Source organism: Excalfactoria chinensis, chromosome 3 (genome assembly GCF_039878825.1).
Source record: "Excalfactoria chinensis isolate bCotChi1 chromosome 3, bCotChi1.hap2, whole genome shotgun sequence".
Classification (NCBI taxonomy): Eukaryota; Metazoa; Chordata; class Aves; order Galliformes; family Phasianidae; genus Excalfactoria; species Excalfactoria chinensis.
The window spans coordinates 56,338,489-56,460,384 of NC_092827.1; the positions used below are offsets into that span (position 1 = coordinate 56,338,489).

The 121,896-nt window shown below is 39.0% G+C and overlaps 1 protein-coding gene across 8 annotated transcripts; it reads right to left on the reverse strand.

Annotated features, from left to right (window-relative positions):
• Window positions 1-7,920: 7,920 nt before the first annotated feature.
• ZDHHC14 (zDHHC palmitoyltransferase 14) lies at window positions 7,921-121,141 on the reverse strand. 8 transcript variants are annotated; one of them, XM_072331474.1, is made up of 10 exons: window positions 120,751-121,140; window positions 119,433-119,937; window positions 56,486-56,646; window positions 43,455-43,613; window positions 30,627-30,764; window positions 26,763-26,811; window positions 21,879-21,981; window positions 20,044-20,153; window positions 17,777-17,879; window positions 7,921-9,183 (listed from the first exon to the last, which is right to left on the reverse strand). In XM_072331474.1, the coding sequence occupies exons 2-10, from the start codon at window positions 119,681-119,683 to the stop codon at window positions 8,782-8,784; spliced, it is 1,476 nt and encodes a 491-aa protein (XP_072187575.1). In that variant the 5' UTR covers window positions 119,684-119,937; window positions 120,751-121,140; the 3' UTR covers window positions 7,921-8,781. The 8 variants fall into 8 exon arrangements, with proteins under 8 accessions (XP_072187575.1, XP_072187573.1, XP_072187579.1 ...); XM_072331472.1 differs by having other exon boundaries at window positions 56,474-56,646; XM_072331478.1 differs by lacking the exon at window positions 120,751-121,140 and adding an exon at window positions 66,438-66,492 and having other exon boundaries at window positions 56,474-56,646; window positions 119,433-119,507.
• Window positions 121,142-121,896: the final 755 nt, after the last annotated feature.

A 121,896-nucleotide genomic window follows, 5' to 3' on the forward strand; every position in this document is an offset into this window, starting at 1 on the left:
GCTGAGGCAGACTGGAGAGATGCAGAAGTGCAAGAGCAGCTCCTTTCCATGGAAAATTTTCTTAAGAGTAGAAAAGAAAGTTAGATATCAGCATTAGCTGCATATGGCTGAAATACCACACAATTGCATGGACAGGAAAGCAAAACATAAAGAAAACTGGTTGGTCAGATGGTTCTTCTATGGAAAAATCAACTTACACAATCATGCTGAACTTGCATGTGTGAGAGTGCATCCTTACAGTAATAACCTTGTGGACCCTTGAAGCCCAAAGTGTAGAGCGTGGTATCCAGAACACAACAACCCCCTGCCATAATGTGGGAGGCTGCCATGCTGCTGTTGGAGGAAAATCATTAAAAACATCCATTTCTCTGATGAGAAATAGATAGCGCAGGCCTTGAAGTGAGGGCAATATATTCTCCCATCACCTAGCTCAGACTCAAGGTGGGTATCTCCAGTTTAGGAAGTGATTACAAACACTGACTGGAGCAGCGGTGGCAAATGACAAAGGTGAGCCTGAGCAAAGAGAAAAGGACTATTTAAAAAACAAAACAGAAACTTGTAGCGGCTCTTTTCCCACATGAATCGAATCCCTGTTCTTTGAAAATCCTACAATGGTGGGAAAACTTTCTTTGGTTCATGCATTACAAGAAAGTTAAAATTTACCAGCTGATGTTGTCATAAATCTAACTGCATCTTTGCTGTACCTGTGAACTCCTCTGTTTGTTAAGGAAATTATAATAAAGACCTACAAATGCTGGGAAAAAAAAACCCCATACAACACAAGCATATAAATTCCTGTGAAATAGGAAATGTGACATCTGAGGCCCAGCTGAAGGCTACAGACGTCATACTCTTTGACTCTAAAACCACATTTAGAACTGATTCCTCTGAAGATGCAACTAGAAAGAGGAACTTGTCTAAATGTTGCTTAGAAGAAAATTCTTAGTAGAGCATCTGCTCACACTGACATCCAGAAGCAAAGCTGGACAGACAAACACCGGTCACTACCACCTAGAAGAAAATGCATGACAACTCACAGAGGTAACTGTGCAGCTCAGGCAATGCAGAAGAAACCTGGGAACATTTCCTGCTCCTCTCTCAGGGCAGAACTGACCGATCACACTGTCCATTAGAAAAAGATATATCATTGAAGTTAATGAAGCAAAACACTGCCTGGCTCCACAGCACCTCAGACCTAGAATGCAGCAATGCCTTGAGTTTCCTTTATATTTTCATTTTGTAAGGTAATCCAGGAAAAGCCAGCTTCAGAATAAAAGCGAGAGAAGTTCCCTTATGTTCTGAGACTGGTTACTTATTTCAGTACATCATTCTGATGTACAATGCAGATGTGCATGCACTGATAACTAATAATGTGAAGAACATGCTGGGTCAACAGCTAACCAGGAGCAAAAGATAAAGTGCTAACAGGACAGAATTTGTGTGGGCTATCTGCCTGCTTAGTTTGCAGTCTTTGTGTATCACGTAACGGGCTCCATGCAGCAACCTCTCTCTTTTCCTTGTAATGTATATGCAATGTGTCTGTCATGCACTGGTGCTACTAACTACTTGCTGTGTTTCTCGATAAAATGATACTAAAGGCTTGCATGCTATTCCCTTAAGCTTACATTGCTTTGCATTCCCTCTAACAGTAGTAACCACGAACAAGTATCAGATACATGAATATGACAGGGCTTGTGTGAGATCAAATAAAATCTAAGATATGGAATGATACTGTTTTTGTAATCTAATGTTATTTCCCAACAGTCAGGGAGAGAAATGCCTATCCTTAAGACATTTTCTGCATGTATTCTGATCGGCACCTTGTGCCTTTATTATGTCAAAACATACGCTTGTGAAATTCTGCAGGATGCTACCATCAACTGCAGCCGGTGGAAGCATGTAGGAAGCAAATGCAATTAGACTCAGTGTCTGGATCCAGTCCACAGACATCAGGTTACCAATTTTTATGTCAAGAACTCAAGATCAGAGCAACTGACTATTAAGTACATTGGACTGGATAAGAGAGGAATAAACTTGCCATAGGTTAGGAATAACATATAAATTGTTATAATAATATATGCCTTAATCTCTTCAAAGGGATTTACCATCACCACTTAAAAATACAATATGTTTTTTTTTAAGCCTTTCAAATATTAAAACCTGGAATCTGGATCAGGTCCTCTCCTATCATCTGCACTCATTTTATTGCTGTTGTGCTGTAATGGCTTGTGATGCAAGTACGTGTTTTGTTTTTTTTTCCCCTCACCAATTTAATATTATAAACAGGCTTTAGGACAATTAAATAATGAAGAAAACATGGTATGATATGTTACAATATCATACCATTTAATATCATTATATTTAGGAATGGGAGAGGATTCTAATCTTTGGTATGAGAAAAATTATTCAAGTCAGAGAATATTAGCAACAGCTGCTTGTCATGTAGCTACAGAACAACAGCATTTAACCTTGTTTCCTTCTTAAAGGGTAACTATAATAAAAATGGACACTATCAAAATGACAATGACCATAGTAACATAGCAATCTGAGATACAGCATAAATAGCATGTAAAAATAAAATCACTATTCACTTTGGTAGAGAGTTTATAAACATGAGGTAAATAAACTTTCTACATGGGTAGTTACTGATAAGAGAAGGGGGAATGGTTTTAGACTAAAGGAAAGGAGATTTAGATTAGATATCAGGGGGAAGTATTTTACTGAGAGAGTGGTGAGCTGCTGGCACAGGCTGCCCAGAGATGTTGTGGATGCCCCATCCATGGATGTGTTCAAGGCCAGGTTGGGGCCATGGGCAGCCTGGTCTAGTATTAGATATGGAGGTTTGTGGCTCTGCTTGTAGCGGGGTGGCTGGAGCTTGATGATACTTGAGGTCCCTTCCAAACCAACCATTCTATGCTATGATCCTATGACCTTATATTCCTGTTGCCAAACAACACGTTTAGCATGTTGAATTCACATCCTTTTCTCAATTGTGTACGGTCTGGGAGAGTATTTGGTACTTCTGAAATGAGCCAAAGAAAGGCTCTGACACTTCTCACATCATAGATCATCTGGCCAAGCTGTTTTGAAACAGTCCCTTTGTGTCCTTTTGTATTTCTAACATGTAACTCCTACACAAGTAACTCTCAGCAGCAGTTACCAGCTCCAGGTTTGGGAAGATTTAAACTACAGTGAGGTTAAACTTAGTTTTCCCTAGTTTTCAGAAGCAATTCCAGTTTAAACAAGTTAAACATAACCTAAACAAACTGCAACGTGCTCCATTCATACCTACAGAATATTTGGAGCACATCTCGGAATATATGCTGGCTCATTTCACTTTGGCTGGGAAAAAACATCGCTAGGGAGGCAACTGAACTTTAAAACAGTGTCAGGCTGGTCCGAGCCTGAACACACCATGTGCTCATGTTCTCCTGAGAACCACTGATAACAAGGGGTTGGGGAACAACAAATATATACAGATATTTCATGCAAAAAAATTGACACCAGGAAAGAATCAAAGTAAGGATCAGATCCCTCCATACGTTGCTGAATTCTTCAAGCTGCACTTATCTTGGGAACTAAAAGACAAACAGAAGCTCAGTTTTGTAACTTCTGCAGATACGCTTCTTCATTTCGTACTTTGAACATCAGACAATGAATTACTTACCAAGAAATACTACACCCACTATATACGAGGGCTGCTTCAAAAGTAATGCATCCTATTTTATTACATCAGCCTTCAGAGACTGATAAGACGTCAGAGGCAGATGTTGGTGGTATAGCAGCAGAGGTCGAACCTTTCCACCAAGGTCCCATTATATGCTGCTGTTGTGTAACAGATTGCAGCAGAGGGACAGCTTGACAGATGGTGTCTGACATTGAAGTGCATGTGAAGCAAAGATGTGTCACTGAATTCCTCCGTGTGATTAAAAAAAAAATGGCATTGACACTTCCTGAACCTTAATGGAGACCAAACAGTAGATGTAAGCAGGGCGAGGTGGTGAGTGGTGTGGTACATTCCAGCAACGGTGATAGTGGGACACATCCACTGCTGCAGATTGCATGCCACGCTCATAACAGTCTCTCGGTCAGCTCTGGCAAACACGCATAACTCATGGAGATGTTCAAGAATAGCTGAAAATTTGCTCTATCAAAAATTGTTACTGAACTCTTTGTATCTGTTGTAGTTTCCATAGAAATAAAGAGGAGGCATTAGTTTCACGCAACCACAGAATCATTTGAGTTGAAAGGGACCTTTAAAGGTCATCTAGTCCAACTCCCCTGCAAGAAACAGGGAAAACCGCAGCTAGATCAGGTTGCTCAAATCCTCTTTCTCTTGACCTTGTACATCTCCAGGCAGAGCATCTGTGGCAACCTGTTCCAGTGCCTCATGACCCTAAGCGTAAAAAACTTCTCCCCTGCGTCCAAACAAATCTCCCTCTTTTTAGTTTGAAAGCATTTTCCCTTTCCCATCACAACAGACCCTGGTAAAGAGTCTCTCCCCTTCCTTCTTATAGTCTTCCTTTAGATACTGAAAGGCCGCTCTCCGGTCTTCCCAGAATCTTCTCCAAGCTGAACAACTCCAGCTCTCTTAGCCTGTCCTTGCAGGGAAGGTGTTCCATTCTGTGGATTATTTCTGTGCCCTTCCTCTGGATGCACGCCCACAGGTCCATGTCTCTTCTGTACTGAAGACTATACATCTGTATGGAGTACTCCAGGTCAGGTCTCACCATCACAGAGGCGCAGGATCACCACTCTGGTCCTGCTGGCCACGCTTCTTTTCATGGCTTAGGATACAGTCGGCTTTCTGGGCTGCAAGTGCACACTGCTGGCTCATATCCAGCCTGCCATCCACCAGTACCCCCCAGGGTCCTTTTTGGTAGGGCTTGGGGGTAGGGCTGTACTCAGGTTTCCAAGTGACCTATGTATATTTGAACAAATAAGTCTCCGCAGCACAACAAGTTGGCATTCTCCCTTGTAGCATGTGCTCCACACAGGTCTTCTGTTTATGAGATCTGTGTTCTTCTTCTAGGGTCATTCACTAAATTAACTGCAAAGCAGCTGATCTTCCATCTAGAAAACTAATGTCAATGAATGTACTAACCACTTTATGTAGACACACACCTGCGCCAATAACTTCATATGGGAATATATCTGCCTGCACCATCTATTAACAAGAGAGATGAAAATCTGATAAATGGATGCACTGACATACAAAAATGCAATATAAATTTGACATTTATTACATTACTGGCAAACTGATACGAATATATAAAACTCCTTCTTAAAACAGAAACGTCTTTGAGAAATCACAAGAATAAAGAGCCTTTAAGAACACTTTATGAAGCACAGCTTCATTCTCCATATGCTCAATAACATCTAGAAGGAAAAAAAATGTTAAAGAAAAACAAATCAGAATAAATAGTTTTTATCAGATAAACTAACCAGCTTCTACGCATACAAAGATTTTCGATTAATAAAAAGAAATGAAAACTTTTTGAAAATATTGACTTTTGCTTTGAGGTCACATTTATAATTCATGTGAACATTGGAACTATTTAATATTAGCACAGCAATTGTCAAAGAAATTAAAAAAAAACCACAAACATGAAAAACAAATGAAGAAACCTCCCCCTGTGATATTGACTCGATTTATCACTTTGAATATCTGGTGTGAACGTTCTGTAATCATAGTTCATTAAAAATAAAACGACAAAATAAAATCTGTACAATAGATGATGAGTAGTTACTCTGCTGACTCATTCCTGGCGCATACTCAAGTTCCAAGTATGGGAGCTCCCACAGCTGACACCGTCTGAGATGGAGATGAGGAGAATGGCCCCAAAATCCTTTTAGAGGCACCTCTTCGATCAACCTGCTGCTAAATCACTGCCTGCCGTCAATCAAAGACTGCAAGTACCACATCTTTTGGGTTAGCAGACTTAATTCCAAAATATTCCAGCAGATGTCCTCACAAGGCAATTGTGTCAGGGAGGTTAGAGATGCGGCCATTCAAAAAGACCAAGATGAGAAGGTCGACAAAAGTTATAACAGGGTGATACACGTATCTAGACAGACAAACTAGTATTTAATTTATTCTGAAGTACCAAACAAAAGAAAACAAACAAAGAAACAAAAGCGGCATGCTGAAAACCACGAGGCTGTCATCTTAAAAAATAAACAGTCATGAGCAAATATATCGCCAGAACATCTGTTCCAATGTTGTTAGTTTGTTCTCATACCTCAGTTGTACACAAAGAAATAGTGCTTTAAAAAAAAAAAGGTGAAAAGTTTCACATGAAAAGCAGCACAAATATGCTAATACTACTGCTCTTTTTCCAGTTGTTTCATGTTAAAACCAACACAGACTGTTGCTGTGCACTCAGAGCTGATGTGCAGCTTTCTGCACTATTCCCTGGTGGCAGTGACACACAAGTGTTGTCACAAAGCTGGTATTCTTGGAAACGAAAATCCCTCAGGGCTTTTAAAACTTATTTGAAAAGAAGCATTTGCTAGAAACAGTGATCCCCATCATTAGTGCTGAGTGGAAAGTAAATATAACACACAATAAATATCTGACTTGTCCTTCTGTATCATGGGCAATGCATCCATAGCTGACTAACAACAGATGCTACGAGATGATGATTCAGACAAGTACTGTTCTACAAACTCAAAGCAGGGATTCTTTAGCCGGGCCCACAAGACAAGCATCGCCAACACTTGATCAATTACCTGCTTTAATCCAGACACTGATGTGGCTTCTCATGTGTGAAGCCACATCAGCAAAAGGTGAAATCAAGACAATGAGGATCATGACTCATTTTCAAGAGCATACACAGAAATAAATGTAGATACCTGAGACTTACTGGGAGACCAGCCAACAGGAACAAGTCAGACACTGTAGTTCGGTTTGTAGGAAGAACTTGAGACTGTGCCTGCTTTAAAAATGTGCTGGGAAGTTGGCTAAAATGGCTGGGACAGACTTCTCTGCTAGAGGTCCACTGGTGCACCTCCTACTGCAGTTACAGTCAAAAAGTGTTGATATGTTCCACTTGCTGAACCACTTGAAGCTAGCACAATTAATTACAGAAACAGATTGCTTGTGAAATCTTAGAGGAATAGAGTTTTTGTCAATAACATTGTTCGATGCTTCAGCAGCATGGGTGGCTGGTTTTCTGCAGGCTCATTATCCTCACAGTCAAGAATGAAAATAAAAAATGTTTTTTAGCTTAGTGTCAGAGAACGACCATGAGTGAACAATATAAAACTGCTACATTTCTGAACTAGTGAACATTTTAATGCCATAATCGCCTAAGATAAACTACATTCTGAAATCAGTTTGTCCTGGGAAAAGAAGAATGCAGGTCCCATATCCTGAAAAGCATAGCAAATACAGTACTAAAGCCAATCAGCTATCATCTTATTTAAAGTTGTGTTCAGCTATCATCAAAACAAATAATCTTCTTAACCTTTTAATTGCTCTTTACTTAAACAAACAAAACATAAAACAAAGAAAAGAATGGTCCAAAATCAACACTTCCATTTAAAATACTAGAAAACAAACAACTGAAGCATTATGGCCAGGCAGTAGCTACAGTGTATGATAACTTCACTGTCTCTCTGTCTTTAATCATAAGCCCCCTCACCCTTTAGCCACATAAGGAACATAGAATTGTAGTCCAAGCAGACACAAACTCTCCTGTTTCTGAATACAGACTTGTGATAGGAACAAATACACATCTTAAGCAAAACCATGAAAGATGCTGAAGCAAAACTTAACATAAGCAGCTCTTAGTCCATATCTCTGGTTTCATTAACATATTCCAGTTATATCCTTCACAAACTATGTCAGTAAATCATAATCTTCCCATCTTTCCCCAGAAAAACTGTACAAGGATAACTGTACACATGCCCAAGAAATAGAGGATGTCATTTTATTGGAGGTCCACAGGTAATTGTATCACATTAGGGAGTGGAAGAATCTTGTAGTATGGCACAACACAATATCTCATTCTAAACACTTAAAACAGAAGGTTAAATGATATGCAACATGGTCAAATCAGTAACTCTCCATCTTCTAGGCACCACTGAAAAAATTAAAATAAACTTTAATAAATTGAAAAAAAAACAAAACCAATACAGTCCATTAATTTGTTTGTTGCACTGTCTTTAAATGAAACAGCACTTTGAAAGTCACAAATAAAAAAGCAGCACTTCCTCTTAATACCAACACCACTGTAACACATACTGTAGCGTGGCATGCAAATCCGTATCTGTAGTCTTTTTTTTTTTTTGCATTAACGAACGGAATGGTAATTTTTCTATCTCAAATATTAGTAGCATAACATGTAAGTGCAGACCATTCTGGCCACAAGTGTGGTAAGCCTTAACAAGTGTGTATTACAAGAGCATAGAACACAGAGCATGACACTTACATCCAAGAATCTCTCTTTCGTACTGAACATGGTCTTTGTTACAGGCTGAATTCCAACTCGCTGTACCCAAACTGCAGGAAACAAGAATGTTGACCATTTCTGTTTTTTCATAAAAAAGAGATGTGGTCACCATCAAAGCATATCCATTATCAACCTGGTCAAAAAAAAATGCCATAGCTCCACTGAAAAAAATACGTTGTTTTTTTTTTTGTAGTAGATTTCATAATGCAATAAAGTTTCCGTTATAGCCATGTTACAAAGTCTTACAGTGGTACTGCGGTGTCGTTCCTGCTAAGTAAAGACTTGTATAGACACCAAGAAAAGATGCAGTGTTCAAAGAAGCTGTTCAAACTGAGCTAAGCTTCACAAGACCACGTACTGAGTCTTCATGCAAAGAATCCTGGCTGGCTAGACTCAGGACGTGCATTGTATGGCTGTGTGTAATAGGACTTCCACTCGGCAGCATCCCAGGGGGTGAAGGAGCTTCTTCAGGAGTAAGAAACTGATGACCTTCATGCTCCTCTTTCAAGGGCATCATGTCTGTTAAACCTGTGTCTGATGTGAGATTTGGCATGGAAGATGGTGGTGTTGGTTGCCCTAGAGTTAGAGTTGCACAAGGCCCACTGATAGAAGTCTTTCCTGGTAAAGGTAGCTCTTCGCTATTTATGCTGGGCTCACTCTGTAGTAGCGGTGTGGCAGCAGCCTGCAAAACGAATTTAGTGCTCTGAATGCACTGATCTTGGTCACACTGCAGAATGGAAAGGTGTAAAATTATAAGGCAAACAAAACAGACAAAAAAAAGAGAATATGGACAAACGGTATGGGAAAGGATGGGATGTAAAGAGAAAAGAAGAGAGACATTAGTATCTTTCCATGGTTAGCCATCCAAAAACCCCACTGCATGCATAACTAAGTCAGGGCTTTGGATTATTATCAAAGTAAATTATGATAAGTATTTCCACTTAACACATAAGGGTTTTTCGTTATCTCCAAAATAGTGTTTTGTAAGTACTGTAATACAAATATTTTCTTAGACCTGTTTAAGGCCACTTGGAAAACCAAGCTGAACATTCCTTGTGTAGCTCACTGCACAAGACACTTCAAACCTGCCTGGTTGGAAGCGACAGAAGCAGACAGGTACATCACTTCCACTCTACTCATTTCACCCTTGAGTAGCTGGCCGTCCATGGCAGTTCAGAGGAGTCCAAAGGCTAAATTCAAACTCTATTCTATGTTCATAAACAGTAGACAAGTGTCTTTTATTTTACTGGTCTTTATGAGTAAGAACTAAAGTGCAACACATTTTTTTGATGCTGACGATGATTTTATGTAAATATAGGCATCAGCATAGCCTCTGTGATCACACTTTATTTTCCAATTTAATAAGTATATTCTTACTCAAGAAGATGTGTGCAAATAAGGCAGCACTGTCAATATATTACTTGACAGAAAAAAACAACTTCCACAATTTTTAGGCTGCTTCTTAATCACTTTAATTTTCATAATATAATGAATCAAGCTAGCAAACAAGTTTTCTGGCAAGCACTTCTACAGTAGCGAGACAAATTCAGCATTATATAAATCCAATTAAGTTCACTGAATATTACTAGGAACACTTTTGGCACTGCATCGTTCCCAACCACCGTCGATACAACATTGTCATTCATTCCTTGAGATGACAATACAGGCGGGTGTTTCAGCTCACTAAGGGGCCAGCAGACCTACTGCCAAATTAGATTTATTTAACATTAACTGGAATGATTTTGAGAGCTTCTAAAGACAATACGTTTTAATTCATCAATTATAACATCTGTGGATTTTCAAAACCCTGCTTAATTCATTTGCCCCACTGCTATTCTGTTGTGCAAGAGAAATGCTACAGGCAATTCATACCACTAGAAAGTCATTGCAGTAAAGAGAATTTGGAAGCAAGATATTTTATTATTTCTATTTTTTTCTATTTTTTCCTTTTTCTTTTTTTTTTAACTTTATATACATATATAAAATATCTTGCTTATATGAATACGTACCAATATCAATATATATATTCCCTGAGGTAAGACATGCCTGTTTATTCTTAATTAAAGGATTCTGTTAGAGAAAGATGTTCTACTTTATGACTAACTCCTTCAATCTACGTCGAATTACTGAAAGACATTACAGATCCAACATCAGTTCAGGATATTACCAGTCCCAATCATTGTTACTGATGTTGCAGCAATTCACAAAAAATTCCCATTCATGTTTTGTAAGCCACTGCGATGCAAACTCATAAAAAGACTTTTGCTTCCTCTAGTATATGACAAAAACCAGTACTATGAGTGGTTCCTCTGATATTTTCAGGTCCTCCGATGCTACAAGATGATGGATGCACATGCCATCATATTAAAAAAGCTTGCAAGCTGACTACTCAGTCTCAGTAGATAGGCACATATTTTAAACACAGCTAAGTAGTTCAGGACCCTGACACCAAACGCTTTTTGACAGGCAGAAGTCTGATCCTTACACTATCCCATACTTGATCTCTCAGAAAGACAAATGAACTGGCTGTTATGTAAACTGAGTTTGTACAAATTGCAGGCAATTTTTTCCCCCTACATAATGATGAACAGCTCCAGCTGAACAATTTAAGCAGTCCCAAATAATTTCAGGGAAATTACTCATAGGCTTAAAGCCAAAACTTGTCTAAGTACCTTTCTGAGGAGAAAATTGTTCAGCACTTTTTAAGTCATGCTTTCAATTACTAATTCACTGTGAATAACTCATTCTTGATCAATATGCTGTTATGCAATTCTGCTCATTTAAATGAAACTACAGCCCTTGAACCAACCTTCCTATGTAGACCTTAAAAATCTGTTAGCCAACTCTTTAAACTTCAGAAAGGACAAACAAATTCTCTGGAAAATTCTATCTGAAAAACAGTAACTAAAAAGCACGTTAAATAAAGGAACAACTATAGCTACTGGGTACATTGAAAACAAACAATTTTAGCAGCTGACTTATTGCTTTAGTGAAGCTTTAGCACATCTTCAAAAGCACATCGTTATTTAATATGTTGAGGCAATACAAATTCACAGTCTTAAAATAGCTGGAGGTAATTTACTTGAACTCTTTGTATAGTCTGAATTAATTTTCTTTTTTACTGAACTCTACCTCATCTCAACTGAATCAACACCAAAAAGACAAAGCATCATCATAAAGCTCCATTAAACAGAATGCTGGAGAACTTTCTCAGGTGCTGTCTTGTCCATCTCTTCATTTTCCATGCACTCTGATCTTACTCAGACACATTATTTCAGGCTTTATTTTTTTCCCCACTATGTTGTTTGTTTGTTTGTTTTAAATGAGCAGCAATTATCATGAAACATCTTATGTACAACAAAAAGGCTGTGACCAGCTTTCAAAAGCTACTAGGTAGATGGATTAAGCGAAGCTCTCAAAAACATATGATAGAAGCAGCGCATACTACACAGCAGACTGAAAGTAAACTAAACAAAGAAATCAGATTTGTTTATAGGGCTGGCATATTTTTTCCCCATGGATTCAGTATTGGACTCTTAACTAAATGAAATCTACGGGCAAAGATCTACCAGCTGTTAAGTCACAAGAAAGAAAGAAGCCAAGCTCCGAAATCTAAATAGTTAAAAATCTACCATAGAAATTATTCCACCAGTACCTTCTTACTTCAGATCTACTGATTTTATTTTCTACTTGCGATTTCCACTGTTTCAGAGGAACAGCACATTCCAAACGTAGGACAAGTTTAATAAATTCTACAAGTACAGAATTTCAATATATATACGCATAGAAAATTTCAGCCATCACTATTTACTTTTACATTAAAAGGCACTAACCAAAGCAAATTGGACACAATCTAAAACTCTGAGTTTATTTCACAAATAAATACAAACAACTTTGCCTGAAACAATAGACTTAATTTTCTCTAGAAAATCAGCATTTTTCCTAAGCTACATAAAACATACATGTTAACAAATCTCTTGTACATGGCAGCATTGTTTTCACAGTTCTAATGCCAATGCAGAGATAAATTACTTTGAATTTAAAATGAACTAGGTTAAAATTGTTCTAACGCTGGTAACAATAAAGAATTTTTACAGTCCTCAAAGATAAAGGAAAAATAGGTTGAATTATCTGAGCATCTATGAAGTACAAAAAAAAAGTGCAGACATCTGACAACTCTGAGTGACAGTGCCAGGCAGAACAGAAAAGATGCTGAAATATTGTACTATGTAGATATGATAGATGAGCAAAGAGCTGAGGGATGGAGCTGTGTGACTGTTCACAAGGGCTGTAGGATTCCACAGCCAGCACCATGGCACTGTGCAGCAGCCGAGCCACAAGCACAGCAGAAAATAGACAGCTCCACTACCAAGAAGTGCAGTGCAACAGAGTGGTCAACGGAGCGAAACTGCTCTGACGTAAAGGGAGGGCTACTCCTTTCTCCAGGGATTTCACTTCAAGACTAGTTAACAGCTTCTTCTCATGGACTGAATGCCCAGGAATGGTTAGAACATACTGGGGGAAGTCTAAGAGCAAAACCTCTGCAAGAAGTCAGGTCTATGAGCTCTGATATTGCTCAGCTTGGTTGCAGTTCTGAAGACTAGGTGGCCCCTAAGTTTTGTCTGAAGCCATGAAAAATCACAGTACTACAGTAAATATACAAGGGAACACACCTGTAAAACTCTGAACGAAGTGGGGCCCCAGTCATTGCTGATTTTTGTATTATCATGGTAGCAATAATATTTACCCACTAATAATGAGAATATGAAAAACGAATGGGAAAGAACAATGGGACAAGTCAGAGTAAACATTCCCTGGATCAGCTGAAATCCTTTTTGCAAATCAGTACTAGAAATACAGCTAGGAACATTCAGGAGAGGACTTGCTGCACATTTCACAGGTAATCATAAACAGCACATACACTGTAATAGAATAAAAGAGAAAACAAACCCTTTACCTACTGAACTTGCATTGAGGAAATGGAGAATTGGATATAAGGGAGTCTGGATAACAAGCAGCTACCTGAGCACTGACAGAGAGATACCTAGAACGCTAGAGAATAAGCTTTCTAAGCATCTTTATAAAAAATGAACCTGTCCTGATACAAAGGCAGACAGAAGTAAAATGTAGCACTTCAATAAGGCATTACAGAATTCCTAAAGACATAACAGTAAAAGTAAACACAGCAAGTTCCTCTTTAGGAAAAAAAAAAAAAGTGCATGGAGCGAGATGGATTCTGTGCTTCTTTACAATGGACAACTAAAGAGGAAAAAAACCTGAATTAAAACCCAAGCATCAAAACAGCTTTTAAGAAAAAGCTAAATACTGCAGAAGAACAGATTATGATGAAATAGTAGCTGATGGGTTTAAGAATTAAGAACTTTTCTATAGTACCAAGAAAATAATCCCTACAAAGAAATGTTTTCATAATGGTTGAGATGCTGCATTGCATGCAACCCCTCCACTACCTTGGAATGAGAAGACAAATACTTGGGCAATGAAACTAATGAAGAGCTTGTTAAGAAAATTAACAATAAAATTCTAATAGAGAAATACTATGGAAATATCAGATCTACACATCATTAGCTCCTAGCAATCATGCCTGTCATGTGGATAAGTTTATTAAGAAGTTAGCTAATGAATTTACCAGAATCATTTAAAATTATATTGAAAAAGAGATCAAAAGCACTAGGAATATTTCAGAAAACAAAATCATATGTGGTACTGGCCTTCAGAAAAGAAAAGAGTATAGCTTCGTATCTTACTAACATAAGGCAGGCAAGTAAGGACAGAATAGGATAAAATGCACTTTCTATATAAAGACCTAAAAAATAAAAGAAATCATAGAATGGTCCTTTGAAGCACTGATAATAACAGAACTCCTGACTTTCTGAGATTGTGCCAAATACAGTCAGTAGCAAAAACAGAGCAGATCTTATATGAAGTACTCCATGTCTCAAAAGGCAAAATCACCACAAAAACTTTTAAATACAAAAACAGCACCCCACAGATGGTATCCTGACTAAGAGATTATGTATTGCACTGAAAACATGCGTCTGTCAAGTTTAAACATAGATTGATATGTGTTTCTTAACTTAAATGCAGAAACAATGATCTCTCCTAGGAATGCATTAGAATAAACGAAAGCAAATATTAAGCACCCTAGAGAGATTTAAAAATTGACCAGAAGCTAGTTGGATTAGGTAAAATATAAAGGTACAAGTCAGTGGGTAAGATATTTGAGGAAGAGGATGGAATGAGGGAAAAAAAAGAAGAGTAAAAGCATAAGAGAAAATGGTCATTAATTCTTTTCTTCAGTATCAATTGGCAAGAGACATTTTAGCACATTCTGTGGATTTAGTATAACATCTAGAATGTAAGACTCCATATAGACATAAGATGTAATGCATTCTTGAAAAAAATAAAAGAATAAGAGGATTCTTGCTATAAAACTGTACTAGAACACACTTCAGACTTCTGATAACTGATTTCCTACAGTCAACTTGCTAGAATAGCATAATTATCCCTGGTGATATAAAAATGGCTAAAACTCTGCCTACTTAAACAGTATTTATGGACCACAAATATGATCTGGATATGGTTTTAAGTCAAGGAATATCGTTTTATTTCTCCTTTCCTGAAAGTATACTAATACAAGCTGCAGTTTCACATACACACCCTTCAAAACAGACACTTTTTTGAGGCCTACCCGCCTCAGCTCCAAGAATGCATTTTTCACTGTAGGTCTCTGCCTTTATTCCCAAGAGATACGCAATGTTCCAGAAGGGAAGGCAGAATAATATTTTGTGTATTGCCTGAGATTTGTCAGCGGATGGATTAAAAATAATAAAATCTTTTCTTTCCACAAAGAACTTCCTTCTCCTGTTCCACATCCACTGCAGTCTCGGGCTTAAGTCAGTCAATCAGTGAAAACCTACAGTCACCAAAGCAAATTCTGATGTTCACTTCTGAACTCTGAATAAAAGGAATTGTAGAGAATTTTGTAGTGATTCCTTCTCTAAAATAAATTGAATGTCAAGTGCCTTGTTTGTCCTCTACCATAAACTGTACTACACTGCCTTTCATTCAGAAAATTACAACAGGCTTTTAGGAGACCAAGCAAATGGTTGGCATTCCCAGCACTGCTGCCCCCAAACTTCTGAAGAAACTAAGACTGCATACTGGGATGAGAGAGACTGGTGGTTATGTAACCCTGGGAAAAACAATACAAGTCACTTCATGGGAAAAGTTTTAAACAGAACAATGATGTTTTACTTTGTTAATCTTGTTATATTTAAATTGTAATGGGAAATCTTGAAGCCAAGTAAAATGGCTGAAGGCAACTAAGCTAGTAGTAAGGTGAATTAGAATTTATTTTAGAGAGTCTGATATGTGGATGAGATCCTTGAATTAGGAAAACTGGTTTTGTTGTTTGATGCTTTGTGTGACATTAAATAAGAGAAAGAAGAACAAAGGTTCAAGGTCCACAACTTCAGAACGCAGTAAAAGCAAAACACGAAGCAAGAACAGTTAAGAACTTATATCTCACTGCACTGCTGCAAGAAGGAAATGAATTTATAATTTTCTGTGCCCAAAACAATTGAGGAAAGAAGGAAAGATTATGAATAGGGAAGAGAAAAAACAGTGCTAGAGACAAGGAAACTAATCAGATCTTTAAAAGCTTGCAGCAAAATGCTAGAGAAATTTTAATGCTTATGGCCAGCTGACAGTAGCATCCAACTGGTCTTGGATACAGACCAGGAATAATACACTGAGATAAAATGGCATCAGTGTCTCAAAGAGATTCCTCCATACAAAGTATGACCCTGTTACATATTTAAAGCTTCTTCTGTGAGATTGTTTTCAGGAATGAAAGCAGTACATTTCAAAGTGACCTTGATAATTGTCCTGGCTCAGATAATGAGATGTTCTAGGATGTAAGGAGTTCAAATCCTTGAAGAAATGCATTTGTGTATTTACAGATATTATACATTAGAATCGTAACAGCTAACTGTTTGACTTAAAGCAATACTATAACAGGTATCACCATTTCTGCAGACAAATTCAGCCAATCTTCTATCAGACTGATACAAGATTTCCTCATTAACATCTCATTCAATGGATTCTAACAACGTGACTTTAATTCCTATGATGTTAACACAGTTTAATGCAAAGAACCTATTCAGGGCTTATGATCATAAGTAAGAAACATCCTCACAAAGTCAGAATGTTTAGACAATCCCTGAAAGAACTTGGGCTATCTTTGAGTATTGCTTTCCTTTCCCTCCTTCAGTAACTCCTCCTTTTCAGGGTTAAATTTTTTTGAGTAAAATTTCCATGGAGCATTACCTTGTTCTGCACGACAGAATCTCACAGAAAATTTAGACTTAATATGATTCTAATACATTTCTTCATAAAGGAGAACAACTAATCCTCCACTTACTAAGAAGAAAAAGCATAGGAACTAGAGCAATAATTTTATACCAGCTTCCGGCAATGCTGGAACTAATCTGTTTGGGCAGAGTTACAGTGGAAGGCTTTGTGGCCTCCTCTTTGTTGGCAGAGAGTACATAACTCACAGCTTCTTCGACAAAATCTTAGAATTCAAGATATGTGGAAAACAACTCAAAAACAGGCACATATGTAAAGACATTTGCCTCTGGAAAAAGATCTCTGAGTTATTCACTTCTTCACACTGGATATCCTATCTTCCATTATGACAATCATTGCTACCAGCAAAAAAAAATAATACTAAGAACTATTGGCACAGTTTCAAAATATGTTTTAAAGTTTTGTTGTAACAATCCAGTTGCCATATTTTGTCCATTGGAAGCTCACTGTCCTCCTGCTCTCCCTCCATTATACTTGTCCCTTAGAAACTCCTCTTTGTTCATCTTTGCTTTTAAAAACGTATTAGTCTATGCGAAACTGCAGTGTACAAGCAAAGAAGGAAACATATACACAGGAAGTGCTACACCAAATAACAATCAGCTGGAAACCAATGAACCAGAACAAGTCCACAATACTTGAATATTCCAGTTCAAAACATAGAACATGTCAACAGTACAAGTCAAACACCAGTATATTCAACAAACCAAGAGCAAAGAAAAGCCTCTCTTTTTCAAAATCCACAAGCATTAACTATCACACCATGTGAAACATATATTACAATGTTCTTCTTTCTTTACTGTTAATAAAGAAGTCATTCCACCCAGTGTCAGCTGTATCCTGTTAGTTATTACTTGATTAGTTCACACGAAAGTGGAGAAGGAAAACATTCACAGGAATCTTGATGAACAACACTATGGGATGATTCCTACCATGTTGCTCTGAGATTGTGTGGCCCCATACATAGTAATGCCATTTGACGGTCCTGCTAATTGCGGCGTATCTGGTTGTATAAATCCTCTTCTGTCAATTAAGCTATAGAACAATCAAAATAAAGAAAAAGAGTTAAAAATACTTTCATTCACTAATTACCTCCTCTAAACAAAAGGAAAGAGAGATTTAGAGCTAAAGTCAGCATGGAACTAGATTTATTTGCTGATTTGTGGAACCTGTTAATCCCCCATAAGTCAAGACAGCCTCACTTTTAAAAGATAAGCAGATGCATAGAAAAAGCTAAGGCATTTCCCCTCTCAAAAGTCAATGATGCATCCACCACTCATAAAACAGTTTAAGATCTCATGAAACTCTGCAGAGCAAATTTTTAAAGTACACTCACAACACTTAGAAAATCCATCTGAAATTAAATCTGTCTTGTGGAAAGCACTCCTTCAAAAATTGGCTTAGAAAAAGCATATGATTTATTGTATCGGAACTCTAGTTTAGACCTATGTTGACAGCTGTAAGTAAGATTTGAAAGTTACTGCTGAGGACATGTAAAATGTATTCTGAATTTTCCAGCATGAGTTTAAAATGAGAAACACTTTCTTTAATGGCAGTGAACAATGGTTCAATTATTATCTTACTCTACATTCCATTTTGAACTTTAAGCTGCAGTTGTTATTAAGGCATCTTACTGGAATTTAAGGAAGATTAAATCTGAATGTCTAGTGACTTGGGCTGTAGCTGAGATTAAATATTTCAGAGCAGTTTTATTCTGAAACAGTGTTAGATTTTTTGTTTGATTTCAGACCAGGAAGAGAGTACAAAAAAATGCAATGCTGTAAGTTAGATTGTGAAGTGAGTGAATTTCTGATCAGTCACAAACTACCTTCCTGCAGAAACTCTACATGTACTTCAGCACCTAAATACATTACATTACCACATGGAATTTGGGAAAGAAACATACAAACTCTGAGAAAACACAACAGTCAGTGCCAGTTTGGTTTATTACATGTGCCAAATTGTATCCATCCAAGAAGCTATTTCAAATATTAAGAAACATTATATGGTTTTAATACTTGATCCTACGTAGAAATAAACAAAAGATTTGGAAGCAAGGCATCAAGTTTTTATATGGCAAACAGAACAGCAGGATTGAAGGGATGGCCTTAGGTACCATCACCAGAGTCAAGAAGCAAATTTAAGATTACTCTTTCCCATGCAGTGTTAATCTAGTACAAAGAAATCATAACTCAGTTATCTCATTCATAGGAAAAGATGCCAGCCTCTCCTGCTGACCTCCTGCTGCTCTGTGGAGGAGTTTCTGGTGTTGATAAGAACGAAGACAGCAATGCCACATTCAGAGAACCACCTTAGCCGCTGAACTATAAACTCATTTACTCTTTTCTCAATAGTTCAGATTCAGATCTTACCTCATTTCAGAGGAAGCAAACAAGTTTCAACAGAAAAGTATCACCACAAAATTAATCTACAAGATGAAAGTTATCTTATCCAGGGGAACTGGGCCTCCACTGTACACATATTATACCAGCTATCTAACCACAGGGCACTGAAGTTAGATGAAAATGGTGCCCTTTTTGGTGCCTGTTATTCTTCCTCTAGTCTTAGCTCTTTCTCATTTTAAATCAAGATGAAGAACTGTATCTAACCCTGAAAATAAGAATATTGTGGAGTTGTAAAATGAAATATGCAAGTGTCAGAAATGAAGCCAGTAAGCTTTTTCTAGAACTACTTTGGTGTAAAGGAACCAAAATTGTCTTTATCTTGTGTATGCTAAAAGTAGCACAAGAAAAGAAAAATTCTTGTCCATTTAAAGAGCTCAGAGACAAACAATTATCAAACTACTTACAGAATTAAAGATCCAGATACATTTATCTCACAGACTCAGGTCATATGTGTTAGATAAGTAAGAGTTTGATTATCTTCCAATAGCTCATCATGCAACATTTAATTACAAATATTTTTTTACTGGCAGCAGTTTTTTTAACTGCAGTGATAAAGCTTCAGTGAATAATAATTCTATTTTAATTTCAGAAATCAACCTTAAATCCACATATTCTAGAGGATCCAATCACTAAATTAGTTTGACGACAGTTTACTAACTTGCTACTCAATTCATGCTTTTAGAAGACAACAAAACATTATTTGTTGAGTAAACTCAAGAAATCTGAAAGAATATTTTTCCAATCGATCAGCATCGTGCCTTCACTTACATTAACAATACTTCTGATACTCTTACCTTGGAGAGAGGGGCCCGCAGAGTGCAGCACAGCAATTAGTAAAGATGTTGCCATAACTGTATGGATTATAGTTTTCTTTACCTCTTTTATTTGACCACGATCCTTTAATCTGAAGAGATAGGAACAAGCTGCATCAGATGTAATTCAATACAGAAAATGATTGAGGCAAATTAAGGGTTCCCAAAACAGCAGCATGCTGCTCACAGAAGTAGACCAGAGAAATCCCAAGACTGCACTTCCCTAACAGCTTTGGGCCATTATGAAAGCTGGAAACTACAAACTTACAAGTAAGCACAAGATCTACCTCCATAGATTTAGATAGTCAAAAATCTCAAAGGGCAAATAGAACCACAGTAGGAATATCAGCTCTAAACATTCTCTTGCATGATGGTCAAAGCTAAATTTTACAGGTATTACAGCCTGTTCCACAGAAGAAGTTCAATTGCAACATACCATTATAGCCAGCAATAAAGCACTTGTTTCCCATACTCTTGGGCAACTTCCAAGCTGTCCACATAGCATTATTTTCCCTTAAAGCCCACAAATGGCTCTAAAATTGCAATTTATGGAGCAATTGCAGTCATTAAAGCAATTGCAGTCATAACTGCCTTTTAGCCCATACTATGGGTCTTTTTTTTTTTAGGCAACCTTATTTTGCTGTTTGTAAGGTGCTTGAGAGCCTGACTAAATAAATGCCTTACTGTATTCAGCTGAAAATGTGTGCCTTAATTTGTGTTATACTGCTGCAGTTCCCTGCTATTTGACTTTTAACAATCCAAAAGAGATGTGAGGGCTTCTTGTTTGAACACTTACAGAAGCACATTCCAAGCCTCATCAGTAAGTTTTTCCTGTTTTGTAAGTGGTTTTCCCAGTTTATAATTGCAACTGTTGCCTTAAATAATGACAAAGCACATATTTGACAATCTCTAAGATACTACTTTTATATTAAAAAATACCTATTAAAAAGTTACAACAGAAAATGATCATTTTAATCTTGCAGTAATTTGTTAGAATATCTGCTAAATTCCAACGTTTTCTAGCGTTAGCTAACTAGCTTTATTTTCCCCTTTCATTCATTTCCTATCTCCCACTTGTTTGTTACTGAAAGACATACAAAAGCCTTTACATGGCTAAATACAGTTTTACACCAAAACAACAGAAAACCATGCACAAAGCAAAACAAGTAGAAATGAGAAAGTTGATGTGGCTCTGGGCAGCCTGTTCTAGTGGTTGCCAGCCCTGCATATTGTTGCGGGGGAGGAGGGGGTTGGAACTACATGATCATTATGGTCCTTTTCAACCCAGGCCACTCTATAATTCTATGACCTTTGAGTTTTGAGTTAATGACATACTCCTCACCAGAGGCTTTAGACCTCAGAGTGGCAAAGAAACTAGAAAAAAATATGATAAAAGATGAAAATTTTGTTTTGAGAATTCATCATACTCTGAAATTTTTTACAGCAATAAATTTTCTAGTCAAATGGTATTTAGGACTCCAGATAAATTTTCTATTGACTTAAAATGTACGAAATAATTCTTGTTTCTTTGTCTTCTCTCTTCTGTATTTTCCCTTTTCAATATACAGGTCCTGTGGATGTAGATCATAGCGGACACACCGTATAAGCAGAACATCTTTAAGCCACAGCTACAGTCCAAAATAGCTTTTTTGATATTTCAAATCAAATGTGTCCAATTTTATTCCTTCTTTCCTACTTTGGCATTTACAAAACTATGCACCCGTGACTGCTCTAAGAAATACAGAAGTAAACCACACAATGAATTTTAATCATCTTACTACTACATAAAAACATGTATGTAGAAACTATGAACTTACATCTTCATTTGTTGTTTGATTGGAGCTGATCAAATACGTGTGAAAACCTGAGAGGCCCACAATGGACCATACGGAGAAAAAGCACACCACAGCTTCCAGCACAGTAATTGAATGTCAAGGAAACACATGCAAATGAGAAAAGCAGGTAACATATCCAATAACAAATAGTTAAAATTAGTTAAAATTAGTGAGTTCCGGGTAGTCAACTTATAGGCCCCAACCCTATTGAGATCTTCAGGTTACTTCAAAGGTCCCAACAAACACCAAACTTACTGTCAATTTGCTTTGCTGTACAGTTCATCACAACATCATCACAACAAGAAAATATTTAAGGGCTTATGCACTGAAGGTGGCCAAAAATTACTGAGTGGCTCTGATCTCAACTGTGGAAATTAGAATTTCACTGTGAAAATACTGTCACACTTCTATTAAGACAGGTACACTGACAACAGTGAATAATACTAGTAAGGGTTTCAAGAAACACAAGACTGCTTATCCAATGATAGCTGAGTAACAAAGACTGAACAGATATCTGTAAAAATATTTAGTGTACAACACACATCTCGAGTGAGGGATCTAGATCCGTGCTCACATAACTAACTAGAAAACTGCCTCTCAGTTGTGTGTATTAACTGTTGGATCATCCTGTCTCTCTTCTGTTACTGAGGCTAAGATGCAGAAAGGGATCCCAAAGCTGGCACCAAGGTGCATTAATCCAAACTGAAATACCAACCCAGTTGCTTTCTTGAATCTACCTCTCTGGATATATAATAACTGGGTATATTCTACTTCATTACCATGAGGGTGCCTAAATGGTCCAGCCTTGGGAAATGGCCTGGATAAGCAACTTATTTTATGCCTGAGCAAAAAGAGAATCACAGGAAGACCTCATTATAGCCTTCCAGTGTTTGAAAGGAGCGTATAAACAGGAGGGAGAATAACTGCTTACGAGGGGGGATAGTGATAGGACAGGAGAGAATGATTTAAAACTAAGACAGGGGAGGTTTAGGTTAGATATGAGGAGGAAGTTTTTCACGCAGACGGTGGTGACACACTGGAACAGGTTGCCCAAGGAGGTTGTGGATGCCCCATCCCTGGAGGCATTCAAGGCCAGGCTGGATGTGGCTCTGGGCAGCCTGGTCTGGTAGTTGGCGACTCTGCACAAAGAAGGAGAGTTTAAACTAGATGATTCATTAAGGTCTTTTTCAACCCAGGCTATTCTAAGATAAATCTACCTTAAAACTTAAAATCATTACCTCATACCACGTTACTTTAGGTATCTCATGTTAATATAGGTGTCTCTTCTCCTCTCTTCATCTTTGTTACAAATTCCCTTCAGCTACTGAAAGACCACGATAAGAACCTCTCTTCTGCAGCATAAAGAACTCCAAATCTCCCATCCTTAGGCTAAGCTTGGATATGGGTATGCTTAAGTTCACAGACCTGTATAGTATTAGCACCAAGCTATTCATGTTAAGGAAGAAGTCTTATTAACCCACAAACGATTGTGCTGCTATTATACAGAAGCTGAGGAAATACTAAGTGACTGTTCGGAGGAAACACCAGTCTAAATAAATGAGAATTGCAAAATATGGCAGAAAAGCTCTTGAAGAAGAAAGAGCAGCAAAGCTTGGTTTGATGCAGGCAAAAGTCACTCTGTCAGCAACTGCCAAGAACAGGCAGAGCATCCAGACAGCAGGTTGGCAGAATGGGTTGTAGCACACACAGACTCGCACCCAAGGCACACACATATGTGAATCTGCGGGCACTTTCTCACATGTGTATTGTAGGGAGCAGCATAAGTACGCATTCACAAGAGTACCCAAGCCTTCAGAGGGGTAAGTGCAAGTAGGGAACCCCTCAGCCTTAGGACTAGAAAGTACTGCTGAAACTTCAATGTGTTTCATTACAGAAAGGTATTTAAATGCTTATATGTGTTTATTAACATTTCTTAAATGTTAGATGTTGGTGTTTACGCTTTCTATTACTGGTACTGATCCTGAATACAGTTCATTGATTGCTGGCTAATTAAAGTCATTAATGAATCGATAAACTGCTCCAACCTTGATTTAGTTAAAACTGCATGCACTAAGTGTTTTTTCAGTGCAAGAGTAACCTTTATGTTTTCAATTTCTCCCAGCAGGAGAAGTGTAGACAAGAAGCATAGAATTACTTTGCTAAGTTTAGTATAAACCTTAAAATACAGGCTACACTATTAGACTAACTTCTAATCATATGTATCTTACTTCTTTTCTTTATTTGATTTCAAGCTACTGGAGGTTGGTCTCCAGGAAAGTAAACCAGCACCCAGTGTCACACAGTTACCAAAGTTTATATAATTCCTCTAACTCTAAAAGAGTCACCATCTCAGCAATAAGATAGCAATGTTGCTTCTAAAATTTATACACTCAAGAAAAAAAATGTAACGTTCTGTAGGCAGCTTCCTGCCTATAGTTTTTTAATTTATATTTGGTTTCATTTACATACAATAGCCTCGAACACTAGAATGCTATTTTCTGCAACATCTCAACAGTAATTTTTTTTTAGGGAGCATAAATCAGAAGAAGAAAAGGCTTTGGATCTTAGAAAAGTAGAATAAACCAGGAAGACGACAACAATTGGAAAGGAACAGGATAAAAATAATCTGTATACTAACTTTATGCTAACCTTTAGAGAAGTCAGTTTCCAAGACAACAGTAACTCAAAATATTCCAGAACAAGGACACAGGCTTAAAAGATACAAACAACACCCTTATCATTGAACCTATCAATAGAAGAGAAAAATGACAGCTCTCCATTGCACAGAGTCACCGGCTTGAAAAAGCATGGATAGACATAAGGAATTGCAGTGAAATATTCTAACATCAGTTAACAGTAAGAATTTTGTATTGCAGGTCTGCCCTGACAAAATCAACCTAGAAAAACAGAAATTGTCAATATAACTTTAAAGTGCCTAAAAAAACAGCAAAGAACTTCATGACTCAATCTGCTTCCACAGTAGTCAAATTCCAAAGTGTATTGCTGAGCAGCATGTTCTAACAGCTGTTATCTCTTCAAACAATGCGGAGAGTCACACCAACACAAGGTAGATTATTAGTCTTGGTTGTGCAACAGCCATAGCCAAAGCAAGAAGAATATTTAAGAACGGATATAAAAGTAGACTGTTGTTAGCAGAGGGTTCAGAAGGTGTAAAACAAGCTGAAAACATTAGGCACAATCCATGTGAACATAACTTGGCTTTGAGAGGCCTGAAATATTAAGGATTGTACACAGATGATGAGCACTGCTGAGTGAATTCTACGGACCAACAGGAAGAACCACCAGGTCAGGAAAGGCCCGAAACAGAGGGAAGCTCTCTGCAACCTCATCAGATAACTGAGCACATATATTAGCACAATCAGGTATCTCATTTAGATTTTTTGGCAGGATAGACATAGCAGTGTTGTCTGTGCCTGAATGGACTGGCCTACACAAAGCAACACCCAACCACTCAGACAATTCTTTATTGTTATGAATTGCAATCAAGCTATCAAATTATCCAAATGTCACTATCAAACCAGGGTACTTCTGCGAGATACGTGACAGAACCCTTCAAATTGGCACTATTCTTACTACAATTTATGAATGAGAAGCCCACTGTTCCTGTACAGGCATTCTCAAATGTGTAGTCAATTACATTCCAATTTAAGGACAATTGAAAGCTGTTCTCAGTTTGAAAAAAATAAATAAATTGAAATAATCTTTTGTACGGAGTAATTGTAATAGTTTTGTTTGGAAACTACTGTTGTGCTGTTCAGAATAGTTCGTTTGTGGTTTTCTATCAAAATAAAATCTGAAGTGGCTTTGCTTAAAAAAAGAGTTTGCAGCACATTGGCTCTATGTGATTAACATACTCTACAGGCAACTGTATTTGCAGATTATGGATAATTTGACACTTGGAAAAACTACCAGGAAAAAGTAGTCTGCCTTTATGTACAGTTATGAATGACTGAGCACACAGGAAGGGAGTTTTTGCTTAGTAATCTATTGTCAAAAAAGAGTAAACTATATGATGCACAAGGGCCTGAAGAGGTTTCCTTGACACAAGTACAGGGAATAATTATGCACTTGTTTCCGGCAGTTATCATTCAAAATATATACGTAACAAGTGAGAAACTTAAGAGTCTATACGGAAATGCAAGAAAGAAATTAGGGAAGATTTGTCAGCTTCCCACTTTTCTGTTACATTAGCTGCTTTGAGGTGGAATCAGGAGGCATTTTCTACTCTCACTGAGCATACAGAAAACTTACTTGAAAAAGTGAAAAGAACTTGGAACATTTACAGAATAGCAGTCCCCCATGTATATATATGTATATTTTTATATATATAACTGAACTTGACATTTGAAAATACTCATCTAAAAAAGAACAAGTTGATGTAAGAATATTTCCAGGAACTGAACTCTTCGGGGACAGATTATGACTTCAGTTGTTTCACAATCTGTTTTTTTCTATCCTGACAAGAATTGGCCATTTCAAATCATTTCTATTGTGAGAAATTGTTCAATATTTTAGTTGAAACCGTAGCGTGGGAACAATGCAAGGTGTAATCATGAGTTACATCACAAATAAACAGAACGTATTTCTATCACACATGAAAACTGCAAACCTTCGTTAAGAGTGCTTCACAACTGCTTCACAAAATGAGAAACCAAACAAACCCAAATCGGCTAGTCCCTTTCCTACCTCCAGTACATGGTGAGAAATCCTGTTGTGCAGGAAGCGATGAAACGATTAGTTGACACAATCCCAAGTATGCATAACCAACAAAAACAAGAACACAGATACACATCTCAGATGTGACTGTGTGGCAAAGGTCTAAAATCTGTTTCACTGAAAGGATATCTTGCAGGACTGTCCTTCAGGGCATTGAGGAACCCTGCTTGTTGAGAACCTGTAGGAACAGAACCCAAATTACCAATTCAGTAAGAAAGTGGACTAAAGGCTGTTTTCACCATGTTGCACACAGTATTTGAAGAGCAATCAAACAATCGTAGGATAAAACTTTCTAATATGAATCTGAGATAATGTTACTCAGTAGCAACATCAGAAAAAAAACAACCTCAGGTTATATTACCAGGATAACATCTGCAGGATGTTTTCCCAGTAATACCAAATTAACACATGCGTACTTTCCCCCGAACAAAATTTCTGACTATCGCTGTTCTTTTCAGACCTAATACGTTTAAAAAAAAGGTAACATAACCTACTTCATCTTTTGAAATATGGTTTTCAAAAGTGACTTCTCAACTTGGAAAATTTACATCATAAACCCCAATTTTCACTTTATTCTGGAAACAAAGTTGTCCAGACTATAATCCTGTTCCTACTGCACCTGCATAGAAGGTTTTTCTAATAGAGGCTAATTGCCTCTGGGAAAATAAGAGAATATATACCAGCCAGAAAAAGCTCCAGAACTGAATGCACAAATGAACTACAGATGGAAAGGCTCTACTTTAGCTCTATAATCATTAGATATTCACCAAATAGGGCAATTTGGCAATTGGCTGATAAATATGAAACTAAATACACAAAAGTGAATTAGTCTCTAGAAAGTATCAGATAAGACACACACTTTTTGCATTTTACTGAGCAATTTAAATTATTTAAATGCATCAGATTGAAATTTTTCCTTTCAGATAAATTCATCTGAAGGTCTGTATGAAAACTGAAAATTCCTGGTTAATTCAGATGTCCTTAAAACAAATGAGAAATGTCACTGTGTGGATATTTATACACACACAGCAGTTTCACCAGACCTGTGAGGTCAATGTTACTGCTCACCATTAAAAAGGGAAAGTTACTTACCTTGCATCTCCAAAACTTTTGCAGACTCATAGCCCTAGCCTTAAGACACAAGGCTATTGGAGCATCCCCCTATGTTCTTATTGCTTTTAAGACCCTTAATGGCAATGGCAGCAGGTAGGTGTGATCTTTACTCCCTACAGCTGGTCACACTCTTCCAAGCAGTTCCCAATGTATCAGAAGGGAAAGATTACTTACTGCAACACACAGCTGAAATAATGGTAACTCAAACAGATGAAAAAATCTGTAGATAGACATTAGTGCTGAAAAGTTTGGGGAGGTGGAAGAAAGTCTTGCAGCATATATCTTTTAAGTATCTGACTGCCAAAGTCAGTTTATCATCTTTATTACTGTGTGCAAAGATTCTTAATGCTGGAAGGGAGAAATTTCAAAGGGATGCCTCAAAAGTAAGGCCACAAGAAAATAAGAAGTTCGCTGCATCTCATTTCTAATCATCCCTTAGGTTCACCAAAAATTAGAAAAACAGCAGCTTCTAAGATATGTTAAAAATGAATTTGTATAAAGAGATGTTAGAATAATATTGTTTCCTATGTAATCAACGAGGTCAGAGAAGGAACTTCCCTATTCCTACCAGGATGAACTATTAAATGCATACTGACATTCAAAAAAACATAAATGCCTCCACGTTGCTAACAATCACCTCAGTTCCTTCTTAAAACAATATTGTCAGCAGGCACTCAAAATAATACAGGCTATGTAAAATTAAGTGTTGCTGATGGGACAGTAATACTGCAAAGATGATCTCTGGAAGAGGCTAAGAACAGGATTTGATTAAAGCCAGAATGATTTTTCTCTGGAATCCAGGATTTTGCCAGGACATGTGGAAACATCTCCGAATGACCTCTGAAACACTGCAGAAAAAAGCAGCCCCAGGTCTCAAGACTTCATCCAGGCCGACTGAATGTGAGTTAACACACTCAGTGTGTTACCAAATCACTTTCTGCAAACTGCAGAGATTCAGATTAAGCAACTGAGCCTGCTGCCTAATGTTCTGCATCAGCTCGAGGGCTGTAACTGCTAAGCAGCACATGGTTGATTGGTAACTATTAGGACGACAAACAGGAGGGCTTCCAGAAGCATGGTAGGCAAGGAGTTGAGGGGCTACATTTGTGAAGAACTTTCTGGACACAGTAAAGACAATCTTAAGCAAATATGAAAGCTGAGCTTGAAGCTTAAATATAGTAAAACATCAAGGAGCTACTCACAGTTCATACCTACTGCCATTGCCTTTGAGGATCAGAGAATTAGGGAGGTTTTTTCTATCTCATCCAAGGCAGATAAAACTCCACAGTGAGAAAATGTTTTACAGCTGATTCACTTAGACAAGTCAGCATTTAAAATTTTATTGTACATTATCTGTAACACCTACACAAAGGCTGTAGTGTTTCTCAGCCACACGGAGGCACAAATAATTTCTCAGATCTTTGTCTAATTCACACAGAATTAGATGTGGACACTGTGAAGTTAAAATCTACTGGATAAATCCACTTGACACACAAATGTTGAAATACTAGCATAATACTGCTACTTCACATGCTGGAAACTGCAAAAAAGCTTTGCTGTCTATGCGAAATAAAGGTAGGTTCGTTTCAAAAGTAGCTGTGCATTGTCAGATCAATCACATCTTTAACTACTGAATTCTAATGGAGTAAGATGGCAGAAAACACACTGCTGCCTTCTGTGCATGAATATGCTCATATATGCCCGAATAAATTTTGAAGATTTGAATATTAGTAGAAAGTGTTTTCTTTCCAATAGTAACTCTTCCCTTTTAAACCAACAGGGACGTCTTTTCTCTGCTCTTTCACAACTGATATTAAAAATGCTTTGTCTGGCAATGAGAACAACTTGATCCAGACTCCCTGAAGTCAGTGCTCCTGGTTCTAATGCTACATCTCAGACAGCCACTCAGTACTTTTTACCACTCTTTAATGAATGAGGAACAAGAGCAGCAGTTTGTTTTTCAAACTTTCATCCCTGCACAGTGTAAGTAACTTAGGAAACTGAAAACAATCTGGCATGTTTTCCAGTAAAACATTCTCCAAATACCACCATTATCAAAATTAGCTTTATAAAAGAATTATAAATGACAATTATTACTTCTATCAGGCTTCCTTTGCAATAAAGAATATAAAGATATTTAAAAAATCACATTTCAAAATGACTGAAAAAGTACTGTCCAAAGCACTATCCTGTGTAATTAGCAAAACATTTTTAAGTTTCCTAATGAGAATGGATCTAAAACCCCTACAATATACAGAAATTCTTTGAAGATAACTCATAGCTTACCAGCGCAAATTGGATCATCACATAGGAGCTAACAATTTTTAATACACTCAGGAGAACAAAAAATAACAACCAAAAAAACCCACCCAAGTCTTGAAAATATCCGATCTTTAAACAATCTAGAATACAAATAAAATTCAAACTTATGAATATTCATGTTCCTATATCTCACTGATTTGCTACATTACAAAGTAGTCATTCGCAGAATGTCTATGCAAATGAAAGTAGCATGGTAAAAATAGGGTCAAGAAAGATGTAAAACAACAAAAAAAGTGTAAAATAGCTCCAATCTAAGAACAAAGGCTCTCTGGGAAAATGATGCTTTGTTATGTGTGCTGCTTTTTCAATAAACTGCCTACAAAATGATTAAAATCAAGAAAATTAACACTGTGTTAAGGAAAAATCAATGCTAAATCAATGACTACCATGACCGGGGTCTGCTGGAGACCAGAATGGGAGTTGCTGAGGGCTGTGAAGCTTCAGAGAAGAGGCAAATAAATAAATAAATAAACCCTGAATGATCAAAAGATTAAATTAAAAGTAAAAAAACTCAAGCAAATGGCTACATACGTAATCTGATTTCACCAGCATACTTACGAAGAATGACGTGGGTGATAACGAATGCAAATATAAAGACTGTCAGAAAGGACAGAGATAAAATAAACATATAAAAAAATCTGTAGTTTCTTTTCCCCACACAGTTGCCTACCCAGGGACAGTGGTGATCAAACCGTTCTGAAATGAGAGGCAGAAGAAAAAAAATGGAAAACAATTAATAAAATACTGTTTACTTGGAAAAAAAGCTCTCTGAACACTGCATTAAAACTCAAGATTTAACTGGCATTTGCTAAGTAACCCCAGAGAAACTCTTATTTAGGAGGGGAAAAGAACAGAAAAAGAAAAAGGAACTTTTAAATGAAACCTTACAGATTTTAAAGAAATTCAAGCATGGTTGAGGAGAGCCCCTGTTAACCTTGCAGCATTGTTTGGTAAATTACGCAGTCAGACCAATAAGCTTGTATTTATCCACTGCTAGATGGAGCAGTACCAACTTAATTCCACTTTTTCCAAAGCAAGATACTTTCTTCCAGTGACATTTCCACGCAGAGTTGGAGGTTTTGTATTTACATCTCTTGTGATCACATATCTGACTTTCACACCCAATATCATCTCATCCATTAGGCAAAATGAAATATTCACACTCTCATTTTCTTATATCACTTTACTCTATGTGTTTTCCATTCCAGACCACTTATTTCCCCACTTACAGTTGATAGTGCCACACAAAACCACTCAAAACAGTAAAACCCATTCACGCTAACCATTTTCCAGGCATAAAGATTCAAACAACCTTGTAAAATTTGCTTATACTTTACCTAAACCAACCCTACTCCCTTTATTTCCCTGAGAGATTAAAGTGTTAATGGGACAGGAAGAGTCCAGAGCAGTTCAATAAGGAGAGTCCCAAAGAACACTGAGGGAAAATCCCCATGCTGGAAAAAGGCAGTTGCATCAGTGAGCTCTGCAGCCCTGGCAGCAAGGGAGCGTCCTTGTCCTAAACCGCGGGTAATGAAAATGGAGCAACTGTCAGGAAACTAAATGGCCTTTTGGAACTGCAGAGATTATGCCACCATAACAACAGAATTTTCAATTTGCAATGAAATCCAAGTTCATAACACAAGGCAGATGCTCTCAGGCTGACTGACTCTCAGCCTCTGATTCTCATCCAAATCCTGTTTTGTTTTCTGCGCCTTTCATGCCTCCGCTGACGTACGATAACAAACTATTTGGAATTGCCCCGGAAAGTTAAGCTATAAATTTCAAGTCCTTAAGCTGTATGCTAAACAGGCACATCTGTTCAAACATACCAGTTTATTTTAACTATGGCTTTATGTTAAAGATCTACGTGAGAGGCTTTCCTTGAAGGATGTATTAAGGATTATCTCCATTAAGGGGAAGGAAAAAAAAAAAAAAACAACAAAAAAACATCATGCAAAACAGATTTCTGAGTTCACCAGACTTGGTTTTTCGGTCTTTTTTTTTTTTTTTTTTTCCCTTTTCTTTTTAATGCTTTTGCATGACAGCTGTTTGGACCACATGTTTCTGCCATAAATCTGTTTCAGATGGAGCTATTAAAGGTGAAGCTGTTGAATTTCTTAGGATATGACTTCAGGAACACTTTGATTTAGCAAGATTACTAAGTATACCAAGCATGAAATAGTTCCAGTATCTAAAAGAGTGGGCAATATTACCTTTATTCAGTGAAATACACTTGTATTCTCAGAACAAGTAGCTACTACACTTGAACAATGCTGATTTTCACGTTTGTGTTTGTGAATGAGTCCTTATGGTCTGAAAAATACTACTTCATTTTATGGGTAGCTAACATAACGCATGAGCAAATAATACCACAAAGAAAAATACAGCTATACAGACTTCTAAAAAGCATAACCCTAGGGTGGTTTTGTACCCCAATGCTTCAGAAATAAGAAGTATATATATAAAATCAAGACATGTCTTTGGAAAGTGAATTCCACGCAAATGCATTCATTATCTCCTACACTCACAAAGCAGGAATCAAATTCTACTGATACTAAGCTCAGCTTCCAGCTACTAAACACTATTTAGATCCATGTAGACACATATTTGGTAAATTCAGATAAATGCAGGCACGTAAATACAAATAAACACACATCTACAAACAGGCACACACAAATACATACAAATATCAGCCCATTCCCTAATAGAGACTGTTACTTGCCCCTTCTGTCTGTCCATTTCTGTATAAGCTGAAAGGATATGCTTCCTTGGGAAGTACCTTACCAACCGCTGTGAAGCCAAGTAACTACCCAGGATGTTAAAAAAGCAGAAACAGACCGAAAAGACTAGTTGAAAAAAAACCTGATACAGTGTTACATCTGAAGCAAATCTTTGAAAAAGCAAGATAAGTTTTATAGGGTTTATGTGAGTTACGAATAAACCGGGCCTCATTTTTCCCAGACAGTCATAAAACACAGAGAGATGTGACATTCATGCTGTAAGGTCACAAAACAGCATCTTAAATAACAAGAGATTAGAATACAGTCAGTTATAGAAAAAAGAGTCACGTACTAAGCTGAAACTCCTAGCACTGCTGACTAAAATATAAACTCTCTTCAGACTGTCAACAAGGGAAGCTAAAAGGTATGGAGTTTGACTATGAACGTAACCTACGTACTACGAGGTAACAGACCATCCTCCTGCTCTCAACTTTCAGCAAAATAAGGCAAGTACCTGCTTCAGTATGTGGGATGATGTTACTGCCATAACAGCCTATAATAGAGAACTACTGCTGAAAAAGATCAGTAACTTGGAATTTGGACAGTAACCGCTGAGGTTGACCAGTACTTCCATAAGGAAATCCTGAGCCAGCCTACTAGCTTAGCCATAATGGAAGAGGTGGGAAGATGCTGCCCTTCCAGACGTCTCATTCTGAATCCTTCTTTCCATGTCTAAATGTTGCTGAACCAGGTCAGCTGACTGAACTGGCAGAAAAAGCAGAAAGGAGTTACTTTACTGGTTGCTTATTGAGTAAAAATGGCTTACCAGCGGCTGAATGTTACTAAGGTATGTGTGAAAGGGCACAAAGGAAAGAACCATGCAAGTGGGGAAAAAAACAGAGAAAGCTCAGATGCTTTATAAGCAGGGAGCTGTTGGCATGACTCAGCTGTCTCATTAAAACTCGCTCTTAATAAATGCAGCATGGGTGACATGGAACACACAAGTTATATCCTACTTTAGACACTTCTCTCACTTCCTTTCCCTACCACATTTCGGTCTCATAACTTGCTTAAGAAGCAATAACTGCTGGATATCACAGACAAAAACAAAAATGAAGACATTTCCAATTTAAAAATCAATTGTCTGCTTGGGCTGCACAGATGCAGAGTGTTTGCTTTAGAAGCCACCTGAAAGCATGATACTTGCTGCTCAGAAGCTAAGAGCCAAACCTTCACTTTTCTGCAACACAGCACGTAGTCTCCTTAAACATTTAGCTACTTCTTTCCAATCCCTGCACTCCAGGACACCACATACAAATCGACCCTAAAGCTTTTTCTTTGAAAGTTTCTCTTTCAAATCATTCAATAAAAGCTTTCTGGCTTAACAAGAACCAACAACAACCACTAAAAAAATTTACAGGCCAACCTGGTCCTTCAGCTCTCAGCTTGTGTGTTCTGTGTGTGCTGTGATTTCAGAAATGCGTATTAAGTAGGTCACTCCAAAAGTAGTGCCTTCTATTTATTTCCATGGAAACTACTGCAGATACAAGAGCACAGTAATGCTAACTGATAGAGCAACTTCTCAGCTATTCTTTCACAGAGTCTCCACCATTGGCTATGCATTTTTGTCCGCGTGAACGAAAGCTTATGTGCTGCACTCATCAGCATGGCCATCAGAATGTGATTTGTCTTTTGCACCACCCACTGTCTTACTATGCTCACATCCACTGTCTGGTCTCCACCAACATCTAGGCAAGTGCTGATGAATGTCAGGCAAATGGCACTAAGTGGGTGCCATTTTTTCTGCATGGAGGAGTTCAGTTCAGCACCTTTGCTTCCCATGCACCTCTATGCAGGATACTGTCAGACTGCCCCTCTACTGCCACCTGTGGCATATGAACAACATATAATAGCATACTGAAGAAAGGTTCAACCTCTACTGCTGCACCACCTTTATCTGCCTCTGATGTTGTGGGCCAACAGAATAAAATAGGAAACATTACTTCTGGAACAGCCCTCATATTTATGAACTGCTTCCTTTAGCATTTGCTCAACTGAATCACTGCATACCAACACATATTTTCTAAAGCTTAACACGACAACAGATCTACAGGTTCAAAATCATCTAGGCCACAAGAATTACACATTCCAGTGAGCTCAAGTCAGAATTCTCTGATTCCCCCAACTCATTCAACTAAAAGCATTACATAGAAAAGACACAAAATCTAGGGCATTCACAGAATGTTTACTGTGCTTTTAAATATTTAACACATGAAAACACACAGACCAAGATGGTGAATATCCATCAGCCCACTGTTCAGTCATACACGTATTTCATCTCAAGTAACTGGAGCCAGCATTAATTGCATTAATTGAAATTATTTTTGATAGAAGCAGGACAAGATTGAACCACAGGTCCATTGTTCTGGATGCACACTGAGCAATTATGTGGAGATACTAACACATCTGCAGCATATATTTGCTGTGATGACAATTGAAGGTCTTTGTAGGACTATGATGCCATGATATGACCACATCTATTCAGACTTCTCGACTTGGTATTTTGTAAGATAAGACAAAAGGGTATTTTCAGAATTTGTTTTCTCTTGAAACGCAAGGAAAACAAAGTTAGTTTAAAAAAATCATGTAAATATATATATATGTATATACATTTTTTTTATTACAAAAAGTTTTTGTTTTGTTTTCCCCTAAGACAATGACTCAGTCCCACAGCCTGAACCATGTACGCATGGAAAAAGCAAATATAACCACAGCTTAAATCCTTTACAGTCAGTTCAGAATTTCTCACATTAACATAACTAATAATAATAATAAAAAATATTGCATCTGTTCTTCATAGCTTATTCATAAAATCATCCTTAGCTCAGATGTTTTGTTCCACTAACAAAGATGTTATCATTCCTAAGAAAATAATTAGTATTAAAAAAAAACTGGTAATAGCAATCAAGAACATGAATCTATTTGCATCACTTAACGTGCATAACATTTACCTGTGAGACAGTAATTCTGCTTACAATGTCTTTACTATTAATTTGAAATCAGAAGATAAATGTATGATTTAAAAAAAAAAAAACAACATATAATGACGAATAACAAAAGGCTTATTGCAAGTTGCAACTTACATTTATATGCATGCTGATGTTATTTTAGAACATCTGCTAGGGACAATGCACAATGGATCCCTTAAACCATCAAAACTCTAGTACATTTATACTCTGAACCCAAATCAAAGCACCCCCACACCCCCTAAGAAATCCAAATGGAACAGAATGAGCCTTCTGGCCTTAAGCTTACATTCAGGAAACATGTACTGAAGGTTTACATCAGACTGCACTCTAGACACTGAGCTAATCTTTACAAGATGATGCAAAGTGAAGCAGCAGTTTAAGGCTGTGAAAAAACAACCTCCATTAACAAAATAATATTGCGCATGCATACCTACACCAAACATTCAGACATGCATTTGCAAGGGATACATGACACATTCTACTCTCACAATCATATAGGTACTCTCATAGGAAGTTTAGCTACTTGGCGGCATTTTTAAGAAAATTAGTTGCAACATCAACTTTTCCCATGTCAGTCAACTCCAGCAGTGACAGACTAATGTTGTTCTCAAAAAGAAAATGAACATACTTAATTTTGTTACTAAAAGATTTATTAGGAGAACATTCAATCATTGCCCTAAGATAGCTCATAGTAATTAAACTTTATTGTTCCATAGCTCACTTCACTACTACCTCCAGTAATCAAAACTGACTAATGAACAACAAATCCCACTGACAGTATGCACAATAGTAGTGACATTTTCAAAGGCAACAGCAGCTGTTCAGAATGACTGTTCCCTGGTAGGCAGTAAAAGCATACAGGAAAAGGTATGTTATGCATACTGTACATGTATATATGCATAAAAAACATTAGGAACCACACAACTGCCAGACACACTCAAACATGAAGGAGGAAAGCACAAAACACCTTAACCACTATTCTTAATCATCTTTCAAAATGTAATCACACTAATTGCAAATATTGGGTCATTTATTTAGGTTTCTACTGACATTCCTTTGTATTTTCTCCTAGCAGTTTCTCTCTTTAATTTTACTCTGTTTTCTGAGACTTACATCATTTGTACACTTGGGTATTTTGATCACCTCTGTTCTTTCAACCATATGGAGATAAACACAAACTACAACCTTTCTCTGAAGTAAACTATAATACCATTACTTCTTTCAAGAGACTTGCCTTATTTCCCAGTGCTTTGGCCTAAGGAAAGGAAAATAAATAAATAAATAAATAAATAATCACCCAAACCAACCCACCTCTGATATACATACCACGCTTCGTGATATAGTAAAGTACATCTGGTATACAGATGTAATAATCAGTGAACAAATAATACTTATCATTTGGAAGTATTGCTGCATGCTCTGTCTCCCCTAAGGTACTCTGAAAAGGTAGCACAGCTTCTACAAAAAGATCCAAAGCCAATTCTCACATAGAATCAAGACTGGAAAAGATCTTTAAGATCATCTAGTCCACCTACCACCACCATTTCCCACTAAACCACATCCCTTGTATCACATCTAAATGTTCCTTGCGTATCTGCAGAGATGGTGACTCACATATGAAAACGAGAGAGAAAAAAAAAAGAAAAAGAAAAAAAGAAAAAAGCAGCTAGCCTTGAAGTTTCAAATGTTGAAAGTTAAAAAGTCACTTTCCAAGAGATCTAGTGCTAGGGTTTTATCAGTTCAATCACCCAGATGAAGATTTTTCATAGTAGCATCTCATAGCCTTTCTAAATCCAGACAACATAAGAAAAGAATTAGGCAAAGGTCAAGAAAGGACTTAAAGGCAAAAGGAGAGACAATAAGGTAACAAAAGAAGATTGGTACAGAATTGAACACAAGCAAAAAGAAGACCTGGCATTACATAAACATACCCTGGTTAGAAAGGACCTGGAAGTCATGGGCAAATGACTCTCAGACTCAGTATCAGTGTTATTAAAACCAAACAGACAACACCACTTCCCACTGTTTGTGAAGAAACTAGTTTTTTCCAGGCTGGAAGATAGTGGGGTCTGGAATGAGAACAGCAAAGAGCTGCTTCCAGACCTCACTGGTAATGCTCTTTTTCTCTTGTTTTTCATGTGTTAGATATTATTTGTGTTTCAGTCAATAATTCCCCAATGGAAGAAAACAGATTTACAACACTGGTGCTTAAAATGGGAAACTACTTTTCATAATACTGATTTTTTTTTAAAAAAAACCTGCTGTTTGGAATACTGCTGGGTACGTGACACACTGTATTTTCAAAACAATACATTAATGTAATGTGGACAGGATCAGACAAAAGATTACATCTATTGCCCAGGTAGAATGCTTAAAGGAATCAGCCTCTTAACCAGAATGGAATTGTCTATTTGCTTCTAATATAGCATTTTTTTCCAGGTTTGTTTTAAACAAAACCTACTTCTCTTGCTTATCCCAAATGCACTGTTTTGTCTTCCTTAGACACTCACTGATCCTAATCACCAAAACCACTGAAATATCCTCAAAGCCCTAGGCCAACCTGCATTATATCTGACTAGTTTTTAATCAAAGACTTCTTCATGTATTCAAGGAGTTTACTAACAGAACACACTCTTAGCTTCCCAATATTGGATTAAAAATGATAATGTAATTATCATTGATCATATTCAAATGTGGTCTTGATTCCTAAAGGACAAGCAGTTTTATTACGTTTTGATTTCAAGTAAAAAAAGCTTGATTTTGTTTCTCTGTGTCACCAAGGATCTTTCTGTTTTCCCACCCCCCTAAGATGCTCCCACTGTAATGGCTAGTCACTAAAAGAAACACAAGCTAATGAAAATTTAAAATCAGAATGCCCTTTTATCAACACTCTCAAAAAGCAACACACGTATTTTACAGTTGGATATAAAAGAATTAATACTCCATGCTAACTGTATAAAAGTCATAAGATAATGAACGATGCTCTAAAACAAGCAAAGTCTTCCAATTTTCTAGACTCACCAGTATCCTCATGTAACACCCAACCTATTCACATGGAAGAACAAGAACTGGAAAAACAAATCCCTGCCAACCTAATACAATCTTGACACTTGGCCTCATATCTAGGATCTACAGAATAGCAACCATTCCTGCAAGCAAGAAGAATCCTACCCCCTACCAAAACCAAAAGTACCTATAGTACTGATAAACATGGCCTCCTAAGATCCATCAAGAACTATGGAAAACAAAGTGTTAACCCCCCAGGGTTCAGGAACAACTACACTGAAAATCTCTGAGAGCGTGAGAACATTCTACAGGAAATATCACTGCATGCTTGCCCTCTTCTTCCCAGGGGATCCACTCTGGCCATGGCAGGAAACAGGCTGCTGCACCAACTGAAACATCTATACAGCTAAGCATGCCATTCTCATGCTCATCATGGATTTCTGGAAAACAAAACAAAACAAAAAACCAAAACAACACAAAAAACAAAAAGACCCAACAAGCTGCTTTCCTAGTAATCCTATCCTAAGCTATCTTCAAAAATGTGAGCTTCCAATCCTTTGAACTGAAAGAACCTAACAAGAAAAGCTATCTTTATCCTTCAATCACATACAAATTTACAACACATTTTTAAGAAGTAAAAAAGCCACATTCTCTTTGAGGAATAAAAACAGTGACCCTCATTTCCCAGCATGCTGCTTTTTTGTCTTCGTCTAAGCCAGTTACTTTACTTGATAGGCAAAACTGTGACACGTGAACACAAAGAAGACTTTAGACATTTAGTTCACCGGACTAAATTGACTTACTGCTGGCTAATCATTATTCACTGTTTTCTCTTAGTCATTTTATACTGTATTTAGGTAAATTGTCTGGAAATAGTCAACTGCCTCTTATTCATCTTTTATGATAGAAATATAAAATTATTCATCAAGAAAGTACAGATTCAGTGTTGAAATGACTGACGATATATTTTAAAAGTCAGTTCAGAATCAAGTTTGACCATTGGCATCATAGCATCAATAGTACAGCATCACATACTGCATTAAAAACCTGTTCTCAAAACTCAACAAAAACTAGCCCAGGCTGAGAATTTATGATTGCTGTGGTAATTCCTTTCAATTTGTTTACATTTTTAAGCTACATATGGTACATGGCCCTTGAGGGGCTGACTTCTAGCTGCCATTCACAAAGACAGTTAAAGAAAGCAAGACAGAAATAAATCCAAGATGTTTGTCTGTGGGAACCTTATTTCACAAAATATCTGAAGGCATTCTACAATAATGCAACAAACTGCATTTGTATGAAAATCTGGGTTCTTCTGGATAATATTATGAAAACATTGTAGAGCTAAAGGAGTTTGAAGTTGATACTATATATAGAATGCTAATTAGATAGCTTTGGAAACTCATGCTTTTGTTTAACTAAGCTACATAGCCATCTATGGAAATACCACGAAGTGAAAATCAGAAACAAGATCAAAAATTAACAGATATGCTTGGTATTAACCAAATGTAACGGGAAAACATGACTAAGTTTTACAAGTACTCAAATATTAAAAATACTACTGAAGATTCCTTACAAGATGAAAAGAATCAATGGAAAATACAAAATGAAAGCACTTCTCTATCACACTACATTCATCAGCCCAGTATCATAACACCTTCAGGCAAAAGTACTAAGTTGTTTCTTCTGCATAGTGAGTGCTGATTTCAAGAAAAACTCCATTCTTCTATCTCATAGTTTCTGTACTTAGTTTATTGTTATGCAGGAAAAGTACAAGGGTAAAAAACAATATGTTAACCTATTGGTAAGTAGGTCACAATCATGAGTTATTTAAACATCCTGTATGGGAAACTGTTGATCACAACCTGAATCTCTGATTAACCATCGGAGGCAAGTGATGAGTCAGCTGCAGGAGCACAGGTGGAGGTAATTCAGCTGTGCTCCCAGAAGGGCTGGAGCTTGGCTCCACCTCTCCTAGATCTCATTTTAGGGCTGACCAGATCTTTCCAGAGATCACTCCTGTGTGGGGTTTTACAGTGAGCCACAACATTGGTGAGCATTTATTATGAACTCTCTATTTACATAACCTCTGTTTATCTATCAATTCTATAACTGTACAGTTGTAACCTTACACATCTGTGTGACACATGAGTATTTTTGCATTGCTTTAGTTACAGTAAGAAACCACAAAATAGTGACACAAGAACACTCAAAGCTATCGTATGATTTATTCACTAACTAAAAGCATCATCATATAGAAACACTAACTTGTAGGAGCTTATTAGTGCATAATATATTCTGACTTAACTATACATTCTTGCACCATTAGTTTTCTAGAGTACATGAGCAATCCAACTTTCCTGACATGTAGTTTGCACAGAAAATTAGCTACAAATACTAACAGGTTTTCTCTTACTGAATTAAATGCACATGAACACATGTATGAAGATGCTTTAACTAAAACCAAAAGTAACGTACTTTCAAAAGTCATAGTTAATTGTATGTAGGTCACTCCAAAAGTAATGCCTTCTATTTATTTCCCCAGCAACAAGAACAGGTGCACAGAGCAAAAATAACACTATTTGAAAGAGCTAATTCTCAGCTACAAAACACTTTTGCAATTAAATCACCATCATTAGCTATGCAATTTCACCAGTGATGAACAAGAGCCTGCACGACATGCTTGTAAAAATGTGCACCAGAAGAGGCGACCTGCTATTTCACAAGCTGCTATGACAGCACCGTTGCAAGGAAAATGTTGCCATGCAGTCCTGAACTGACAAAAGTTAGAAGGTACTACTCTAGGCTACTTGATGGGTGTGGTACCACTGGTAATGCACTCCACACTCTTTAAACTGGTACAGGTACTGTTGTTACCATGTTGGAAGAGAAAGGCTAAGAAGCATTACTTTTGGAGCAGTCATCACAATTCTCATTATAAAGGCTGATGGGGAAAAACTGCAGCAAATTAATTCCAACAAATGAATTATTTGAAAAACAAGTAACTTTAAAACACAACTGTGTTATAGCAAATCACAATCCTCTAAAAAAAATAATTGAAAAAATAGGATACAACTACTGCTTGTACAAGATGCTCACTCTGTCCCTCTTCTGATATACATTCAGACAGATTAACAACTGTTGCTTCAGTACAGACATAATCGGAAGACAGATTGTTTTTTAAGCTCCCTCTCCCATCACTAATTCTTTTTACCATAGGTTTCACAAGTTTGGTAATTAAAAGGACGCAAGCAGACTACAGACAATCTGTAAATAAATTCTTCATTGGAATTTATTTTAAAAAACCGAAGCACTATTTTTAAATAGGTTTCAAGATGTAACTGTACAGGTTGCTCTTATTTACGCACTCTCTTGATGAGGATAACAGCCCCCACCTTTTATTTACCTTTTAATATTTACATTTTTTAATGTACTATCCAACAACTGCATTTTCACACTGTTGGATCTGTGACAACAGCATCACACTGTAACACCCAAGTTATACATTTGATAAAACACCTTCATGAAGATGAGTCAACTGCAACATCCTTGCCATATTCAACAGCCTTGACAAAATTTACGCAACCCTAATACGTCAGGAATGCTTATTTACCCAGGGAACCATCTACAGCTTCCAACTAATGGCACAGGGCCAAAAGGCTACACTTCTCACTGTCGTGTAAGTGTGCTCATTATATGAGTATCATCTGCATATGAAACTACGATACTTCCAGTGACTGCTTTATATCTAAAAATATCAGTGCTGAATGCTGCAATTACATTTCTCAGCTGGAGACATCTCGCTACATTATTTTCTTGAATGCATAAGATCCAGGCTCAACAGTGTGCTAATCAGCTGCGCTGAACTCTAAATGGGATCTAATTAACTGTAAAACTACTCAGATTTGATTGGTGAGTTTTTTAGTTTGTTTTTAAATCCATGCGTATATTAATCACCTTGCCTGCCCTCCAAACAAATCACTCATGAAAAAGACAAGATGTTCAGAGGAAAAAAAAGAAAAACAAAAAACAACCCTATCATCACAAAATAACCATAGGTCCTGACATCATCTACTTGCTCTCCAAATAATATTTCTCTGTAATTTCTTACTGATTCTGACTTCAGAAGTTTCTAACCTTAAACCTATGCTAAGGTAGCAATTACCCACAGTGTGCATTCCCCTGTGTGATCCTAGCCTTTGGAACTATGACTTTCAAAGCTGGTCAGAAATTAACAAGAGAAGCAGCTCCTTGGCTGCAATTTAGCTGGGAGAAGGAAACAATGCTGAGACTCCTTTAAAGGTTGGCCCCTCTGCGCTGGAAATTTCATCGCAGACACCATGTGGTCTCACTTGGTTTGGGTGCTTCTTTGTTTAGCAAAGCAGGATAGGAAAGGCACATGTGTCTATCTTAGCAACAACTTATGTATTAGGTCAAATCTACTCATCTTCTGCCTTCTGAAATTCTTAATGTTTATCAGAGTTTGTAAGAAAAAGGATGAACACAGCAAGTGTCCTCATGAGTAACCTTGTCACTAACTCTGATCACTTCTTTTCTCTCTGATTTCCAAAGTGTTCATAACATGTAAGTTAACAAGCTGAACATATGCCATATGTATTTTTTTTACTCACCTACGCAGTTATCGCAAAGGCTGCAATGTGAGGCACGAGGTGGGCGGAAAATCTTGCAAGTAAAACAATATTTTAGTTTCACTGTCTGTCCATTGATGATCACTTCTTTTGTTCTGGGAGGGGGGCGGTATCCTCCTGAACTGGAGCCATTTGCAATATCTAAACAGGGAAACAATACATTAGGTTCTGCATATGAGCTATGCTGCATGTACTCAACCATTCTCGATGGCAAACTACAGTAACAAGTTTATATCGGCTGCATGGTAATACACTTAAACTGGCTTCTACCCTTCTCATTCTCCTAAAATAAGTGCTCTTAGAGATAGCAAGAAATATAATTACAAATAGCATCTACAACCAACTAATTTGAATTTTTTAAGAAAGAAAACAATGCCTAAAATAAAGTTTCAGATGCTGAGCGCTACCTTGATCCCCAAAGTCTTACAATCTCACATCCCCAAACTGTCTATGGAGAATACATTACAAACAATGACAGCTAGTTGCATAGTATGATGAAAACATAAATAAATGTTTCCAGAGTTTATTCAGTCCGATCTTGAAAGACAGGTTTGATATAAGGAAGATGTCCATCTCTGCACATGAAAGCAGACTGACCATTGACTCACGTAAAAAGGGAAAACATTTCATGACAATTTCAAAACATGACAATTTCAAAAGCCTCCATCAGGACAAGATGTTTTAGGAAATTCTTTTTATTTTTTTTTTAACTCTGTAATAACAAGAAGCTTGTAGCACTTCTACAGCACTTGTCAAGAGAAACTAAGAAAAGCTACCTTTTAAACAGGAAATCACTTAAAATAAGCTAACATTTTAGTCTTGAAAGCGGAAATAACAGAGGATGTAGGCTCAATCTAGTATAGAACCTACACGTTTACTTCAGCAGCACTGTCATTAGAGCTTGTCCTATAGGACAAGTAAAATGAATTTTTTTGAGACTTCTTAAAGACTGTGATATAATGGAGTACATTCACTCTTGCTTTTTGGAAGTTCTAAATCTAACAGTCAGTGTTACTTTTACAAATCTTCAAGTTGGTTTTTATGCATATAAATGGTTTCCAACAATTGCATTTGGAAAACGTGGTAGGGTTTGGGCTTCTTATTTGTTTGACCTTAGGACATCCACAACCATTTTCTTCAGCTGCTAAAGGACTGATTAGACTACATCACTGAAGTTAGATTTTGTCCTTCACATTCTCCCAAACTGAGCTATACTCCAAAAGGAGAACATGCACAAGCAGTACTTTCCCGTCAGTTTACTGGTTCTTCTGAAATCACAAGTAAAGCAGACCACAGAAGTGACAAAAATAATTTTTTTTATTACTTTCAGAGATGCAGACAGGAAAAATCAGTAGGGAAATTAAATATTTTTTTTTTCCCCTCCATACATGAATGCAACTGCATTTTGAAGTCAGGGTCACCTTCACAACTATGTTTAAGTTGTCCCTATTATGTTTGTGCTGGGCAAGCATTGCTGGATGATTACAAGATCCACAACTCATGTTTGAGGTCAAGTTATTATGAATATCACTCCAGGTGCCATTTCTGTGAAGTCTGCAGGCATATCTGCACAGCCTGCAAACTACAGAGTGTCAGTGTAGGGGGAGGTGGGAACCAGAATGCCTCCTACTTAGGAAGGCATTCAAATTAGTGTCGTAGACTTGATAGTACAGGTGCGATAACAGAATCAGCAAATCTAGTTCAGGAAGCTCTCATCTGCAACCTGCTCACTCACTCCATGAGCAGTCATCAGCAGAAGTATCTATGGAACACCACTGCAAACTTGAACACTGAAACAAGTAGGCCTCTGAGTCTCCTGGGAAAGAAAGTGGAAGAAGGGGTGCAAATAGATGCAAATGAAGGAATCAAAACACAAGGATCCTACGCATCCCATATGGGGAAGAAGTAATAGGTATTAAAGAAACAGTTGTTTAGAAGCAGCTTGTTAGACCCTGCCAGATGCTTGGTTGTACTGAACTGCAACCAGCCCCTGCACTGTTCCTGGAATGCTCAGCCAGGTCCTATGACCATGAAAGCAGAGTTTACTGTGTGGCTCCCATACCAATCAATAATACTGACTTTGATCTCAAGGTCAGTACTACTTATCACAGCATTTAAGACTGAACAAGTACTGCATGTAAGTTACTGGTGTATTTATTTACATGTTGAAGCATAACTACACAATAGAAGTTGTTGCAGATGTAATAAAGATGTTATCTTAAGTTTCATAGCTATTTTTATGTTTATGCTGCTTAAAATAAACTTACTACTTAAATGATGGATTTTGAAGCATCCAAGCAAGTATGAGAATTTATGAGGTCAAAAGGAATGTCTTAATATCTCCAGGTTATACAAAGAAACTATTTTTGTGGGCTTTCTTTTTCAAAACTAAGTTGAAAATACGCTTTTCTGAGGGCGTAGCACCATCATGCTTACACTGTTCAGTGTTTAACAGGGACATGGCCAATTCCTACATCCAAACAGGAAACAGTTTCTTATAATTCTGGGGTCAATTCTCATACTTAGTGTTATTTTTTCCCTCTGTATAACATGTTACTAAACACTGGGAAAGAGTGAAATAACATCTTAGTACCACCAATCTACATAAGACAATACAGTACTACTAGGGAAGAAAATTTAGGGGAGAAAACAGTATGAAGTTGTGGTTATGAAAATCCCTCTATTGCTGATTTTAGTAACTATCATTGAAAAAGGCAAATATGCTTCAGCAGATCGTACTTTCATTGACATAATCACCAGCAGGCTTGTAATACTCTTAGTCTTTATGTAAGTTCATAGACCTTACAAAACACAGTGTTATGTCCATTTCTGATCGTAAGAGTAAAGAAAGACTGTTAAGTTCTGAACACAAATGTAAGTCATTAGCCCCAGTTGACTTTCTGTTCAAACATACTGGTTCATACTACCAGTTCATTAATAAACCAATGATTTCCATTTGATATTTATAGTTGAGTTTCTTAATGGTATCATTCAACACTGCTTAGAAATGCACTGAATTTAATCTCACCAACATTTAAAAGCTTCTTCTCCTAGAAAAGCCTAGGTATTGAATATGTACAACCATTGAAAGAAAAAGACTTTCAAATCACAATCAAGACCATTTAGAAAAAAATATTTCTTCTTCCTTAATGAAATATTTATTCATAAAAAAATGCACAATTAAAAAACAACAAAGCAACATTATTTCCTTAGTTTGAGAAGTGCCCTGCTTTGTCTTATTATTTTAACATGCTTAGGCTGAATCTCAAAGGCAACTTTCCTTGCCACTAGTGCAAAAGGGAGACTACTGGCCATCCTGTTCCATTTACAACACTGTTTTTCCTAAGAGGATTTCCTTCCAAACCAGTGCAGTAAAGTTCAAGTTCACAGGGACAGCCAATCCCAGCTCTCCAACTGAAGAAAATCTCAAAATCCAAGGGCAAAAGCTGATGCAAACTAAATAAAATGGAAACCGTCCTGCTGATTTGCAACAGAGTCAGAATTTTCCTCACAATCTTAAGTTGAATAATCAAACCCAATCTCAGTCATTCTGTTTATTAGTTTTTTTTGTTTTTTTTTTCCCTGGGAGCAAATAAGAGAGTAAAATCAAAAGTGCTTGGATTTAATCAAACGTACCTATCTTGAATGTGCTAAACATGCCTTGTACCTGCCTTGTCCTGGTCTCACTAATTTTCATGCTTTAGTTAGCTTCAGTTGGACTGCTCATACTTGTGTTCTAATGCAGGCCAATCTTGAATTAAATGCAGTTCCTTTAAGGCATAAGAAGATTAACCTTCACAGAACTACCCTCCCCAGATAAATCTGTGTGACCATTGCTTTTCTACATTTTTCTTTCCTAACCCATTAATGATACAGTAAGGCAAACTATTTTACAAAATAAGCATAGAATTCTCCCACTAATGGAGTTGCCATCCAATTTGATACTTTGCCATGACATATTTTACAACAACTTCTGTACTGCAGAAGTTCATGCAACAGATGGGGTTCCAGGTTTTTTATTTTAGAAAAAACTAGATAAAAGCCACAAAAGACACAACCCGTGTCCTTGTGGGACCAAGCTCCCTGACTCGCTTCAAGAAAACCTGCTTCACATATTTAAAGGAGAAACAGCAGAGTCTCTTAACTTTCTAATATAGTAACACATTCTACTTTGCTCAAATTATTTTATTCACTTTTAATTGGGGGTGATGTTTAGATGAGACAAAGCCTGGAATTTTGTATATATATATATCTCCAGGATCCTTCTACTCAAGCATTTGCTTTTTTTGGTCAATTATCCAATGATACTAGAACAACCCCCCCCCCCCTTTTGGAAGGTCTCTCCATGTCATCATTACACAAACTTATCAAGACGATATCATGCCAAGTTTTGCCACTGTGATGCAATTTCCATCTTCAAACAATATGATTAGGGAAATTAATCACTATGAGTACTTCTAATGTTTCCTGCTGAGAGAAACAGATAATGCAATGAAAAATCTTCATGTATGACCTATAACACCTGAAGAACAATAACAAAAACCCCATAAGAATATAAGCTTCCTCTAAGAAAAGCACTCTCAGTGTTTAATTACTTAAATTCAAGCTATATGCTTAACAATAGGGGGATACAAGAAAAGGTCTTTTTCAATTTATTATTATCTTTTTTAAGCGATAAGAACTTAAGTAACATCTCTCTGTTTCCAAACAGTAATTTCAGGGACAAACAATACTGGGAACCTGGCTTGGACAACCAGTAGCAGCTGCTAACTGCATTCCACACATACCTCTCTATCTGATAGCTGACAAGAAATACTGACCAAGTATTGCTCATACTTTAGGATAAACGTGTCACTTCGACTTTGACTTTGGAAAATGCTGCACACTACTTTCTTAAGAGCAGAACTGCATCACCACCCTTACGTTTAGGGTTTGGTGTGAAAAGTATCCTCAGTTCCAGAAACAGATGTAATTGTCAGTGATTTGTTGAAAGAAAGAAGCATACAGCACAAGACCATTCTGAAAGACTTAGTTGGCACACAAACACACAGTTCTACTAGATTTTAAGAACATTGTTTAAAGCATGCAACACCAGGTATGACTGTCAACCCGGTATCCCACCTTTTGAAAGAAAGCAAAACATGCCTAAGTTGCATCTGTGAGCAGTATTCCTTAATACCAATCCCATGAAACACCTATATTGCACTGGCCACAGAGATTTAACTTCATGGACTTTAAAGAAATCAGACCGTGTATTTCAAAACAAATGAAAGACGAGAGGAGAGCTATGAAAAATCTGTAATGTAGTCTTAAGCACCAACAAATACTTAACAGCCAATACAAACAACTCTCAGAGATGTTACGCTAATATAGCTAAAATATTGAGCCTGGGGTTTTGAAAGGGCAAGAAACACAGTGAGCAGAAACTGTGAATTATTTGTACAGAATAAATTGTGAGAATACACATAAGTTAAAGACTGTTACCCTGAAAAAAAATCCAAAGCATTTACATGTTATGGAAGGGCCTTTTAAAGGCTGGAAGGCCTTGTTTTTTATTATTTACCTCACCCATTCAACACAAATAATGATAATTATTGTAGAAGAATTGTTGAATCTCACATGCATTAAATGAATAAATGATTTCTCATCTGTAAAAATTCTGCTGAGTTTGGCTGTTCTCTTCCACCTTCCTATTTAGAAGAATATATAAATATTCTATAAATGTTTTCCAGTTTTTGAAGACAACCCTATACTAAATGAGCTACAAGAGACAAAAATCCTAACTGCAAAGAGGTTTCAAAATTCCAAGTGATAAAGACCAGTGAAATTCAGTGTTGACAATGCAGTGTCATCGATACAGGACTAAATAAGCCTGGTTATTTTACTATTAATAGCCAGCAAAACAGTCACTGAATCTTTCAAAAAAAGTTGGAACTACTGCGGCCACTACAACTGAAAAGCAGCTCAATACTCAAATGTGGTTAAAAGCAAGAAAAGGAAAGGAAACATGATGTGCTCGTGCTTTTCTAATGCATAATGCTGTCTACCTCTTAAAAGGAAATAGGAGAAACTGTACAAAAACAGATGAAAATTGGAAAAGAAGATCAAACATATGGAAAGTTTCCATTCCAGAGAAGGTTACACAAATAAGGCATTATTAGGCTTGAGAAGAGATGACTGATAGAAAATGTAAAATTAAAAGAAAAGGCACAGGAACAACCGTACAATGTCAGGAAAGGAATTACTTATTGTTAAATTAAATAATTAGACAGCACCTAGAAAGAAGAAGTTCTTTTTGTCTAACTTGCAAACTCAAAACATACAGCAGTGCTCAGAGCTTCATCAGTAAAATTCAGTAAAAATAAGACATGAAAAAATCTTTACAAAAATTACGTATAGACTTTAACTTAGAAGTCCCTAAGCTGTAGGTTATGTGAAGCAACAAGGGTACAGCAGGGCACTTGTATTCCTTCTGTGCACATCCACAGCTTGTCCACTACCATGGATTATACATCAGGCTAAATGGACTACTGATCTGATCACGTAAGGCTGATCCTGGTTTTCATGCTCCCTTAGAAACAACAGCCCATCTCAATGTTGGATGTTGTGTCCAAGTAAGTTAGAGTGCTTCCTGAAATTGTCTAAGTTTTTAAACTTTAAATGTACTGTTGTTACTGTAGGCAGCTAATATGCTTTACAGTAGTTCTGCACCCATATTAAGTTCACACAGAAACCTTTTCACTGAATAACAGAAATCAACATTTTTATAGTGAATTTCTGAAATTATTAAAGTTACCAGAAACACAGGAAACAATTCAGGATGGGTAGATGCCAGCCATCTAGACCAGAAGAAACATGGAATCCTCGAAGTTGGAAGGAACCCTTAAAGGTCATCCAGTCCAACTCCCCTGCAGTGAACAGGGACACCACAGCTACACATCAGGTTGCCCAGTGTCTGATCCAGCCTTGCTTTGAAAGTCTCCAGGGACAGGATATCTGTCACCCCTCTGGACAACCTGTTCTAGTGCTTCACCACCTTCGCCATAAAAGTTTTCCTTACCTAAATCTACCCCCTTCAAGGCTGAAGCCATTTCTCCTTGTTCTGCCACCTCAGACCCTGCTAAACAGTCTGTCCCCTTCTTTCCTGTAGCTCCCCTTTAGATAAAAGGTTGCTATCAGATCACCTCAGAGCCTTCTCTTCTCCAGGCTGAACAACCCCAGCTCTCTCAGCCTGTCAAATGCTAAGAATGCTCTTTCCCTCACTGCCCTCCAGAATAAAAGTAAGTAATAAATTAAACAATAATAATCTGGGAAACAATTCCAGTCCTATGCCTGAGGGAACTACATAAGCAAAAACCAGTAAATGCGAACAGAGCCCAGAAGAAACTAAAGCTATCAATAGCTAGAAGCACTACAGTAAGGATCCAAATTTAAATCAAACCCTAAAGCAATGGAGAACTCCAGGAATCTTCTGAGCTTGAAGAATGCCCGGAGCAGAAGCCACTGGCTGTTTTATTTGTCTGTGGGACAGAAAACCCAAAATCTTGTCTGTATAGTATCTGAATAGAAAATCCTCTACATGGCCACCACGTTCCCACAACTGGAACAGAGACAAACCAATAAGCAAAAGAACTTCTTGGAGCAAACCATGGTGACCTGCTTCTGTGTCAAGGCCGCCATAACAAGAAGTGCATGGTTAGAATGCTGCCGTCTGCCTTATCTGTCTAGGTTTATATTACTCATGGAACATTCATCTTCTTCTTTTGGATTCTTGTTGCATCTTTATAAGCTCTCTGAAGCTTATATGAACAGGATTATGAAAATAACACATCTAAGCCATTTTTTGTGCCAACTAGAAAGCATTCAAAATACTTCATCCTTTAAATAGGGACAAAAACATCCAGATAATATTCATAGCCTGTTCGTATTTCTGTCACTCTATAGGAATAAATAATTATATTGCACATCATAAAATCTCTAAAGTAACTTTCACACCAAAGCCAATTCAGAAATCATAGATACAAATAAGAACTGCATATATGGATACTAGATATAAACCCTGAAGTATTCATTTGCTGTGATTAAATTGGGGAAATCCCTTAACAAAAGCGTATTTAAAACACGGTCTACAAAATGCTCATGCATTTCACAAAGTAGCTGGATATAGTCCTGAAAAATACCTGTCACAGCAAGATAGCGAAATCCTAATAGCTACACTTCAACAACTGGTTAGCAATCTCTTTTTGCAGACCACCATCATTATCTTTATATGCAATTACTGAGAAGGTGCATTTCCATTAAAAAGCTGAGCTGCTTTACATAAAAAGCACAGATTATACAAAGTTTTTGATCTGAATTTAGTTTTCCCCCTCAACTGCACCATCATTATCATTTCTGACAGATAATCAGCTAGTAAATTCCGGCAGCACCGTCATAAATGGATTACAATCCATTTCAGTTTCTTTAGAGGTCTCAAGAAATTCGAGGAATGACAAATGAAAAAACTCCTACAGAGATGGCAGATAACATAGGATAGCAGCTAGATACTGCTGTTCTTTCCAGCTTTTCTTACCCCCCGTCTCTGTTCCTCTCAAGTGCAGGTGTGAAAGTCTCCCATTCTTCAGGAAGATTTTACTTTATTATTTTTGCAACAGCTTCAGAAATTATAGGTAATATTTTTCTATAGTCAGACTGTCACCCACCAGTGTAGGCGGTCCAGTTTCAAAGGACCAAACCTGACTTTGTCTTCTAAACTGCAGACTGCTTGCTTTTATACAGCACACTTGTTTTTCAGCAGGGGAAGTAATGATATGGTTATCCTTACTTTAATCAGAATTAAAATGGTTTCACTCATCTAATGTATTTTTCATCACATAGAGCTCCTTACAAGGATCTCACATTCTAGGAGTACTAAATTACTCTCAGTACTTTTCATCAAAGAAGAATCAAAACAAAACTGAAGACCAGCAGTAAGAAGTGCCACAATGTGACTGCAGACGGCTTCTAACCAACCATGAGGTCCTATCTTTAGCCAAGAAATATATTTAAAGAAATGCAGGCATCTGTGGAGAACATTTTGAAGAGCTCTCAGATATTCTACCCCACAACACTTTATCATTCACTTAATCAGGAGATCATGGAAAGAAAAATTATTAAAATTGCATTTTCTCTCTGAAGCTTTATACCCTTCACTTCATTAGTTTGGGAAATAATACCCTTACAACACAATAAAAATACAAGGTTGTGTGTGCCTCCCTTGTAAAAACGTTGCTACCTCAGAGCCAATATGATAGTAATTTTCCATTTTGCTGTATAGACACAGACTCTTGCAAATTATTCTAGATTTGTTTCTATAACAAATTAAACAGTTGGTCAATGGGCTCAGACAAATGCCTTCCCTTCTAGGACCGTTTTAAAGCACACTTTGCAAGTGCAGGCTTCTATTCAGCATCTTCCCACTGTGCTGCAGCCTCTACCTACTGAGAGTCATTTCTGATGAGGCACTGCACTGTCACACCCAACGCTGCCTTTCAGAAAAGGTAAAGGGCCAAGTTACATGTGTACAGCCAATGCATTTGCCTAAGTCGGCATGCACATGTGTTATGCAGGAGAAACAGATGAAGACTAAATTCATTTCTAAGCCATCACTTAAAAACTGCTACAATTTCATTTTAAAATCACCTCTGAATGTCAAATTTGATAAAGGTTGAATTTAACTGTAATATACAACTTTTTTTTTTTTTTTAATTTTGAAATTATTTTTTTTCTTCTATTTAATTTAGAAAGTAGCACTCTTTCCTTTATGATAGATATATCAGGTATGATGAACATTTACTCTGACATTTTGGAAACAAAAAGGTGCTATTACTCATCAGGAAAGCAGAGACCAGGATGATGACTGGCAAACAAAGCCTACTTTCACTTCATTGCAATGAAAGAGAAAACAGGACTTCTGGAATTGCCAGTGTGATACAATCCGGAGAAGCTGTTCTGGCAGACTTAAAGAGGTTGAACAGAAATATACATCCTTCAAGGGAACGCATTCGTTCTAAAGGAAGGTTATTCAATTAGAAAGACATTCATATAATTTCAGATATCTAATAAAAATATTTACCTGCCAATCATAAATATTTACTGGGTACTGAAAAGCACCTTCTGTTTATTCACCGCATTACTAAAACCAAAAAACAATATAATGGTCACAGCAATTATGGAAGTTACCCAGGAAATGCAATTTTAAAAATGCCTTTTTAAAAAAACAAAAATTCTACATCTAAAAAAATTGCAACAATTTCATTATACAAGAAGGTAGAAACATATCTGTCTGAATTCCATCCACTTTCCAGAAATCCCTACATAGAATAACTTAATCGAGAAAAATCTGGTGGGGGAAAGGAGAATGGAGAAGGAAATTATCATTTCCTCCCATGTGATCACAGTTCTGAGATGCTTTTTTCATCGCTTTCGATTCTTTCCTTCCCATCTCTGAATGTAATGTCATTATCTCTTGTAGCAATTTACACATACTTCTGTGCAGCACGTTATGTAGTCAGTATTTGATTCTGCAGTGGTAGCAGTGCCAAAAGCTGAAAAAAATAAGCTCTCTTCATTTCCTTAGAAACTTGTTAACTTTCCCCAACATGAATCTGAACTTCGTCATCCATTTTCCACATATCTGGGTTCTGTGAATATTAGGAATTCTTCTATAACACAAAAGAAGACTGGAATCTTTGTATTTGAACACAACTCCAGTTTCTCAGTACAAACACATTCCACTACAGTGACAATACTCTTACACAGTCACAGTTCTCTTCTGTTTCTGATTTTTCTTCTTTATGAACATAAAGACCAGATGACCAAAGATATATATATATATATACTTTAATAATGCTAAGTGCCATATCCCAATTCATCCACTGGAATTGAGCTATCCAGGTCATCTTGAATCTAACAGTGTACTTCTGTGCATCTTATGTACAGTATGGTCCTTGCCCAAAACTAAGTCACAACCGACCACATGCAACCTTCTTCCCTTGTGGCCATGTCAGATGGCTCCAGATTCTACACAATTAGTCCAAGTGAAGAAAAAAAACACATTATCGGTTTTCTTACATAAATGTGACTGCCAATAGAATGCTCTGTTGGCACTGAAAGCCATTCCAAATCCATAAAAATTGGTGAACTACATGCATCAGACTTCACAATTGCATGGTAAAAAAAATAATCCTTCTTGAGCTTCAATGAACAGAGCTGCTACGTGACTGAAGAGCTCCAAACATCTCAAATCCATGCAAAGGTTACAAGGGGCAAGTAATAGCTGCTGCATGTAGTACGTAGCAAGTGCATTAACTTCGCTTCACTGAAGCACACTAAATACTGTTTATGCACACACCTTTATACTCTACGACTTTGCATACTGTAACAGCTGTGCTCGGAACACTCCAAACCTGGTGGAATAAAATGATCTCACTGTAGTGGCAACCAATACACTCATTGCTATATTTTAAAACCCTACTTCTTAAAATAATCCATAGCCAAGACAACATGTGCCTTTCCAGAAAATATCATCACTCGTCTTACTCCGACAGCAATTTTCTGAACCTGAGCCCTCTGGCTATATCTTTTAAACAATGAAACCATGAGATTCAAACAACGACTAAAATATGGAAGCTATTAAAAACAAATATGCTACCCTTCCTCTGAGTTCAAGATTCAAAAAGGTCCGACAGATTTCTTAAGTAGAAGGCATAGCTTCAGGATGTCTACATCATATCTGCATTCAAGTTCAAGCAAATAAATGCAATGTTGATGTGACAGTTTGCTGTTTTGACTAGAATCCTCTTATCGTTTCTATTCACCGGCACGCTGACATATTCATACTAATCACAGCTGCTTTCTGAGGAAATTAAGCCAAAACTTCTGCTCCATATATACACCAAATCAACCCTACTCCACAATATAGTATATCCAAACCAATGACTTTGCCCTTCAGTCAGTTTCACAAAAGTGTTGTGTAGAATATTATCCTCAAGAACCAGCCAAAAACTTTTCTGAAGTAAACCCCTCAAATTCATATATTATATATGCATTAGTGTTGGCAAAAAAAAGCTTTAGCTTTTCCAGAAGTATTTGTCATGGTACACAATCTTCAGACAACACTAAACACAGTAGTATACAAGCTTTAAGGACCATATGGGTACATGTCCCGTGCTTGCATACGCCTGTTACATAGCTTTTCAATTATATGAGTGAAGGTCTCTCAACTTCAGAACAAATTATTTCCAATGGCTATCATTTTGAAGTAGATATAAGTAGCTGTTACTAAGCTTTATTTGCTTAGTACAAAAGTAAGCAAATAGTGTTTATGAAGTAGTTCTGCAAATTTATCCCGTGTTTTCTTATCTAGGTAACATATGCTATTTAGTTCATCTGTAGCTGTAGAAATTCCACAATTAGAACTTAGTTGACAACTGTTTTGACAAATCATTAAAACACTGATCACTCTCCTTTAACTGCATCAGCTTTAAACAGATAAAAAAAAATACACACTATTAGTTACTGAAGTACAGCCTTGCCTGGGCTTTATCTAATTGCAACACTGTGCATTAATATAGGCTTATCTGATCCATTCACAATATAATTAATAATCTACTTAAATTCCTTTAAACTGTGAGGATACATTACTTTAAAAGATACACAACTTTATAAACTTTGCAACATCACCTCAAAAATTCTCTTGCACACTATAGTGAGAGTTTTTCAGTGCTTGCTGAAAAGCATTCACAATAACTACCACTCTTCAGGGCCAGCATTTTGTTTACTGTCTTTTTGAAGACTTGATTGACCATCTTTCCACAGTAATCACTGCAGTGTCATTGGACACGGCAACTCCAGAATCAATTACTGTGGAAAGACAGGAGTAACTTCTCCCAGGAACAGAGCAGCACATCGCCTTCACATAGCACATAAACCCTTGGGAGGAAAGCGAGGAGAAAACAGACCTTCAGTGTTACCTATTTGTCTCTCTAGATCTGCTGCTTCATCTGGTGTTGCACGTGGGAGGACACCAGGATCACTGAAACTAGTACGCAGCAGGGTCCCCATCACGAAAAAGAAAAGTATCCCACCAATTGCAGGTATAGCAGGTGTAATCTTCTCTGATAAATATGGACAGCTGGAAAAGGAAAAAAAAAACATATTAAACAATCAACAAATAATTCAAATTGTTCTCAAAAACTGTTTACCATTATAAATGTGTATCAAGAATTCACTTCCTCAAGCAGGTAAATTTCTTGGATTTATGAAAGCTGAAATTTCTTCTTTACGTGCTCATGACGCTTCTGAAATTTCTGAATCTATGTAGTAATATAAAGCTCCAAACAGCACAACAGTGATTTCACTAATGCATAATATTTTGGATATTTTGAGCTCACATATTTATTCACCTACTGCCCACTTACGTGAAGGAAATATGGAGGGGGAGGAGTAACCTAAAAGCATTCTACAATGAAAACTAATGCTGTTAACATGAGAAAATGATCTATGCTAATGACATTAATCTATAAAGTGAAAATGTAGATCATCAAAAAGAAAATGCTTAAGAACTTAGACCTGTGGCACATTCCTCTAGCAGCTTTACAATGTATCAGTATTATACTATACAGGGGATGGTGTCTCAAGGCCTACTGATTCTCTAAATCCATTTTTTGCAGCTGAATAAACTTATTTACTCATTCATAAAGTCAGGTAATTATAACAGTGCACTGCTGGTCTAGGGCAGCATTGACAGCCCTTTACCAGCACCAGCTCTGTAGTTACCAGGTTTACAATATAATTGCAGGCTTTAGGATTACAACATAGTCTGTGATTTTCCTCTATATTTCACACGTAATAAGACCAGAAAGGACAGAAGCACTGGAATCTAAGTAACACAAAATACAAATACCTCATTATGGTTGTGCAAAAGGTTATATGAATACTTAGATGTTGCACAGTATATTACTGGTTAACCTGAATCATTATAATAAGCTCTGTAGGGTCACCTCAGAAAACACAGACTGAAAACACCCTTCATAGCTCTTCCATTACTCACAGTGGGCGAAACACAGACTGCTTCAAGTACTTCTGATGCTTGCATGAGAAGTCCAAACATAAGCCTGAAACCAGTAAGTTCTAGGCCTTAAGGCTTTGTATACAGTTTCTAGGTATCAATACAGTTTAATTAAGATAGTCTTTCTTATTTCTGCAGGCTGCCTTAAATGATGATTCAGATATGCCAGCTTTAATACCATGTGTTACCCTCACTGGGATGTTAACTCTGAGGAAGCGATGACAATGTCAACTCCACTGTTATCACGTCAGCTGATGGGATGGGAATGGAATGGAAATGCTTCTCCTAGCAGCTACAGCAAACCGAGTGTTGATTGCCCTGCACAACCCTATTCAATACATTTGCCTATTGCATTGAACACAGTGTATTTAATGGATGCAGCAAATCAAAATGCATTACAAAGCACATCATGTCACCCCTGTGACAGATCATACTTGCAATAGTACGAATGTACTATTACAGGCATAACACTTCACAAAAAAAATTAGCCTAGTGGCACTGAAGAAAAGCAATAAGAACGTGGAGCCTAGCTTCACAGACAAGACAGAGAAGAGTATTTAAGCACTTGGAAATACTTCAAAATGCACACTTTTCAGAAACCCATTTTCAAGAGCTAGATCCCTGAAATCAGAGCTGAAGGAAGCAGCAATACAGCTCTTATCTGTAGGCCTCATTTCCTTAATGTTGGAGAACCCAGAAGGAACAACCAAACAGAAGCTTTCAGGGCACACAAACATCGCACTGCTCAATTTATTTCTTGCCACAGAAGATCACTGAAGCCAAAACTACTGTAATATGCTCAGACAAGAGTACAAATATGCTCCTGCAGCATATCTTCACAAGGACTAGAGGGACCTTGTACATTAATGAAAACTAAATATAGTAGCGCTATTATTCTTCTATTGCATAATTCAGTACGCATACCAAAGAAACTGCAACTGTGCTGAAGTCTGTTGACCAAACAAGATCTGTATGTGTATGAAAGGCACCAGGAGGTAATCACAAGGTAGCACGGTAGGTGCAATACAGTTTAGAAACTGACCTAAGAACAGCAGTATCTTCCACCTAAGCAACTTAAACATCTCAGTGATATACAAAGAACGGAAGCTGAAAAGCCATCACAACAGTAGTAATGTTTTACCCGTTACATCATACAGAATTGGTAGAAGGAACCAATTCCTGTGCTGAAACACTGTAAAAGCCCTGCATTGATGTTAAGGGATGACCTCACTACAACAGAAAATGTCTATGTCTTGCTGAAACTACAGTCCATCAGCAATGACAGAATATTCCCACAGCTCTGTACACTTTTCACCAAATGGTAAGACAATCTGCTTCCCTTAAGTGTGTTTTCATAGTGTTAACATCCTTAATTTTACATACTAATGACATGATTCCAAGTCACATCTATAAAAAAGACCAAAGATTTGACCTTTGGCGATAATAACCATCTGTGAACAAATACAAGGACAGATGATGAGAGGTAACGTGCAAGACAACCAAGGAGTCAGATGTAGCCAGCATGGGTTCATGTAATTCAGGTCCTGCTTATGACCAAATTGATCACTTTCTTTTACCAGGATGAGGGAAAGTCTGTGGCTGTAGTTTATTTAGACTTCAGTAAGGCCCCTGACTGTCTCACACAGCATTCTCCTGAAGAAGCTGACAGCTCAGGGCTTAGACTGGTGTACTCTTTGCTGGGTGAAAAAAAATAGCCAGACACCCAGACCCAGACAATGGTGGTGAATGGAGTTAAATCTAGCTGGAGACCAGTCATGAATGATACTCCCCAAGGGCCAGTATTGGGGTTGAGACTGTTTAATATATTTACTGATGCTCTGGGAAAGGGGATTGAGTGCAACCTCATTGAGTTTAGAGACGACACCGAGTTGGGAAGGAGTGTTGCTCTGCCTGATGGTAGGAAGGCCCTTACAAAGGGATCCAGACAGGCTGAAGCCAACTATACAACATATAGTTGTATACAACTATACTATTCAACATCTCATTGTAATGCTACAGGTTTGGGGCAGAGTGGCTGGAAAGCCACAAAAAGGAAGAAGATCTGGGAGAGTGAGGTCTCAAGTCACCAAGAAGGCCAACGGCATCCTAGATTGTATCAGAAATACCATTGCCAGCAGGAACAGGAAAGTGATTGTCCCTCAGTGTCCATCTCCGGTGAGGTCACTCTTTGAGAACTGTACTCAGTTGCAAGTCCCCCACTGTAAGGAAAGGTATACCACAAGGCCCTAGTAGAATGTGTCCAAAGAAGAACAAAGCTGCATAGGGTCTGGAGCATAAGTCTAGTGGGGAATGGCTGAGGGAACTGGGGTTCTAGAGAAGTCTAGAGAAGAGAAGACTCAGAGGAGACCTTATTGATCCCTGCAACTGCCTGAAAGCAGGCTGTAGTGAGAGATAGGATGAGAGAGAATGGCCTCAAGCTGTGATAGGGAAGGTTCAGGCTGGACATTAAGAAAAATTTCTTCACAGAGAGGGTTGCAAAGCATTGGCACAAGCTGCCCAGGGAGCTGTTCAAGAATCGTGTGGATATAGCACTGAAGGACACAGCTAGTGAGCATGGTGGGATGGGTTGATGGTTGGATCAGCTGACCTAGATGAGCCTTCCTAGGTCTTTTCCAACCTTAACAGATCTATGATAAGTAACTCTGGAAACACAAGTTCATGGACAATGGCTTCAAAATAATAATAATAAAAGTATTTTACCTCAAAACTATCAAAACATCTGTGGAAATATACTCACATACTTTCAGAATTTGCATTAGGGTATTTACATAACAAATGCATTTGTACTGCTCTGTTTAGTGTTATTTTAAACACTTTAAAACTATTTAAATGATCCATACACGAACAAGATCTTTCCTAATACATGCTTAAATTTCTTCATTTGAGCTTGCATCCTATTAGGTATCTACTTTGTACAGATATTACTGGAAATGTATGTAGTATTTTCATCTTGATTTTTAAAGTAAATATTAGCAAATATTCAGTGACAGCAAATTTCAGAACTCACAAGCAGTACCAGTCCCTGCACAGAAGCCTGTGGGCACTACCATCACTCACAGAGTAACATGGAACTCCATAACAAATACCTGCTCCCCACACATCTGCACAGCAAGTAGCAACAAACTTTTTTACATCATAAGCTTATAGAATGGTTTGGGTTGGAAAGGGCCTTTAAGATCATCTATTTCCAACGCACCTGCTATAGGCAGGGACACCTCCCTGTAGACCAGGTTGCTCAAAGCCCCATTTAGCCTGGCCTTGAATGCTTCCCAGGAAGGGGGCATCCACAACCTCGCTGTGCAACCTGTGCCAGTGTCTCACCACCCTCAAAGTAAAGAATTTCTTCCTAATATCTAGTCTAAATCTACCCTCTTCCAGTTTAAAACCATTTCCCCTTGTCCTGTCACTACATACCCTTACAAAAAATCCCTCCCCAGCTTTCCTATAGGTCCCCTTCACATAGTGGAAAGACTTATAAGGTCTCTTTCAAGCCACCTATTCTCCAGGCTGAAGAACCCCAGCTCCTTGCCTGTCCTCATAGGGGAGGTGCTTCAGCTCTCTATGACAATCTTCGTGGCCCTCCCCTGGATCCGTTCCAACAACTCCATGTTCTTCTTGCATTGGCAGCTCCAGAACTGAACACGATACTCCAGAGGCAGAGTCTCACAGGAGCAGAGTAAAGTGGCAGAATCACCTCCCTCAACCTGCTGGTCACACATTTCATCATTGCTTGGTCCTTAACAGATGTGAACTTTACATCTCAGACATTAATTTCTCTCTTTGACTCAGGGAAACAACTAGCCTTAACAGTATCTGCAGAGATAACATAAAACAACTATTGACTTAGGCTATTTCATAGAATACATTTTTAGGACATACTATGAGACAAGAGATCCCACTAAAAATCCTATAGTGGAAGTAGCTTCCCTCAGAGAACAATGTTTGGTTTGCACATGGCAACCAGTAATACAACCTCAACTTTTAATTTATTTAATAAGGTTTTTAATTAAGGCTTTAAACAAATCAGCCCTGGGTTCTGCTTGGCTTCTCAGATCCTTTTCTGAAGCATCATGTGAAAGTTTGTGCGAGTGTAGGAGGGAAATAAAATCTGCTGGAAGACTCGTCTGTCACAGCTAGATAAAAATAAAAACATACTGGCATTTAAGAGATAATTATCAAGTATCATGCCTGTGAATGAAGGATACAGAAGAGCAACAAAAGTAATTCTCATCAGCCAGCAGCCCTCTTAACTGGATAACCACGCTCCCTGTGGCTACCAAGATGAGCAGATAAATACTTGTAGTAACTGTATTGAAGTGAGAGTACACTGAAAATCCTATCATCTTCAAGCTCTTTCACTAGAAAAGGGAAAAACCAAAAGAGGCCTACTTCCGGTCTATCCTTGAAACAAAGACTTTCCTGAACAGTTCTCAGGCAGTCATTATTACTCACCGATAGGTTTTATATCTGCGAAATGAGAGGTCTTGCACACTATTTGCTAAGCTGGCAGAGCAAATAAATAAATAAATAAATAAATAGATAGATAATATGTAAAGATATAGCCATCACAATTACACTAATTAAAAAAATAAGAGATCCATAAGCTTGACTGGTGAGACCAACGATGCTACATGCCAAGTTTTTCACTGACACCAAACTCTTTGGAACTGGTATTAAAAAAATACGTACCCCAGGAACAGCATAATATACTTAGTAGTAATTTATTTTCATGGTGGTTCTAACTGACCATTTTCCTACGTCAACTGAAATTGTTTTAGCAAGTGTTGCCTATTTAGCACAACGGTAGTTATTAGTGTGTGGGTGCTGTTCAATACTAAGAGGAAAAAAAAAAAAAAGCACTGAGTTCTGTTTCATATGTTACAAGATGAGACCACGCTGTTTGCCTTACATTAACCCAAAGCATTTTCTTGTCCTTCCACTCTTACTCATAGCTTCTCTCAACTTCACCTCCCTTTCACATCCACTGCATCACCGCTCCAAGCCACCTGGTCCTAAACTTCTGACCCAATGCCAACACAAATCTTTGTCAACTTCTTTTGTGAGCTAAGTTAGTTTTCTAGGATGTAAGAAAATGATACCATCTCATTAAAGTCTGTCTCTGACAAATCACATATGCTCTTGGAAGGGTCCCACGTGCATGGGCTGTTATCATTAGGCAGGTAAAATATACATCAGTAAAGGGAAGCTGCAATAGAGAAAGGAGACTTCATTCTCAGCAGCAGTCAGCAATGTTTTCATTTAGACTGCTGCCTCTTTTGGAATATTCATCTCTTTCAACTTACAGATGACAACAGAACACCTATATAGTTAGATCAAAAGCACATCCAGGCTCCGGATTAGGAGAACAAAATTGGTTTATAATCTAGTTTTCTAATGACAAGTTCAAAGCAGCTGAAGATGTGCATGCAAACCACAATACAGAGAGACCACAGAAGATTTGAGGATGGGCAAAATATGAGGGTACAGAAAACCTTGAAGGCCATCCCCTGACAAAGACTATAGGAAAACAAATGGACACATACAGAATGATCAGTGTGAAATAGTTTTACCACTATAGGGTTTGGAGGTTTATTTCTTTTGCCTTGTTTTTCACCAGTTTTGATGAGGTCCAGTAGCTGTCAGCAGGATCACAGCGATGAAAATGAACTGCAATCAGACCTCAGGAAGCGGGCTGAGGTCTGGATCAAGGGGCTTCATGGCCAGGCACAAGCATGACTATGGCTGAACTGGAGACGAGCACTTCTCTGACAAACATGCCAGAAAGACTAAAGGCCCCAATCTGAGCTTAAGTAGAGCTCTTGAGACCATGGAGATGGATGAGGAAGGGTATGGAGCTCAACCCCTGCCCAAGTAGGAACACCCAGAGCATGCTGCCCAGGACCATGTGTAGGTGGCTTTTGAAGATCTCCAGGAAAGAGACTCCACAGCTTCTCTGGTCAACTCATCATATGCTCCTTCATTTCAGAAGGATTAATCAGTTTCAAAAAGTTATTTGCCCAAATACACAACAAATATCACCTCTAGCACTTGGAATGCTGCAAACATGTGAACACTACAGGAAATATAACAGTTAAAAAAAAAAAAAAAAAAGATAGAAAAGAAGGAATTATGAAGAGATTATGAACTTGGCGTAAGTGTAAAATACAACTATATTTTACCCTAATCATGAATGCATAAATATATTGGATGGTTTCAAACAAGAAGCATTTAACTTTGCTTGAATGCACTGCTATTTGATCTATATTCTAAGACACTGGATATACCTCAATTTCTCTTTGTTATATTGCTCAGGGGTTACTCCACTTAATTTTAATGCTAATTAGAAGTCATTAAGTGGGAGCACACACAGAATAACAGTAATTATATACTATATATAAGCATCACAGCCTCTAAAGCCCTTATAAATTACTTAATAAAGATCAATATGATTAAATCATGCCGATTACATAACAGCATGAACGTAAACCTCAAAAATTAACTATATTAGAAGTTCTCTCAAACTGTAAGCAGCACTGATTCTATTCAATTACAGCACACTACCAATTAAATCAGACTGACACTGGCTGAATTTCAATGGAGGAGTTTGGATGAAGCTAAGCACCCAATGCAGCTTATGACACTGTATAAGACAGTGCTCCCTCTACAAGTAAAGGTCTTATGGGTCTATCGTAGAAGATATACAACAGTTAAAGTAACAGCCTTGTGTGACCTCCCAGTTTTCATTGCTACATGAATCACCTCTAAGGATTCACTGTACAGCTTCAAAGCTGGGATAGATAAAATACATAATGTAAAACAAAAAAAGCCTGTCTGCAAAACAGATGTGGTTACTGAAGCTCCTACAAAAGCAATTACATTTTACTATGTTATGCAAAGAAGGAGCTTCTTTGTTTTATCAAACTCAATGTTTTTTAAATAAAGATTGCATGAACCGCTGGACAGAAATTCCAAAGCAAAATAGTTAGAAAATGGGAAATAGCTAACAAATTGCAACATTAAGAGCCTGCGTCTCACCAAATAATCAGTTTCTTTACAGAAAGCCAATGCAAATGAAATATCCTGGAAAGACAAACTTAGAAAAAGCACGGATGCAAACCACAAAGCTAAAAGAGACTCTCTTTACTGCAAGTTCTACTCACTGAGTGACTTGCTTAAAAACACAGAAGTATATTTGTACTTTTATCCTGTTTTTGCATGCTGCAAAAGGTCTAGTTTCCACAATACGAGAGTACCGATTAACAAATTCTACTACACACACAAGCTCACAATTAGTTTCAAACAGCTCATACAGAACTTTTTTTCCTGTTATGCTCCATATTAACTTCCTTATTATTTCTTATTATTTCCTGTTGTGATTTCTTAATTAAACCATCTGGTTAATCCTAAGTACATCTAAGAAGAAATGAAAACCAGACCAAAGAAAGGGAAGTGCCTTGTGTCACAAACACTGGCCCCTGAAGAAAAACAAACTTCCAGGTGGTTTTCTTCTACTGGATCCTCTGGAAATGAAAACTTCTGCAAGCAAGCTGCTACCAGACAGCAGGTACTGAGCTGTCAACAAGTAGTACTTGGTATCTGCCTGGCACAATTTGCAATGTTTAGAAGACAGAGATATAAAGCTTAACTCTTGCTAGAGGGCAAAGACCTTTCAATGCAATCCTGTGGCCACGCTCTACTATCACTTCCCTTCAACGGGGACTGAACAGGCCAAGAAAGGTTATTTTGAACAAAGGAATTGCTCTCAGCTCCTTCCTCTTCCTGGAAAAACAAAATAAAACACCACATTATTTCCTGCTATTTTTCAACATTACCACATGATGAAACGAGTGCCAGTCAGCAGGTGGAAACACACAAAAGGCAGGATGAGTTGAACTTCCATTTTCAGATACATTCAACTACATTGGTGAGTCAGCCATAAAATGAAATCCCAGACAAATTCCATTAACATCAGATCCTACAGGGATTTCTATTTTATCTTTTAACTGTGTTTTTCCTCTCTCAGTTCTGCATACTGTGAGTCTTCTGCATAAAACACAAAAAATAACTGCAGTCTAAAACACAGGGAAAAATGTATTAAAACTTCAACTACTCAGTGAAACGCACTAAAATAGAAGCGTTTGCACTTCACTGAAAAACAGAGCTAGGATACAGCACTTCCTGGGGCTCCATTATTCACAAAATTAAAATAAAAATAATAGAGAACTGACAATCCTGCCCATACTACATATCAGAAGTATATATATGTTATAAATGAAGCAATGGAGAGCACAGAATGAGGAGGAGCGCAATAAGCAGAAGAGTTTTAACCTTGACTTCTCCCATAAGCAGCAGCGTTGTTACTGCTCAGTGATTCCTTCTAACAGTTTTTAGAAGCATATTTGTACCAACTCCACCAGCTTGGCATTTGAAGTACTTCAGAGACACCTGAAATGGCATCCTCTGTTTTTCCCACTACCTGCTCACAGCATTACTGCTATTCTCTTACCCCAGACTAACTGCTCAGCGGGCAAACACTAGTATACTGCAAGTCACTTCAGAATCAGAGAAAAAAAACTCCCCAGCTGGGGCATTATGGCAAAGCAGTGCCATAATGAGTCAGTTTAGATATGAATACATTGCAAAATCAGTTTGAGGCAAGTCTTTCCTTTCATGGAAGAAGTAATGCATGCAGTGCTTCACCTATATATAAACTGCAATTACTTTAGTTAGCAATGTAATTTAAACCAGTAACAGTCTTTTATTGTTTTGAATTACAACTGAGATTTGGGCGTAAGTAATGTGAGTACAGACATTAAAACTAAGAAATACCATACCTTGCAAAATTGCTTCTAAGTCACCAGTGTTAGCAACCTCATTGTAATTCATTATCTCCAGAAACGCATGGAAGAAAGGAAGATTACACTTAGTATGGAAATATTTATCATCTGAATTTTTCAGCTTTGTTTTAAAGATAGCTGTTTAAAGACATAAAACGCTCTGTAAAGACTTTTGTGTTATATATGCTCTTACAAACCCTAAATAAGTACATTCAAATTTAAAAATCGGTGGCTTTACCACATCACACTTTTCTCTACAGTTCCAAAAATACATAAAAACAGACGTTTCCTGACAAAGACCACTAACTGAAATCTTTCGTCCCATATTCCCTTCCTGGACACTAGTATAATTTATCACAAGTTATGAAGTTTAAATACGGGAACCATTTTCTAGTATATTTTCTCATAACCACAGTAAATCAAGAAAAACATACAATGGAAAAATACATTCAAGCTATAAAAGAAATGGTTTTTAGAGTAGATATAGAATCAAAATCACTGACATCACAGAAGGTTCTGCGGAAAGCTCAACAGCAATAAAAAAGCCACATTTAGGAGAATAATTTTCTTCATGAGCACATCAGTCGCTTAGGAACCACAGGTGCTTTACTGGAAGCTGATGTACAGAAGCTAAATATTTTGGCTGCTGATACATATATAAGACCCGAAGATGAACAGTGAAGAAATGCCCAGCTTCTGAACTGTTTCTCAACCTTATGTTTATAATTCTCATGCACTCAAGTACTTAAATAATTTCCTACGGATTTCTTTACTTTCTAGCATTAACATTTTCCTAGTTGAGTTGTTACTGCAATTCTGTTCAGAAGTTACAAAACCCAAATTTTCATGTAGAGTGAACAAGTAGCACAGAAAAATAACAAACTACTACCCTTTCTCTGAAACATAAGTTACTTCTTCAATTTAACACCCTCTTTTGTCAAACTGCCAAGGTGATGCAAAGTGAGGAAGGTCTTTACTATTATATTTATTGCAACTGGAAATTTCAACCTCTTTAACATTTTAATTGCATAACCTGTTATTGTCTATACATTACAACCCCGAAACCCACTGACAGGCATTTTTTTGCCACTACTCAAAAATAAGCTACTACGTGTCAGTATAAGTGAAATGTAACATGATCTCTACTCCTAAGGAAAGCCAGCTTTGAAAAACCGCAAATCTCAGCTGCTCCATTGTTCCTAGAATGTACAAGGGAACATGAGATTCGCTCTCCGCCTCGCTACTGACCAACACACACTCTGTTGCCCACCCAGTTTTTGATGCTGCTGCTGTGCAAACACTTCTCCCAAACACTCTCAACCACACAAACACACCTATAACTCTCAGGCTCCACTTAAGCACATTCATAAGCAGTCAAATAGAAATGGACATCTTCCGACAGCAAAAACCACAGAGTCTTACAGGTACGGGCCTCAAAAAGCACTCTCTTTTCCCAGTGGTCTGCTTTCATCCAAGGCCTGCCATACCTTTACTCCAGCCTCTCCCAAAGTCAAAGCAGCAGACTCTGATCCTAACCAGAAGTGCCACAGCTCAGGAATTTTCTGCAGTCATCGCTGTTTTCCTCTAGACTGGCTTCTGATAAGTCCATTCTCCATGGTTTGCAAGTTTGGAGAAAAAAGTACTATAAAGATATGACTTGCTTGTAAGCATAAAAAATGTGATGGTAATTCAATAAAATTAATTATTAACAACCATTGATGACTAATGATTAAAGAATTAATCAGTTGATTTATATTGTTATTTCATTAATTCACGGTAATCACTCAGCAAGTTCCTGCTCCTTTCTTCTTGCACCTCCACACGCATGACTACAAATATCAGGAGAGGTGAGGCACTGCACCTCATATTTTGACAGCTTTCCTAGGTAGAAGTCCGCCATAATAGGGATTTATTACATTCTGTCTATCCACTTTCAGAAAGCAGAGGACATGGTGCACCATGCTCCTGCTTACAGGGAGTCTCAATATATGAAGCTTTACACAGACAAAAGTCAGCAGCAGATACACACAGGCGCACACATTAGATGTCACACCTGAAGAGATTATTGGAGTCTGTATGTCAAATACTGTGAAAGTCAAGGTCATTGATTGTTTGTTGTTTTTTAAAGAAATACTTGGAACTTAATAAATAAATAAATAAATAAATTTTAGGATAAGTTCATATTTACTTGGTGCCTTCCAAACAGTGCCCACCAAAACATACAAATTGCTATTCAATTTCATTTTTAATAAGATCTACATAGCAGTTACTAAGGGCTGTCATTTGAAAGCAAAACCCGTAGGAAAATCAAGGCCACTAAGGCATAAATAAAACAGTTTTGTGAAACACAGTAAATGCTGTATACACAGTAAATGTCAAAAGTGATAGGATATATAATTTTTAGCGCATGCAAGCGTTAAGCAAACTCCCACAAGCATGTGATTAAGCAAAGCATACAAATTTCTATTTCAAAATTTCTGGTTTTTTGCAAGTGTAAAACAAATCCTTTTCCTCACAAAGCACAGGTAAATATTCTGCTTTGCAACTGAGATACTATATTCCTCATCCTAACACTCTTGCTATGTCTCAAGAGGCAAAAAAAAAAAAAAAAAAAAAAAAAAGAACCAAAAAGAACCAAAAAGAAAGAAGAGTGAGGAAGGATGTAGTGTCATGCAAATAATCTTAAATCAAAACACAGCTGGAAATCCAATTTCAGGTCCACTGAACTTCACACTATAAGTTTCAATAATATTATGTGAACTTATTCCTCCAAGAACAATTATTCTGCTCTCTTAAACTTGAAAACAAAACTTCATTTTTCATATTGATTAAATAATACCATGTTACCTACGGTAATTACCCTAAAGAGCATCAAACACTCAAATGATCACTGATACGATGAACACACTGAAAAATTAACATAATCGCTGCTGATATACTCCCAAATCTAAATCCAGAGGCAGCACAAGACAAGTGAGCTTCTTATCTGATGAACTGAGTACTGAATTTGTGTTTTTTTGTTTTGTTTTCTAATTTCAAATCTTTCTTAAAGTGATAAACCAAATTATTCTTCAGTCCTGGACCACTTTCATGCTTTTCTCCTGCTTGACACTGTGTCAGATACATTTCCATTCTGTCTACCGAGTCAAAGCTTCTTACTAGAGGACAAAAGATTCTAATAAGATTTTGTTGAAACGATGAAAAAAGGACTAAAGATTACAAGGCTTAAAAATAACAGACATGATCCTAAACCACACACTGATCTGGTGAGAAATTAATATTTCAAATATATGCTAATCACAATTCTAAATGCTACATTTTGTGCTGGATTGCAAAACAGTATGAATATCATCTACGTTAAACTACATACTAACCATCTATTAAACTGCCTAAAACATGCAGAAATTACTGCGGATGGAGGGGGAACTGAAGTAAATGTGCAAGAGCAGAGAGTGCAGTTTTCTACTCAGAAAAGCTACAAGTCTCAGAATTTCAAGCAGCATGCTAAATGCCAAGCTGCTGATATAACTCAACTTCACGTCCTATTCACAACAAGAATTCCAATAACAACTATCTTGGAACTAAAATTCATAGTCAAAAAAGTTCATGCATATGAGACCTGTTTTTGGTGTCCAAATACTCACCTGCACTGAGAAATACCAAGTTTTCCAATCTGTGAATCAAAAACAGTGATTAACAGCCACTGAAAAGAAATAATTGGTCCACATCTACCAACCATGAGTACCAGGCCTGCGTTTCAGGCTCATGACTGCACAGATGAGTATGAACAACTCTGTGAACATCCCCAGGACAGCACAAATTTCACTTTTTTACAGTCAACGCTCTGTGTTGTTTCTCTCTAGCAGTAATAATTATTCACAGCATCTTCAGCTGCATTTGGATCAGTAATCTAAGAGATGTAAACATTCATTCTCCAAGCCTGACCTGAAGTGGGATAAGGTCCCAGTTTCAGATAAACAGTGTCTAGGCACATAATTACCGCAGACTGCAATGGGACCTAGATGCCAATTAAGTCTAACATTTGAGAAAGATTTATTAATTCATCCTTTACTAATTCACTTCTCTCCATTTTCTGCAAACATGCATATACACATAACTGTGATAACTGGAATACTCAGGAGTGGAACATCAAATTATGGACATGCTCTTGAGACTCAGAAAAAGAAAATTCTCCATGCTAAGGAAAGCCAATAAGAGTAAGCAAAGTGTAGACCAAGGCCTTGGAAGCACAGCTGGCCAGAGGTAGGCCGTTGTAGTCAAACTGCTACAAGAAACTGCCTAAATTACAGAAATAAGTTTTTAAAAGTACTACAAGTATATGGCTTTAAAACCAGTTGTTCGCATGTTTCCTGTGCACATCCTACACTGCAATCATCTCTATTTTGTGTATCACATTATACCACTCATGCTAAAAATAGCTAAAGCTATATATTTCAAAACAACAAAGCAGCATTCCTTATTTTTTGACCTACTCTGTACTCAGATGTTTGTAGTTCAGCCAATCCCCTACAGCTGCTTCAGCACTATGCCAACAAGTCCACTTCCTCAGCTTTTCTGTTCTTAGAAAAGAATCTCTGGAGACCCCAGAAGTATTGCACAAACAACACTCTGCCCTCTTGACTGTTGCTAAATACAATATCCATTCTTGCTTCTTTTGTCTCTCTTGAAGGGTGGAGAATGTAGGCTTTGGACTTCAGTTTTGGTTGATGAACTAATATTAATTTTTTCTCAGAACAGAAATGGATCAACTTAAGAGAAACCCATTACAAAAAAGGTCAGAAGCAGTTCAGAGGATAGAACAGGACCAGGAATCTATGTTTTCTTCTCCAATCAGCCAGGAAACCATTACGTGACCTTGAACAGATAGATTCCCTTCACTTTTATAAAGCGTATACCTATCCAAGACATAAGTGAGACAGGATAATCAGAGTCATATGGAGTTTGACACAATTGTTCTGCTGTTTGTTTGTTTGTTTTTTCAGTCAATTTATCTTGATCATTGTTTTGGACTCTGTTGTACAAAAACATTGCCTGAGCAACAAGCCGATCAGACAGAATCTCCAGGCAATACTGAGATACAAATAATGACTTGCAGGATATACAGCTTGGCTTGCACAATTCAATAGGAACAAAAAAGAAGAACTTAATTCCATATGTTACTATGCTGATTATTAATTGTCTCAGAAAAAATACTGTGCTTACAAAATAGAAGGAAAATACATGGAACCAAAAGTGTTTCAGCCCCTCCTAAAGAGAGGCTCAAAAACCTCAAAAGGTTTGCAAATATATTAAATGGAAATTTGATGTTGATATGTTTGCAATAGTTTCTTTTTGAATACAGTCAGCGTACATCTGTCAAACATTTTAGACAAGTTCTACAGAAATCAAGATCAGGGGGATGGAAGGAAGGTATGGGGAGGAATGTTTATTGAGATACTGTAATTATTTTCTTTTTGTGTAAAATGAATGAACTTGAAAAACATACATATTCCAAGAAGTTATCTTCATAAAAAAAGAACGTCCAGAAATTACTGAATTACAGTATCATCTGAGCCTTGAAGCAATCAAGTTTTAACTGTCTGCCACCATGAAGAGCAAATGCAGTCCCTACAGAGCAAAGCAATTTCCTCCACCCGCACACTGACAGTGAGGAATTCTATTGACAGTGCCAGCTTAAGCTCCTTTTCCTCTCATTCAGCCCAGTCATTTCCACCCCTCCCTTGTGCTGACACTTATGTTTTTGCAGCTACACAGTGAACTAGGAAACAGTCCTGACTGATATCCTCACAAGGAAAAAAATGAAGAGCAGAAAATGCGCTGGAGCAAGAAGTTACATGGCTTTAAAAATAAATAAACTAATAAATTTGGCTTTTGTTCTTTTAGCTTTGCCTGTTTCTTATTTTAGAATGATCTCTTCAAAGATCTGAATTCATTTTTGTGAAAACTGTAAACATACCTACAACAAAGAAACTGAAATACTGAGGCAACTCCAATTTGAGACGCACTACAGGACTGACTACAGTCTTACTACGATGTATTACTTACTGTGCAGCAACATTATAAGGTGCAGCTACGATTCCCTGAAGCGCTTCCAGATAAACACTGTACCTCGAAGAAGCAAACTATCCAGCCAAAGCATCCAGACGAAAAAAGCAGATATTAATACATCCTATTATTTATAAAACAATACTATCTGCACACTAAGATTGGAATGACAAGAAAATGATCCAAACCTTACTTCACAGCCCACTGCACAAACTGGACTTCACTGTGTGTGAAGAGATCAATCTCCCCCACTAGCACACGAGAGTCCCAAGCGATGTCTTTCTAACCCCTGTGCACATCCGCTACAGCACGTGGATAGCAGCCTTTAAAAACTGCCTTGTTCATGGCGAAATGAAATTGTCAGGAGATTACAAGACAGTTCTCTAGGGAAAAACCCTGAAAAACAATTCTTATAAAGAAAAATTCTAACTTCTTTTCTTTTTCCTTCCTAGTTAGCTGGCAAGCCTACCTCAGCACCTGACAAATACATCTGTGCTCCAACAGTGCAGTCTCCAACCAGGGGGCCGTTCTTTCCGCTCAACAGAGAAACAGCTAAAGAGATGACTACACTTCAGAGGCTCTTTATACATGAAGATGTCATAATTCTACAGTTTTAATGATCCCGATCTGGCAGGGAAGAACTTTATCCCAGTGCTATAAACCTATAATGAAAAGAGAAAAATCATGTGGTTTTTGGTTTTTTTTGAAGACATATTCAATGCAGCCCTGAATGCTTCATTTTTGTTCCTTTCAGCACCTCTTCCGTCTCCAACAAAAGCAAATTCTGAGCGACAGAAAAGTACATTTCCCTCTCTGCCCTCAAGCTCGCTCTGTGACTGTGCAATCAATGACAAGGTCTTAAATGGAAAAGAAAAAGAGAAAAAAATGACATTGCAGAGAATGATGAATGCCATACAAAAATATATGTCCTCACACAGCCTCAAGCTTCAAAACAGGGAAAGTAAGATCCCTGAACAAATGCAAACATTCAAGAGAGACAATCCTTTGCTATCAAGATTCTTTGGCTATCTGCGTACTGCCGCTACCGTTTTATTAAGTGACATGACATTAAGTGAATTGGATCAGTACAATGAATGTGATCAGCAAGTACTGTCCTCTTGATCAAGTATTAAAAAAAAAAGCTTCATAAATAGAAAATAATTTCTGCCAGCTTTGTAAATTATTTCAACTTCAGTAACAATTTTTCTGACATTCTTTTTTTCCTTGGTTTTACAATAGAGAATGGAAACACATTGTCAACTGCACTGTGGATTTTAATGAGGTCTCACCTGTGCTTAGAGTTGCATCATCTTAATTAAATGCAGGATTTTAAGCAAGCTGAAGCAGCTTCATACCCTGTAGGTAAATCACCAATCCACTCAAAAGTTCTTTCAAATAAGTTGTAGTCCTTTTCAGCAACAGCTAATTTCTGTAATTTGGTAGACCAAAGCAAAGATGTTTTTAAACAGCAATTAGGTATTAAGTATGGAAACACCCTATGCATACAAGTTGAAACATAGATCTCTTTTCACATGAAGTCACTAGCTTACAAGATTTTTGGAATTTTAGATTTTAACTGTCCCAAGGAGTTTTTGGTTTTCACTCCCAAGACAGGCAGGAAAACAACAGAGGGCTGAAGAATTCTGCAAGGAGAGCACAAGATGTCATCCTGATGCTGATGGGAGCTGAAGTCACAATAGCAGTTCATGAAAAAGCTGAACCTGAACCAGCTCATTCAGGAGTCAGACTGAATGACTTGAATGCAAGATCTCAGAAAGATGCAAAGTGGAAAAAATAGAAATATTGGGTCAGGACATAAAACTCACAATAAAAAGACTAAAGAAAGAGATACTAGAATATGTAAGTCAAAGCTGAAGTGTATATGGTATTCAGGAAAGCAGGGGGAAAAGGACAGTCAAACACAGAAGTTATTAGTAATATGCTATTAACTAGAAATAAGGATTCCTTGGATAAAGAAGAATTAGTTTTAATCAGAGTCATTCAGGTAAATGATTATTTAAAATGTTGTATATAGCAAACTGCTAAGGGCTCGCACTAACAGAACTAAAATACCATAATCTAGGAAAGACCACATTCACAACAAATAGGTTAGAACAAAGACTAGTGTCAACTGCAGCACTTCTGAGAGCCAAAGACTTCCTCAATGAAAAAGCACTGCTCTAGCAAAGAAGCAATGTTAATTAAAATCTGGTTTTAGACAGTAGGAAGAAGGTAACAGAAAATAAAAAGCAAATGCTGAAAAAGCAGCATGTTAAAGCAAAAATAACGTAGGAAGATCTTATAATAAAACTATGATATTAGCTACCATATGACTAGAAGAAGCAGTTAATTGGATTTATGAAAGTAATTTAGGTAAATAAAAAGCACAAATTTGGTTTAAGTTCTATTAACAAGCGTTAAGATGTATTTTTTAAGAAATAACCGCAAAAAATAGAAAGTAAACAATGATAGACTACAACATTGTACTCAGTATTTACCTCAGATGAGAAAAAAGCATCTAGATGAAGAAAATACAGTCCCCATTTAGTCTGGACTTCAGTTAAGAAAAGTACAACAGTAGTGGGGGGAGGGGTAAAAAACTTGCTAGGGAGAGAATAATGACAACAGTGAAAGGTGAATTATTAGGTCTGAGCAACGATAGTTGTAGAGCTCAAGAGCAGTTTCATTGATAGAATAAAATTGGAGCATGTAACCCAAGTGTTTCTAGTGCACAGAATGCTCCAGAGGACCAGATACTAGAGCACAGGGAAATTAATTATTACAGCACAAAGACTGGGGTAATTCACACAGAGAGCAATGAAAAAAAATTCTGCCATGCCGCGGTGACTCATGAACTAGAAATGACAGTGATTGAGAGTACAGGATGCCTCTGGGCCATCAATGACAATGTGGCCATGAAGGCAGCAAATGTGATGACAGGCGAGCAGGGAAATGACACAGACCTATGCATGGCACTGGTGATACTGGAACACTGCAATGAATTTGGGCATCTACATTTCAGATGAATTCCTATAATCAAAGTCCCTTGGGAAGGTTAGGGAAAAAGGACGAAGAACAGACATTTCCTCTCATAGAGCTCACAGGATGGGCTGTGATGCAACCGCTGTTAAATGCTCTGATAGACAGAGATCACTAGTTAAGCATCTCTTCTCTAATCAGCCTTTTCCACTCTGAACTCTCATATTCACCAAGTGGTCGAAGTGACGGCAGCTGTCATGTGGCATAATAAGAACCATACAGGAGGTAAGCGGGGCAATTACAATGAAGCAGAAGTCCTGTACACCTCATTTAAGAGTGAGGACTTAATAACTGGCAGTATGTAATTCTGCAGAAGTGACTTTTCACACTTTAGGATCCGACTTCAAGTGTGTTTCAGTAATCCCCTAAAATCTGCCCATTTCTGTCATTCTGAAAACAGGACTTTCCTCTTTATATTCAGTGTTTCTTTTAACAGTTTTGTATTCACAATTTCACATAGTTGGAAGGAGGCTGCACTACACAGACTTTTAATTAAGCCTTAGAATGGTATTTGTATGACTCTGGAGCCAGAAAAAGAAATTCAACTTTTATAGATTCACATATCAGAGTCCCATTTTTCCATCATAGGCAAACCAGCTTTTAGTGTACACTGCATCTAATTTGCAGCTTCTTAGAACTGAATCATTTGCTTCAATAGACATGAAAAATCTTTTCAGAAATACAGCCAATTTCCTAAAAGCCTGAGAAAGACAACAGCAAAGCTCTAGAGCAGGTTATAAAAAGCACTTCACTGGAACTAGACAAAAATAAAATAAAATAGAACTAAAAAAATAGATAACTTACAAATACGTCTGCTACAGTAACTTTCAATGTGCCCCATCTGTGCTCTCAGGTGTCTGCGTTCGCCCCCATGTGTAACTGTTCACATTGCTGAGCTAGCATCAGGCTAGCATAACACTGTGGTCATATGCTACTCTGACAAGAACACTTACTGTTGTTGACTACTTGGGAGAGAAAGAGTTTTGCTATTCGCATATTTAAAATTGTTGAGTTCATGAAGTGCAACCACAGATAACAAGATGTGAAACTGCAGATGGTGTATTTGAGGAAATAGGAAGGAATACATCATTCTTATTTCAAATAACCCAAACAGCAGAAATGTTTTCCTTCCTTCTCTGTTGTGATACAGTCAGACCATTCAGCTGACACCTCACAAACAGCTAACCACTCATCTCTGAGAGAACCTTTCAGTAAAGAGCTTCAGAAGCATTTCAGATAAACAGACGTGAACCAAAGCACTGAAGTAACTGCCAGTTTTAGTATTCATACACAGAATCTTTCTATCCACAAGACTTTAAACATTCAGATGCTCTCTAATGGGTACAGAACAAGGATTTAAAGAGAGCTGAAAAAAAGGACAAATATTCAAAATGGTACTGACCACCATGTAAGACACCCAAAATAGAAATGGGGCCACAAGAGTCCTATCTCACACCATTACTATTCCATTTGCTCCTCAGCTGTGTTGAAATAACGACAATTAAGTCAACATATACACTGACCTCCACTGATGGGGATTTGTCACTATAAAATCTAACAAAGGAATTCCTTGTCCTGTCCAGATTTACCACTCACACTGCACAGTTCCAAATCACACCTCCTTTCAAAGACATACACACTACCTGAAAACTGTATGTTGCCCAAACTTGCCAGAAATCTGTACCTCACCTAAATTGTAACAGATGCTCACATCAGGAAAACAACACATTAAAAGACACTGCCATGAGTTTACCAGAGAATCAGGAAAGAGAAGTTTCAAAAGAACGTCATCTATTATTATTTCTTACACAATCACATTTCAACAGTTGCTTTTGCAATTTCAGATTTCCACACTAGTCATGAAAAAGTCAGCGTAAAACTCCTGACCATGTATTTGACAGTCTGCTTCAACAATCTTGTTTCAAATCAGTACTTTTCTTTTAAAGCAGATTTCTGATCCTAGATTACTGCTATGCTACAGGATCCTAATTTATTAAAAAGTCTGTTATAAGACAAAGTTTATTTAAGTGGACAGAAATGAACATCACTAGAAACAGCTGTTTAAATCCAGTTTCATACAGAAGAAAAAATATAAAGAATATTTTTTCATTACTAAGTGGTTACAGGCAATAATAAGCAAGAAAGAATTATACATAATGCACACCAGGCCAAAGATTATGAAAAACAATACATCTCGTAAAGTACCTCAAAACTGACAATTAAAAGCATCGGTATTTCTGATATATAAAGTAAGGAGTCAGGAAAATGCTTGACTTGATTACAGATATTTAAAATAACATTTTGTGGTCATAAAAGTATATCTTGACTAACAGAAAAAAAACAGTGATATTAAATAGCAATCTTAATGATGATTAAGTTGTATAAAAAGAGTAAATCATTGCCTCCAAAAAAGCGTGCAAGGATAATGTTAAAACTGTACGTTTACATACCTTTAGTTTAACCCAAAGAAATACTCTCACCTAAATAATTTTATTTATAGGAAACCAACATTAATTAATCTGGACTAATAGAAGAACATGCCTTAAAAAAGAGAGTGTTCAAACAGGAGCTCTGACAGTTATATTAATATTTTAAAGGGAAAGCTTCTTGAGAAAGGATTTCCAAGCTTTGTTACAAACCCATTCAAAGGATTCAGAAGCTACAATAAGCATACTGACAAGGAACTGTGCAAAATATGAAGGCTAGAAAGCCAGGTCCCACACACAGGAGTACTGTATCCAGTTCTGGTTCCCACAACTGAAAAAAGGTACGAAGTGTCCAAAGGATGGCCACAGAGATGATCAGAGGGCTGAAGAACCTGCACCATGGGGAAATACTGATGGAGTTCAGTCTTTCCACCCTAAAGACAATGCTCTAAAAGGATCTCAAAGTGTTCCAGTACTTAAAGGGCAACCACAAAGAGGACAGGCTCTTCTGTTTGCAAGATGATCCTGGTAGCTACAGACCTACTAGTCTCACTTCAGTGCCAGGGAAGGTTATGGAATGAATAATCTCAGGAGCCATCATGGACCAGTTAAAGGTCAACCAGGGGATCAGGCCCAGTCAGCATGAGTGTACGAATGGTAGGTTGTCTGACAAATTGGATTTCATTCCATGACAAGATGACCCACTCAGTAGATGAAGGCTGTGAATGTGGTCTACCTGGACTTCAGTAAGGCCTTTGACACTGTCCCTCATAACATTCTCGCGGAGAAGCTGTCTGCCCACAGTTTGGATGGGCGTACGCTCCTGTATGGTTACAACTGTACAGTCCTAGAGTTGATGGATAAACAGAGGTTAAGTAATAGAAAGAGGATTAATGATAAATGCTCACTGATGTCAAGGCTCACTGTAAACTCCACACAGGAACAATCTCCAGAAAGAGATCCTGCCTTGGTGGTGGTCAGCCCTAGGATATGTGGAGATCAAGCTCCACCACTTCTGGGAGCACAACTGAATTATCTTCACCTGTGCTCCCACAGCTGACTCATCACTTGCCTCCGACAGTTAATCAGAGGTTCAGGCTGTGATTAACAGTTTCCCATATAGGTCCGCTGGGTGAAACAGTGGATGGCCAGGCCCAAAGAGTTGCTATCAATGGAGTTAAACCCAGATGGTGGCTGGTCATGAACAGCATCCCCCAGGCCCCAGTGCTGGGGCTGCTTCTATTTAGCATCTTGATCTAAAGATTAATGATCTTGACGAGGGGATTGAGTGCACCCTCAGTAAGTTTGCAGACAACACCGAGCTGGGAGGGAGTGCTGATGTGCTTGAGGGGAGAATGGCACTACAGAGGGACCTGGATAGACTTGATCAATGGGCCAAGGTTAACTATATGAGTTTCAAAAGGTACAAGTGTCACGTCCTACATTTTGGTCACAACAACCCCAGGCAGCCCTACAGGCTTGGGGAGGAGTGGCTGGAAAGCAGCCTGATGGAAATGGACCTTGGTGTGCTGATGGACAGTCAGCAGAATACGAGCCATCAGTGTGCCCAGGTGGCCAAGAAAACCAATGGCATTCTGGCTTGTATCAGGAATGGTGTGGTGAGCAGGACTAGGGAAGGAATCCTGCCACTGTACTTGGCATTGGTGAGGCCTCATCTCAAGTACTGTGTTCAGTTTTGGGCACCTCAGTACAGAAAGGACACTGAGGTGCTGGAACGTGTCCAAAGAAGGGCAACAAGGCTTGTGAAGGGCTTGGAGAATGTGTCCTATGAGGAGAGACTGAAGGAACTGGGGCTGTTTAGTCTGGGCAAGGGGAGGTTGAGGGGAGACCTTATTTCTCTCTTCCAATATCTGAAAGGTGCTTACAGTGAGAGTGGGGTTGGTCTCTTCTCACTGGTGACAGGACAATGGGAAATGGCCTCAAGTTGTGCCAGAGTAAGTTTAGGTTGGACGTTAGGATAAACTTCTTTACAGAAAGCACTGGAATAGGCTCCACAAAGAGGTGGTTGAGGCACCATCCATGGATGTATTTAAAAACTGTTTGGATGTGGTACTCAAGGACATGATTTAGTGGAGGGTCGTTAGGGTAGTATGGTTAGATCATGGGTTGGACTCGATGATTCTACGGAGTCGCAAAACGACAGTGCAATAAGTACAAGCTGAACTTGGAGAGGTTATACTCTATGAGAGATTTTTTTTTTTTTTTCCCCCACTGACAACAGCCCATTACTTTAATAACATCTTCAAGGACATGGCAGAATCACCACCAAGGCAAGTTTTCAACATGTGCACGGGCAAGGTGCTAAGTCAGAGTCATTAAGTTTGGAAAAGACCTTTAGGAACATTAAGTCCAACCATCAACCCATCCTCAACATGCTCACTAACCAAGTCCCTCAGTGTTACTATAAGTTTCTTGCATACCCCCAAGGACAAGAAACCTCAGGGTTTCTTGAACAGCACTTTCCTGAGCAGCCTATTCCAATGAGTTATCAATGCTTCTGAGAATAAATTTTTCCTAACATCCATGGAGCAACTAAAGGCTGCTATCTAATCTCACCTAGGTAATGTCAGCTAGGCTGCCTCACTACTGAAAGGGCAGAACATATGGTCTTTTGGCATCCTTTCTAATCTGGGTTGTTCTGTGACTTTATGCCCAGCAATATAGCATCAACATAGGCAAAAATAGAACTTGAATGTAGGCTGCATTTAGAAAATGACTGCTTTATGGTAACAAATACAGGCAAACATACGGAAGTCTGTTACAGATCAACTTATTCCACTCTGCGCACATGCTCTGCAGCTGTACAGTCTCACTGGTACACTATGCAAGGCCCAACGTGTGTCTGTGTCAGAGTTCCCTAGGAGCTCCCTATGATCCAGACAGGCTGGGAAAGACACTTCCTGCCATATTAGTGAATTAGGACAAACCAGGGGCTGGCCCCAAAGCACTGCAACTGGAGTACAGGAGAGAAAAGTACCATGTCCACAGCTGTGGCAGTGGATTAGAAATGTCTTTTTCTTCTGGTAAAAGTCATCTAACATTAGACAATTTCAGTTAATTGAATAAACCGCAGCCTTACTTTTTCAAAGCAAGATCTTATGCTTTCCCTCTATACCTAGTTGGTTCATTACTCTTTTCTCTCCATCCTGGTTTTTTGACTTTTATTTTCATATTCAATCTTTGCAAAGGCTTTGCATGACTTCTTTACAGTCACTCATTTTGATATTCTCTCACTGAGCATGAAATTCACCCCCCAACTGACAATCACTATAAAATACTAACAGCATTTAAAGCCTTTTTTTTTCCCCCAACAAGTACAAGTGAGATGCCATCTCACTCCTAATCAAAGAGATCTAGCTGTAATAGCAGCCACCATTTTAAAGCAATATGATATTAAATAATGATTTTTCTTCAATTTTTTACTTCGCTTCCTCAAAACCACTTCAAAATGTTATTTCTGCTCCTGGTATTCCTAGAGACAGCCCAGAAAAACATGCTAAATATAAACAACACTTTCACTCTCAACACATTACATCACAGTAAAAGCAACACAATTAGAAAAGCTGACAACCACACACCAGATTCAAAAAATGAACCCCATATACAGCACAACATAGTATGTTAACCTGAACATCATCAAATCTTGAAGAGCTTCTCAGCTATGTGTTAATTTTGTTGAATCTTTCACAGGTGATGGCCAAGATTACAGAGCATCCTGACAACCACATTCAGCAATCCCCATAACAAATCAAAACAGACCTTTTGCAACAAGAACCATCACCCTGTGCAAAGCATCTCTGAACTCTTCCAAAGTGGTTGCATGTGTAAATCTTAGCTTCAAGGAAATGATCAGACTTAACCCCTCCCCCTCTTCTGCCCTGATGAGGCCACATATGAGTACTTGGTCCACTTCTGGGCTCCTCAGTTCGAGAAAGACAGGGAGACTGGAGAGTGCCTAGCAAATGATCTCAAAGGTGCTTAGGGGCCTGGAGCATCTCCTTTATAAGGAAAGGCTGAAAGACCTGGGACTGGGACACTTCTAAACACTTAAAGGGCAGGCATCAAGTAGATGGGGCCAGACTCTTTTCAGTGACATGCAGTGACAGAATAACTGCAACACAGGAAGTTCGATACCAAGTTCTTTACTGCGAGGGTGACAGAACAACAGAACAAGCTTCCAAGAGTCTCCTTTCTCTGCAGGTAATCAGAACCTACCTGCATACTTTCCTATGCAACCTGCTGTAGGGAACCTCCTTTAGCAGGGGAGTGGAACTTGATTTCCAGAGGTCCCTTTAAAACAGTAAGTTTGCTACGTAACAACTTTGATGCAAGTAAAAGGAAGCAGAACTGATGGCACGACTCTACAGGTCACATAAGTCATATTCTTCTTTGGGCTTTAACAAGTCCACTGAAGACGTGTCCCACAACAACATCCATCTTCAAAACAGATGGAAATGCAGAAGATGGATTACTACAAAGAACAAATGTAAAATAAACTACATTCATTAATCAGAATTTAAAAGCATTTTTACTTTGGAATAAGAAGCTATGTGTTCCAGAACAAACACTGGGGCTTTTTTTATTATTATAGCTTTCCAAAACACCACCAGGTTGTGCTATCTTTTTCTCTTGGCTAAAAATATCTGCACTGTGAGTCATCAAGAAAACCATTACACAGCACTTCCTGGGCTCTGCTAATTCAGCCGAAGAACTGCCACTTTCCTCTTTTTCAGTACCTTTTTCATTAGTCTAGGGATAGCAAGGTACCATTACAACTTAAGCTGCCATCTATGTGAACATATCCAGCATTAACGCATGACTGTAAGTTTACACCTCCTCTATAAAGCAGCCCTTCAGATAAGGCGTTACTAAATTTGTGCCAATTTTTTCCTACAAAGCATCAAGTACCAGAAACAATGCACTAAGCAAGACAAACAAAATTGCCTGGCTGCACTCTGTATATGAAAACAGAAGGGTAAAAATGGCACACTGCATCAAGTAGAAGAGGAAACTGGATGCAGATGGATGAAAGGACTGCCAAAGCAGGCATAATTCAAAACATAAATGCAATGCTATGTAATATTCAAAACAACCAACCCCTCCCCACACACACTTTAACGCATACTGAGAATTGAAGTTGTTCTTTACTGTGATCTTCATTTTCAAATGACTTCACTAAAAGCCTCTGAAATATCTTGGTGAAATGCAGCCTTGATGTCTTTCCACTTTAAATTACATTTCTAACTCTTTACACCTTTACTTAAAAACTCTTATTTTTTGCACATATCATATAATGGCTTCCCATCATGGACAAAAGTGAATTTTTAAAACTTGTTATATGCTGGTCCTTTTCCAACCATAAAAACAGCAAGGAAAGACCTAAAGATGCTCCTGAATTAACTCCAGTATCGGCCCACCTTGTTACACCAGTCAACAATAAGAATCTTACCCAAAAGGCTAATTAAAAACATCTGTCAGGAAGAGACCTACACAATGCTGATCTGGAACTTGTTAGAGGATTTATTTACAGTAGTGTTGCCTACTGCAGTCAAATCCTCCCCTGAAAGATTTATATTGACCTACAAATTACATAGCAAGGGTTCATTTATCTGACACCACACACACATTACTCTATAGACTTGTATACAGCACAGCCATAAAAAGAAAAAAATACAGGCAATTTTTGCAGGCAGCTTCTTTTCTTTGCAGTGAATCTTGTGCGCAAAGCTTTCAACTTGAAATCAGTTTGCTTCAATTCTGCTGTATCTTTTCCCATACTAAAATACCATACGCCTCAATTTAAAGAAAAGAAACTAAATTATTCCTGCTACTATTCTTTTAGGACAAAGGCACTTTTATTCTTTGCTATCACTTGAATTAATGCTGATAACAACTGGTTTAACTCTTAGGGGAGTGGAGAAAAGACTGAGTAAAGCAGAATATTGATTCCCACATACTAATCTCTTGTAAAGCTCCGTTTTTCAAAGGCAGTCCATAATTTCTAACAAGTAGCTGAGTATTCTGTATCTTGATGCACTTAAGCCAGGAAAAATCTCTGGAATCTACTTCATTTTCTTATCTTTAATCATAGAATGATTATAGTTTAAGAATAGCAGCTCGAAAAAAGATACCAGGAAAACAACTTGGGAAAAGACCATGTGTTTAGAAGTAGGGACAAGAAGGGGGCCACGTGTATTCTGAACAGAGACAGAAGATACTTGGAGCAACAAAACAGTTGTTTTATGACAATATGTCTACCTACGAAGGAAAAAAAATATTAATTAAAAGACTGCTGAATATCTTGTTTTTCTGATATCTTAGATACATTGGGCTTTGCCCAAAAGCACAGCATGTTACAGCAGGATGCTCTATGTAAGAATGCCACTTAGCATCTTACCAGCTAAAAAAAAACCCTGCTGGGAAAAATTTCTCAGAACTTAATTAACAGCAGGATTAATACAGAGTCTCTGAAGTACAGAGGCAGTTTGCATAGCAAGTAGCACAATCAAAAGAAGAGAGAGAAGCAGCAGAGGAAAGGAGCGTTGTCTGCCATGCACAGAACTCACATGTCCCACCCACCAGGAGGAAATGCAACACAGCAGCACGTGGGCCCAGCTGGGAGCAGCCTCCACCACAGCGAGCCGGCCCAGAGGATGGTACCAGATGGATGACAGGCCCTTTCTAAATGCTCAAGTTTCTTTCAGGATGCTTAAGGAGTTATTTCTGGAATTGTGAAAATTTTACAAATCTCTTCCCATGACCTTTCTGACACTCAGACTCCAATGAACAGCTCCCACACTACCCTGCTCATTCCAAGGAAATTTCATGTTCCTTTTCCTCAGTGGCACATAAGTTATGGACTGTCCACAGCAAAGATTTACCATTGCATACAAATGCTGATGCTTCCTTTTTTTCCCCTGGCACAGACCATTCCTTTCCAAACCAACAAAATACCTTGTCAAAATAAAGTTGTGAAGCCTACTCTATGCCATGTTTCAGTAATGTTACAGGTTCCACCAGCTATTACTAGAGTTATACAAGTGTGAATAATACTAGGCCCCAAAGAACATTTTGAAATCAAGCTCTCCAAAGTCAACAAATGTCAAGTGCATTACCAGAAACAATGTGCAAAATGCCTGGGATCCTTAGCTTGCCTTATGCATACACATTATGATTTAGCCAAAATCAACAAAAATCAACAAAAAATCAACAAAAAATTACCATAAATTCAATGTCACCTGAGAGAACATAGCACCTTTGCAGGTCTAAATTCCAGGTTCTTCAGCTGAAACAAAATACAAATACTTAGCAACCAACAATAGAAACTCTGATTTTGAAGTGATTCACTGTGAGAAAGCTGAGAAGGGTAGGAATGCAGTTCAGCTCTCAACATAACACTGTGTGGTACTCTGTAATTAAATTCTAAAGTCAAGTCAATGATATAGCTGGTAGTTCCAAGCTCCTCAAATATATACTTGGACAAAAAAAAAATGTAGGTCACCAAACTAAAAATAAGAGGCTCACGTAAGAAAGGCTGAAATTTTAACCAAAGGCTGGGGGGAAGACAGCACACACAAAACTAGAGTCATCAGTATCAAAACCTACACCCTGAAAGCAATTTTGCCCTTCAATGCAATCATGTCAAGCAGCAACCTAATGAATCGCCACATTGAGCAGTGCAGTTGATACATTGGAAGGAAGGGAAGCCATCCAGAAGGACCTGCACAGGCTGGAAAAGCAAGCCTAATGAGGTTCAATAAAAGAAAATCTAATGAGGTTCAATAAGGCCAAGTGCAGGGTGCTGCACTTGCGTTGGACCAGTCCCAGTATTTATACAAACTGGGGGAAGATCTCCTTGACAGCAGCCTTACAGAGAAGGGGGGTCCTGGTGGACAAGAAACTGGACATGGACCAGCAGCGTGCGCTCGCAGCCTGGAAGGCCAACTGTGTTCTGGGCTGCACTAAAATAGGGTGGCCAGCAGGGAGAGGGAGGTGACCATCCCCCTCTACTCAGCTCTAGTGAGGCTCCATCTGGAGTACTGCATCCAGGCCTGGGGCCCCCAATACAAAAAGGATATGGAGCTCTAGGAGCAGGTCCACAGGAGGACCACTAAGATGATCAGAGGGCTGGAGCACCTCTCCTGTAAGGAAAAGTTGAAGGAACTGGGATTGTTTAGCTCTGAGAAGAAAAGGCTCTGGGAGATCTCACTGTGGCCTTCCAGTACTTGAAGGGAGCATTTAAACAGGAGAGTGGATAGCAGTAGGACAAAGAGGAATGGTTTTAAACTAAGACGGGGAGGTTTAGGTTAGATATTAGGAGGAAGTCATTCCACACAGAGGGTGGTGACGCACTGGAACAGGTTGCCCAGTGAGGTTGTGGATGCCCCATCCCTGGAGGCATTCAAGGTCAGGCTGGATATGGCTCTGGGCAGCCTGGTCTGGTGGTTGACAACTCTGCACATAGCAGGGGAGTTGAAAATCATTGTGGTCCTTTTCAACCCCGGCCATTCTGTGATTCTGTGAAGAATGGAAAATGCACAAAGTTTGAAGCTGTGCTACCATGCTAGGCATATTTCAAAAACTGACCAACTCTCACAGGAAGATGCAAAGCAGAAAGGCATGCCAGCTCACATGACTTCTTTTTCAGTACACATCAGTGAGGGAAATGCCAAGTACTATAATTTCACACAGCAGAAACACAGATTAAAAAAAACAAAAACAAAACAAAAAAACAAACAAAAACGACAACAAAAAAAAAACCACAACACTTTTATAGAACAATACACAAAACTTAAACTAGAGAGGTTCCAAATCATGGAATGTACTTTATTTATTTTAAAAAAAGGAAACAGTCATCAAAACAAAACTAGCACAAAGTAGCATTTTTTTCATCCCTTGCTATATTTAAATGAAGAATGGATATCCTTAGCTAAGCACACATGAATTTTAGTCAGGTAATTCAAAAGACTCATTGTTAAAACAAGTGGATAAAATAAAGACCTGCAGTATGTAGTAGTACGGTTTGATAGTCTCTTCTGGGCATAAACGTTATCAAGAACAGTCTCAAAGAAAACCACACAATAAACACTTTATGACAAATTAAACCATGACTGCACTCACTAATCTGAATGCCCCTCACCACTCTCTTCGCTCTTCTCCGGAGATGTTATCACATGGCAGAATACCCAGATGAACAGCTGACATCCTCTGCCTTTATACCTCACCCTCAAATGAATGTATTTGAACTTGATCCCTTCAGCTTAAACTCCTGTGCACTCAGCTCTTCTTTAAAACAACAACAACCACCAAACATTAAGGATAAACAGTTTTTTTCCTTTACTTTCCCAATTAGAATATTTTCTGTCAACAGGCAGCTTACATGTAGGCATAACACTTAGGAACATGGTTTAGCTGTGAATTTGGTGGTAGTTGTACCTTCTTAGGTACCTTCTTAGCTCTTTTCAAACCTAAATGATTCTCTGATGCTACTGTAATAAGCAAACCACATCTACTCATCAAAACAGCAACTGTCTCAGCTCGTAAAGCAAAACAAGCTATCCCCAGAAAGCATCTATGCTATGACAGCATCTATGCTGTCAGCAAGTAAAGACAACTGAATTCTAAGCTAGATAATAGTTTTGAAGTAATTATTCTTCCAAGGTATTCTCTGTGATATAGAGTACTATATAAATGACTCAGTCGAAACTTAAGTTTCTTCAGGAAAAAAAAGTGATCGTTGGACCTAAAAGTGATCTGGAGTACTTGTTAACTTAAATACCCTTTTAATCCTGGTGCCTGATTCCAGCAGGATGCCAGATATCTGAATGTCTGTGCAGAGCCTACTTGTACTTGAATCTCACAAATCAATTTTATTACAAGACATAACAGTTAGTTTTGTTACTCTGTAGAAGTAGTGGGACTTAAGAGATCTTTCTTCCCAAGAGAAATCTCAATGCTGCACAGCCAGGAACTTAGATATCTGAAGACACCCAAAGTACAGACAATTGTGCTGAAGAGAAAGGCATGAGAATCCTGTTCGGGTTAAGTGGATGATGTACATTTGCTGAAAATAAACTTATCAATTCCTCTATCCTCTACAGAGCTCAATGCCAGTAAACTGTAGCATAAAAAAAACAAAAACAAAAAACAAAAACCACAACCACACACAACCACACAACAGAAATCTGTATATTAACTGCATATTATAACACATGCAAGCTTTCAGCATTCTTGTGGCAATCTGGAGATTAAGTGCTTCAGTCAAATGCATGAAAGAATGATCTGAAAAAGGACTGACGCTGCACAGTTCCTATTAAAAAAGGCAATTATAAATTCCAAGAAAATACTCTGTGCCAGTCAGCTACAGCAGTTACTGTCTAAGGTCACCAACACAGTCTTTGCAATGGCCACAGGATTCCTCATCTAGTCAGTCGTGCAATTACCAAGGTCTCAGGCACAAATGTTAGAATAACTTAGACTTCATATAAAGAAACATCCAAAAGCAAATACAATTTTTCTGAAAAGGAGGAAAGCTATCACATGTGACCTAATGCTGACTATTTAATCTGCCACCTCTCCCTGCACTTGCTTTAATTTTACCATTCTCAGCTAAGTTTGATTCTTCATCTTATCTTTCCATTGAAGCAGAGGAGGGCTGCAAAGATGACCAGAAGGCTGGAGTACCTCCACCATGAGGGCAGGTTACGAGCTGGGGCACTTCAGCCTGGAGAAGGCTGTGAGAAGACCATATAGCAGCCTTACAGTACCTAAAGGGGTCCTACAGGAAAACTGGGGAGGGATTTTGTAGAAGGGCAAGTAGCAACAAGAGAAAGGGAAATGGCTTTAAACTGGAAGACAGTAGATTTAGATTAGATATTAGGAAGAAATCACTTTACTGCGAGGGTGGTGAGACACTGGAACAAGTTGCCCAGTGAGGGTGCAGGTGCCCCTTCCCTGGAAGCATTCAAGGCCAGGCTGGATGGGGCTCTAAGCAACCTGGTCTAGAGGGAGGTGTCCCTGCCTAGAGCAGAAGAGTGGAACTAGATGATCTTCAAGGTCCCTTCCAACCTAAACTATTCTACGAGTGTATGAAAAAGGAAACCATTATGTAAGCTAACATCTGTTTATATGATGTTTCCAGTATTCATATTAAACAAGCTCTTAACGTGACTATAACCCACATAGACTTGCTTAACTATCTCTTAACTAGCAAGACTATCTAAACTCTCCTACACATAATTTATATTAATAGTCTATGTAACATAAGGTCTTAATTATTATTCCTTCCAACGGGCCAAAGGCAGACTAAAAATTAAGGCTAAAAAATAAAGACTAAAAAAATAAATCAAAACTTTTGGAAGAAATGTTTCTTTGGATCACGTGCATTATAAACAATTGAAATCCTGTTAATAATTAAAAAACAAGTTGACTAAATATATAAAATCTAATGTAATTTCATTTATTGCGAAATTTAGGAAATAGAGTTACAATTTCTGCTGAATTTGTTAAGTTTAATGTAGGTAATGGATGGCACTGCAAGGAGTTGATGACAAGACTAAACATTTCTGAAATAAAGGATTACCAAAGGAAACCACTCTTCACTTACTCTCTAGAAATGACTGACATGCCCCCCAAAATAAACTGGAGTAATTCCTACTTCGGCAGGAGCTGTTTGCAACTCTGCTGACGATAACAATGTAAAGTACTTGCTTTTTCACATAAGCAAGTACCCAAGAGTGGATTTTTATAACTACAGTACTCAGAAGAACCCAAGGATGTAGACTTTTCACGCTCAAGTACCTGAAGTCATTTTAGAAAACCCAGAAATATTACCAGCTGCTCCACAAGATTGCTTTATCCACTTGATATTTAACTAGGTTTGCTTTAACTTCCTTCAGTCCTGTCTAGGCGCTACTGATTAACTCAGGACAGGACTGCACAAGAATCTACAACCAGATGACAGGATCTGCAAACAGCAGTCAAAACAGCCATAAGCTGAGTTTTCTTTCATGTTCAAACACTCAGGTGTTCAAAGAAGCACTATTCTGAAAAACATAGAGAATACCTTCCATAAAGACATTTCCTGTGTACCTTTCCATGAGTTTACAGCAGGCATTTTACAAACCCTTCAACTATAGAAGTCTAAATCCCAGCAGGCTTCTGACAGGCGCCCAAAGTAAACTACTATGCAAACAGCAAGACAGCTATGGGCCACAGAAACAAAGCACTCAGTTACCTCCATGTTTGCCTTTGCATGTATGCAACATCAAACCCGACTGCTGTTATACTGCCATCACATATAAGAAAATACAGATTGGAGAACTGCATTTGTGACGTCTGACTTACAGTGACCATCACTCAATATCAACAAGCCAGAAACCTGTAGGAAGTACATTTTACTGCTAAGTAGTGATGAAAGAAGAAGTGCCAAGAGGAGATGGTGCTTTGTTTAATCAAACTAAGCCTGAGCTGACAGTTATCAAACCATAAGACATTATTGGAGAGGCCAGGACATCAGTTTAGGCACCTGAGGTTAAGCATTGGCAGATGTATATGAACTACTGTCAGCACAAGAACAGCAGCAGGCTTCATGGTATTTTGCATCTTCCATGACTTCATTTACTTGCAGTTGTAACTCATTAAGGTACCTTGGTCGTTCTACTGATGGTTTGAAGGGAGCCATTCTCATCCTCTCTTTAGTTCTATGTATTTTACCTTTGGGTTATCTCATCTGTGACAAAGAATTGAGAACAGTACGGACTGTGACATCAAAAGCTGCTGGAAGAACAAGGTAAACAAAACAGCTGTGAGAATTTGCCTTGGTTTAGGAGACTCTTTCTGGACACCTTTTACAAGAGGTACATTAGGATACAAGGAGCAAACATACTACTAATTAACTAGCATCAAAAAATAAAATCTATGAGAAGTCAATTTATTCCTACAATGGTGAGGAAATAAGATACTCTGCAAAGGAGAGTTCAGAGCTGATTTAATATAATCCTCATTATCTGCTAGAAAGGAAGACTCAAATCAATTTAAAGAATATCCACACAATAGAGCCAGCCAAGATCTCCTCAAAGACCAACTACAAAAGCAATGGGACACATTGCTCTACATAGAGTTCAGGCCTTCAAAAGCCATGTTGCAAAGATACTAAAAGCTAAGGCTGATCGGATTATCCAAATGTTCTACAGGTACCTATTCTGCTTCATTTCGGACTATGCCAAAGTACCAACAACAACAACCCACACAGATTTATACAAGAGAACTCCTTGAACTGATCTGCCTCACATTGTGCTGCAGCTCTCACAAAGTCACAACCAAATTAGTGTAAAACAAATCCCAAAGAAAAACCTGGAGGAAAGTTTTACTTTGTACTTGAACAGGAAAAAACAAATCCAGCAGCATTTTTAGTATTTTAACGTGCATTCTCCAGGTACTCAGCAAGGACTGTATCATAGATGAAGTATCAGAAAGCTTCCGCATCCAAATATATAACTTTGGCAACATACAAAAAGCCATTTAACGCTCAATACAGGATTTCAGAAGAAGGCAAGAACATACTCAGCAAAAGGTCCATGGTTCTGCCTTGAACATGACAGTAATTACACATTATGAACCTAACCAACAACTTGAGTTTTGCAATGATACATTCTAATAAAAATAACCACCACATGTTGGTTTCATAACCTTCTGTCCTACATCAAAGGACGAAAATGCCTCTTTTTGCAAATATCTACAAGACCCAAGGAAATCTTTGTAGTTTTCTGTGAAAACAAAACTGGGTAACATTCAAGTGATGCTATACTTTATAATTTTGATATTACTGTGAAAGAGAGTCGGTTACTTTTTTAAATAAATGTTTCAGAGAACATTTAATGATGATCAAAGGACAACAAACTGGGTCCAAACCAGCCCAGTGCTGTTACTCGGCCTCCAGAATCAAACTATGCACTACTGGCAAACCTCACACATAATACCCAAAGGCTGTCAAAAGAGGAAGATTAAATAGCCATACTGGTGGCTACATTTTTTATCTGAAATAATGAAGACATAATTCTGTCGCTGTGAAATGACACAGAAGATTTTCCATGAATTTTACCGATCACATTATTCACCCCTAAAACAGAAACTGAAGTTAAAATAAAGCAATGTGAAAACGCAGTTAAAAAAGCAGAATAAATAAAACTGACTTGAAACGAACCACAACGTGCTTTACATCACATGCTAGTCAGATTTATGGTGGTTATTTAAATCTTGCATTAAAAAAGCAGAGTACATACAGAAATAGGTTTTAACAAACAACTGCCTACTAGTTTAAAGTAGACCAAAATACCTTAAATACAGGGAGTTTTCATCCCAGAACTTAATATACTCATCATCTCAAGCTGTACGCTTCAGAAGACCTCCGTACAAAGAAAGGTTACTACATAACTTTCTTTCAGTCAAAACGAAACACTGCAGTTTTTTGGGTTTTTTTAATCTACTTCATTGGTGCTGCCCCCCTCCTTTCTTTTTAGGTAGACTTAACAGTAACAAATATTTTTAGTTTTGGAAATTTCTCACTAAATATTCATAGAATCTCAGAAAATCTGAAGTATTTTGTGCCATGCATTTGAATAGCACAAGTTTCATTAATAAAAGAAAAAGTAGAACTACATACAACGTTCTCTCAGCAAAACACACAAACTCAATGCAAAGCTAATGCTGAATTAAAAAATAAACCAATATGAGTAATTTATATTGAAATGTTTTATATTTTTCTTTTGTATGTTGTTTTCTGATCTTTGCGACAACACTCTTTGTTATCAACAAACCTGTAGAAAACATACCTTTGTAAGCAAACCATAGCAAAAGTCTGGAAAACAACAGCAACATCCCTTCTACTTGCTAACTTTCAAATACATTCATGTGATAATTACAGTATTGATTCGCATCACATTTTCAGGTAAAAATTATAAACTCTCGGAAAGACTCAACAGAAGGTGGTCATGGTAACAACAGATACTACTCAATTCCTTTAGCACACACAGCAGAATTTTCCTGTTTCTACACATTACCTCTGCAAAGCCTACAATCAATTACACACCAAATATGAAAACAGAAAAAATGCTAACAGCAGATGCCATGCATTTCTGATCTTTACCAGAAGTTAGAGTACAGTGGGGTAAAGCCCAGGCAGCTATAACCCATTCCTACCTTGCAGATTTTTAGCGTTCAATTATGAAAGGCTTCAAGTTTGAAGTTTCAGCTCTGCAGAACTCCCATACAGTTCCTTTAATATGAAACACCATTCTTTTCCCACAGTAAAAAACTACCCAATAGCCACAAAGTAATGGCAACATGCAGATTTAAATAATTCAGCACACACACACACACACACCCAACCAGAAAAAAAACCACAACACTTTTCTCCCCCATTGTGATGTACAGCTTTTGCTGGGGTCTGAGAGTAGAGACACAAGACCTGAAACCAGGAGCATTCCTGGTAAGACTCACCAACCCCATTCTCTACACAAAGGATTAAAACTCCTTTCAAAAGACTGGCCTGTGTGAACTAGCCTGTTCTCGATGTATTCTGAAGCTCATCTTTCTCCTTTGCTAACAAAGGAACAGAATAAAAGTATGGCTGAAGAGCAGGACTCCCCATGCAGGAAAACAACTCACAAATTAACTCCGATTAAGCAAACATCTGACTTCTTCCACTTATTCAGTGCTGAAGAGCCTGTCAACAGTACTGAATGCAGAAACTTAACTACACAGGAAAAACCTGAAATCTCAAAGATTGTTGCAAAAAAAGAAAAAAAAAAAAAAAAGAAAAAAAAAAAAGAAAAAAAAAAAGAAAAAAAAAGACACCCTGGTGATAGCTCAGCTGTCCAAATCACTATTAAACCGTGAAAATCATGTATAATAATTACAGTCATGACACGAGATCAGAAGCGGGCTTTCAATGCCTACTTGCTCAGACAGCAGTTTAAGAGGTTATTTCCCATAAGAACTCTGTCAACTTGTCTCAAAGACACTTCAGCAGTTTAAGAATGAAGCCAGTCCTCTTTTTGCCATCAAGGACCAGCCTACCATCCTCCCAGTCAATGGCCATTTCTGGTCTTTTTTTTTTCCCCTCCACAAATGCTTTCTTTGCTTGTACACCCCTAACTCACAGCTGCCTTGTAAAATTGAGGTTACCATTATTTGTTCTCATTCCAACATTAACATCAGACTCATAAACCTGCCCAGACATGTTAAAAAATAATAATTCTAAGTAACAGTTCATTGTAATTCAGATGTTCAGTACTTCAAACAACCATTTGAAGACTGGCTTCCAAGGCTGCCTGACATAAGCCAAAACAAATATTTATGGCTTCACACACTTTGGTTTTGATCTCTCCCTCAGCAATGCTACCAAAACTTACTGGAAGATCTTAATACATACTGCAGTTAAAAAGTCCACATTCCAAGCTCGATGTATTCCATGAACCACACTAAGCTTTTTCCAAGTTTTTCAGGTGTCAAGTCCCATCTTTTGGTTCAATATATCTAAGGTGCTGGACCACACAAGCACTTCAGTAGAACTGATGCAAATTCTCTTGTGGCAGAAGATGGCTGCAACTAATAGCCACTTTCCTGCTACATGTCAAAACAATTGGTAAGCACACAGACAGCAACACTGGAACTATGCATGGACTACCTGAAAAATCGGGTAGGCAGGAACTAAACACCAGTTTCTGCTTACTTAATCTCATCTACCCCACATAATAGAGAAACTCCATGTACCAGCAAACTGTTCCCACCTGCAATTCTTCTCGAAGGGGAGACATGTAGGTTCAATCCTTCTGTATTGTGACTAGATATTTCACAGCTGCCATCTTTCCTCTGGGAAAAATGAAGCCCACAAGTTCAGTACCATTTGTTTATAGAAAGTCTTCTGCATTTGCAGAAAATGGATTGATGTATTATCTTAGTAGGCAACAAACTGTTTGCTGCAGCAGTATGATTTTTCCTACTAGAAAGATAAATATATTTAAATAGATAATTTATATGAAAAAACAAAACAAAAAATGTTTTTCGCATGCAGCAGGACTGGAAAACATCATCTGGTCAGTTTGATAACCTCAAATTTTTCACATAGTTCTTCATTAATTACCTTTTTTAGGAGATCAGTGAATATTTTTAAGTTGATTTTCTCCCACATAAATTGTTTATGGCAACTCTAAGCTCAAGGTCTTAGCTTCCTTTTCAAAATATTCTAGAGTACCCATTAGTCCTCCCCCTCCCTTGAGAAGTTAAAAAGTCCTTTGTCACACTGCACATGCATCTTAACAGCTGGAATGCAGGAATTGACATACCACCTTTTCCTCAAAGCCCCCCATATGTTCCTGTCTCCCTACATCCAAAAATGCCATATTATTAAGACCCAATAAGGAACAAGCTAATACTCTTCTAGCATTTTATAGATGGAGTCTTGAGTAATACTAACCCAACAACCTTTGAAGTCACCTTTCTCCAAGAAAATAACCTCAGAACCACCTCAGATAGCTTTGTTTAGCTTGTTTTACAGAAACTTAATGATGACAACTCCATAATCTCTGAGGAGATTTATTTCAGTTTTTATCTATCCTTATGCTTGGAAAGGGTTCTTCCTCTCTAGCATCAAGCATCTAACCTGAATATTTCCCTGCTGCTACTTCTGCAAGTCAGAACTTTCTGCCACATCTCAAACAATAACGTATTTAACATCATCCTTTTACATACCCAATGACAATCATCACAATTCTTTCAGCATTGTTCATAAAAGAAGTTTCAACTTTTCAAGAATCATAGAATCACAAGTTTGGAAAGGACTTATAAGATCATCTAGTCCAACCATCCTCCCTGTACCATACCTACAGAAAAACCCCTAAACCATATCTCCTAGCTCCCTATCCAGATGCTTCTTGAACACTACCATTGATGGCAACTCCACCACCTCCCTGGGCAGGCTATTCCAGTGCCTGACCACTCTCTGAGAAAAAAAAAAAAGTCCCTTCGTATGTCCAGTCTAAACCTCATCTGATACAACTTGTGGCCATTTCCTCGGGTCCTGTTTGTTGCCTGACAGAAGAGGCCAAGCCCCTCCTCATCACAACCTCCCTTCAGGAAGTTAAAGTGCATGAGCCATGACTTCTCTGAAGATCATGGGCTAGTAGGAGGGGAGGGGAAGAGAAGGAAGAAATTCTAATAAGTTAAACTGGCAGTTTCTTTGACAAGTTCTCTAATTTTAAGAAATACGAAGGGAAGGGGGTCAGAAACTTTAAATTCAGAAGTTCATGCCTCTTCTCAGTTTAACGAACTAATTTATCACTTACTGAAGGGAAGCAATACTCAAGGGAAGACAGCATCCTTCACAGCATGGCCCTTATACAACACCCTGATCCTAAGAGCTGTAAAGAATGAGGCAATTCTCCTGCAAAAGCAACAGAATCAAGCATATGTTCATGTAATAAAGTACGTGCCAGCTTCAGTCTACGGTAATGTTTTATGCTGACACTAACAACATTTAACTTTGTTTGTATACATCATAAACACTGCCTGTGATCTCTTTAGAATATGTTAAAATTTCAGTTCAGTTGTTTAAGAGAACTGCACTCGAGTGTGAAAAGCACAATTTTATCCAGTCTGGTCTCTGCATAGGTTCTTAATGCCACGCCGATTATAATTCATCAATACTGAAAGAGAAGTCCAATAATCTCCAACAGATTCCTCTTTACACCACTATTTTTGTTGTTTTCAACAATGCAGATCACAATTTGCCTAATTGCTATCCTGCATCTAACCAAGCAACACTGCAAGGAGAAATTTACTATTCTGATGAGTTTCACTTGACTAGGTTGGCCCTGCTAACTTTTGAAAAGTTTCTGAAGAACAATTTAAAGCATGACTGTGAAAAAGGAACTGGGAAGATACCACCTTCAAGTACTATGCACAGATATATTTGGCCACAGTAAAACAAGACTTTCAAGTTGGTCTTCAATTTCTAGTATGAATTGTGTTGCAAAACTATATTTCTAGAACAACTACATTTCAAATACTATTAGGAAAGGATGTACTTCCCCAGCCCTGCCAAAATATATACATATTACTGAGGCTGCACTTTCAGTAATCCTTCCCTTCTTTGAAAAGATTCACTCATGCATCAAATTCCAGTCTACAGGTATTCCTTTATTAAAGTGGTGAGATAGCTGTACACACACACACACATAACATGAGATCTCAAGAAAGAGAGGAAAACTGGATGCAAGCTCTCCCAGAAGCCACATTCCCATTTCAGAGCAAGTCACAAATAGTGATTAAATTTCACTGATATCTCACCATAAGAACAAGACAGCCCCTTCAAAACTGTTATTAAAAAGAGAAAGGTTTGTTTCTCAATGTTTTTGCCACAAGAAGAATTTCAGTGGAACTTGCCAGCACAAGATGAGATTGCATGCAGCTACCTTAGGCTGTCTAATGCTCCTCTTTCATTTCCTCTGCTGCTGAAACCTCATCATCATCCTGAGGGTCCCTGCTTTAAACATGGGCAGGCAGTAGCAGAGTACACAAAGGGTCAGGAGTTTAGAAACACACTCACTCCCACTGGTCAGAAGGAAGTCTGGACATCATAACCTTCAGAGCACAGGTTTTATTCCCCCCCCCCCCCCCCCTCCCAATCACATTTCAAGCAGCCTGTAACTAGCTAAGGAATAAGCCTGTGCCAATTCTACAATAAAACAAATCAAAAAAGCTCCACACAAAAGAACGCCAACCTTATTCCAGCCATATTGCAAAAATGTAAAAACAAATAGCAAAGCTAAAGTTGTTTTGCATCTCCATCCTGCCAGCTGTTTAGTAAAATCTAGTTCTTCAGACTTAACACAGCTGAGGAAAACCTTTACTGAAGCACAAATGATCCCACAGCATGCCTGTGGTATATATGCTTGACCACAGACATGTGTTATCAGCACCTGGTCTTTTTATAACTACCACATACTGTTAAACATTACTTGGAGTTGTTTATAGTCTTTCCCCCCCCCCCACATGCTAGACTAATGCTGTCACTGCAGAACTAAGCTGACCTCCTTCACTGCTTCCACCAGCAAATGAACTTTACTCCATTTCAGCCAACCCAGCTATCAGAAGGTGGAGTCATCTTACCAACAGAAAATAAATTTAGAACCATAACATATGACAGCAACAAGTTGCCCTCACCTTCAAAAGAAGCCCCCACCAGTTTAAGAATAAAATACAAGACCCTTCTGTCATCTGCCAACAAACATGCTAACAACATCATTTCATTCATTAAAATGGTTTTACTATCTGTGTTGTTTTTTTCATCCTCTCTTTAGACCTTTCTTCAATAACTTCAGTAAACTCTAACTAAGCTAATACTGCATTTTCTAACAGAAAGCGTCAGGTAACATGAAATCAAACTTGCCTGTTGTTCTGCAAACAATACCATGTTTGTTCTATACACTGTAAACTACCAGAAGTCAAATTATATTTATTTTGCATTTATGCTTTCATCCCATCACGAGATAGAGTATGAACAGTCACATTCCATCTGGTGAGCTGCACAGAAAATGTGTGCACTCCTGTATCTTAAGGAACACAAGGTCAAAGAAATGTACTCTCAATTAGTGAAAGACAAAGGTCTGCATACTCCTGCCTGTGTATACTAAAGATGCAGAATAACCCACTGCTGTCTCATCAGTATGTAATCCACAAGCCTCTCTTCTGGATCCACCTCTTATCAAGACATCTTTGGCACTAGCCACAGAGCTTCATCATTATGAAACATTAGCACAAGAGAAATTAGGAACGGTAAGAGAACAGAAAAGCATTCCTAGACCAGAAACATTTTGAATCTTTACGGCACTACTGGTATCACCATCCTTAACAGCAGTCACTTCTGACCTCCTCTTAAAATAAACTTGTATTTTTTACGTATATGCACACATACTTATAAAAAAAACTAGACTCAAGGATGAGAAAAGTAATAAAGATCTATGCATTATGCTATTAACCCCTTGCATTCGTAAATATGTGCTGATACACAGTCTAGGCAGTCCTAGATTATCCCCAGAAACCACATCAGTATCTCATAACTAATGCCAATAGCCCACAACAAAGAGTTAAAAGGATCAATTTAACCTTTTCTTGGCAGGATCTCCATCAGATATATGCTCTTCTCCCTATCCAGAAAGCCAGTAGTGATAGAAAACACTAATACCAGTTATAAATTTTTAAAACCATGTCTATTTTAATCAGCTCCTCATGCTTCAACTCAACTGGCAATGAAAATATGTCAGCCCCACTCTCAGCTTCCATGTGCTAAAAACAATTCTACGAGACTTGGACCACAGAGAATTCTTACACAGGAAAACTACTTCCTACAAACACAACACACATTTGGGAGCCAAATCTGATCTGGCACTTCTGCCTTTCTGTAATAACGTGTCTTTAGAATGTCTTCTACCATCTCATTTGATTTGACTGGATCATTGCTTTAAACTGTTATCTCATCCTTTAATATGCAATGCATCGTGTATACAATATGGTACACACACAGCATGTATTACATAAGTCACTTTAACACGCAGTTTAAAAAATAGGCAGTATTTGCGTTTTATCATAGAATCATAGAATTACTCAGGTTGGAAAAGACCTTGAAGATCATCAAGTCCAACCGCAGCCTAACCAGTAGCCTATCTCTTAAAAAACAACCACAAAACAATACCACAACAACAAACCTTTGCTAAATCATATCCCTGAGTACCACATCCAAGCGGCTCTTAAACACATCCAGGGATGGCGATTCAACCACCTCCTTGGGGAGCCCATTCCAGTACCTAACCACCCTTTCTGTAAAGAAGTTCTTTCTAATGTCCAACCTAAACTTGCCCTGGCGCAACTTGAGGCCATTTCCCCTCGTCCTGTCACAAGTCAGTAGTGAGAAGAGACCTGCCCCACTCTCACTGTAAGAACCTTTCAGGTACTGGAAGACAGCAATAAGGTCTCCCCTCAGCCTCCTCTTCCTCAGACTAAACAGCCCCAGCTTCCTTAGTCTCTCCTCATAGGGCTGATTTTCCAAGCCCTTAACGAGCCTCGTTGCCCTTCTCTGGACCTGCTCCAGTACCTCCATGTCCTTCTTGTGCTGAGGTGCCCATTGATATCAATCAATATCAAACAGTAACAAAAAAATCTTTCACTTAATCTTACAAACTGTAAGCCTACACTCCTTTACTGAGACACTTTCTACACTATAATGAGTACCAGAGAGGTTGCATTCAGGCATTACTTTGGAAACATTTTGTTTTCCCCATTGATATATTAGCTTTTGACTGATTCTTCATTTGTATCTTATGGTAATGTCTTCTTTCTTATGCACAAGTCTATTATCTACATATTGATTTTTCATTTTCAGCCTCTACCTAATGAAGTGTTGGTAGGTTACAATATATATTAGCATTTCAGGGTGCTGTATAATTGAATTATCCTCCTGCACAGTCCAACAGTACTGGATATATTGGTAATAACTAAAAAAGCCCATATGTATGCCAAAAGTTATTATGAGTTTCCTTATAGACGTGCACCTGTCCCTGGAGTAACTGCAATTAGTTTCCAGAAGCAAACACAACAGCAGACACTTCAGTTTCTGCCCACTACTTACTTTTTCCCTTCAAAGTTTTCTCCTTGCACTGAAAAATCTTCAGAAATTGTTTCACACTTCTCATTATTCAGAATATGAAAGCAAGCATAGCTGGACTAGAGATGTATTCATTCTGGAAGCATAACACAACACTTAGCAGTAGAGATCAAGCTCAGGGGCAAATTTCCATGCTCCCCAAGTCTTTGACCTTTATTTTGTGGTCAAAGAATACTTGTAATTAAGTGCAACTTAACAGCTTATTTTGACAATGAAATACCTTTGCAACAGATGTCGCTTCAATTAATTTCTTTGCATAGACTTAAGAAGTGATGAACTCACATTCTCCTTCCACAAATAGCATTTCTTTGCTGTAACAAGGACTAGCACCAACAACTGTTCAGAAAAGATGTTTCAGAACAGAAAATAAGCTTACTTTTCCCAAGAATACACAACCACTAGGCAATACTGCATCTCCAGTTTACCATTTAGCAACTCAGACTGTTAGTTAAAGTTTTCTAGGAGGTAATAACAGAAAGGTATGTGTATTGGGAAGGGCATGTTTATCTTTCTTTCAGTCAAATTGGATGTTGGCACATAACAGTTTCACCTACTAAGATCCAAACCCGTCAGCTGCCTCTCTGGTATCAGGCTGTTTTTCCTCCTTCACAGCCAACTGCCTGTTTCCCAAACTCCTTGAGTGCAAGCTGAACAAAAAAAACAAAATTCTTATCCCACTCAATCTCTACACACTTTCCTCTGAAATGCCTTTCTGCCCCAGCACACTTGTTCCAATTTACTCAAGTATTGGAAACAACATTCCTGCTTCCAACCAATGGCATTAAAAACCAATGTGCAATGTAGTCAAAGAGTCTATGGCTTATTATGTCAGAGCAAAAACATCTTTTACTTTGAATGTGAACGCTCACAGTGGTGACTAGAATACTTCAGCCTCTCCAGTCTAAGCTAAAGAAAAGAGAGCCTTCTTAGTGTCATGCCTTGTAGAAGAATGATTATCCTCTCAAGGTCTTATAATGAATTAGATTCATCTCTGTCACATTTCAGTACGCAGCTCCTTTCCGGTCTTCAGCTCTGAAGGAAGACAATTCCTTCTGCTCTGATTAGTTTTAGGTGTCTTACCTAACCATAGAATTTTAAAGGCCAATTCTTTTATCATATGTTGAATAGAGACATCCACTCCAACTGTCTCTTGCAAGCAAACCACTCAGTTTTCCATTAACTGCTTTATAATTCTCCCCGTATCCTACTACGCTGAAACTTACAACATTTACAGCACCAAAGAAAACATAAAACATCCAAGTATGCGGCTGAATGGGACTACGAAGAAACAAGCGAATAACCCGGGGAAACTGCCATCACAGCTGAAGCGTGGCAGAAATTGCAAGGATTACGAGAATACTCCTTTCCTTCTTCAGTGTAGTATACATGTAGCTAACTCAGCTATTCTCACACAAAAGCAGGTGAAGCTCTCTGGGAGCTTTTTCCTTAAGTTCTCTTATTGAAGCGAGGCAATACACTGGCACCACAGTCTGGCTGCGGGGAACTGAATTGGAAGGCTACACAGACATGGATGCAAGAAGAATCTTATCAGTTACTGCCTCTGTGTTGTGCTACAGAATTGAGTATAATGGTTATTTTAGAGAAAAAAAAAATAGAAATAAGATGTAAACAACTAAAAAACTCTTAGTGCGCTATTTAAAAGACAGTTAACAAACATGAATTGCACTATGCTTCAGTCTCCTTCAAAAGTAAAATGCAGTTAAGATGTCAAAACTCTTACAGTCTCTACAGACTATAGACAACTAACAGCCTAGAGAGGTGATGTTTGCACTCTCACAGATGCCAAATAACAAACCAGGACTAAACAACAAGGTTCCTCAGGACGGGGTACAGTTGCAAACCACAGCTAAGGTGATTTGGCAATCTCATCCTTCTCACTTCCCCACTTCCCTGCACTAGGAATAACGTGCTTCTGACTTTTCAGGGTGTCAACTCAGGGTCATAAACCAGCAGACAGCTTTTCTTTGTGTAGGCAGAAGAGACCGAGCAGTTTTCTGCAAGAAGGGAACTCCCTGAACTGGTTCACTGCTGGGCGGGGTTAAGAGCAGAATCAGGCAAGCGAAACAACTAAGGTCTGGGAAAAAGGAAGAGGCAGCTCCATCCTTTTTCAGCAAGCTATGATCATTAGACTGGTCTCACTGCAACTGAATCTGTTAAACAGGAATGTGCTCTAAAATTTTGCTTGAATTCAAAAGTGATAAGAATGCAAGCAACCCTATGCCCATAAAAAAAAATAAAAAATGCAGACATGCCTACAAGCATGAAGTTCACTTTGGAAAAAAAAAGTAGTTCAGTACATGGTATAGAGAGATATGCCTTTGGCTTCGGGATGCAGAGGTTCAGATGTATTGCACCAAAATCAAACACGTACTGCTTCATTTACATTTTCTCCTCTTCTAAATTTACTCCCACTTTGTAATGCAGAAATGGATACCTGCCTTACTACAATTATTTACTCTTTTTCAAGCAAATCCGTGTTTAAAGGGAGTTTGGAATAACCTGGCATATAAGGTGGTATCCCTTCCCAATGATAACAAAACCACAGCTTTTCAGACAAACCATTTGACCTTTTCTGTCTAAGACTACAGAAGCTAGAGTACGGTATCTCTTAAGGTGCAAGACAATCTGAAGCTGCAGCAGTTCAGCAGCAGGCTCAAGGAAGATGCTGAACGTGCAGAATGGGAACAACTTTTTGACCCTGCCCAAGCACAAGGAGAAAGACTCCATTCTACACAGCTGCACAATAACTCACAATGATACTGCAAATGCAATATAAGTCACAGTTACTCATAGGAAGAAATCTGTGCATGTATCCCCCTCTCAAGACAAAGGTAAAAACCACTACATTTAATCTTCGCCTATACTGCCTCCCTACCTCTTCCATAGCAACCACACTGTGAGGCCAGAGAAAGCCAGCAAGTGACTAGAGAGGTTAGACAGGAGAAGATCACAAAATTTAAGCAGATCTTAAGACAATATAATGCTTAAGTAAGATCTCTTGAAGCAAGCATGCAGTAAGTGGGCCACTAAAACATGATTAAAATTATCTTCCTACATATATATTCTGCTGTCTTGTAAGAAGGCATGCTCAGAATGATCACTGATGATAGAATGGTTGAGGTGGGAACTAACCCCTGGAGATTGCCCACTCCAATCTCCCTGCTCAAAGCATGGTGGAGGCTCCTCAGGGTTGTGGCACATTGGTTTAAGCTGCCATGCTCAGAGTCTGCAAACACAAAAACAGCAACATAAAAAAAAAAAAAACAAACAAAAAACAACACAAAAACCACTGAAGCTACCCACCTGTATTGGTTTTAAATGTACAGATGGAAACAAAATGTACAGAAGGTATACAAGTGAATAAGTAAAGGGAAAACTCACCAATGGTGGTGCCTTGACTGAAGCAGCTGAGGCAGTCCTCCCTGGTGAGCGATCTCCAAGAGATACTGCTCCAGTGGGAGTCAGCCCTTAAATGAGGTCTCAGAGGGGATGGAGTCAAGCTCCACCCCTTCCGGGAGCACAGCTACATCACTCTCACCTGTGCTCCCACAGCTGACCCCATACTTGCCTCAGCTGATTAATCAGAGGTTCAGGCTGTGATTACCAATCTCCCATACACTCCACCCCTTCACAGCGTGAACCAATGATTAGGTGAGTTTTCCCTTATCACAGAGACCCAACGCGACGCTGATACAATTTCCCGTCGCACCGAATGCTGATGTTATTCAAATGATGATTGGATGGGTATTCACGATCTTCCGTGGGCCAGTGCTTGATAGATGTTACTGGAGACAAGCCATCTCGAGGTGCAGGTCCATTTGCGTTTCATCAGTCCACACAAATTGTTCTCTGATGGTCCTAGAGGCTTAGAATCTTAGGGAGAGTAATACAGATGTTTCAAGGGTACCAGAAGAGGAAGGTCTGCCCTCCAGGGCAAGATACAGGCCGTATTCTTGTCTTGGGTCAATACTTCTGCTCGCACCGGATTATGTCCCGGCCTCCGATACCATACCCTCTGGCCAGATATCTGTGGCTGTATGACTATATCTGGCACCAGAGGAGGAGTCCTGATCTGCCATAGGGACATGATGGGTGTCCCTTTAGCAATAAAGACCGGAGTATTGACCACGATGTCAGTAGGCCATGTACCTATCACCGAGGGGGTAACTGAACCTCCCACCTCCAATAGTCTCCCCCAAGGTGCAAGTAGGCCACACCACTTGGGTCCTACTTGCACCTTCCAGGGCCAATTTATCTTATGGATTCCTGGTTTTAGATTCTCAGGGGCAGGGAGCAGAAGATTATTGTCATTACCAACCTGCGGTTTTACCTCATTATCAGCACCTGTAATTTGAATCCTAAGAGGGGAGGCCCATATAGTGTGTAACATTTTCAGAGCACTGGGTCTGCCATCCCGAGGTCTTTCGTTCAAGTCCCGCAGGGTTTCGTATAATCTTTTTGTCCACCCCTGCAGGGACTGGGAGTCTGTCTTCAGGGCAGCCTTAAGAATACCATTGTAGCGTTCAATAAGGCCTGCCCCTGTTGGATTATATGGCAGATGGAATCGCCATTCAATGTTGTTCTCTTCTGCCCAGCGCTGTATCATCGCTCCAGTAAAGTGAGTCCCTTGGTCGCTCTCGATGACTTGAGGTGTCCCATATGCAGACATCAGTTTAGTGAGTGCCTTAATTGTATATGCTTGATTTGCCTTTGGTACGGGATAGGCTTGCAGCAGTCCACTTACAGTATCAACGCAGGTCAGGGCATATCTCGCCCCCTCAGACCGAGGGAGGGGCCCAATGTAATCAACCTGCCATCTCTGAAGAGGACTATATCCTCTAGCAATGTGGGATGTTGTTTCAGGCAACGGTCTTGGTCTCATCTTCGAGCAAGCGTCACAGTCCTGACATGCTTGGACGATATCAGATAGCTGTACAGGCAGCCCCCATGCTTTAGCAGCTGCCCACATTATCTTTTGTCCAGCATGCCGTAGCTTCTGATGTAACCATCGGGCAATATTTTCGGATTGTGAATTCCCAATCCATCGAACTCGGGCCAGTGTGTCCGCTTCATCGTTTCCTGGTGACTGCAGGGGTTGATGACCAGAGACATGGTAGACACATACCGTCCTGTGTTTGGGCCACCCCTGTCTTAGGAAGGTGAGTTAGATCTCTTACCCACCCCTGGATCGGTAATGTAGTTTTAACTATAACCTCTGCTGTTTGCGTTATTGGCTCTACCGCTTGTAACGCTGAATAGGCAGCCAATAACTGTTTTTCAATCATGCTGTATCTTTCTTCTGCTCCGTGCCAAACCTGAGACCAGAATCCAATGGGGGTTCGAACAGAACTCTGGCGTTGCCACAGGCCCCAGCCAAAACCATCCTGGGTAACATGAACGTCTAGTTCAGCTGGGAGGGTCGGATCAAATATACCCAATGCCTGGGCTTGTTTAACTGCCAGCTTTGCCTGTTGGAAAGCATCTTGTTCTACCTTCCCCCAGTTCCACGATTGACCCTTCTTGGTAAGCTTATACAATGGCCTCAACAACTGAGCTAAGTGAGGTATAAAGGAGCGCCAATACCCTAATATACCTAAGAACTCTTGTAGCTGTTTCGATGTTGTAGGGACTGGGAACGCTTGGACTTTATCCACTACTGCACTGGGTAGTACTTTGGTTTTTCCGGACCAAATTACTCCCAGGAATTTTACAGATAGCCCCGGACCTTGCACCTTCTGTGGGTTTATAGCCCACCCTCTCTTTTGCAGATAAGCTATCAATAAATCTGCTGCTTGTCTCACCGCCTCTAATGAATCGGACGTTAACAGGAGGTCATCAATATAATGATATAAATTTACATTATGTGGCTTCTGCCACTTAGCCAGATCACGCGCCACCAAATTATGACAAAAAGTAGGTGAATGCACGTACCCTTGCGGCAGAACCTGAAAAGTCCACTGCCTGCCTTCCCATGTGAATGCAAACTGGTCTTGTGATTCTTCACTAATCGGAATACTGAAGAATGCATTCGCTAAGTCTAGGACACAGTGATACGTTTTAATTTCTCTACTTAGTGTGTCCATTAGGGAGGCAATATTGGGTACGGCTGCATGAACGGGCGGCGTGACCTTGTTTAATTCCCTGTAATCCACTGTCATCCTCCATGTTCCATCCGATTTTCGCACTGGCCATATTGGGGAGTTGTACGGGCTATGTGCAGGCCTTATAATACCCACTCTTTCTAATTCCTGCACTGTTTTTGTTATTTCATCCTGCCCACCTGGGAGTCTGTACTGTTTTACATTAGTAATCCGACGTGGCTTGGGCAGACAAATAGGCTCATGTTTTGCATGGCCTCTCAATATTGTCTGAATTGCCCGGATACTAATGCATCTCTGCCGCAACCGGAACTCTCCCACTGTTGTGTGGAGAGCCAGACCCCACAAGATATCAATTCCCAATATGTACTCCGGAATTGGAGCAATAGATACCTTGTACTCCCGTGGTGGGAGGCGCCCGACCCCCAATTTTACCCAAGTTTGGGTGACTGGAACGGTCTGTCCCCCAAAGCCTCCAATCATTACTTTGTTCCCTCTGAATTTTGTTGGGTCTCCATAAATTATAGATGTTTCCGCCCCCGTATCAACGAGGGCCATAACCTTCTGCACATTTTCTCGGGACCAATATATTGTCAATTCCACATAGGGCCTCCGGTCCCGTCTAGAGGCCCTAGGGTGACTGACGTCCCTCATCACGCCATAAACTGGGCCAGATTCAGGTCTTTTACCTCTGATGCCTCTGGTACTGTGACCCGAGGCACCTGAGGTGGCCTCTTTTTCCTATTTGGCACGATAAAGTCTTCTAGATTCCAAACTGTTGTTGGTCGTCGTTCTATAAGCCTTATCCCCGGTCTTTTGGGGCGGTTTTGAAATTTTTGTTCATCCTTCAGCTGTTTCCACAACTGAAGCAGAACGTGATTGGGCTGCCCATCAATTTTGGCAAATTGAACACCTGCTCGGAGTAGATCATTAAACATTTGTTTTCGGGACACCCTAATGGGTCCCGCCCGAGGGGTTCGTGGAGCCGATCTCCTGGCTCGGGCTATTGGAAAAACTTCAGGATCTTCAATTACTCTAATATTGCGCTTGGTTCTTAGGCGCTCCGTTTCCCCCAGGTCCGCTACCAATTGGGCAGCATGCTGGACTGCTGCCTCTGCGGCCACTAGAGGATTCAATATAGAAACCAATGTTCCATACATATGTGAGGGAGCCTGTTGTAAGATTAGGTCCCTCATTCCCGCGGAAAACTTCACCATGTCCGGACTAACAGATACATCTTCATAGACAGCCTCTCGCATGCCTAGTTCCCGGATATAATTTTGTAGGTCTTCCATAGAAGACCACATTCCTGTATGTATTGGCATGTCTGTTTTATTTGACCATACCATACGGCAGGCAGCCATTATCCAATCTACGATCGAATGATTCTCTTCAGGGAACTGGGACCCTGAGTACAATCTCTGCCTCAGGGCAGGATGGACTGTTATAGTTGCTAGTTTAGATACCTCGGAGCCGCTAACTATTACACTTTCTGCTCCCGAGTCCCATAATCGTAACAGCCAGGCTGGGACACTTTCCCTTGGTCTTTGCCTGAAGCGCTGTACTAGATCCATAAGTTCGGTGGGCGTATATGGACGTGCTGTTACGTGTAAATAGGAGTCAGCAGGGGTCCATTGATCAGGAGGCACCCCTGCTGGTCGCTCCTGGACTTTTTTTGTTTTTTGGGTTATCATAGGGCGGACTTCTAATAAGTCCGTCTTAAGTGGCTCTTCTAGGTCAGATTTAGTGACCTTAGTTTGATCCGATGTTTCAGGATCCTTACTATCATCCATTGTAATATATCTAATTTGGGGGGTGTTTGAAAAAAATGATGAATTTTTCCCCGTTAATAGATTAATTTCGCCCTCCAATTTTTCAATGCGGGCTTTTAATAATTGATTTTCATGTTCAATCTTATCTGATTTAACCTCTGCCTGATTTAAAGCATTCAATAAAGGCCAAGCAGCCATGGATGCAGCCATTTGCCTTTCTTTGGTTGTCAAAATATCTTTTTGCAACCCCTGAAAGTATTCAGTTAGATGGTAAGGGGACATATTGCCCGTCACCCGTAAGGGCCCCCATTGTTCGATAATCGTCGCTAATTGAAAATATGGGGACGCCTCAAACCCTGGTATTTGTCCAGGGAGGATTTTCCCTAAGGGGGTGATCTTCTCCCCCTTGAACCAGCTAAACACATTCCACAGGAAAGACATTTTTTTTTTTTTCCGATATTTACAGGCTCCTGCCTGGCTCGCCAAATGTATTGGTTTTAAATGTACAGATGGAAACAAAATGTACAGAAGGTATACAAGTGAATAAGTAAAGGGAAAACTCACCAACGGTGGTGCCTTGACTGAAGCAGCTGAGGCAGTCCTCCCTGGTGAGCGATCTCCAAGAGATACTGCTCCAGTGGGAGTCAGCCCTTAAATGAGGTCTCAGAGGGGATGGAGTCAAGCTCCACCCCTTCCGGGAGCACAGCTACATCACTCTCACCTGTGCTCCCACAGCTGACCCCATACTTGCCTCAGCTGATTAATCAGAGGTTCAGGCTGTGATTACCAATCTCCCATACACCACCAAACAAAAAAAAACTACTCATGTTTTTCTCTTGGTGGATTTTTTTTTTTTGTTTAACTCCTCCTACAGTCAGCTACTTACACAACAATAATATCCCTGAGCCCCCTTTTACTCCAAAGTAACACAACAAGACAACCAGAAGTGAATACACTCTTCACACAGCACACGCCAATCCTTAAAGCATTTCTTTATGTGCCAGTGGCAATGGTCACACACAGTGCATACTGAGTGCAGGAGAGAGTTCAAATCCTGTCCAACACTGAAGTATCTTAGAAGTTGTATTTTGTCGCTATATAGATGCATTACCAGCAGCAGTCCTGAATAACCCATATACGCAAGAAAATTACAGAATTGCAATACAGATGCAAGTCATCACCACTCTATAGCTTTTTCTTTTTTTGTGTGCTTTTAACTGCTCCATATAGTTCCAACTGAGATAAAAGTTTAACTCTTCCACACTACAATGACCTTTTTGTCAACAAGACATCATTTACTAAGAAAAACACTCACAGTTACATCATGAAAACCCACATCATGAGCACAAATAAGCACACCAGCACAACTGCAGTACAATCTCATGCTTGCTTTTGTCCTTAGGTAGTACCATTCACAACCAGCAGGCTTACTGAACACACGCAAGCAGTCCTGCTATCCTCTGAGCTTCCTGTATATCAGCCAGGAAGGTACGTAAAATTTATTGCAATCAGAAATGAAAGTTTTATACAGTCTCATTTCTGTTACTTTTCTAATGGAACATGAAAACACAACTACCAAGTTCAACCTTCTGCCAATGTTGTTTAATCTACATTCACAACTCCTAGTAATATCCTGAGTGACTATACTAAAATAATAACAAGCACCCATACATCTTTTTCCTACTTTTCCATTCTCACGGACATATGTATATAGATACACATAAGCATATACTAAAAAAAGAAAACCTACATCTACTGCATCAAGTATATAAACTCAATGCAGACAATGTAACTTAACTGCATTTAACATGAAACTCACATTTTGCTTATGTCTTTACTTCTCGGTTTTCAAGTTAATTCTCAGTATTCTGTTGAATTCCCTGCTTTGCAAAGTATTTTCATTAAAAGAGTAAAACTTAAATTAGAAGCGAAGCTAACTGCACCTTCATCACAACAAATGCGTGCTAGTGGTATTCATTGCAGTAACCAACTTAAGAGGAGGGCAGGAGTGGAAAACAAAAACAGCTGTGATCTCATTAGCCAAGCTCATTATGTAAGACCTCATTAGCCACCATCCCACAATAACGTGAATAAACCCTGTAGACACTAATGAAAAGGAAGCAATCACAAACCCAGAAGCCAAATATTCATATAGCCCTACCGCTCACCATCACCCCAGCAGTTGGAGTGATGCAATCAAACTGGGCAAAACACACAGCGCTGCGCATTGTTGAAATCCCATGGTCAGGCATCTCAGTGCTTAGATGGAGCACCCTTTGCCTAATGACAGTAGTACAAACAGGATCTCCAGGTGATCAAAGCTTCTTCCAGTACGAATACTACAACTGAGTAAGGAATAGGTTGTCTAGAACAAAACTGAAAGTGCAAAATGCTTTGTTTTCCATCTGATTATTTGGACTGAGAAGTGCACTGAATTTTTATGCTAATAACCTTTAATATTTGAACAACATGAAAAATATAAAGCAAATTGGTTTTGGCCATTAAATGTAGGCTCCATCTCCATCTTTTTGATTTGTAAAGAGTTCAACCACTTTACAGTGCCTTTTTTTTTTTTTTTGTATTAAGCTCTGTATAACTACAGCCGATCTTTTCTAAGTTTAATAAAACTTCAGCCATTCTATCTGACTTCAGGGGATTTTTCCATCAGCTTCAGTAGAAGAAAGATGAGCAGCACTGTCATGCACAAATCCTCATAGGCAGCCTGGAACATCAGTGAGCATCAAGTACCACAGCCTCACTTAAATAGCCATCAATCAGGGTAACAAATTTCCTAGATTATGTTAATATTACATTTTTAAGCATTCTTAATGTCCCAGTATTTCAAGCCAGTTTTTGGTGGGAGTTCTTTTTTGTTGCTGTTCATTACTTCTTAACTATTTTGAAACAATCACGTTGCTAAGAAAGTTAAAAATATTCTCAACTTTCCACTGAAGTCATCTTCAGTTTTTCATTATTACTTGCTCACATCTGGACGATCAGGCTAACAGTTTAAAGCTGTGCTACAATATAGACCCTTACTGTACAAAAGGGAACATTAAAAGGCCCTGCTTATACGCTAACTACCTGAAAGCTATAACTTAGTCGTTAGAAGGGTATTTATGTTTTAAAGTGTCCTGTTTGAATTTCATGTCAGTTTGTATGGAATCTACAACTAAGCTCAGACATTAACAATTTCTTTTTTCTGCTCAAAAAAGGGGTGAAAGGAACAGTTTCGTTCTAGTCCTAATACCTTCTCATTCTAAAAGATAACTTCTTAGTCAACCAAAGGCAAGCTAATCATGTATAGCATTTCATACAAAACAGAAAGAATATTCACAAAATAGTAACGTAACACATCTATTACATAAAATAAATCATGTAGCACTGCAGATATTTTCCCAACCGTGAGTCCAAACTTAAAAACAAGTAAAAGAACACTGAAAATATTATTATTCCCAAGAAGCTACTTTCAAGAAGCATTTTGGAGAAGTTTTTCCAATAATGTAAACCTAACCTGACCCCCCCCATTTTAGCCTCTAGAAGATGTGTTTTATACCTTTTCAACACATTTGTTAACATAAAGGGGCAACAGCTCCTGCTCAGAGAAAACCAAAACAAATCAGGCAAACCAAACAGATTATGCTGACAAGAACCTCAAATTGAAAAGAATGAGAGAGATTTTCATCAAACATAACTAATCTCACAGTCTGAAGGCTGAAAATGAATAGAAATATTATCCACCAGCAACAGAGACTTAAAGACGTGTAAAGCTATCATGGAATTTTATTAGCAGGGTGGCAAAGTCTTCTCATGTGCTACAGCACATGAGAACAAGCCCAAAAGCAGCAACCACAGGTGCAGAAATGAAGGTAAAGAGCTGCTTACCCCTCGAAGGCCTCAGATTGGCAGGGATCTCCAGCAAGAGATACCCTCACCTCCACTGCAGGCCTTTAAATGAGGTCTGGGAAGGGTTGGATCCTGACTTCCCCTACCCCTTCCAGTCACTCAGGGGCATTGCATGCACCTGAGCTGGCTGGGTTGGCCCTGCCAGGTGCTCAATCACTGTTTCAGGCTGTGACTTAGTATTTCCACACCATGTTTAAATGTAAGGAAATTAACTAAACCTTTGAAGTCACCTGCTCATCACTCTGGAATAGGTATCAAGAATCAAAGGAGAGAATTCACAGCTCTTTACAGTAATCAAACAGCTACAACAGGAGCAGCGCACTATCCGCCATCAGGCCACTGTGGAGGAAAAATGGCATCAGGCATAAAAGGACCACAAACCTTCCCATTTTACACCACAGATGCACATACACGAACAATCCCAAACCATAGAGTTCCCCAGGGTCCTTAGGGTACGTTCCATCTTCACAGCCAACATCACTTCCTACACACAGTTATACTTTCTATTTTCGCATCCTTCCACTCCCACAAAGTGTGTGGGGGGAAAAGAAAGCAGAGAAGACGAAGCTTAAATGCAAGTAGAACTGCAATTGAGAAAGAAAGTACCACCTTAAAGTGCCTTAAACATAATTTTTGGTCTTTTAAAGTTTGATTTCTCCACGGTACAGCAAGAGGTCATCCAAAGAGTGCAAAAAAAAAAAAAAAAGGGTAACACTTCACTTTATGGAAAAGTATTTAAAGTGTTATAAAACCATAAAATGCCTCTGCAGTTTCAGAGGAACTAAAGGTACAACTTTCAAAAATAGGAGAGGTTATCCTTTGGTTATCCTCACCAAATCTTAGTCTGAAAAAATGAAGAATAATTTTCCACTTCCAGATAAGAAGACCGAGCCTTGAAACACAGAAGTGCGTGACCTAATATCAAACGCTGTTAGTGCTTTTCTGGGTAAAAGGATTTTGGTTTATATCATTTAATTAATTCAAAGCAGATTTAAAAGCTTAAACAAACATACCTGCTCAGTGAAGTGCTGCTCTAAGACAGGCTAGAACAGAACCGCTCACTTTTGGCAGGGAGAAACTACAGGGAATATACTTGCACAGATCCATGAGAAACACAACAACTGAGGAAGCTCCTTGTGGCCAAGGAAAGGAAAGTCACTTGCCAAGGAAAACAAGTATTAAATACACCTTAGTTCTGAAAGATATTTGATTCTGACAGGTAACGTTTTCATGGTAAATTAAGCATGAAGAATAAACAACATCTGGTCAGAATGCATTATGAATGTGCCATATCATTTGGTAGATATATACATATATACACACTAAGTAAAAGAAATTAACCCAAAAGATTAGGTTTATTACATTTCTTTTTCATCTTTTTCACTAACATGGCAAAGGGAGAAACAGATATTGATCTGTTTGCATTTTAACAATTTTTAATAATAATAATAATAAGAACAATAAAAAGAACTAGGAGAAAAAAAAGAAGTAGGGGAAAACTCGCCACTATGCACTATAAAGCACCTACTGCCTTCCATAGAGGAAAGGATGGAGTTTTCCACTGAACAGTCATTTTAATTTATGTCAGTTTTCACTTTAAATCCATTTTGGCATCTTCATCAGGAAGTGCTCTGCAAACTTACAGTCACCTTAACAGCTGAAATCACTATCAGTAACACGCAGCAACACTCAATTGAAGGACATGGTCATCATAGGATGCGAGTAACCTACTCATCTTAGAAGCAGAGGAAGAGAAATAAAGGGGGGTTATGAGATGTAAGACATTCTGCCTCCTTGGAATACAACTTCACACTAAGAATTCACCTCTTAAGAGCAGAAAGCCTGCTCATGGACACCCTGGTGAAAGCACTCAGCTTGCTAACATCAGTGTTTACACACTGAGGCTCATCACAGAGAGCAGCAGCAAGTGGCACCACTTTACCATAGCATGTGCTATAGAAATTCAATATTGAACTATCTACAGCGCATCAGAAAGCGTGACTCACGGATGTCCTCCACTCACACTGGCTTTCAAAGTGGGAGGCCTGAGAGAGGTTGCCAGCAACCATACGAGCAGATAGGAAGCAATGATTTGTACACACATATGCACACGCTCAATCTCAGTTTAAATAATTTTCCAGCATCTGTCTTTGGGAAAACGGTGCCATTACACAAATGCTTACAAAAATCAAGTTTTAACTAGCTCAGAAAATCTCTAGTTGGTTGAATCAGTGCAAGCGTCACATTATATCAGAAGTGATGGGGCTCTGGCTCACATTTACAGAGAAGAGAGAGGCGCTGTGTAATCGGGTTATCTAGATTTACCCGTGATAGAGGCTGCTGCCCCTAGAAGGGGAGAAATGAACAAAAACAACGGCAGCAATCTAAGGAAAGAACTTATTTTACTAAATACGAGACACAATATGATACAATATAACTACAACTACTATATCAAACAAGGCAGAGAAAAAGAAAGAGAGAAAAAGAGTCCCGGAGAACCGGGGGCCTACTGCAATCTCTAGGCGACAGGCTGGAACGTTGCTGATAGAGCGAGACAGCAGGGATGGAGCGCTCCAAAGCGATAGACAGGGCGAAAAAAGAGAGACGTTCCAGCCTGGGAGCGAGATTATATGTGTGTCCTCCTCCTCTGGTGATTCATCTCTGGCCGCGTTGTCCCCTGGGATATGTAGTTTCCTCCAAGGGCTGAGTACTCGGGATGCTGCCATTCCACAGATCTGGAGCATGAACCTTCCACACTTCCACATACCCTCTGTTACACTTCCACATACCCTCTATTACACTTTCTTATACCACCAAAACAGTTCATACCGCACATGATGTCATGATGTAGAATATTGACAGCACAAAACCATGACACGCTGCCTTAGCCCTGCCGGCACCCAGCCATCTGCTCTAGCCTCCTCCCAGAACTACTGACCCTGCAACCGAGCTGACAGGAGAAAACCTGACTGTGCCTGAACGGCATCTTCACTTACATCCACCTGTGACTGCAAACTTCAAATGAAGCAGCCTGGGGATGGGCATGTTCCCTCCTGTGCCTGCTCTACAAAGGAGCTGTGCTGGCAGCCAGGGGTGCTTCCGGAAGCAAAGCCCATCTACTGCAGCTCCAAACTCATCAAGTTTCTGCATCCAGACGATATCTGCCATTCAATAAGATGTCTGTTTTACACACCCTACTGTATGAAATAGGCCACTCAGCCTCCATTTTGCTTCACTCTAATAAAATAAGTATCCCAAGTGACCCCAAGTATGATGGGTTCTTCCCTCTTGCTGCAAGTACACACACCTACCTGAATAAAAGCAGTGAATATGAAGTGCCTTAATTTCACCTGCTTTTATTGCACCAAAAAAGGACTTTACATAAATGTAAATACAGTGGTTGGATGGGCCTGGCACAGCAGTACTATCTGCCCTTCGGTTACTGATGTTGCCATTGCTCTAGGGAAATGAACTCGTTTTCCAAGCTGGTCATACAGATACTTCCACATGAGCACCAATTAGTTTCCTATAAAAATGCGCCACTGTTTAGTGGCACAAGGCAAGGGGGAGTAGAACAAAAAGCCAAAATTGGGAAAAAAACAACAAAACATCATGCTGATAGAGTTAGGAATTGTAATTTCGAGATAAAATAACATCCTCTAAATTTGAAGACAAGCAAATTGCGATGCCTCATCTTGAGCATTTTGAAACATGTATATTTTAGGAGTACCACAATCGCACAGCATCTCTGTTGGGTTCCAAAAGTACCCCATTACATTTAAGAGACAAGTTACACAAATGAAACTGCTTATTTGCATTCTCTTCCTTCAGAAGGGGGCATGGGCAGCAATTATATTTTAACAGTTTGAAAGCTTGCCATGTTGGAAGATTTCTATTTATTTGTTGGTTTCCTTTAAAGCAATTCTGGCTTACCTCTTTGAAAATGAAAAAGAGTGAAACGATAAAAGAAAGAAGTTGTGACATACATGGAATCTTTGAGAAAAATACCAACAGAGAAAAAGGAATAAAAATAACAAAGCAGGAGCTTGGAAAAACGCAAGCAGGAAAAAAGCACAGAAGCACAAACATGAAGAAACGTGAAGATTTCAAAGGCATGGTTACATGTCGAAAGCTGTACAGGTCAAGATGTATTACGTGTGCTTGCTTTTGGAAAGCTACAATTTGTTGATTCAGAGAAATGCATTTCTACCCTGGCAACGAGTCAAAAGCACATGAGACAGCTCAGGATGAATGGGTGTCAGAGTGAAACAAGAGGTATGTGAAAATGATGTTAGAGGAACAAATAAAGCCAAAAGGATAAAGGATCAAGTGTTTGTACCAGCACAACACTTCCTCAGAAATAAGCTGTCATATTCACCTCTCTCCTACTCTCCCCGTTCACTGCTTGCAAATGGAGAATGACTTTGAAAGTCAGTATGTATTTTCCAGTTTCCAAAACCTAAGTGAATAAAATAACTCCTTCAAATAGTAGCAAGAAGATCAACCCCAGGAATATATACCGCATCTTTCTCTTCAATGACAGCTTCACCTAACAGTTCAGATAAGCAAGGCATAGGTCTATTTAGACATCACTTGGGTCCACGTGTACACAAAGGAGTGAAGCACATTTCCATCCCATTCTGTAGACCGCTGGCTGAGTAGCAGCTTCCTAATCAAATCAGTCAAGTAATGTAAGTGACATTTAACTCAAGATGTTCTCAACCGATCACTAAAAAACAACCTCAGGCTTCTAACAAGTGATACGACTAAAAACTGATTCAGAATAACACTGTCTAAACAAGAAGCTCCCTTTTTCCTTTGTGAGGTTATCTACCTGTCCTAGTTCTAACACCACAAGCATGCTGAACGCTTCTCAGTCTTAAGGCTGGAGTGGTGGTGGGCGTGATTGGTTTTGATTTAGTCTTCAGAGGACAAGGCATAATTTTAGTACCACTTAAAGACCAAGCCTAACTTATGGCGACAAAAATTAAGTATCACTGCCATACTCTCTTCACTCAACTCATTTCCTTAAAATGAGAATGCAAGTAATGCAAGAACGACCCAAGAGGAGCATACACACAGAGAATTCGACATAGCTGTTGCAAGTTGAAGATTTGTCTGTGCTTCAAGACTGGCAATCTCATACCAAACTGCCATAATCTAACATCAAACATGGCTCTTCACATAAAGCTATGCTGCAAAAAAAGCTCTAAGACACAGTTGTGGTGTTTGACCCCAGCAGAGTGCATAACCCACAGCAGTAATGAAATCAGGTGAGCCACCAGCTCTTCCTGCATTAACAGTTCTGAGTCATGCAACTGCAGAGAATATTTATCTCTGTAGGATCCAACTGTTAAAACATATATTAAAAAGCTGTAAGCAGTTGTTTAACAACTAAGTTTTACAACCATGACCATAAAGCATTACAGTTCTGATCTTAAATTTTACATTCTGGTATTTACCAAAGTCCAGAACTTCCCCTCAGAGGGTTCACTGACAACAATCAGACTGCACACAGAGGCAGGTGTCAGCCCTCGTTTCTAAAATGAGGCACAACCACACCAAACAAGAGAGAGCAGCACCCACTCCTGCAGTAACATCAAGCAAGCACACCTGATACCTACTTAAAAATAGGAAAGTTAGCACGCTTGCAGTAAGTGTACACAACATCAACCATGTTATTGCAACTACTCAAAGGATGCTCAAGAAGTTCCACAACGCCTGCAGAAGTTTTACAATGAACAAATCCCTCTAAAGCCATCCAAAACTCACAGAAAACAATTCATCCGCAGAGTTCATGTATATACATTTAACCCTTGGTCACAAGCTGAGCATTTTTACCTTCTCAAATGTTACTAGTTCATTAAGAAGATGCACGTTTAACTGGCACAATTTAGAGTTTATTAACATCACTATGTTCTTTAGAAGACACCATGTTTTCCTGCCACAAACCACAAACGAAGCTACAGTTGTTTTAACAGTTGCAGTAGGACTAGTAAAGTCAAAGGAATTCAGTAATTCTTGCAGCAAGTATTTTAGCAGGGGGAGCACCTTTGCACTCAGCTTTAGGATCAAAAAAGATGAATGGCATTTCACATACCACGTACCTAATTCTTTATCATTGTGCATACTGAATTATGCCATCCCAACATATGTACAAAAAAAATAACAATATCAGCATTTTAGATTTGCTGTTGCTGCGTGTTCACTTGACAGAAATGGGAAGGATTGCTGAAGATTCACAGAAACACAGACAGACTCCCTAGGAGGACACCAGAAGCCTACTTACAAAATAAATCTAAAAATCTAACACAAACGAAGGTTTCAGTGAGATCAAACTCGCAGCATGTTGTTATCGCCACAGACTGAAAGTAACGCTGTTACCTACTGGCTGACAGCTGTGTATGGACAGAATTGTACAGCTCTGCCTCTCACTTGCTAACCTGGAAATCCTGTCCCCAAGCTGTTAAATGAATTCAAGAGAGAAAAAAATAAATACGGACTCATTTACGAACTACTGAAAGATATTGCTTCTCTTGCACTTGGCTCTGTGACAACGGGTCAGAATTTTTCTATCTGTCAGTTTTGATTCTCAGAAGCACAAGCGACAGACAAGAAGCTATCTCATGTCTCAACGTCCCAAACCTGTTGTTGCACACTCCTCCTGCAACAGGAGCTGGAAATCTGCAGCACAAGAGCCCTACCACGCTCAGCCTCAAACCCCAGCTTTCTACAGAGCAGAAGAGCAGCACGTAACCCTCAGCATCTTACCGGATGATATTTTCAGTTACATAAATCGACATTAGCCGATGTCAGCTTACACCCTCTATGACATCTGGATAAACACCCTCGTACCGCTTTCAGATGGCCGATAAATAATAACAGACAAAGTGTGAAGATACAAAGACTTAAATGTCACTTACTCAAATGCAAAGAACAGCCCACTGGTGACCAGGATGAGCACGAGAGTCAGGTAGAAGACTCCAGTCTGACGAGCCATCATGATCCTCCCATTGCAGAAGAATTTGTTCCTTCCAGGAAAAACCTCCCATTTTCTCTTGGGAGCTGTCTTTTTTTTCTTATGGGGAGACTCCATGGGAGACGAAGAGCTGTGTGTGCTGATCTGACTGTATTCGCAGTCTTTCATGGGCCCACTGCCACCTCCAGGTGTCATCAAGAGAGAGTACCGTGTGGGGAGAACCCCACCAAGAAGTACACGCGATATAAATCTGTGCAAGGCTCCTGCTGACCGAGGCAGCCCTCTCCTCCAGTCCCAGTTAAAACAAATGAGTTCCGCTACCAGAGCAGCAATAGGGGCACTACGCACACACGGGTTAATTCTTCGGGAACCAAAGCTGTCATATCACAAACGTTTCCGAGGGGTCCTTCCTTCCTCCACCAGTTACAAAACCATCACGTAGGGGAATACTTTGTAAAGCAAATTATGACAAAACGAGACCAAAAAGAAAAAAAAAAAAAAAAGAAAAGAAAAAAACAAAAAAGAAAAAGAAAATTATAAAGCAGTTTAGCTGTCCAAAATTTAAATTTACGAAAAAAAGGATCGGTCTTTTTCTTCTCCGAGTTTATTTTCGAAGGGGAGGGTGTTTCTTCCTTCCCACGCACACCCCGAGAGCTCTCTCCGCGGGTCAGGAGGCTGGCCGAGGCAAGGTTTAGCAATCGAGTCTATCATTCATAGCGATTTGGTATAATCCTCCTTCGCGCAGCAGATTTCACTGCTAAAAATGACCACCGCTAAAACGCTCCCCCAAGAGACACGCGTAACAAATCATTAAAGAAAGAAAAAGCAAGCGGCGCGCGCGGCGCTGCTCCAGCTCCCTCCCGGCGCTTCTCTCCGGCCGGGGAGGAGCGGCGGCCGCTGGCTCAGGGCCGGGGCCGGGCGGGCGGCCGCCGGGCAGCCGGGCGGCAGCGCCTCATCCCCCCCTCTCCGCCGCGGCGCCGAACGGAACCGCGTCCCCGCCCCGCGCCCCGGGCGGCGCCGGCCGTCGTAGCCCCCGCCTCCCCCGGCACAACAGGTCCCCGCCGCCGCCGCCTCGGCCCCGCGCACGCGGGGAGGCGGCGGGGCTGAGCGGCAGAGGGGCGGAGGGCGAGAACCGTGCCGGGACCCCGCCGGCCCCTTACCATCCTCCCGGACCCCGGCCCTCGCCCTGCCCGGAGCCCCTCCGCGCGCCGGGACCTCGCTTCACCCCCGCCTCCGTTAAAAGATATCGGTGGAGCCTTTACCCAGGCTTATCCCCCGCAGCCAGACCCGGAGGCAGCGGCGGCCGCCTCCTCATCTCCAGCGGGAAGCGGCGAGCAGGAACCGCACGGCGCGCACCCCGCCGCCCTCAGGCCGCCCCTCCCCGGCCGGGGGGCAGGCGGTTCCCGCTCCTCGCGCCCGCAGGGTGGCCGAGTCCCCGCGCAGCGGGCCCGCTCCCAGCGGCCCTTTCAGCCCTCGCCTCCCCTCGCCCACGCGAGCGCCACGGGCGCGCGCCGCCGAGCCCCAGGCGATGCCTGCCGTCCGCTCCGGTCTCGTCCTCCCGGCCCGAGCTCCCGGGCCGAAGGCAAACGAGTTCTGCGGGGGAGCGATAGGCAGCGAGAAGCCCTGCCCACGCGGCCCGACCCAACGGGAACGCCCTCCTTCCCCGGGCGGGCTCAGGGCGCGCCCGTTTCTCCCTCTGGGAGTTGTAGTTTTGCCGCCCCCGTCCGCCGAGCGGCTCCGTAGAAGATTAGGGCGAAGAAAGGACTACAAGTCCCAGTATGCCGAGCGAGCCCTCCCCGAGGCAGGGGGCGGGGCGGCCCGGCGGCCGCGGGAGCGTTGGCGGAGCCGCGGAGCGGTCGGCGATCTGTGGTGAGGGCGACGGGGCTGTCCCCTGCTCCGCCCGCTGTGCGCGGCGCTAGCGAGTTTAACGGGCGTGTCGTTCACAGAGTTCTGCAGCTCACAAGATCAGAGTGGACCAGCTTGGGAGACCCGGTGGGAATCAGCCCTGCCGCTCCCACAGCACAGAGCGTGCCGGTTGGATTTCCAGATGAACGAGGACACATTGCAGTCAGCTTGCGTCTCTTGTGGTTGGATGTTGTGATGTATGTGAGGATGCAGCGGAATTCTAGTACGTAGGTGGTGTGTTTTCTGTCTTCATAACTTCTAGTTTTACAGTGGCATATTCGTCCCTTCAGTTTACTACAATAAACTAATTATTTCTCCATAAACACTGACTGATACCAAAGGAACTTTGGAATAGATAGACCAGTAATGGATACTTGCTCTTCCTTGGAGGAGATAATCACTTTGATATCTCAGGTGGCCTGGCACTCTCCTGCTGAGTCCACCATCCGTTTTGTTGGTCTGAAAGAATCATTTTAGAAATCAGTGAATAATGAAAGTTGGAA

Coding starts and splice junctions, on each gene's coding strand:
- ZDHHC14 (XM_072331472.1), bottom strand. CDS start 119,683: ATGACACCTGGAGGTGGCAGTGGGCCCATGAAAGACTGCGAATACAGT. Junction 56,647..119,432: donor GGGCTGTTCTTTGCATTTGA/GTAAGTGACATT, acceptor TTCCTTTTCCAG/CTGTCCATATTTATCAGAGA. Junction 9,184..17,776: donor CACAATCTCAGAGCAACATG/GTAGGAATCATC, acceptor TCCATTCTGCAG/TGTGACCAAGATCAGTGCAT.